Raw genomic sequence first — 144,179 nt, forward strand, 5'->3', positions numbered from 1 at the left:
GATTCGAGTCTGAGGACCCCTGGGCCTGTCATCGCCTGCACTGATTCTCTGGAAAGCAGCAGCTATTCTAGCCCTGCTGTACAACTATGACATCGAACTCTAGTGCTGTCTGCAAACGGACTCAACCAGCGCTGAGAAGCAACTGGAACTCTATTGGTTTAGAAGTGTTGCTTTAATAGATAGAAACAAAAAAAAAAGTGAAACGGCATATCATATTTGGCGTGTATTGTGAAATGTGCGATACGTACAGGCAAATGAGGCTTATTCACAAAACGTACTATTCTATTCATATAATTAGCAGAGGATGACATTGCCAGTGTGAAAGAATTGCCAACCCAGTTGACCAAAGGTTGGTCTTTCATAAAGATTTTTTTTTAATTTATTTTTTATTGCAGAAGCCAATTTTGTATCTCCCAACCCAAAGTCAATCTTGTCTAATTTCATAGTTACTTGACAAACGTGTGTTGCGCTTAAATGGTCCAGATGCCTTTTCCAAAGCATAGCATGTTGCCTTGCCTAATATTGCCTTGCCTAATATACCTGGCAAACTTGGGAATTGCATTACGGCCATTTTATATATTTATTCAAGTAGCAATGCTTGTTTTTTTACTGAGAGTACCCTTCATTTATAACCGTGCCACAATATTAATGAATGATCAGTCTGGTTAAAAACTACATTTTGGACACAGTTTTTAGGTGAATTTTGGTTATTTTTAAACATTGCATTTTGACGGGTACAAATCTGGCTTTATTGTGTTAAAGTGTAAAATCCCGCATCATTATTGGAGTTTGCAATATCCAACAGACTTGCTTTTAAGCCTTAACTTCTTCCCTTGGGAATATAGAATATAGACTATTATAATGTACTGTAAAAACTGACCTAATTTGCAACACATTTACACAAATTTAACCCAATTTGAATGAAATGATATATATAATTTACTGCTAGCAAAAACAAAACACATATTAATCTAGTTGTTAACAGTTACTAAAATATACTAAGACAGCCCCCCCCACCTTGAAATAAAGCATGAGCAAGTATAATACTATTGAAATAGACAATGTGCTGCCGTTGAACGCCTCTAAGATGATATGTGTCTCAATATATATTCTACCACATTCTGTACTATAGAACACAGATTGCATGATTAATAGAACACGTACCGTTTTATTTCTGTTTTTTTATTGGGTTGGGTCCTCTGCTAACTCATATAGATTACTGTTGTAAAGTATCGTTGTTTTTAAAAGACGCCTGAGTTATTCATAACTATACAAGTTACACTATAATGTTTTTTTGGAACACAATTTTTTTTTTTTTATGTCTAAAGTATAATCACTAAACTGTGTTTATATTATCTTCCATAAGATTTATGTTTAATTCTTAAACATTTGGTTTACAGTAAATTATTATTATTATTATTATTATATTATTATTATTATTATTATTATTAATAATTATATATATTATTATATTATAGCCTGCAGTTCAGTCAAAACAATCAGTTACTAGGTTTACAAATCTGCACTTTTAGATTTGTAAACAGCTGAACTTCTTCAAATGCACGTTCATTACTGAGTTTAATTCTATAGACCTGGTTACTTGCTTTCACACATTGTTTTTTGTTTCTAAGGAACAAAACAAAACAAACAATATATATATATATATATATATATATATATATATATATATATATATATATATATATATATATATATATATATATGAAGGGACTCCTTTTTACCCTCTTGGTACGCTCTGTGAAAAGTTTAAAATAAACGGGTCTGATTTGTGAAAACCATACCCCCAGGCCCTCCCAAATATTCAAAACATCCTCTTGTTAGATCTTGTCTGCCGTTTTTGCTGTGTTCTAATTTTCAACAATTTTTGGGTGTATTGCTGTGTAAGAGGAACTGCAAACTGGAAAGCCGTGTGATTCATATAGCTGCTGCTGCTGCTGATGCAGGTAGCAGGGTTAGGTGATATATAAAATAATAAGGCTTCAAGATTAAAGCCTGTGCGTGCACAGCTAAGAGTGCCTTGACAGGGAGCTTGAACAAAGCAGCACGCTTCCTGCTGAACACAGAGCTAGCAAAACACCTCCTGTGAACACCACCTAATACTAATGTCATTCCACAGGTCTGTAAAAAAGATGGTAACATAATGTGTCCTTGTAGTCTTCAAGAAACGTTCAAAATACACCTTTACCATAATGCATGCCTCTTGAAAACGCATGATTTCTGAAGCAATGGCAAATCATGCTTTAATGGTTGCATATTGCTTCTCATAAACAATCCAGGAACTTAAATAAATACTTCCTGCCAACATCTCGGCTGTAGGGAAACTAAAATAATATGTTTGGGTTTGAAATATGCATTCTGGGATAACATTCAAATATAACAGGTCATTTGCAAATAAACAATCTGTGCCTTCCAAAGCCATCGAAAATATTACACTGTACAGAAGGAAATCCAGAAATTTTAAATTGAAATTTGTGTTTTGTGTCCCTGCATAATCTTTTCATAGCAGAATTACTGTACAACACCCCCCCCAAAAAAAAAATATATATATATATATATATATATATATATATATATATATATATATATATATATATATATATATATATATATATATGAGGTATTGAAACGTATGAAATAAAACATTATTTCCAGCATCTGGTCTTATATACCACATCGTAAACAAACACAAGACCAACTTGTGTTAATATTCAATAAGGTTCCATTTAAAAACTCATATATGTGTGCTCTTAAAGGTTTGATATTTCTTGTAGAAGAAAATTATTTTTGAGCAAACAAAACTGAAATGTATTTGAGGAAACACTTTTCAGAGTTCAGTCTCCATGCCTCAAGCCTCCCCTGGACTGCTGGGAGCACCCTTTTCTCTTAGGGGGGTGAGGGAGGGAGGGAGCAGTTCAGTCTCCATGCCTCAAGCCTGCCCTGGACTGGAGGGAGCACTCTTTCTCATAGGGGGTAAGGAAGCAGTTCAATCTCAATTATATAACTAAAAGGATGCAGTCGCAGCTCCTAGATGCTTGCCGCAGCAGTGCAGTTCAGTGCAGTATTGTAAAGAGTTAAGGCAGATTTATTGAAGTAGAACTCACTCAAGTTTATTTGAAATGGCAGAAAATCTCTAAATAACCTGGACTTTATCGCTGACAAGGCTGACAGCTTTACGGATTGTATTACAGTATTTAGAGATGCAGTCCCAGTACTGTTTCTTAAAGGGAACAGGCAAAAAATAAAAGTCAGATCTTGTGACAGCATGTCAACATGTAGCTTTAAAATACAAGCAAAGCTGTTGTCATCCATTCATGACATCAGTGCACGCATCTGACAGTGAACTTTTTCAGATCCTTAACAAGCTAAAATTGCACAAATAGATAATCTACCTTGTACTTCTGTACCTTTTTTTTAATGAAACATAATAGACATAGGTCTATACTAAATGACAATGTAAAGTTAAGCAAAATTTCACGTAGGAAACTCCAGCACAGATGGTCGTTTGATTAAGGATGTAACTCGTGAATTGTAACCCACCTCTATTTGAGGTTTGTTGATTTCACCTCCTTCTCCTCAACCTCATTTTTGGCAGTCAGACTGCATCCCTCACAGCGACGGGCCCCAGTGCCCCGAAGCGCCAAACCAAGCAAGTCATAAATGGGTAATACATACTAATGTCAACTGTTTCTAATTATTGAATGCAAAATGGTTTTTAAAATGCCGGCTGCAAAGAAAAAAAAAAGACTGTGGTATTTGAGAGTTCGGAAACCATTCAAACATTTCATAAAAATGGCTTGAGGATCATACAAAAATTTGAAGGCCCTTATTAACACAATAATCTTCATGTAAACTGAAACAGCCATGCTTTTCATATTAAATTATCAGGTTGCCAAATTCAAGTTAACAAAGATTTTGAGCCTATACGCACACCAGAGATAGTACTTCTCAAATATCCAGTGTTCAATATTCATAAATTTTTTTTAAAAACACACAGCGTTTAATCTCGCCAATTGGCTGCAACGAATCAATGAGATCCAGCTCACTGAGCCAATGAAACAGGATGGAGGTGGGATATAAATCGGCGACACCACTAGTAAGCGGCTAAACCGCTGTGCAAAAGAGACAGACTTGTCTACATTCGTGGCTATAGAACTTTTAATCTCATCTCACCAACAGGGGTCAGAATCCGCTATGTCACTGACCGTTACACTTCAAATCTAAATATGTATATACTGTATCTATAAAAGGTCATTCTATTCAAAAGGGTCCGTTCCACTAGCTCACAATGCCATCACCCAGCGACATTTTGTTTAAATTATTGACACTGGACTTTATATCTCAACCTTTTATAAAAAACAATTCCGTGCAAGCATTGAGTGGCACAAGAAAAGCACCTAACTGAACGGTCAAGCACCTAACTGAATTTTTTTTTTTTTGATTGCAGCTTACACACTCACAAGGGCATTGCATTTCACTTCTTCACATTTTTTTCCCCAGCCTTCCTTTTGCAAGTTCCTCTTGTGTGCTTCCAAATCTCCAGTCCAGGTTTTTTTTTTTTTTTTCCCTAATCTTTATCAGGCTGGATTTGTGCTCTAAAGATCACTATCAATAAAGGACATCTTGTTTCAACTCCACTCCACTTTAAGAGAAAAAAAACTCTCTCTCTCTCTCTCTCTCTCTCTCTCTCTCTCTCTCTCTCTCTCTCTCTCTCTCTCTCTCTCTCTCTCTCTCTCTCTCTCTCACACACACACACACACACACACACACACACACACACACACGCTCTGTAATTGATGTGTCTGAGTCTCGCCTGTACGAGGTTGACCCAAACTGCCAATTACGTTATTCATTTCAGTGAGCTTCAGGGAAACCTGTCCTTGCCATGGAAGCAAGAAAAAAAAAAGATAGAGAAAGAAATTCCTTAACATCTTCTCCAGCTCCGAAACACAGCCTTATGAGGAGAGTGCAGCCAGGTTTGATCACAGCAATCTAAAGAGAAGGCATATTGTTTCTTCATTCTGTGTGCCGTTTCCCACCTTTCCAAGCACACTGGGTTAATCACATTTTGTTCTAAGTTTATAACAAAATGAAAAGAAAAGCGTGCCTTGCTGGCTGTATGGCAAGCATGCATTTTTATTGTGTTGCTCTCAGTAAAGCCGGCAACTAAAGATTGCACAAAAGGCAGGCATTCAAAAGCCCTTGTAATCTATCTTCCACGGTGCTTGTAATTCTTCAAAGACAACAGCAGTGCTTGTTAATGTTTTGTCTTTTTTTTATTCATCGTATCATTTTTGCAAAGATGCAGAACCAGTAAAATATGTTATATAAATCTGTTATTTAAGATGATTGTTATATTATAAGCCTGCACTGAAGATATCTTTTTTTTTTTTTGGATGTTTTGAGTAAATCAAAATCAATGTAAAACCACTTCAGTACCGAGAGAGCCTGAAAATGTAATTAAGCCATTATTTTATTTACTTCTCTGATATTCTCCTGTTGCCGTCAATGTAAAGTCACCTTGAGTATTTAGACTACCACTACCTCAAACGTACCAAACCTCTGCTAAAGTACCCCTCTTATAAGCTTGCTTCTTTTTTGGATGGTAACCTTTTATTTATATTCATAAAAGAATAGATTAGAAAGTATAGCATACAACGTGTTTGGAAAAAAATAAAATAAAGAGCATCTGGAGTGGTTTCAATATTGTTAACCAGTTAAACTTTTCAAGTAATCTAAACTAGAGAAGAGGGCAACCCCCCTGATTCGATTGGAAACGTCCTTTACAGACTGCTTCCTTGGAGCTAAACTTAAACAAAGTGGACAGATAACAAGGTCTGCTTTTCCATCCAATATGATTTGGAAGGACGCAGTAATCAGACGCAAAGGCCCTGTCCACACTACAGAACCGATCTCAAAAATGTTTTCCTGAACCCAGCTCAAAGCGTCCACACTGAAGTACCATTTCATGTTTAGTTGGGTTTAATGCATCCACACTCTATTAGAATGGTTTACTGGCAGAGCAATGCCCACTGGAAATCAATAGGATCCCACCATGCACTGTATTTTATTTTATGCCCCATATTAACAGAGGTCCATATTGCTAAAAAATAAATAAAACAAGCATTTTGGAAAAAGTAAATGGGGTTTTATTTTTAAGACAGTGACGTCTCTTTAAACAAACTGAGCTGATTCTGTTTCATAAATTAAACTCAGAAAACGCTGTTAATTACAAAACAATCGTTGCTTTTACTGTCATGTCTTGCCTGTGCCTAACTGTGGACCCCTTCGTTTTATTTGAAACAGAGCTGATAAATGACATGAATTGTTCCTCTCCGATCTTACTTTTAACTTGCATTTCATTTTTACAGTCGCCTAATTTAACGTTGTGCTTTTTGTTATTCTCCCCACTAGTTTGACAGAGATGTCCTGACAATTTTTTTTTTTTAAGTAAAAAGGAATACCTACTGCTAAGCAGGACAGCAAGTCCTTCAGACGCCTGTTCTACTGGCAAACATATCACAATGCCACATGTAGTTTGGTATTACAGCGTCCACACTTCTGATAAACAGCACTGCCTGATGCAATCTAATTTAGAACCACACTCGAGACGACCCCCTGAGCTGGTCTCCAGTCCGGTTCTCGAGGACAGTATTAAAAGCTGTGTAGGGGGGAAGCTAACCGCATTTAGCACTTTTAAGCCAGTTTAAAAACAACTAATACAGTTTAAAGGCATAGTGTGGACAGGGCCTAAGACATTTTATTGGTGTAATTCTGTGGAGATTTAATGTTTTAGTTTATACCTAAGCCAGGGGGCCTACATTAAAGCTAGTGTAGATGAGTCCGTTGTCAACACACAAAATAATTAACCAACTAAAAAAAGAGAAGGATTTCACTAAAGAGCCTTTCGGCTACATGTTAATAACCAGCCCGTAGACAGTTACTGTGTAGTAACAAGGAACAGAACTCACGAAACTGGAAACTAAATACTGATTTATGACATGCAAAATCAAGTGTTTCATCTTTGCCAAAATTTCTAAGCTCGCGATCGACAAAACTGCTTCCCAACAAACACCAGCAGCTCACCAGTAACAACGGCTGTGCTCAGGACGGAAGCCAGGCTCAGCTTTTAACAGGAATTGAGACTGAATTGGATAACAAGGCTCAAGAGCATGTTAGGGTTTTTAGGAATAATGAACGCAGCTTAGTGACTGATCTAATGCAATATGAACGGAAACACAGAATATGCTTAACTGTTCCGGTAGTAATAATAATTAGAATTATTACTATTCTCATTATGCAAGCGTTTATTTTCCGGAAATCCTTAAAACGTCTTGTAATGTTTATTACTGACGACAAGTGATACAAAGACTTGATATCAATCAAGTGAAGCAGGCTGTAGGTATTAACACAATAAATATAGAACAACAATATTAAACTGACCATGTGATTAATAAAACACATACATTTTGGAGGTCAGCATTATCTTTTTTAATATATTAGATTCAGTATTAAATATTTCATTTGAGTCGTGAGATCGAAGAAAATGCTACAGCAATGTCAAACCTGGAGCGCTGTGCGAATCTGAGACACACGCGAGAAACCGGAGACATTCATTTACAGCTAATTCTAACAAATCAGGTTCTGAGCAGAGCGATCATTAACCCAGGCTAGATGACCACACAATCCTAGGATTGTGGAACTGTCCTTTTACATTTTAAAAGCCATCCGCTCTGTACTGTAGTGACCGGCATCGCTCAGCATTAAAAACGCTGAACAAACGCAAAAACGGTTAATTCAACATACCTTACACTTTAATTAATAATAATAATAATAATAATAACAATAATAATAATTATTATTATTATTATTATTATTATTATTATTATTATTATTATTATTATTATTATTATTATTATTGTTGTTGTTGTTGTTATTCTTGCATTGAATTGTATCAAATTTATATTTGGTACCATTCTAAAATATGCTCAGAATTATTCTCCTAAACTGTTTGCCTTCTAGAAAAGGGTTCATTCCTTCTAGAAAAGGGTTCATTTAATTTCAATTGCATTTGTGTTCTTTGAGACGTCGTCACTTGTCTGTTAAGGTGAACTCTGATTTATTTTCCCCAAGTTGTTCCTAGTTTATAAATGAGTTTGTGTCAGCTCTCGATGTTGCAATTCAAATGACACACAAACATGGTGCAATATCCCTTAAATAAACACAGCAAATGTTAAAATGCATGACAGTGTTTCTGGGAAACCAAATGGAAATTATTCAGACTCAAGAAGGATAACAAGGAGGACTGTGCAACATAAAACAGTCTGGCACTACAAAACATTGTATCCTGTAATTGAAGCATTTAAAAATCTGAAATGCTTTTAACAAGCCAAGTGGAATTATATGCATCGTACACGTCTGTAGGTGTCGCCGAGACAGATCTCTCCCAGCTGTTGTACAAACATTTCAGCACGATTGCTGCTAAAATTGCACATACATGTTTAAAAAAAAAGAAAGAAATGTATTTCAATATTACATATTTGTATAAGTAATCTTTTGAAAAGGGTTATTTTGGAATCAATGCTACATGCCAACAACTTTGGAATCTATTTTACAGAGAGCTAAACTCTTCCAACTAGCACTTCGTTTCTCTGAATTCACCATTTTAACAAAGTCAACTAGTAACATTTTACCAACATCAACTTGTAACATTTTACCAACGTCAACTAGTAACATTTTACCAATGTCAGCTAGTAACATTTTACCAAGGTCAGCTAGTAACATTTTACCAACATCAACTAGTAACATTTTACCAACGTCAACTAGTAACATTTTAAGTTGAAACCCACAAACTTTAGCAATCTAAGTCATTTTGTGATGTAATCTACTACTTGTATGTTTTTTTTAATTGTTTGAATAATACAATATTGTTCTATTTTTATAACTATACTGTAAATATACTCATTTAGGAATATACAGCAGTACAGAAATATACAATGCCACACAATTTCAGTGATTAAATAAACCTTGCATTACTGGTTATTCAATTCTATCTTTTTTAAGCTTATATTTGACAACATAGACGTTAAATATTTATTTGACTTTTAAAAGGCAACTTTACTGTATTATTAAATAAATGAAATATTAAGTGATGTTTTAGGCATTATTATTATAACAGTATTTAACAAAATCTGGCATGTCTCAAACCTGTCTCATTCAGACTAGTCAGAGTTCACATTTCCTTCTGGTCTCCAACACATTTTACAAATATATGCTGCATTTGTTTAACACAGATCTGCCACCTTTGTAATCTCAGTTACCATTAAGCTTGCTAAGGTATGCGGTCCACTTGCACCATCACACACACTCGCCTTCTAAATCTACAAGTTTACAAGGTGCTTTTTTTCATTGTCAGTGGAAGCAAAAGACTACAGAAGAATGCACTTGAAATAAAGACTTCAACAAGGTCCGTACCAATAACATAGGAATTCAAGGAAACATGCATGTCTATTTTAAGAAACATTTCTTAAATATCTTGCATCAACAATAACCATCGCACTAAAATATAAGTCTCTCCTTGGTTTCGGACTGGTACCTAACTCAAGACAAATATTAATGTGTGCTGTTATATTCTCACCTGTATATTATTCCATCTGTAATAATTTCATAAACAGCCAGAGATGCATTGAAGCTACAGCTCTTTGATGAGCATCCAGGTGGCCGAGTAGTGCACCACACAACGCCCTCGAACTTAGGCAAGGTCATTCTCTCTTATCAGCATTGATGCCTATTGCCAGGGCTTCAAATGAGCACCAGTCATCTGCTTTTCACTCCGACAGACACCAGATGTCTGTTTTGACAGCATTCAGGCATCAAATTAAACTGATAAAAAAAAGAATCAGTCGACTAACACACCGAGAGGAGAGAATGAGTACAAACAATTACAGAACTGCATTGCCAATTATCTGTATGAAAATGTTTCATCACGCAACTGGAAAAAAATTAAACCACAAATCACTCTACCAGCTTTGTTCATAAAATAGGTCAATTTAGTCTTTCTAAAAGCTTGTCTTTTTATGTGTGTGTGTATATATATATATATATATACTGTATATATAGATGCATGAACACATGTGTACATAGGAATACTAAAAGAAACTTAATAGATCAATGGACAAATGTTTTGATTAGAATCAAAGAAACGTTTGTCATTGAATTTAGTTTTTTCTTATCTCTTGATATATTAAACAGAGTATAATAAACAATGCATTTCAGTAAAAGAATTTTGCTGGCATGTTGTTTGATGTAATGGATCTATCACAGGGATATATTTTTCAACACTTCTGTTAATGCAGACACAGCTGTAAAATGGCCGTGATTTCTGTGTTCTTCCCAAACTGATTTATGGCCCGGGATGCGTGGACAAAAATATCAGAATCAAGTTGAAAAATACATGCGTGCTTAATGCTTAAAATGGGAAATGACATCAAAACCAGACTCCTCTGGCTTTTACTACAGTGCTTATGGGTCCAGACAGTGTGTAAGCTGAGCCTGGCAAGCAATGACACTTCACAACTATTATAGACACTGCTGGCCCATGCATTACGCTAATACAAGTCAAGTAGATGCAGATAATAAGACACCGTGCTTTTAATTTGAATTTAATTTTAAGCTGAAGCTAAACAACCTTCAATACATTACTGATGGTATGTTAGCATTTTTTGTCTGTCCATTTGTTTTCTGTTTAAAACTAAGAATAAATACTTTGAGAATTTGAAGTTTTTCATTAAGCCTTATCTGGTTGATGCTAGAAAATATTAAATTATGTTATTTTAGAATGCGTATCAATTATGAAGTAACTAGACGGGCCTGAGAACGAATCACAAAACGGTTCCAAATTGTGTCAGTTCCGGGTTGGCACAGCTGTGTTCCACGATGACAGGACTAGAAAGCTGTAAGCACCATTTTACTGAAAATAAATAAATTCATTTAAAAAAAAAATAAACAGCCATTATAGTTACAAAGGTATCAAATAAACAACCAACGTGTTTAACCCACAAGCTCTGGGGTATTTGTAAATATTTTTTTTTTTTTTTTTTTTTTTAATTTCTAGTTTTATTCCTTTTGATAAAAAAAAAAAAAAAATGTTGTTAATGACAATTTGGGTACAATTTTCAAAACTCTCTATTTCAAAATGTCATTAGCTCAGTTTTTATCCGAAAGTAAAAAAAATAAAAAATAAAAAAATAAAAACAATAATAATAATACAATTCTAAAACAAATATAAAACACAATTAAGGATATTTCCAAGTTTGTAAGTTATTCTTCCAAGTTATTTATTTCTGGTTTGGTAATTGCATTTCTCCTTTCTGAAAAAAAAGAAAAATGTGTTGTTAATGACGACTTGGAGTAAATAGCTTTGAGAATTTAGCCTGAGATGATTCTCTTGTTCCTAAAAGTATATACAGTTTGAGCAGTCAAAGAAGTTTCTTCGTTCCTGGGTATCTGTGTTACTTTTGTTATCCCATAAAGTTGACTCGTTATACGTTCACAGAAAGTGGAAGTAATTTGATGCAAAATAAATACAGAAATTCAGCAGCCGTTACTGTAAGTTTTTCACTGGGATTAAGAACATTGAAATGGCAATTATTTTAATGACCAGAGCTTGCACAGTCAAGGGCAGTTTCCTCATCCTCCAAATAACAAGCAATTTTAAAGGCATTTCATTCAATTAACTTAAAGGAACACCGTAGGTTGAGCTACATTGATTTTCTGCTGTATTTTGTGTTTCCGGATATTGTACTTTATTTATTAGTCCCGCAAAAAAATAAAAGAAACTAACAAAAAAACCAAAAAACCCCACAGGAATATATTTACAGCATGTATAATTTACTGCAGAAAACTGGAGTTAGTTGAGAATTTGTACTCACAAACAGCAGATAAGGCTGCAAGGGTGTGCGTATGACAGATTTTTTAAGCCATGCCCTATATAACTACTGAAAATAATAATTGTATTTCAGAAATCATTTACAGCAGAACTGTGCAAGGGTTCTTCAGTCTTGGCATTCTCCAGACAAGCTCAAGCCAGGTAAATGGCCACACTTTCTTTTAAGAGGAATGCCATATGAATAACAGGAATTTCTATGAGTTTGCAGTGCTAATAATGTTGGCTGTCAAAAACATTATAGCATCAATTACAACAAAATGTCAATATAATTGTATTTAGTAATGTTAATAAGTGGGTCTATACATGTGTATTCAGGGAACAGCAGCTGGATTGATTGTAAAGGGAGCAACATTTAGATTTGCCACTGTTTAGCTTGTTCAAACTGACCAGCCTTCAATATCTTTCGTGATGTCTTACACTCGTGTTAATAATACTGAGTGAAAACCGCACTAACGTTTTTAAAGCTGTGAATTATAAATATTGCTCTGTGTTCGTTCCATTGGTTTTCTTCCACTCAATTATTTTTCCCCCCAGCTAAAAATATAATTTAATTACTTTTCAAATGGGAATTACTAAATAAAAAACAGCGCAATACATCGTGCCAGAATGAAATATGGTTTTTGTTTGTTTGTTTTCTGCTGTTGTTATAATTCGTGGTTGCATGTCTTTATAGAACTTGGCCTGCAGATATGTATTATCTTGATTGAGGAACTTTTTGCAGATCAGCCCACTGAAAGGAACATTGCTATGGAGTTACTATGGAATAACTGGAACGGATTACTGTTTTAAAAAGTTACTTCCCCATCACTGATAATAGCTACAACTAGAGGATACATTCTGAGAGTCAACCTGTCCCAGCACTAGTGGTAAAAACCATCTTGATATAGAAATGAATGTCCTGCAAGGAACATATCTATAACTATAAAAAAAAAACCCAAAAAACACTCACAATAATATTGGCTGGACTAGAAGTCTTTGTGAACGTCTTCAACAGCGAAATGAGTTTTGGGTCATATTTCTATATCACACGATCAGATGGTAGAGAATCTATTGATGATCCATTTCAGAACGTGCTGGGTTTTCCTATGCTCAGCCTCTCCACTAGGGGTGAGCCGTCTGCTTTGTCCACACTGCGTGAGAGTGACGCGTGGAAGCGCGGAGAGTAAGGGAGATGCACTGACTCTGTAATGGTCACACCAATCAGCTAAGCATTATCTGTCTTGTATCAGTCCTCAGTCCTGTACATTGCATGCTGTGTGTGCTCTCAATAAACGCTCTGAGCAGTGAGGAAAATAAAAGTGTTCATTTCTCCTTATTTTAGTAGGGTTACATGTGGCCCTCTTCAATACAAAGGGCTAGGGTCTGTACTGTAGCAATGTTACCTACACCCTTTATACAAGTTCTCTGTGGTCACTGTTCAGTTTTCCCATGGTTATACTACACCTTTACCATACAGTAGGTTACAATAGCTTGTCGTGATTTTAAATTTGATTTACCATACCTCTCTGTGCTTTACAATGCTTCCCTATGCTTTACAATACCTCTCTGTGCTTTACAATGTTTCCCTATGCTTTACCAGACCTCTCTGTGCTTTACAATGCTTGCCTATGCTTTACCAGACCTCCCTGTGCTTTACAATGTTTCCCTATGCTTTACCAGACCTCTCTGTGCATTACAATGCTTGCCTATGCTTTACCAGACCTCTCTGTGCTTTACAATGCTTCCCTATGCTTTACCACACCTCTCTGTGCTTTACAATGCTTCCCTATGCTTTACCAGACCTCTCTGTGCTTTACAATGCTTCCCTATGCTCCAGACCTCTCTGTGCTTTACAATGCTTCCCTATGCTTTACCATACCTCTCTGTGCTTTACAATGCTTCCCTATGCTTTACCATACCTCTCTGTGCTTTACAATGCTTCCCTATGCTTTACCAGACCTCTCTGTGCTTTACAATGCTTCCCTATGCTTTACCAGACCTCTCTGTGCTTTACAATGCTTCCCTATGCTTTACCACACCTCTCTGTGCTTTACAATGCTTCCCTATGCTTTACCACACCTCTCTGTGCTTTACAATGCTTGCCATGCTTTCACTTTGAAATTGTGCTTTTTTTTATCTGAGTGTCATCTTTCAACACCTTCAGTCTGCAGCATGCTGTTTAGTATTACAAGATGTGAATAATATTAAATGATGGTTTTGTTGAAAGACGGCACTCACATTAAAAACGATATAAGAAAAAATACCTTGAAATGAACAAACAAGAGTGGCTACACAGGATCTGATACACTTTGAACAAAATACAAATGTGACAAATAAGCAAGCTCTTTTCTGCAAATATCCCCAATGCTATTTCCACTGAAGGTGAAACAGTGACTGCAGTACATAAATAATCCATTTTTGGGCTTCTCGTGCAGGCAGAATCCCCGTCTTACAAAAAAGGACAACACACAATTCAAATAAGAAGTGTTTTATTTCCAGGAGAAACAGGAAAAAACATGTTATTAAGTAATGTTTCTTATTTCAAGAATAAGAAGGAAAAAAAATGAAGAATACCTTTCTCAAATAATCTTAAAACAAGTAAACTGCCCAAGCAAAGATCTTTATTAATTAAGACAGTTTTACTCTAATTAATATTACTTGAGAATTATGTTTTTTTTCTATAAAAAGAACCAAACATTTTACTAATTAAAAAAAAAAATAGCATGTTTGTTATTTTAATTTAAAAAGCATGTTTGTTATTTTATTTTAAAAAGCATGTTTGTTAAATGAATGCTTATAATCTATACTGAGTCTGAATCTTACTAAAATAAAAGTGAATCATTAAAGATGAGTTGTGTTGTAACAAAATGCTACACAGCGATGAAAATCAAATGCATTTTTTCCCCTTGAATTTTGATTGCGTTTATTCTGTGCCAAAGCAGAGCTTAATCGTTTTCTGTCTCTAAATTTGTCTGGAAGCAGGTCTGATTAACAATACTTTCAAAGATGCAAACACAATAATATTGATTCTTATACTAATCCCAGTTCAAACTAATGATATGTTCAGTTACTATGGGCTATATTCATATAGCAGTTACAACTGTGTTAAGCTTGCACCTATATTTGGCAAGCCCTAGAACTAGCAAGAAACAAATCATTTAGCAGCGCTTACATGAGCACCCTGAGTTATTTATTTGAATTAACAAGGTGCTAAATGCTTTTTTTGAATATGTCCCAATATGTTATTCCCGAGAAGTTTCCACGTGTTATAACACTTGTTTCTGTATTATTTTGTTTATTGTATTATTTGTAAAAGGATTCACAGTAGATATCAATTCACTGTGAACATGTGGAGAGGACAGAATCAGTATGCATGTTCTGTTCTGTGTGACGAAGCAATTTTGTTGTTGTTGTTGTTGTTGTTGTTGTTGTTGTTGTACTGCCCATCCTGCATACGTTAATGAAAATGACTCACATGGGTCAAGACCGTAAAGCAGGACCATTACCTGAGCATTTCACAAGTGGGTCTATATAGGATACCCTATAGTATACCTATAGTCGTTCCATTATTGGTAACTTCCATGGTAAACATTTCCGTCACTTTCTGGCAAAACGACCACTTTAAAGACACTCATCCTAACATTATGATTGTGAGCGTTTTATTCATACTAGTTTTAGTTGCTATTTGTTTTATCCACTTCGAATCAGGCCTTGTTTTCTTTACATTGATTTTATCAGGCTGCTTACTGTGTATAACATAACCAGTTCTATTGCTGTGCCTGAAATGTGTGTGCAGGCTTACAGTGCTGGTGTGGAAATAACTTGAGTAGAAAGGGTTCAATTCCAGGTTAACTCAAATGTATATTTTTCTTTCAGGAGATGAAATATCTGAAAATGAGGCGTATGCCTCGGGAGCGAGGGCTGTCTGAAGAAATTGATCATGTCTGTTGCTAAGCCGCTCCTTTCTTGGTGCGTTGCCTAAGAAACAGATTATTGCTGCAGTAGATCTTAGGGATGGGCTAGCCTGATAGCAGCGTGGGGCTGCTTTACTCTTCTGCCCAACCTAACAAAGAAACGAAAGCCTCTTCAGCGGGTAGAAACGCTGACGTGCCAACACGACTGACCTAAAATATTCAGTCACGTCCCTTTCAGAAGCTGTTCACTGTCTAATTCATGTACTATTGAAAAATACATACCAAAAATAACTTTAATTGGAAATAATTGCCAGGGTTTACATATGATTATTTTTTAATTTTCTGGAATTATTTTTATTAAAGTTTTTTTTTTTTACAATCATGATTTTGCCAAAAGCATTAGAGACTGGAGTATGATTGTTTCATAGAAAATATTTCTTCTTGTTACTAATATTAACTAATTGCTTAGATCTCTTGAATTACATTGTAATTTAACTCAACACCTCAACTTCACTCACATATTGCTTGCAGGTATATTATGTTGCTTGTTATGATTTTACTTAACATAGCCAATTTAGTGATTGAGCAATCTTTTATAATATATTTTGTATGTTTTATTTATTTTAATTATTTTTTCTATTTTCACTTTTGTTAAGCGCTTTGCGATATTTATTCATGAAAGGCGCTTTATAAAATAAAGATAAATGCATTGTATAACCATGGAAACACTGCAAAATGACGATGCAGAATTACCCTCGCAAACTTTTATAATGGGTTTACCATCTATTAATTCTATGAAGTTTTTTGTGTGTGTGTGTGTGTGTGTGTGTGTGTGTGTGTGTGTGTGTGTGTGTGTGTGTGTGTGTGTGTGTGTGTGTGTGTGTGTGTGTGTGTGTGTGTGTGTGTGTGTGTGTGTGTGTGTGTGTGTGTGTGTGTGTGTGTGTGTGTGTGTGTGTGTGTGTGTGTGTGTGTGTGTGTGTGTGTGTGTGTGTGTGTGTGTGTGTGTGTGTGTGTGTGTGTGTGTGTGTGTGTGTGTGTGTGTGTGTGTGTGTGTGTGTGTGTGTGTGCAGGCTGCAAAGCACTTAATGGTGCCTAATTATGCTCAGTGTAGAGGCTTCCATTTTGTCCACTAAGGTCTTCCTCATTTCAGTCTCCAGCGACAGGCAGCCTGAGTGAGAAGCTCATTAAGAGCCGAGACCCCCATGCCTCTCAGGCTCCTCTCTGATGGCATTCTGAGGAGAGCAGACAGCTGGACACTGTTGAGAAGTTTTGAAAGCGCACTCAAGCCCCCTCTCAGCAGCCCTGCGGGCTCTTACTTGCGCCCTACCAGTGCAGAATGAACCGCGCCCCGGTTGCTGCTGTTGCCTGAAGTGCTCCTGTATGACGGGTGAACTGTTCTCTTCTATGTTAACTGCTTACTACATAAGCCTTTACAGCACATAAAGCTAACAAAAGAATCCCACACAATTGTGTCTAATACGTCCAAACATCATTTCCTGGAGCTCATGGTTTCCTCTATGAAACATTATATTAAAGGTGTGTTTGATTTTGAATGGTGTTTTGTTTATTCTATGTAATTCATCAACTCTGAAACTGCAGTCTTATTTACGCTGTAGGAACGAATCTGGCACAAAGGAGTTGCTTCTGGGACCTTGCGTTGTATAGTGAGGCATAACGCAATGGTTCTTTTTAAAGACGAATACTCTCCTTGAGTATGTTTATTTTTTATAATCTTACCTTGAGTCTAGATGTCATCCTATCCACAAAACATTATGACATAATTCTAAAAAAAAAAAAAATCAAGAGTACTCAATGCAACCTTTGCTTTCGTGGTTTGTTTAATAGCTTAATCGTTTTGTGTAGGAGGTCTCTTATTACAACAGAAATCATTTAGCACAGTCTGAGCGACCAGAACCTAAACTGCATGTTAAAACATCTCTTACAACAACAGAAGACACCTTACACAGACTATCAACTTCTTCGAGAAAGACTTTAGTCGAAATGTTTGTCTTTGCATTTACAAAGGTTCTTGTAATATGTCTAAATTTACCTTTATTCAGTGTTTTACAGTTAGGCACGGTCGTCCTAATCTTGCAATAACTGTGTGTGAGTAAATCTCTCTGAATAGGTCTGCACTGTAAAAAGAGTGAAAAAGCACAATCTGCCTATTTTAAATCCTTCATCTCCCCTAAACGAGGACACAAGATCCCTGGAAATTACATTAGAGAATCTTCTAAAGATATCCTTGCTTGAATAAAACCCGAATATTGAGTTCACGTTTAAAACACTATACAACCATACCAGACAGCAGCAAACTGAATACTATGTGCAGGAACTGCCATCGACGCAAATGACTGTTTTTAAATAGAATGAAATCTGATAAATAAGTCCTCTGGAGAATATATAACTGCTGTTATGACACAAGCTGTTAAAAAAACCATAGTAACACCAAATGCCACAGTGTTTTCTTGCTTGATAATTGAGTGGGCAACAGCTAAGCATCCCAAAGGCAAGGAAATCAAGGTCAATAATGCTGAGGTTGATGTATCGCTAGTCTACTAATGTTTTGTGTGTGTGTCACTTATTAACTTGTTTTCAAGATCCTAATGCCATTTTAGCTTCACCTACCATAGGATATAATAGACTAACAAGAAATCTGATCAGTTGAGACAACACCCACGCTTATATTTCAGCATAATTATAGACTGCTGAAAATTTCTCCACAGTGAAACCCCATTTAGGACATCACACTGTTCCGTATTTTCATACTGTGCTTCATTCTCCGTATTTGTACAGCTGACGTCAACAAAATCCTACCTGAGGCACCTCGCGGAATTTCCATTCAACTGCAAGGCCAATTCAAAATGGCGACATCACAATGGGCTGCGCGCCTCAGTCAAGACACGATAGTCTCTTCATCAACCTTCGCCCTCTTCCAGGGGAATTGACAACGGACTACATAAAGGTTATTTGTGAATACAAAACGAATCTAGAAAATATAACTCGTGTATTAACAACAAAACAGTATGAAACTGTATCAGCCTTGGCCCGTGCACTGATACCCCCCTACCGAAATGCGTGCCACCCTATTACCTTATACATTGGCCTCTACCTGCTTGAGTAATGGCATGGCGTGAGGTGCAGTAACCCTCTTGAGCTGAAGGCAAGTCCAGCTTTCCAGCATGTAATGCCTGCTTCGCACGCTATTACCAACAATTGGGCTTGCATTATATTTTTTATGTATTTGTTTTTTGCTGCATCCCACTGGCCGCTTGATACTAAGGCAGCATTACTGTGATTCGAAGATTCTGCAGCCACTTTATCTCTGGAGGTCACCTGGACAGCTGAACTCAGAACCACACTGGTTGATAGAATACGAGACGCAGGGTTTCTAATTGCTGGTGTTCGCCCCTGCTGTGATATATGATTCTAGGACGGTGGCTGTCTGTGAAAATGGAATCATTTCTGTTTTATTTGGTTGCAATAAGGACGTTGAGAATAGCACGTTTGATAGGTGGCCTGTTGAAGTGATTTTTTTCAGTTGAAGGGAGGGGCCTCAGGTATGATTTAACCTATCAGTATATTGAGAATACATTGCAGTTTGTCCAATAGAAACTGCCTGTGGTATGGGGTGATGTCATGAATGGGGTTTGCTTGTCATGTGTTGTGGACAGCAGGAGTAAAGAGAGCTCTGATTGGCTGAAAGATCTTCAGTCGTATATAATATATATATTTTTTTGCAATGCTTAAAAAATCGGAAATGTTAGTTTTGTTATACTTTCACAGCAACGAGGAACGCTTTAGGTAATTATTCTAATCATACGCTAGTCTAAAATGTTTTCGGTGAAAGCTGTGATTGTAAAAATAATAATAATAATAAAATAACGATATTAATATTATTTTAATATTATTTTGTGTGTTTTTTTCTAACAGAATTTGTATGAAATACATACACTATATATTCTTCAAGACACACATTCTGCTACTAAAATAATAATAATAATAATAATAATAATAATAATAATAATAATAATAATAATAATAATAATAATAATAATAATAATAGGCTATATACATTTTAAATTTGGTGCCAGCCATAGCAAAAACACAGTTTCAAGCAAACCAGTTAGAAAAAACAATAACACCAAGGAATTGCTATAAGATTAGCTTACTAAATACTTTATCAAACACACAACAAGCATCAATGGAGCAGTCACTGTCTCTCTGGAGAACAACTGCCCTGATCTTCCTCCGTCCACCTTTCTCCTGATAATAGCAGACAAAGCACTGGATCAAGGAGTCGTAATGCAGGCTAAACGGGGTCAGAAAAAAGCAAAGTTCCTAATTATCACTTTAACAGAGCTGACACTAGGGTAGCGAAGGTGACAGCCAGAATCCTAGAGAGCACGTGTCTGCTTTACTATGGGTAGCATTGCAGGTGGGGGAACAAGAAGGAAAAATAATCCTCTTTACTGGCAAGCATGCTAATAATAACAATAGTGTGATACCAGAAGAGAAAGTTTCCGATATTATTATTATTATTATTATTATTATTATTATTATTATGGTAACTATTTGTTTTACTGGTCACTTATTTTGTTTATTAAATTTATTTTATTAAAATAAAACTTTATTATTATTATTATTATTATTATTATTATTATTATTATTATTATTATTATTATTATTATTATTGATACTTATCGGTTGGTTAATATCTGTTATCATTTTCTGTCTAGACGCAGGGGGATCTTCGCTTCATGATTCTGTGGAGTCGATCAGAGCGAGTTTCAATTTTTTAAGGCACTAAAAGTTTATAAATATATTAATTAACCACTAAACAATCAAGCACATTTGTTTTCATGCGGTTGTTAATTGTTAATAAACAAAAAAATGCGTCCTGTAAAAAGAAAGCGACTTTATAATTATTGTTATGATTAACATCATTCTGAGTATTATAATTTGGTGCCATTACATGATAACGGATCGTGAAACAGTGTGTGCATAATGTAATCCTTTCTCCGTTATACAACATACTGAGGATTATACAACAAACTCTGCGCTCGTATGAAAAGCCTGGCTTCACTCCTGCAAAGGGGGTCAGATGATTGGTACTGATCCAAGAGGGTGGGGGGGGTTCCTGTACAAAACCAATGTGCCTCTTCCCATGCAAACAGGGGGAACGACTGCAAAAGCACTGCCTTCGCAATAAATCAAGGGGTTCACACATTTGAGATTTCATTGGTAATCCCCCCCCCCCTTTTTTTACATTTAAATCTTTTAATCTCAAAAGCCTTTGCTGTTAATATGTTTTTTTCCATTCAGCGTTAAACTGCAAAAGAAGGATTAAAATAACGTGGCTGCATGTTGATCAATACGCGGTGTGTGCGCACATGCGTGCCTGTACAGCGCTCTGCACACAAACAGCATATTCCAAGAAGTATATTACTCATTGCTGGGTGCTACCAAACTTGCACTGTGAGAACGCAACCAATAAATAGATCATGCTCTTTTATGTCCAGTCACCTGTACTGTTATTTAAAACCATCTCTCTCTTGAAAAAAGTCATAAAAAGAGATGGTGTCTTTGTGTCTCTTTTTGCACAGTGAATTAAATACCTTTGCCCTTTGAGTTAATCCACATCAGTTTCATTTTCATAGCAGGTGATGACTTTCTCTTCAACAAAATCCAAAAATGCTGTTTTGCCCTATTATAGGTTAAAGCTTGGTTAGCTCAGGTACATCTCTGGTATTTGGAACAAAAAAAAAAACATTCTGTGTAGCATTAATTAACTGAGCAAAATAGAAACAACAACAACAACACAACAACAGCGGAGTAATGTGACTCAAAATCTTGCCATGTTGAAAATAGCACTCTCACAATGAAAAGCCACAGTTTGTCAAAATGGGTACTGCAATTTACAGTGTTAAAAGCTGTCTTGGCACGCTCCAACTTCTAAACCCGAAGGCGCTGTGTAAACACAGCAGTTTAAAAACTCTTTTGGAAGCAGTATCCCCCTTATTCTTTGTCCTTGTTTGTTCTTTTCAAAAGTATTTCTGGAAGGTGTGTGTGTGTGTGTGTGTGTGTGTGTGTGTGTGTGTGTGTGTGTGTGTGTGTGTGTGTGTGTGTGTGTGTGTGTTACTGATCTGACGCTATCGATTCATTCGTTAAGGAATTGATTTTATACGTTCCCCAGATGAAACTATCAATTTTTATGAGAAACTGAGAACATTTAATCCGTGGATGTATCATCTCATGGATATTACATGTTCTTGGTAGCTACCTACAAATATCTCAGCTGAAACCTTATTTTCAATACATATGCGTCAGCAATTCAGTGAGAGTGTCTGAGTGCCCCTGCACTCGGCTTGTTAACACCAGCGCTTTGCTACGGGGTTAAATCCGGTTGGCAAACCTGATATTTAAAAATGCAAAGCTAATCAACCGTCAACCAGAACCGCAAGAGTTTTTTCCCTTCGTCCAATCGGCATGAACCTTTAAAGAATAACAGAAATGTAGATGTTTACGAGTGTGGTAGATCTGTTATGTGCATAGAAAAGTGTATGCATGGGTTATATGTTTGGATGCATACATTTGTGTTCTTCCTGCATGTTCTCTAGTGAAAGCACTACACATGCAGGCTTATCACATTCCCTTATAGAGTTAAAAATACTCCAATACGCATTACGGAGATTAGGGAGTAAATAGAAAATATGAAACGGTGAAATTAGTGATCAGAACTTAAATGTATATATATATATATATATATATATATATATATATATATATATATATATATATATATATATATATATATATATATATATAGTAGCTGGATATTTAATTGTAGCAAATGCATTGCAACACATTGTAAATAATTAATTTTAACCCACATGCACAGCGACAAGCTTACCTCACCCAACCACAAACACAAAAAGCTGTGAGCCCATTGTAACCCGCAATCACTCAGTTACGGTTCTTTAACATTGAGCTGGGCTTCTAAGACTCCTGTTGAAGAAAGTACTGTGAACCAGACACTATTGAAGCCTTTTAAGGCGGTCTCTTGCAGTGTGCTACACCTGCACAGTCTGCTGCACCCTTTGTTCTGCTGACTGAATTCACATCTCCACTGGTCTACCTTAACAGTGGTAAACAGCAATCACAAGCTTTTCTTTCTTTCGGAACAATCTCCATTCAGGGGTTTCAGGATGAAATACGATGAAAAAGCAAGACAACCAGCAGATTAAGCAGTGCAATATCTCACACTGGGACACTTATTATTTTTACTTTGTGGGCATTAAAAAAAAAGCAAGAGATGAAATCTCACCTAGCCCAGTCCTCCACAGACGCAGCTGTGAAACAGCAAGCATTATTAACACAGTATTTTACACAGTTATCCGCTTGGATTAACAACTCAGCCATTTCCACAGCAATGACACAACCTGCAATTGAATTACATGTGTTGGAAAGCTCTATAGCCGTATGATGCTTTAAAACAAAGCCATCTGCTTCTTTAAATTCACAGTTTATATATCGATCTGACTTTTCTACTTCAAAATATGAAAGAAGTCAAGATGGAAAAAAAGCTGGAAAAAAAAAAAAGCCTAAAATATAATACCCTGGGTGATTTATTTTTTTAAATGGTTATTTTTTTTATTCTTTCGTTGAAAGTGAAGTCAGTTTAGCAGCCTTGATATTCAGCCAGACAGACGTTATAAAAGTAAACGGACATCTTTTCAATAAAGGCTTGTTCAAGTCCTCTTAGTTTACCATTTGGACAGACGTATCGCTCGTCCTTTACACACAGTGATAGTTCTTCTACTGTGCAAGGCTAAAATCAGGAATAAAACCATTCAAAGTACTGAGATCAAATCAGATAATAATAATAATAATAATAATAATAATAATAATAATAATAATAATAATAATAATAATAATAATAATAATGCTTGATTTATTAATATTATTTTTGGTAGTTGGTCGCATTAGTGGTCACAGTATTAATAATAATAATAATAATAATACATAATAATAATAATAATAATAATATAATAATAATAATAATATAAAAACCTAGAATGATTACAACTGTTGATTAAATATACTGGGCAACCACAGTGTATATATATATTTTTTGCTTCAAAACTTTTGGATTACAACCTGCAAACCACAAAAAATAAAATTGTATAGCTGACAAATAACACACAGCAAACTAATGCACAAAATAATGTAGCTGTGCATCCAAATCCTCCACTCCCACCCCACCTCAAAAAGAGTGTTTCTCTGCACATGCTGGATAAGGGTTGTTGAGGTCAAGCACAAGTGTACCGAGCTGTTCCGGTCACGCTCCAAAAGTACTTTGTGCTGCTCTCTGGATCGAGAAACACAGAAACACCCCCTCTCTCTCCCCTTTCCCTCTCTCCAGATTTATAACAAGCTTCGTTTGTTTTCATTTCACAAAATGCCTGCAGAAATATTTCTCAGCTGATGCTACCCACTGAACAGTCACATGACTGTGCTTTTGATTTCGCCGGCATTCCTCCATCCTCCCACCTCCCCTGCCTTCTCTCCCGGCTAAAGGCTCTCTCCGGTTCTTCTTCCGTTATTAAAATGATAGCAATAAAAAAAGAAAAGACGTCTGAGCACCGCTCGCAGCTCCCGAGAGCCTAACCCGTGGACATGAATGCGAAACGTCACAAGTTAGGGTCTCAGGGACTAAGAGGGGTGCATGGAGTTCCAGTAAGAAAATAACAAAATCAAATAAACTGACAAGAAGTGCAAGAAAAAACCCAGACACAACACTGCCCCCCCCCCTCCCCACCACCACCCAGACTAAACAATGCAGCATTTACTACGAGCATGGTCATTACACTGTAGGGTTTGGATTCAGAAGCTCAGGTGCGCCACTGCTAAGCATTCTCTATTCAAACATTCTCCCTTGCTTGTCGGCTGCAGCTCAACATTGCAGTGTTTCTGTCAAGCTGAGATAGATAAAAAATAAATAATAATAATAATAAAAAGGATCGGGACATTGTAACAACAGTGGAGGCAGAACCCTTAAAAAGGCTGCGCCACAAATCATGCAAAACCAAACATTTCAGGTTTAAACAGCTAAATGACAAGCACCGGCAACACATGTTGGAGGGTAGAAAAATGGAAGAACAAGTCAGTCAGGAACTCACCCTTTTTGGAAGTGAAGAGAGGCTGCTTTCTGGAGCAGTCGGCAGGCAGCTAGCAGCAGTGTCGACTGAGGAGGGAAGGGAAAAAAAAAAATCTCAGATTTCAACTTGAACCGACACACTGAAGGCAGGGGGTTCGCATGCAACTGCAACCAAAGAGGCTTTAAAGAAAAAAACGTTTTTTCAAATAGAAAAGGCGACGAAAAAGATCTCCACGTGCAGTAAAAAAGAAAACTGGAAAAGGGCGATCGGAAATAAGAGGATGAAGAAACATCGACGACAGACACTCCTGAATTTAAGAAAAAAAAAACTACTTTCACAAATAGCAATAATGATAAGAATAGATTTAAAAAAATCCTTTCTCCAGTATCCTCGTCAGGGCCTCAGTGCATCAGCTGCTAGTCTGAAGCCAAGGCCAAATTAACGAGATCAAGCTTCAGACTGTCATTCAGTATTCACAGGGGGCCGTGACAGACATGCGCCCCCTCCCCTCTCTTCCTTCTCTACTTTTAATACATATTCTGCTTTATCCTCATTTTCCTCTTGTAGGAAACATAAAGAGCTGGCAAATGCAACCACACAACTGCACAGAGATCTGCGGCTCTCCAAAGGTGCAAGCTTTTTGCCCCCCCTGCCCCCTCCCAAAAAAAGAATGCGCCAACGCCTGTTGCAGCAGACTTTGTAATGGATTTTTTCCTCCCCTCTCTTCTTCTCCTCTCTGAATTCTAGCTCAATGCTTTCTTTACCTCTCTGTCTAGCTTTCTAGATAAAGACCTGAGCGCGGAAGAAACAGCACAGCCCAAAACACCTACTCCCAACTGACACAGCCGGATTGTCACTAAAGCTCCAGACCTCGCTACTCCCCCTCCCTCCAACTGAAAAAAAGAAAGAACTATCCATTCATTTCCCTACACAGCTGAAAACATTTAGACCCTGAGGCCCTGATTTTTGCAGGAACAGTCAGACTATCAAACCGCGCTTTTTCATTCCCCTGCACTCGTTCACCGCTTCATTCCGAACCCCCCTTTGCCTGTTTACACAGATCATTTTCACCTTTTTTTTTTTTTTTACAGTCCACCTCAAGCCAACAAGTCTCCCTCGTTTCTGTGTTCTGCCTGCCTGTGCTCCTCTCCCTCTCTCTCTTGCACGCGCTCTGTCTCCCTCTGTCTCCCTCTCTCACACTCCCTCTCTCTTTCTTGCTCCTCAAAGCTGCATGACCCTGGCATCATTAAGACAATCTTATACAAAATCCTCAGGCTCCACAGACATAGCGGCACGATGTGCCAGGCTTATAGAAGCAAAATTTAATCTTTTACTGGCTCCCCTAGGCGTGGGGAAGAAAAAAAGTAGGGAGGATACTGACGGACAACACACATCAGGCACAAATCAACGACAGGATACAATTCTCTAGACCACACTGCCCCCTTTCTTCCTCTCTCTCTCTCTCTCTCTCTCTCTCTCTCTCTCTCTCTCTCTCTCTCTCTCTCTCTCTCTCTCTCTCCTTCTCTCTCTCTCTCTCTCTCTCTCTCTCTCTCTCTCTCTCTCTCTCTCTCTCTCTCTCTCTCTCTCTCTCTCTCTCTCTCTCTCCCCCTCTCTCTCTCCTCCCCCCTCTCTCTCTCTCATTCTCTCTCTCTCTCTCTCTCTCTCTCTCTCTCTCTCTCTCTCTCTCTCTCGTCTCAGAGAGAGAGAGAGTCTCCCCCAGTCCTCTCTCTCTCGAGTCGGGAAGAGAGCTCTTCCTCTCTCTCCCCCCCTTCTCTCCTAGAGAAGCGCTCTCTCTCCTCTTCCTCCTTTTTTTGGTTGGTGATTCTCGGGTCTCCACTCCCCTGACGTAAATAGCCTAAGTCCTACCACCTCTATCTTCGTTCCCCCCCTCTCCCTTCTCAGGGGTGCCTGAGAATTATCTCTCCCCTCTCTCCCTCCCTCCCCTCCCTCTCTCTCCCCCCCCCCCCCACCTCTCTTGTCCCCTCTCTCTCTCTCTCTCTCTCTCTCTCTCTCTCTCTCTCTCTCTCTCTCTCTCTCTCTCCAGTGTCTGGTTTCAGCATCCTCCAATCCTCTTTGTTGACCGTTGATCAGATTTTCTCCCATGTCTGCTTCAGCCCCAGTACACTCGAGAATCAATACTGCTGTAATCACCTTTAGCCTTTTGCTGAGAATCCCCCCCACCACCACTAAGAGCACACGGTGGCAACCTCATTTATCATTCATTCCTTCCAGACAGATACTGCAACGGCATTGCTAATATTAGACTCATTCTGTTGTTACCTTCATCCACAGCAGCCAGCATCCCCCATGTGCATACATTTAAAAGCAGGCATAGATTACATTTTGAGCAAAAGCAAACATACATATATATATATATATATATATATATATATATATATATATATATATATATATATATATATATATATATATATATATATCTCATGCACACACAACTAGAGTCTCTATATGCATATACTGGCTCAACAATAATGCCAGACAATATTAGAAAAAGAACATCCTCCCAGCCGGTTTACTTAACCATTATCTAGCAGGTGACCGACGACTTCAAATAAAAAGCCTTCCTGCACTAAAAATAAAATAAATACAACAAAGCACGTTCGCTCTCCATTCGGTGCGCCCCACGGACGAGCGCGATAACATAAAATAAAAAAAAGATCCGCTATCTATAGAGAAACCAAACTGCAATACCCTCTTCTTTCTTTCTAGACTGCCTGCAATCTCATCTTGTTCCACCGATCCTTTGCCGCTTCACACTATATTTATAACGTGCGCTAATTTTCCTGTGTTAAAAATGAACTCATTGTCAGTCTGCTGTCTGCTCCCTGACTAAACCCCCTCTCCCTCCCTTCACTCCCCTCCTCCACAAAACACATACACTCTAACCACCAAACAGGCCAGAGATGCTTTCCACATTCCTGAAGCCTTCCCTCTTTCCAATCCCTGTCAGCTATATATGCTGCTACCATCAGCAGAGAGCTGCAATATTAGGCTGCCACAGTCCAACAGTCACAGGCAAGACAAATAAAGCTGATTTCAGAGAGGCAGAGGAAGCACAGAGCCACTGAGATTTAACCAGTTGCTGACTGGCTTAAAACACCCGCACACTGACCACGCCACCAATTCAAATAATACGGCAGGAACGCCTCAGGGTGGAATACCTCAACAAAAGAAAGCATGTTCTGCTGTTGTCAAGAGCGGCCCGGCACACAGCAGCTTCTGAACCACTTTGCTGCAAAGCTGCTGTTCTGGAAATCAAATCCCAAGTACTTTTGTTATGTGATACATTTAACAACTGACAATGACATGCAAAATTCAATCCTCTTTTTTTAAAAAAACAACGGCGGTATTCACTGAGCCAGGGGTGCCCAATCCCAAACTCTCCTGGTCTTTGTTTCGACTGTACCCTAAATTACTCAACTGAACCAATTTTAACCTCCACCCAGACCTTAATCGGTTAATTATGTAAGGATCTCTCCAGGACTTTTTGTGCACTTCCACTCTAAGCGATATCCTGCTGTCGACAGGAGACTCGGTTGAAGAAATTATTAAAGCAGAAAAGGTGAGGTTAATTGCTGCTGGATCCGCTTTTCATTTAAACAGTTTCTTAACGTGACAACAAATTAGCAGACTGACCACGCCACCACTAAACCCGGCTAAAACAGAAGGCGCAAAGGTCTCTCGTCTGTTGGTGTCTGCATGTTTCACGAGCTGACAAGCGTCTCACAGGTGTGACTGTTCTGGCTTCATACCGTCCCAGAGATATCTCCCCTTCACTGATGAAAAACCCCCCCCCCCCCCCCCCCCCATCCCATCCACACCCAACGCCAGTGCGACTGAGGTCCAGACACTTTCCGCATTGTGATCACGAGCCTCGCTACATCTCCTCCTGAGATCTCGCTCTGCTGTGTATGATGGGAGTGGGGGGGGGGGAGCAGGGGGTGAGCAGCACAGAATTCCACTGCACTGTAAAGAAAAAAAAAGACCTGCATTTCTTAACCTAGTCTCTCGCCACAATGGCTCCACATAGTGTGCTAGTATGTGTAAAAAGCAGCTTGGCATCAGAAGACTGGTTAACTCTGCATGATGCCAGCTCAGGTATTCAGCAGGAGGATGATGAACGTTTCTTCTGTGCCTGAATCATGCACTGCAGCGAGCTTAAACAATACAGCAGAAGACACACCCCAAGCTCCACCCCCCCTTCTCTCCTCTACCCTGCTGCAAACAAAGGAAGAAAAAGGAAATCGTCGCTCTTTTTTTTTTTTCCAGCTGAGGCAGTTGCAGAGGCAGGACTGCAGACAGCTGCACGTTCAGTCTGTCTAGTAATTTCCCGGACGTGCCAAGAGGGGGCAGTGTTTTATTCATCTGGGGTCTCCTGATAAGGCTGCAGGTGGAGGGGGTTAACAAATTGAGGTAGAAACACAGACAGGCTGTCGGTCTGCTTTGCAGGATGAAGTATTTTTATGGTCAGGCAGCATGCTGATTTTAAGGTGCATTGCAGTTGAATTGGGTTCGACACGTCTTACAGTCGCAGAAATGTTTACCACAGTAAAAACCCATTGTGTAATAAAGCCTTGTGAAAGCATGGCAAGGATGGTAACAACAGTCATACTGAGACAGACATTGCCATTTCCAGTCCACAGATCCACTTGTATTTTTCCTAAGGAAGAACAGACTCCCTATGCATCCGAATATCTATGGAATGCCACCTGCACGGAGTGGTTGGGTTACCTTGGCTTGAATCCAGCACGAGCCTTCGCTGTGCCAGGTTTCAGAGCCCCATCAATGAAGTATACTATTGAACTGATCAGGAGCCAGGACTCTGATGTTAAATAGCGTTCCTCCCTTATAGCTGCACGAACAACTCCTGTTAGTAAGCCTACAGTGTGACTCATTTGTGATTAGTGCAATGGGTTCAGAACATATATATCACGGGCCTGATTGCTCAAACTGGCAGCTGGTCAATTCAGTGACAGACCAACACAAGGGAAGTTCTGAAACTAGGACTGGCTGTAGGGATTGTGCGAGCCAAGCCCGAGGCAATGTGTCTTTTCATTGAAGCCTCGCAATCCTCTGCAACCGCTGTCTTCCCTATCAGTCACTCATCACTTTTAGTAGCACAGACCAATCAGCATTTTGCCAGTCTAAGCTGCAGTCTGGGATAGTCAGGCTACAACAATAACCCCCCCTGTGACTAATCCTGGCTTCTACCGTACCCATTTTACAACAAATGAGCAGCTAACGGCTCTAGTCTTTATGTACCTTATACTGTAGACTTCAATAAAGCTCTCAATATCATGTATAACCTTCAAGTACATTGGGCACACCAGGGTGTAATCATTAACCTGTCCCCCTGCAACACTGTCCCTAGCAGATGTAAGGAATACCACATTTATCGTTTACTGCTGTGTTCCAAGTGGCTCAGTGCTGGAGGACATGTTCATCAGGTGCAACAAATCAAAACAGACTGCTGAAAGCTAACTGCTCCATCCCGTGCTTCGACACTGCCATGGCGTAAAGCAGAGTACAGCAATCTCTGTATTCCAGATCCCTATGCTCAGTGCTAGCGCTGTGCTCTCTAACATATGAGTCTGTGGGTCTTGGCCTGTGGAGAACGCTCATTTAGCTCCATGACTCTGTCTCTTTGGAACTCTCTCCCAGCTTTGGTGCACAACGCTCCAGTCGCTCCCTTCAAATCAACTCTCAAGCCCCACCTGTTCTCTCTTGCTCTCCATGCTCTTTAAGCCTGATATCTGCTATTAGCTGCTCTGGTGTTGAACTATTTCGTGTTCTATGCATTTTTCACTGTATTGGGTTAGGCATTGTTTTTTATTGTATATCATGTATTATGCATTTCTCTGTATTTAAAGTATTATGGATTTTCTTGTTGTTACTGCATCTTGTAAAGTGCTTTGTGATGGTGGTCCACTATGAAAGGCGCTATATAAAATAAAGATTGATTGATTGATCTCAAATCCACAATCAACCGCCTGCACCGTCAGACAGCGCTGGCAGCCAGTGGACTGGGAATTGAGTAGAGAGACAGCATTGCTTTCGCACCAGAACTTTTGGGGAGGGGACACAGTGTGAGGAAACGTATGCTAAGTTGGTGGTACCTGGTTACGTGGAAAGCCGAAGTGTCAAAGGTGAAGATGGCCTGGGAGGTTATGAAACTGTGTTGGTGGCAAAACAGCATGCTTCATAGAAGAAAAAAAAAAAAACAGGAATTATCAATGCTTGCCAGGTTTTTCTTTGTTTGATGTTGAAATCTATAAATTGGACCTTGTCTGCAACACACAAAGCCCTCTGCATCTTCAAAAGGCAACTGTAACGATTGCCTCTTACTTATTTAAACAATCAATCATAAATCTGGAGAAGAGCGTTTTCCCAACATTTTATCATTTGGGTGACTCAAGAATTTAGTAACCACATGTATTTGTTGACAAGTTGCTTAATCCTAAAGAGGGCTTGGCGTTTAAAAATGAATTCTAACCTCAGGAATTTCTACAAAACACCCCTCAACTGAATCATCAAACACTTGAGGTAAGACTAGAGGAAACCAAGACACAGAGTTTATCAGACAGCAGTAGCAGTCTCCAAAATGAAGTGTTAGTTACGTCAATAGACGCTAATATAACATCTATGAAGTGTGCTGAAGTTGTTTCTTTCTAGTTATGGAATATCATAAGCATACTCAATATTAAACGACCTGTACACACAGTGAACTGTTCAAATGTCTTGGACTGATTTACTGTTAAAAACTAACTGGACCTTGGAGCGATGGCCTGGAATGAGTTTTGTCTATTTTTGGGTTCAGTTTTCTCATACGCTGGTGTGTTTTGATACATAGCAACCATCGTACTTCTTTATGTATCCTGCATGTGTTCTAGCAGTGAGGCAAGGAGAGGAGCCGTCGACAGCAGCGTGCACACAGCAGTTTCAACAGAACGCTCTATTTGTTCCTCTTATCTAACAGCAATTCACTTGATAATAGTTGGAGGGATCTCTGAAAAAAAAAGCAGACTTAACTGAAAAGTCACAGGCTACACTTTATATCAGTTTTGACTCCCACATAAGAGATCTTGCACACTAAATTAGTAACATGCAGTAGTCCCATTTATTCATTATAGTTCAACGTGAAACAATGCTTTACAGTGCTTCTCTGTGCTTTACTGTACTTCCCTGTGCTTTACAGTGCTTCTCTGTGCTTTACCATGCTTCTCTGTTTTACCATGCTTCTGTGCTTTACCATGCTTCTCTGTGCTTTATTGTGCTTCTGTGCTTTACTGTGCTTCTCTGTGCTTTACTGTGCTTCCCTGTGCTTTATCGTGCTTCTCTGTGCTTTACCGTGCTTCTCTGTGCTTTACCATGCTTCTCTGTGCTTTATCGTGCTTCCTCTGTTTTATTTTATTTATTTATTTATTTATTTATTTTTACCAAGGTGCACCACATCAAAGGGCTTAACTAGCTTGTACAAGTGGTTTCTATTAGGAATCTTTGGAGGCAAGAGCCAGAATAACAAATGCCTGGAATTATCCAAACCCAGAAATCAGGAAGAGCCAAAGGCAAGCGAAGTAAGCCAATAAAGCCATGCCATGAATCTGATGCACGTTTCCTACCTTCAGCCCTCCTGGGCTGGCTAACCAGGTCAGCGTTTTACCAGGTGGCAGTCTACCACTCTGGAGGTATCTCAGACAAAATAACATTCTGCTAACCAGTGTTTCAAAATCTGACTTCTCATTATAGACGCTCTAACAATCACCCACAGCACCTAGGGTTTAATAAAAATGGACAGTCCTAGTCACGCTGCGTATAATAAGGGCACGATCACACAATTACATTGAAATGCAGATAATGATGTTTTTCACACAAGCAAAACGGCTGTCTTCTATTTTTTTTTTTTTTTGCAAACTGGACACCTTTGCAGATAATAGCCTGCAATGAAGACAGAGGAGACTGCACTTCATCTTATATTAAACAGATCAGATGTCGGATCATGCTTTTTTAATTGTTCAGTGATATTACACAGTGGGTAAGAAAGGCTCAATCAAATCTCACCATAGCATTTACTTCAGTCTTTAAATCCTGTTATTTTACACAAATATATCTAGTCAAGGTCTTACAGATAAAGCAGTTTCTTATAATATTATCAACAAAAAAAAAAAAAAACTGGAAGGAGCGCTTTGGAAATTGAACCAACAGTGGCAAACTATTCCTTGTTAAAGTATATGGGTCTAGGAGGGCAGGTAAGTTCTCAAATATATATATGAAATATGAGACCCTATACAGGGATGTATTAATACACTTTGAATCAGAAATCTAAAAAGGGACTGTTGCTATGTTAACTCCTGAGCAGTGCCGGGGTAGATCTGACCCACAATCTTCAGCCTCTACATTGCGTGCCAGATTTAAAACGAGAAGCTGAGTATTCATACGCTGGGCGCATACTGGGCTGAAGAAACGAGATGCATTCTTTCGGACTAATTCTGCTCGTCTGCAAGCTCTTAGCCTCACTGTAATAATCCATCGTTGCTCATGTTTTTAGTCTTTTATCTCATATTACTCCTCCCATTTGCAGTCAAACACCTATGGTCTGGAACCTGTCGAAAACTGGTCTTCATGTGTAGTACATGTGATTAACTTAGAAAGACTTCCAAAGGGTGGACGTGTGGAGACTGAAATATAATTAGGGGTTGTTTTATTTAATTCCCTTCTTCTGTGTTTATTATAAGAAATGCACAGGCTTTTGTAGATCCGTGGTTATCCGAGTTTCTGTAATCATATTGAAGGTTCTTTCTGGTATTGCCCCAAAGTTCTATTCTGGAGTTCCGATGTTTTAATGCTTCTTGAGTCCTGCACAATAATAAAAAAATAAACCCCAGCACAGATGGGAATCACAGTGCCCGGCTCTACACCCTTCATTGCAACAAAATACAGCGAACCTGCAGCACAAACTGGCGAACACAAAATAGAGAGCGGTCTGGAATGCTTTCTCAGGGCTGGTTATCAATAAACAATATAATCAAACAGTCTGTGTGCCCACAGTTGGATCTCCTGCTCAGGCTTTTCTGATATAGCCAGTGCTGGGTTCAGAAGCATAACATCAAATTATTCCAACAATTCGACTCTCAGAAATGTTACCAGAGCTGAAGCTTTCCCCCCTTACTCTGTGCCTCAACTACCTTGGACTTGAGGGCTCACAGTTTCTCTAGGGGATGGTTTAGTTTATTGGGAAGAGTCTTTTCAGACTACAGACTTAAGTCTTGAACCACTTTTTCTGTTTTATTTAAACTTTGTATCATTTTGTTTTTCAGTCATCTTTTGGCTTCAATAGAATCTAACCGACTAGTTCAGCTGAGATACCTGAGTGTGACTAGAGTAAGACTAGTCTTCAGTACTCTCAATCCAACACCTGTCACAAGCACACATAAGAGGACAAATAAAAGCCACTGATCTTGAGAGTTAATCATCATCATTTCCTCTTCCATTCATTGTTAGTTATAAGACGTAGTATACCTTTACTCAGGTGTGTGTTTTGGACGCGTTCCCTAACATTTCTTATCATGTGTTGCAGTCTGTGGCTGCAGCTGACAGTGACTGTGAGGCACATGGTGAGTTACAGAACAGTCTTTCTGAATCTTGGATTGAAGACGAACAGCTCTGGAAAATCACAGCGACGTCTAGACAACCCGAGAAGCACTGATGCAGCGCAATGCATTATTCATGCCGCACAGTTTCTTGTTTTATTTGTCAATTTGCTGTTGAAATACATCCTGCCGGGTGACATCATGTCTGCACAGGACGTGCAAACTGACAAAACAAACACTTCACAAAAAACGCACAAGACACTCTACTAGGGCTGCGTGGGGGCAACTGGGGCAAAAAGACGTTCCACAGTGAACTCGAGATCTGGAGTTACAATGCACCGTTCCTTGAACGAGAATCAAAAGTGTATTTTTTAATTTATTTCTTTTCATATCAGGTTTTAATCGGATTACTGTCAGCATTACAGAAATTCCAATTGGAAAATGTTGTTCTTGTTTTAAAGAGCAGTTAGCTGAGAATTATTTTACCCCCCCCCCCCCCCCCCTTACGTTTTTATGATACCTGCAGTCGTTCTGTAGCTCTGTTGCTCCGGTTTGGAGTTTTTTTTTGTTTTTTTTCTCACAACCCAGAACTTAGTCCTTAACAACATCACCAGAGCATCTCATTTCTCTTGTGCTCTTGCACTGAGGTCTAACAGGAGAGCCTCTTGCAGTCCCCTCTGTGTACCTCCTTTTGAAAGGGATGCAGTTTAGACTGCTTATCAGATTTACAGGTCAATGTAATGATAGCGTTAGCATAACGTTTTCTTCATACAGTCTAATTAACTGTCCAGTCCGCACTGTTTGAGCCGATACAGGAATAACTGACCCAACATGATTGTTCCAGGTTTTTAGAGCAACAGAGGGTTGAGGCAACTTCAGTAAGTCGTCTGGCTTTTTCAACTTCAGCAGCGGCACCTGTAGCTACTCGGAACAATTGCAAACATCATAAATAAAGGAATGGGAACTGTTGCTGTTTGTAGCAACTTGCTTTTTAATATGTTCATAACCTCCTAGTGCTGTAAGCAGCAAGTGTGTTAGGACTGAAGAGTGACGCACGGGGTGTCTGGGAACCACACTTCTCAACAAGGTGGAGTGCAGTGCTGTGGAAGTCTCCTGCACACTGTCACCAGGGATTATATTCTCTGTTTAAAAGTCAACGCGCCTGTGGGACGCTGCAGCTTTAAGTACTTTATACACTGCTGGCTCGTTTACTGCTCTTTTTCTGTGGCTGAAAATAACCGTTCATGTCATCACTGGTAAGTTTGGCAAATAATGACTGTTTCTTGTCCAGAAATGTGCAAACAAAACACATGATGAAATTAGACCGCATTTTGCTTTATTTCAAAAGACCGACCTTTATATAAAGCCTGCACGCAGGGCTCCTGTGTTATTAAAGTTTGCATGGTAATTTACCCTTTCCCCATGTTTATATTATACACTCACCATAGTTTATCATGGTTTGATATGCTTGTTTTTTTAACCTGCTTTACGATGCTTTGCTATGTTTTACCATGCTTTCACAATGCTTTATTACGCTTCGCAATTTTTCACTGTTATACGCCTATATAAGGGTTAACACTTAAAGCTGTTGCTTGGTATTTATTGAGGCCACAGCAGATAATTGAAATACTTACTAATCGCGTTGTTTCAGCTTCAGTGTACATTTGCAGAAATTGACTCACAGACACTTTTAAATGTTTTCCATGAGTACTTAACCCTATGTAGGTCCTCTCATAAAATATTACCACCTTAATGTGCATGCCATCCCTGCAACGTAACCAGTGTACCCCTATACAAGTTAGTAAAAGCATAGCAAAGTGTAATAAAACATAAAGAAAGCATGGTGAAACATTGTAAAGAACAGCAAAGTATGGCAAAGCATATTAGTAAAGATGGCAAACCAGGGTAACTGCTAAATGCAGAGTAGAACCACAGGAGAAGCGTAGTAAAACTGCGCATTCAGTGGTAGACTTTTATAAGGGTACACACATAATTGCACATTAGAAATATTTTTAAATGTGTATCAAATCCACTGTTTACTGGCTTATACCCAAACTCAAATGATCACTAGGAGGCTAGCAGGACTATGATCAAAGTGTGGAGAATATAGGGTTTTATATAACTGCTGTTAAAAAGTTTGTTTAGATAGTTTTTAGAACTTTGCCGTCACATCAATTTTCACCAAAAAACAAGTATAAATTACTCCCTGGAGAAAACAGCTCTGACAAATCATTCCTGGGGCGTATCTCACTGAAATACACAACGTTTACTGCACCCAGCCAGAAAGACTGAGGCAAAACTCAGAATACTGATGAAGGAAAGCGACGATCCCTCAATCTCACCTTGCAATTCATGTGTCTGAAGTTACTGATGAAAAAAAAAAAGTGCAGCAAAACGTTTTGGCAAATACCCTCGTTAGTGTGAAGACACTGTCAACTTGACTTTCCTCTGCCTCGTTTCACAGAGCCTGGTTAGCACACATCTTGGACTACATTACCAAGGACAGCTATGGATATCTAACACACATATTTCAGACAGTGCCTTCGTCAGGATACAAGGTAATCTGGGTCTGTGAAACCAGCCGGAATAGTTTTAGAATGTGAAAACCAATGGGTTTAGTTTCAGAGACCTGCTGGGGTCTCTGAAACACAGAACAGTACTTTATGAATTCTCGCTCCCAGTTAGAAAATGTTTGAGAACTGCTGCTATAACAAACCCCTTTGAGAAATTTTAATTTGGTTAATCTGAGTCGAATAGTTGATGTACAAAAAGTTGAAAAAAAAAGAGCTTGTGTATTTGATAAAGTGTAGCTGCTCCAGCTGTGAGCACAGTGTTTCATAACTCTTTGCTTTTTGGGAAACTACACTTTAAGCTCAGACTTTGTATTAATTTTCTGAAGCGTCACTTATATTGCAATGGTTTGCAGCCTCATCTGAAACCTTCACAATGACTTCACCGTCACATAACCTGCGATGGGCCGGCGTACTGTTTCTGAAGGTCGGCCGTCACTTTTCTATTTGACAAGTCGACTGTTTGGTGTCACCCCTAGCTGATGGTAAACTGAACATGCAACACACTGTGTAAAGCTCCTTGTTGCAGGAATATTCACCCGGACCAGAGTTTCATTAACTAGCCTGGAACACAAGGTTCATCCTACCCAGCGCCATTTCCGGGAGTCGAAAGGACATCAGGATTGATTGATTTACACATTCCACAAATACACTCCACGGTTGCTTTCAATGTAAATCAAGGATTTAAGGTGGTAGTGTGGGATTGTGGTTAAACGCAATGCTTCTACCTTAGTGAACTGACATGTGCTACTTTTATTGAAACAAGGAAACGCTATTACTGTATTAAATGAGTGAAGCTGCTGCTGTATTTTTTTAGGTGTTTCAGTTTTCAATGTTTGAGAGAGGTGCACATGTAAAATGTAATTTATTGAATGGCCGCGGTAATTGTGAGGCAGGCAGTGGAGACTTTGTTATCTAATGCTACTAAACAGTTTTACTGTAAATCGTAAACGGGTTAATGTTTATGTACTGTTTTAGGAGCACTGAGGATCTTTCCCAGCTCAGTATTCGATGTCATCAAAAATTATGGGGGAAAAAAAAATACTGTTAAAATATCATTTGAAGCTATTTAAAAGTGCGTTTTATTACAGTGCGTTGCACAATCCTTTAAATATAAACACTGAAAACTGGGAACGGGATTTATATAACAAAACACTGAAGCTAAATGTGAACACAGCAGCAACTGGGGGTCCCATTCTTTCTGATAACCCAGCACATTCTTCATTTCTGTCTTCAATTACTCCCTGGTGGAGTGGAATTCTCCACACCCTGCAAGTAAGCTACACAGCGCTCATGAACAAGACTCTGTTAGTTACACCAGACTGCAGCACTACAAATAAAATCACCAATTAACATGAGTTTTAACGGTAGTGCCTGATATAGACAAACTGCTACCTTATACTTCTAGATGTTTATTTTTCAGGGGCTACCTAAATACCCTAATAAATCACTCACCTTTCAGAGCACCTATGTGACAGGGGTTCTTCACAGGAGCCTGCTAACTATAGTGCATTGTGCACAGCCATCACGGGCATGGTTCAGCTTTTACTGTGGCTGAAAAATGAGTTAGCAACTCTGATTAAAAAAAACAAAACAAAACAAAAAAAAAAGGTCACTAAAGTCTGGAAACCACCTCCTTCCAAACCCTGAAAGGTCAATGTAACATTACTAATGAAGTCCATGGTCCCTCCTGACCTCTGCCTGTGGGAAGACTTGCTACAGCAACTCTGACCTCCAGTTAACAATGACAAACTAGCGGCCCGTCTCTTATCTCTCGTTAACTTTCACGCAGCCAAGGAGACCCGCACACTCTCAGTTGCTTCTCGTTTGTGGCAAGAAGGGCCTGCACTAATATATAAGATTTCCTCTGGAGATGTCAATATTGTGTCTGAAGCTGACACTACAGCAGAAACACTTGCTTTAATGCTACTGGAAGCGCAGTGATTTGACGTGAGTTTTTTTTTTAAATTCAAAGTTTCGATACAGAATGTTTCGTGGCTATTTCTCGATAACTCCCTATTCAAGCTGCCAACCCACAATAGTCACGTGTTGATGACGTGATCGTGTATATAGATTTCTGCAGTGCATAAAGCAGTATACATCTCAGCAGTGCTGGTTTCCAAACAGATTAATCAGACCAGTTAAACAAAAATGTGTGCTACGTATCACAGCCTTTTCTATTACTTTTTTGCCTTGTATAACCACGTGTAATATTCAAGCTGTATTAGATAGTAATGCCCTCTTCCTTTCCATGGCTTTGAACTCCCTTTGAGCTTGACTGGGGCTTATCAAGCTTCCTCAGTCCATTTAAAGCATAGCTTTTCAGTTATGACACGCGCTGCAAGGTTACATCGTCACATGACTTGAAAGAAACGAGGAAGGCTGTCTCCAGACAAGCTGAAAGCCAGGTAGATTTGGAGAAGAACATGAATAGCTCAATACTGGAGGAACACAACCCAACACCACAGAGAACAGCGCTAGTGAAATCCTTCTTGCACGTAACATTTGTTCATTCTGTTACAGAACGTGATTCCAGTCACATGGCGTGCCCAGTTCATTCTCCTCCTGTAACAATCTGAGTAAAATAAATGGCGCTTTGAGGGAACAGAAACCGTTGGCAGCGACCCTACAGGAGGAGGCGTGATCCGGATACACATTGATGCTTGTAAGAGAAATGATCTCCTGGGGAATGAGAAATGTATTCCTCATGCGGTCTGTGACCTTGTGTGTGAACACAAATATGAAAACAAGCAGGATTATGTTTAAAAACACTGACAGGGACAGCCCAGAACCCAGCTAAAGTAACGTGCGTCTTGTAAACGCTGCAGGGTGTTCTGTAACGCTTTCAAGACTGTAAGATTATGTGACTGAATTAACCTCATTTGTACTTCCTGCCATTTTGTGTATAGTTAGAGCTAACTGCATAATTGAGCTTGTCATGTACTTTTCCTGTGCAGTATTGAAAGAAACACACATCATTATCTACTTTCATTTTAGTTACTTTATCTCGTTTGGACCCACGTTTCCAGTTAAATTCAGTGGTGGCTACCAGAACTTGGTAACAGAATTAGAGTAAGGGTATGCAGTATTTTGCTGAAAACCCGAACGATTTGCTTTGTGGTTTCAGCATGATAATTAAGTTGTACATCCGTCTTAAGTTTGAGGTTAACATCTTCTATAATTACAAGCAGATGGCAGGGCTGCTGTTAAACGATCATTTTGTTAACCATACCATAGCCTACAAAGAGAGAAGCTGCTGTCATTCATCCTCTCCACTAATTAAAGGCAAAGGCATTTGTGGTGTCTGTTTGATAAAACACCCTCGAACATTTAAAATGTCACACGGTAACACTGAAGTTGCTTAATGGAATGCTTTATATCGTCTACATTTTCGTATTAAGTAATTTCTTATTATGTCTGTATGATTTGACAAAAAATGCTTTTTCTGAGGTAGGGGAAGCATATTGAGGTTGCACATGCTCTATTACTTCAACTGTGGGCGCTTCATGGAGCGATGCTAATATGATTCCCCACTGTGCATCCCTGCAACCAGCCCAGTCTTTTCAGAAACGTTTCTTTGTTGGAATAGTTAAGCAAACAATGATCTAAGCATAAATAACTATACAGAATCATACAGACTCTAATAAGACATTAAATAAGCAAATAAATACAAAAGACACACGCATGTTGTTTCAATCCCAACACAGACAGCATGTTCATTCACCCCAGTGTAAAGACAGTCAAGGAATATCAGTGTGACAATCCATACGAATCTGATCCAACGTGCCTGTTACATGGATGACAACCTTTGGGAACCCCGAAGTGTTCCTGCCTTGAAAACCACCCTCTTTGAATGTCGGTACACCCCAGGACAAGACTGGCACTCTCACTCACACCTGGCTGGCATTGCAGATCATTAACGCATCACTGAAACCGTTGCAAAGCGGGTCTTACCCATTCCGTGTTCCGGGCAACGCAGCGCTCCTTGGTGCGGGACGGTCAGTCGGGACGGGAGGTACTCTGCGTGTCACAAGGAAAGCTAGGAGGTTGTACAGTTATCTCCCGTGGTGTAATTCTAAACTATACAACCTACTACCTCAGCCTGGATACACGCAACCCGACACCTTGGGAAAGAGAAAGCCGCTTTCTTATGCACATGCAAGCAACCTGCCGCAGGTGTCAAAAACAGACTAGGTACATAACAGCAGCAACATTGCAACTGAGTGATCCTGTAAGAAGAAGGAAAGTAGAGAAGTCACATTGTTTTAATATGTAATCAGCGACCAGAATACAGGTGCATTAACAACGCCAAGCTGCAGCGCACTCCCACTGCTAGTTACTGCAGCCACATGCCTATGGTAATTAGTAGCAACTGCAGTGTAACTGCACACAGTTAATATCCTGTACTGGAAATGTATCAACGTAATCTTATAAGTTTTTATTACAAAATGAATGAGCAAAAATGTTTGTGAATATAAATCTTTTGACACAATAATCACGGCATTACTGCGCAGATGCAGTAGACCGTGGACTGCTGTTATAACCTGTTTATAAGAGGTCATCAGAAAAGGACATATATAATGTACCCCATAGATCAGGGTTTCCCAATCCTGGTCCTGGGGACCCTCTGTATCTTCTGATTTTCACTCCAACTGAGTTATCAATGATTTCATTTAACCCTTGATTGAACGATTAGCTTAACTAGAACGTTTTAATTGTGTTCAGCTTTTAAACAGCTGGAGATTTCAAGTAAACAATTGAATTTTAAGAATGAAATCAGCAACTTCAATTAAGGGTTTAATTAAGTAATTGAGAACTCAGCTGGAATGAAAACCAGAAGACACGGTCCCCAGGACCAGGATTAGGAAATCCTGTCACAGATACCCCTTTAATACATGACAGAGCTCACCCCCACTCCCCAGGACAGAAAACAAAACACACAATAACAATTCACAAACATTTAGGGAATAAATGCAAGAGGAACCAGTGGAATTACCAACAGTGTGTCTATTACATGTAATAAACACTGTTATAAACACCAATAGACAGTTAATAACAGACTGTAGCAACAATGTGTTATAAAACATGTAACAGGCTTTATTATTACTTTATAACACAAGCTTTCCAAGATTAACACAATTATTTCAGAAAGGAAAACACTCCCAATAAAGAAACAGAAAAAAAAAAAATCAGGAAACTCGGACATTAAGCAGTTCTTTTAAACAATATTTTTAGAAGGGTGTTTATACTAATAAAGAGATTCTAGCCCTATATGTTATCAATCAATATAGTTCTTAAGAAGCTTTGTGAATGTGCCTCTCTCTATAATCCAGAGGTACTCAAAATAACAGCAGAGAACAAGGTAAAGTAAATACCAAGAGGTTCATCCTTTAGTTGAGCTGTTTATTATTTCCAGCAGTTCTATCATTGAGTATCTCTCACAATAGCTTTGTACATGTTTGGAAGAACTCGATGAGATAACCTGCCAGCTTAACTTTTGAAAAAACAGAGCTGATATAAGCAGCTCTGTGTAAACAGAAGCAGAGATACCACAAGGACAGAGCTTTTAGTTTGAGTGGCTTTGAACAAGACGAGAGAGAGAGAGAGAGAGAGAGAGAGAGAGAGAGAGAGAGAGAGAGAGAGAGAGAGAGAGAGAGAGAGAGAGAGAGAGGGGGAGAGGGGGAGAGAAAGAGAGAGAGAGGGGGGGGACTGCAGCCCTGCTCTCCATCTCTCCATCTCTCCTTCCCCGCGGATTCCCACTGTAGCGTCTGGCCATGTCTTAACCCATGGCTGTGTGATTCACCACCATTTGGAGAAACTGTTATTTCAAAGTAAGACGCAAATGGACAACGCAATACACTGTATGACTGCTATATACTGTATATATATATATATAATTGTACATGGTTATTTTCTAAAAAAGATTTTATGAAATTAGCCAAACCGTTTTACCTATAAACATTTTGTTTGTTTTCAGAACAATATTATTTGTATTTATTGTTTTGTTACATCAGGAACACATCTTAGAAATGGCCATACTCAACTCGGCAATCTTATTTTAATTTAACAACTTCAACTGCTACAAAGATTTAGATTTAAAAAAAATAATACTAAAAAAAAAAAAAAGTAATATCTAAGTTTGAGAATTAAGGCTTGAATTCAGGGAAAGTGCAGAGAAGAATATACTGCAGACACAGCTGTTTAAACAGGAACAGGATATTTGATGTCTGTTTTATGAGATTTTTGTAAAGCATTAGATACTAGATATACAATTTCTCTAATGCAGAATGTTTGAATATACAGAAAGCTTATATCTTGAAATAAAGCTCAAGCTATGAAAGAAAACTTCTGCGTTTAAATTTATTTGTCTTTGAAAAGCAAGCAGGGGACGTTTCTTTGTACTAAAAGTCTGTTTATCGCTTTCTTGGCAAAGCTAAATTAAAAAAAAAAAAAAAAAAAAAGCAGTTTAAAGTGAAAACGTTGTCGTTAGAAAAATCACAAACCTTTTTTTAAACTGCCTGTTTAAAAAACATATGAACAAGTAAGCCATTTTAGGAGAAAGACACACACATATATATATATATATATATATATATATATATATATATATATATATATATATATATATATATATATATATATAATTAAATAGTACATACCACACAGTTAAGAACCATATCGAGAATGGAATTTTATTGGCTGTATATTTCAGCTGCATTTTTGGTATCTTGACAACTTTCTCTGCCCAATTTTTAAGGTCTCCTTGTACCACGATCGTAAGCAGAGAGCATAATAAATCCACAATGGTTGAGAATAACATACATGTCCTAAGCAGTATTAATATCAAAGATACTATACTGTATACTGTATATTAAAAAGATAGGAGACTGTATATTAAAAATATATTTACCCCACTCTATAGTTGCACGATGTCTGTGTCTCATTTGGCATTTAAGCTTTTTTACTGTAGTTCCTGGATGGTTTTAATTAGCTTCAATGTAACGTGTCCTAAAATGACCCCCTTTAAATGTGATATACTGCCGGTCTGCTTAACATTAGCAGCAGTTCATTACTTGAGGAGATTTACATTCTCCGAAACAGAGACGGGACACACGGCTCACAGGAAAGCAATGTTCAGCTCACTGTTAAAACAGACAAACTACCAAACAAGAGCTGTGGACACGACAGCCGGATACTGTTTCAACCGGCAAGGAAAATCTGCAAGCCCTGCAGAAATCAGATGCAGGTTTTGTTGTTGATTACTCCTCGCGTGTGTGTTTAATAAGTACAAATAAGTGCAATTATCTTTGAAAGAACAAAGCCAAAGAAACATTATGCAATATCTTCAAATCTGACTAGTTATACATACATATATATATATATATATATATATATATATATATATATATATATATATATATATATATATATATATATATATATATATATATATATATATATATATATATATATATATATATATATATATATATATATATATATATATATATATATATATATATATATACACACACACACACACACACTGTATGTATATTCATCTATAATATTTTGCAAATTTAATTTATGATTTCAGTAGTGGGCTCCAGTGCCTTCGGCATTTGTGGATAAAACTGGTCCTCCATACAGTGAATACAGTATCCCTTTTTCCTTTAACCAGAGACAGTGATATGTACTTTAACAAGTTAACAATGGTGTTTATAGCCTCCATGTGTTGCTGCTTGGCAGAGTGTTACTTATTTCACCTTTCACAAAACAAAGCTTGTAAATTATTATTGACCACAGATCAATATTCAGATATTAGCAAGGTTTCTGTCCAGTCCAGTCTTTAGCTCCGCACACGTGTGAAAGGCTCCGAGAACGTCCTTGTGGTTGATGGGCAGGGAAGATGTCCTATTGTCACGGAGACACATACCTATAGACACGAGCTTGTGTGGCATTTCAGCACAAGTTCGGATCTACGGGTTTGTGGCAAAGGACAGACATTTTCTTCTTTCGTTTTTTTTTTTCTTTTCTCTCGCAAGGGAGCCAGTCTGTAAACTGCATCCATTTAATCCCATCCAGAAATTCACTTCCAATTAACACTTGCAGGAATACATAACTAGATAGAACTGTGGCCAGGAATTGTGAAAATGTTATTGTGCAGCTAGCCGGGAGACAGATGGAGCGGCTACCCAAACTTTCCTGTTCTATTTTAACATGCTCAGCCTTGCAGAACGTGTTTGGTTCCCAGTTTACCTGCTTCACAAAATGTCTCCTGATGAGTAATTATAAGACCCTAATGTAAAAACCAACTGCTTTCATTAATGTCCAGATGCATTTCATCCAACAGACAACAACACAGCTATTACTGAATAAACCAGGGCTGGCCGTGTTAAACAACCTATAAAAAGACTAAAAGGCAAAACATGAACAGCACACCTTCAAAGCCTGAACAACAGACTAAATCCGATTTTTAAAATATATTCCTGTACCCATTGTCTACTTGGTCTGATTCAGATTAAAATGCTACAATACAAATAATCAGCATCCCAAAAACCTTTCTTCAAATCTCTGTTTATTATCACAGGATACAAGACTTTGAATTTCTTATTTAGAAGTGCCGTAGCACGCTAAATTACTTGGAAAACAACCACAACAGTATGGTGCACAGTCACCGGCAAGAGGAAAATGCTGGAACCTTAAGAAAAGCACAGAACAATAATGAAAAATAATTTTATCTAAATCTAGGTTTGTTCGCTTGAACTAGCTCTTGATAGAAAGACACACCCAAAGATGTTACAGGGGGGAAAAAATAAAATATTCAGAAAAGCTTTGCTGTACTTTCGCGTCACTTTTTTTTTTTTAAATGGTTTAAAATCATACCTCCAGCTAGCTTTATTAACATTATTACTTGTCCCTAATTGTATTGTGTTGTGGATGTTTTTTTTTATATTAATTTAGGATATGACAGTATTTCAAGAACTGTGAATACTGATCTGCATCCTGTTACCTGTGCTGCAGCTGGCCAGACTTCATCTAGAAGCAACGTTTCAAGTATTGTGTTCTCTGTGAAATATCAGCATATTCTGAATTACAAAATACAAGCAAGATATTTATTAAGTCAAGGAGAAAAGCATTTCAGCTAGTGCCTTCGTCAGAGTATAATAGACAAGCAATTCACTTCAAGAGAAAAGGGAGTCCAGTGATAATAGTGTGCTAATAATAGAAATGGAAATGAAGTACAAACCCTTGATAAGCATTGAAACCATGAAAATGCCCATTTGAACCAAAGTCCAATTATGTACTGTGCCTCACACAGAACAGCACCCTGTTCTATCACATGCTTTAGGAGTCGTTGCTGAAAATCATCAAGTTTAAATATTGAGATTGAACCTACTCACCGCATTTATAAACTGAACAATAAAGTGTACAGGCCATTTCTCCAGCTGCCATCTATCTAATCCCAGTCCAGTATGATTAAATCACAACCCTATTCTCTAGCATATTAACAATCTTATTTCCCAAGAAATAGTGCATTACATCCTTAATCAGAGGCACATAACCAGGTAACAGTGTGAGCTCTTTAGAATAGAAACTAGCAAAGGAACCCAATGCAGAGAGGTCCGTGCTGCAGTCGGGCTGAGAACACGTGTTTAACAGAGCATGAGAAAACAAAGATACAAAGTACTACACTGCCTGCTTACGAGCACGGGAGATAGAAGAGATCGAAGGACCAAAAAGAAAAGCAGACAAACAAAAAAGCATTTACCAAAGACATTTCTTATATAATATACTATATTTGTGTACTATAAAGTAAACTAGCCAAGAAGTGGCCTGTCAGACTTATGTATATATATATATATATATATATATATATATATATATATATATATATATATATATATATATATATATATATATATATATATTCTCTTCTTGTCTAGGTTTAAAAGCAAATGTGACCCAGCACAGAATTGCTAGAACACTCCAAACATAAGAGTTTAATATTTGGTGATTACGTGTCCCAATTAAACTATATTAGGCTTATAGTAAACTCAAAACTAAAAAAATGGAGGACTTTTACAAAGTGCCAAAGACCAAGCTATAATAACTATGAATACCTGCGTAAACTCCCAAATGAACATCAGTTATCTCTGTCACAGTTGTTTGTTTTTGCGATTTGGTATTTTTTTTAAAAAGACGCTATAAGGACAGCGGAGCCAAACTGAATATTTAATGTCCTACCAGCAACATATTCTCTTAAGCCGAGTAAGAGAGATCAGTTATGAACCTCAACCCAAAGCTTCAGTTCTGACAGCTCTGCTAAGTGGTGCTGTTCTTAACTCTTAAAAGAGACCCTTTACCACCAGGGTCAAGTGTTCTACTGCTCAAGCAAGGATGTCTAAATCCTCTCCAGTCACTGCGTGGAGAATTGGACCATGTTACTTTTCCTATCTCTGCATCCTTTCTATAATGCATCGTGCTTTTTATTTATTTTTTGGCTGGGCGGCTTCTCGAACTCCACAGAGCTTACGCAAACTGTTTTCAAATATCAAAAAATGTAATAATAAAAAAATAATACAAATCATGACCAAAGGGGATACTTTAGTTTTCACAGAGGAAAGCATGCAGTTGAAAGACCAGCTGTCTGAAGCCAGCATTTGCTGTAGGCCAGTTTAATCATCAATGGATAATTGGAAAACTGAAAACTGGTCCAGGTATTGCTTAAATTGTTATTGTTTTTGAAAGAAAAGTGGTGGCGACTATAATGGAACCACTAATAATTTACAAGTTTACATATAATTATACGTTGCTTAGTCATTCAGGAATAATTTGCACTGATGACTAATTCACCATGCACTTTTACCCATAAAAAATCATCTTTAAACCCTTCTAAGCCCTTCTATACTCCCAGCCTCTGTCCTGCAAGACACTACAAGCCCAGCCTGTGCCAATCCACTCATTTAATCATGACTGTAAGCTTTTAATATCGCTTGTTGTTTTATAAAGCAAACCATTTTCAGGCTTAGTTTAATCTAATTGTTTTTAAGTAGCTTTACTACATAGATATGTGCACCAAAAAATGACCGGGAGTCTTTTCATCCATGCAGAAAAAAAAAGGAAGATCTCTTTTGGAAGAAAACAAAAGTGAAAAGTCTATTTAAAAAAGAGCTTTTAGGAGCAAGAGAAAGTAACTGAATAAAAAAAGCAAAATTATATATATATATATATATATATATATATATATATATATATATATATATATATATATAATTATATATATATATATATTAGGGCTACAACGAGGGGCACATTTTGACCTTCGAAGGTTCGGAACACATTACAGAAGGAAGGTTTGAACCTACAATGGTACTAATTTGCATAATTCACTGGTGACGTCATCATTGCTACTTGTTTATGTTTGATTGAAAATCCTATTATTTTACAGGTAATCTATAGAAATGGAATAAAACAATCCTATGTAGTTTAAATACATGTTGTTTATTTACACGTAATCGCATTGCAGCAACATTAACTGCAGCAGACTCAGGCAAAACAAACTTAATTTAACAGCAGGTTATCAGTCACAGTCACATTATTACTACTAAATTAATAATAATAATAATAATAATAATAATAATAATAATAATAATTTACGCTTGTAAAGTGACCCCAGAGATTGGATGTGCTTTCATAATACATCAACAAACTCTCGCACAGTTTGCATTCAACTTTTTATTTTTTATTTTTTTTGGATTGTCTGGGCATTTGACAAAAAAAAAAAAAAAAAAAAAAAAATTCAAACAGCAGAAGGGTTTTCGAGACATTTCTTTGCTTTCTCACTTTGCTGTCGAGACGGCGAATGAAAAAATTTGCCTCTGGTTAACACGAGCTGGAGGGGGGGAGGGACGGACGGTGCTCAGTTTTTTCGAAATTAATATGATTAGTGTTCGCGTATAATATTTTGTATGTTTCAAACATATTCTACCATCGCACTTCTCTTACACTGTCTTGTACACCAGGTATTCAGTACATATTTTACTGAAGCACTACAACTGCTACAGGTACCCCCACACTGCAATGGCATAATAATACACCCTGCTTCGTACATGACAGCAGCGCCACAGAGTTGCCACATGTAATGATTTGGTAGTGTATTTTAAAACAGCAACTTTTGTTTAAGTAATATGCACTCTACAAATGAAAAGACTGAATTGTGCATGTGAGTGACATTTAATGTGTGATTTATATATTCACACACTGTCAAACAGGCACGAACCCGTCTGACGAACCTTCGAAGGTTTAAAACAATCTTCGAATTCCTGTCAAAAACGCGTTGTGCCGCTTTAGAGCGAATGAGAATCTCACGGGACAGAAGACAGGCAAGCACGGCATTCTGAAATGCCTCGCTTAAACATTGCCCAACTTGCTGGAAATGTTGGGTAGTGATTTTTATATAGATTTTATATATTACTTTTTTTTTTGTGACTTTCAGTTATGTGGAATGTAATAAAAAAGAACCAAAATGGTTATTTTTTTCCCCTTCACTTTACAATGCCATTTCCATGTTTGTTTTATCTGAAGTGCTAAAAGTTCAATTTCAGTTTTCATTTGCTTGTTCAGCTACACTAAAGGCTCAAGTAAACCTTGTGTTATTACTTTATGAAAACGTGTCGATGGCCGCTGTTCACTGTGAAGAAACGGCAATGGCAAGGCATGAAACAAAAGTTCAGAATAAATAAAATGCAGTATCAAGTTTATGGACTGTTTATTTCTGTGACAAACAAAATAACGTTTAACTTGAGCTGCTATTTGGCATCCTTTGTTTTGTAGTCAATGCACTGGGGTAAAGTAAGGCCTACCCAGCGTATTCTTTACTCCTGGGATATTTTTCTATTTTAATGTGTTACATATTGTAACGTCTTGCTGTAAAACAAAGGCACACACACAGGGGCCACGTCCTGCTGCCCCTGCTGCTCTGCTGTCTCTGCCTGCGTTCTGAGCCATAAAATAGCTTTTATGACTTTTTGGAAACACAAACAAACATCCAAAGGAATATTTAAATTATGAAGGAATATCCAAACATGAAAATACTGTGTTTGTCCCGTCGCTAACATATATACACGCACACATATGCTTTTTAACAGAATTCCATAAAAAGCAGATATAGAAAAAAAAAGACTGTCTTTGATAAGACATGCAAGTTAAAAAATCGAGTCTCTAAACTGGCATACTACTACCCGCCTGTAGCCTTTTTCAAAATGACGTACCCCAAATTGAAACCATTTTGAAGTTAATGAATGATGTGCAGTGCCCAGAAGATGACAAGGCAGAACGGTACGTCAAATCCTCTACCCCCCCAAATGCCAAAACCACTATTACCAGAAACATACAGAAATTGATGGTATTCTCTCACTGGCAAAAAAAATAAATAAAAAAGACTTAAAAAGTTGAGGCTTCCATAGCCATTGTTTCCTGTTTTAGACATTACTTTATCGTATTTACGGCAGGTGACCGAACTGATTTGAATTTCTTATTCTAACACAGTTCAGAGTAAAACGAAGCAAGAAGCACTTTGCTTTTTTTTTTTTTTTTAGCAACGCTAACTCTAAAAGGAAACAAAAAAAGACCTACTCGTGATGTCAGGCCAAATCAGGCGTGCGAACCCAGTCGAGAGGTGCCGTGGCTCACTGCAGCAAAATGGAGTCCGGACGGCGTGAAGAACTAGGCCGAGCCTGTAGTGAACAGGTTCTGAAACAAGAAACACAAAACAAGCACAATTACTTTACAGTCACTATCTTCGCCTTCTTTTCTTTTTTTTTTTTTTACATTTTTGCTCCACTCCCTAACATGAACAAACAATTGTAGCAGAGGTTGCTGATGCTGGAGTCTAAAATACAAAGAGGCTAGGCACAGCAGAAAACAAACAAACAAAGGTCCACCGCTTCATTCCATACGTGTTGATATATTTACCCTGTCACCCGGAAAGGAGCCAGGATTTCTGTTTAATAAAAAGCGAACCCGAAGATTTGCTCAAGTTGCAGTCACTGTTGCTAGAGTTCTATTTGAACTGGGCTATAGGACGTGTTTTTTTTTTTTTTTCCCCTCTCCTTGTACCACAGCAGGATTCTTGGCTGTCACTCGACTTCCATCGGCTGCCAAGTTCGGACAGCGTCTTTGTCTCCTCTTTTTCCCTTCCTCGAATAACAGCCTATGATTCATATTAACAGCACGGCCGCCATAAAAAACACTCCTCCTTTCTAAAACGAGAAAGAACTAAGCTACGGCTGAAAACAAAAGCTAGATAGTTAAACGGTTAATAATAATAATAATAATAATAATAATAATAATAATAATAATAATAATAATAATAATAATATTTAAAAAAGAACTGGAGTGCTCTGCGTTTCAGTCTAGCTTTTACTAACATGCCAGCACTACCCTTTTGCCCTTGTGCATCACAGAGGTATTTCTGCAGCAGCTGGTACACAATGACAGATTACCATTTCTCTGCTTGCGATCCGCCCTGTGCCACGTATAAAAGGGAACTATTACTTTTTCTTTCCCAAAATGGTTCTCGGCTGAAACCCTCGCTATCTCAAAAATGTCCATCGCCCGTTTTAGAGAGAGACGACGTCTCATGCAGAAATGTGATGTACTTATTTTTTTTTTTTGGTGGTGATGGTGGGGAGGGGTGGGGTTGGATTAAAATGATCATCTTTGCAGCTGTGTCTCAAGTTCTGATTGACAGCTCCTCTGACAGCAAATGCAACAGTCAGGCCTGTGGTTAGCCTTTATACACATTTCTAATAAAAAAACAAAACATAAAAATAATGTTAACTTTTCACCATGCCCCCCCCCACCACACTCCACCCCCAGGGACCTTAAAATCTTGAAGATTTAAAAGGAGGCTGTAACTATACAGTGCCATTTATTTTAAATAAAATTAGACATAATAATAATAATAATAATAATAATAATAATAATAATAATAATAATAATAATAATAATAATAATAAAGTATGATCATCTTATGCTTAGTTGAAAACCACATAAACTTTTAATTATGTTTTTTTAATATATATATTTTTCTTTCTTTTAAAGAGCAATGTGTAAAAAAAAAAATTGTTCTATATGAATATCCGAATCTGAAATATGCTGCAAGTAAAACAAATTTCATTAAGAAAAATGAGCAAAAAGAACTTTAAACAAAACCTACCCGTCCTCTTACAGCATCGGCCCCCAGTTGTTAAAACTACAAACTCAACTATTGGCGTCTTTTTTTAGCAGAAAAAAAAATAACTCCAAGATTATAACCCGACGATTGTGACCACGTGAAAATATTTTTAAGATTGCTAAATTAATACTTAAAGGGTGAGCAACTTTTAAAGGGCGCAAGAATGTAAATTTATAAAGCCATGAGGCCATCTGCAACTTTTTTTTTTCTTCCTGCATTTAAATGAACAGATTTGCTTTCAAACCACAGTCTAGGCTGCCAAGTTCCTTTAACTCTTTCATTAGATGGCATGCCAAGTGCCAAGAAACACCTAACAGCGTCGAACAAAGGCGAGACAAACTAAACAGGATATTGCAGGCACACAGAAAACACAGCCAACTAAAGACATGGAGAAATATTAGATGCTGCCACATCAACGACAACAAAATCATTTACATTTTCTTTTTTAAATAACTCACAGGTTAAAAACTTTGACAGCAGAAATTGGACAACTGCCTCTAGGCCTCGCGAAAATAAAGTCTAAATTCTTAACCCAAACCTAGAAAAAAACAAACAGGGAAAATGTTTATACCAAAAATACTAGACAAAATAAACTCCACACGCTTAAAGCATGTTTCTACTCACTTACCAAGCAGCTCTTATTTTATCCAAAAGCATTCTTTAACACACTGCACTCAGAGTAGCCTAATACTGTATGAAGAATCTCCGATGTGGGCCGTAAAAAAACTAACAGATAAACCAAAGCGGATGACAGAACTCAAAACAGGCTGAACAAAACAGAACGGATTGAAGATTTTTTTTTTTGCTTCACTAGAAACTCATCCACAGTCCCCCTGAACTGCTAGACTCCCCGAATTGGGTGTCTACTTAACAACAAAATGACAGGCAACATCTGTTTGTAAAGGAGCCAAGATCGAGTCTTTAAAAATGTTTTGGCTTGATTTTGTCTCTCTCTCTCTCTCTCTCTCTCTCTCTCTCTCTCTCTCTCTCTCTCTCTCTCTCTCTCTCTCTCACACACTTGCTCTCCACAGAAAGCTTAAAAAAGCAGCTAGGTTCCTAAAGTGCTTCGGGAGAAGAGACGCTGTCCGCCCCCCTCCTAGCCCCTCTACCACTCCCACCACCCCAGCACAAACAACCTCAAGGTGTATTATTTCTAGGGCAAAGCCGTCACAGCCTTTTCCCTTTTCCTTCCTCATAAGAGTTCCCTGCACAAAAGGAAAAAATAAATAAATGACCATATTGCAGTCGCTAAAAGGCAATTGCAAAGAAAGCCAGTTTGAGATACCTCTGGACCCTTGCCACCGTTTCACATGAAAAAAAAAGCGACAGACTTTTCTTCCTCATCGCACAACGATAATCAGCCCCTACGAATCAAGCAGGAATTCTGATGTACTCAAATCGCTGAGAGCTACTCCTAAGGCCCTCTTTTTAGGGTATAAGTGTGTGTGTGGGTGGGTGTAGGGCAGCTGTGCGTCTAATAAATTGCTGTTTAGCATGATAAACTATACAAAAAAAAAACACAACGCGAGCGACAGTACCACGGCTGAGTGCCAAGCCTGTAGCTGCAACAGAAAAAGAAAAATATAAGAATAAAATGCATGCTGAGATGCTAACAACTGGACCAACTGCAGTTGTGACAATTGAAAAAAAAAGAAAGAAAAGGAAAATGAGTGTGCGACTAGAGCACACTGATCAAGACAACTGAAACGGGCTGGTTTGAAAATAATTCACGAGCGGGTTCATTATGAAAGAGACTGGCAAGTTGCTAGGGTAACTTGAGTAAAAGTCGAAGCAGAGGCATGCTTCTGTTGCTTTTAGCCTCCCCCCCCCGTGTATTCCATCTTGTACTCTGCTCACGCTCCACTGCGGCACCACTGCACCAGTGCAGTACATTCATCTTATCCTTAAACATGCTGACTTAGAAAGAAATCCTCTGTGTAACATAGATCAGCTTCCAAACTTCAAAAAGAAGCAAATCACAATGAAATTACAACAGAGCTGCATGCAAGTGGATTGCAAACTGGTCTGTTTCATGCATTGTGAAAATGTCTTTCTTGCACACGTGTGTATATATATATATATATATATATATATATATATGCTTGTTGTATGTATGTATTTATAGTGTGTGTGTATATGCTGCGTTTAAGCAGCGGTTTTATAGCCACCTCAGTTATGAAAAATCAAGATTCATTTTTAATTATTCCAAAACAAAAGAGCTTTCAATGCCCACCTCCCCTCCATCTCCCCCCTTTCAAAGCAAGTGACTTTAGACTTCATTTATTTTGCTCTAATTGTTATATCTCCCCCCTCTCGCTCTCTCTCTCCCTCTCTGCCTCCTGTCATTAGCAGAGGCAAACGTCGCTGCCAGACAAGCGAGGTGTCTGAAATGGTGCCAACTTCAATGATTCAGGAGCCAGTCGTGCCACCAGACATTTCATACAAATAAAGAAGACTCAGATGTACACTTTGTCAGCAGCGGGGACCGGCACAAACAGATACTCTGCCATAGCCATTGTTGCTAAGGGAGAATGCAGTAATGAACACGCCTTTCAGACCTGGGCTTGATTGGGTATGCGTTGAATCCCTGACACAGTGAAGAGCCCGGAGCTACAGAGTAAAGACCCCTCCCTGTGGGCTGGTAACCGGTATGTAGCCATTGCTTTTCACAGTAATAAAGCCTGGGATATGGCTTGCAATGATGTGCTTCCACTGTCTGGAACACTGAAATTACCATGCCCAGTTCATCTCATCTTTACTGTACCAATTTCAATACATTTTACAATAGCATGTTCATTTATAGGCCCTTTGCCTTATACTGGCATCCCAGGGCTTCTCCAACTTTAAAACCGCCTGGTTAGTGGTTTGCACCCAGTACTTCCCTCTCCACTCAATTCAGTGGGCTGAGATGCCAGTTCACCACAGCAGTCAAACCTCAGCAATAAGACCATGTCTTAAGTTATTTCTTGTTTGCTTTAGAGTGAGTGAAAAGCTGAGAATCTGTCCCCAGGTGTACTGACCAAAGCCCTGGGGAGACGGGTAGATTCATTGTGTGGAAGAGCCCTGGTTGCAGCAGATTGCTGGCTATTAAACCATCTTTATGTCTATATCTGTTTAAAGGGAGCTTTTGGTTCTAGAGGATGAATTGCTGTAGTAATGTCTTCAGGGTTAGCAGAAGGGAGCCTCGCTCGTTTCCATGGATCTCCATCACTAGCGAAGGGTTAAGAATGGAGGTGAAATGTCTTGCAAATGACTTCCTCGCCAGCGTGGGCAGACAGTAGAAAAGAAGAACACGAGAAACAGGTCCAGGCTTTTTAATTGCAAAGCCTGCTTTGCCAGTATGAGTGGTGGCGAGAGAATGGAGGTACCAGCAAACACTGTCTTCACTGGAGATAGGCAGGCTTATCAAGCCCCACACTTCAGAAGAAGAAAGTCTATCCTCCTCCCTGATACCATGTCACACCCTGTAGACATTGTGAATAAAACCGTTTGTCATGGTAACAGATATTATCAATAGCATTTTTTATGTATGCAAACTTTGCTTCGACGTTTCAGACCTGCTAAGGTAAACTGAATGGTTTCATTAGCTTTATGTCCTTCAAGTGTACACAGTATTACCTCGCTGATAAATATTCAGTCAATACACGGGACAGGGCGCTGATTCTGATACAGTGCTTTCACAGTGCCCTTCTGCTTCCTTGCATTCCATCCTGTTGGTGTCACAATGATTCAGTTACATAGCGAGCATTGTTACGAGATGAACAAGGAGGCGGTGGAATGATCTGACACAGCAGTATCCACTGCAGGGGCTTGGTGACAGAAACCAGCGTCACCCCAGCAACAAATGCTGAGGGGGCATCAGAGAATGTGCGGCTCGATTGCCACTGGTTTCAATGGGACTCTATGGGCTTCGTAGTCTCACATGTCGGTAGATTGAGTGAAGTTCACATGGCAGAGGTGCAGGCAGGTGTTCTGTGTTCACAAACTGTATTCTCTCTACATGTGAACACCTTCCCATGTCACCAGAAAGACCAGCCCGCCTCTTTACGTAAGGAGGCTGTGTGGTCAGATGGTTAAAGAAAAGGGTTTGTAACCAAGAGGTCCTGGGTTCAAATCCTGGCTCAGCCACTGACTCACTGTGGGACCCTGAGCAAGTCACTGAACCTCCCTGTGCTCTGTCTTTCAGGTGAGATGTTGTTGTAAGTGACGCTGATGCATAGCTCACACACCCTAGTCTCTGTAAGTTGCCTTGTATAAAGGCATCTGCTAAATAAACAAATAACAGTGGCTTGCCATTCTGTATGGGTTTTTTTTGCAACTGGGTGTGAGATCAGACTGTGAAGCTCCAGAGATCAGTGATGGGGATTTGTTGAAGGTTTTCTGTATTTAAAAGTGGTTAAAACCACTGAATGGTTAAGCTTTTTAAACCAAGGATACCGAATGATGAACAACAACATTCGTCACGGTTCAAGAATACGTCTTAGTCAGGCTTTGGCTTTCCTGTTGATGAAGAATGTTTCAAGAGACACTGGGATAGGCTTCTGTCAGCTTTCTTTCATACGCACCACGTGACAGCTGTCTGATTCATACTGCAATAGGAAGCCGTTTCTACACTGACCGTCTCTCATGGTTAATTACTCAGATATGATAATTTCCTGCAGTAGAAATACTCAAAAACAACTGTTTCCACATTTGTATATAAACCACCCAGGTCGTGGGGGACAGAAGAACCAGTTTGCATACCACTTCACAACACTGTCTGAGCTCACATCTTCAGTCATACCTTTGAACTAAATCTTCTTTGGTCTTTTAGTGGCCCTTAGTCTTCAGTACAACAACACTTTTGCGATGTCTGCGCTGTGATCAAAACATCGGCACTTTACTGTAGCCACCACAGGAAAAAATGATCGAAACAGCCTTAATACCAAGCTCTGCTCGGCAGGAATAGCAATGATGAAATCAGGAAACTCCTACTAAACGAAGGCTTTTAACATCAATGGTATTTGTGTATGTTGCCTCGCATGTAAATATGTTTTGCTGCGGTTTACTCTTGTGATTTTAACATAAATAAATGCAGAAATAAATGCCCGCTTCACAGAGTTCACACTCCACAGGTTCCACGAGATGCAACCTGGAAGAGGGTAAGGTCAAAAGGGTTAACGAGGTTCATTAAAATAGCCTGAGGACACTAAAAGGATTACCGCTATAGCATTATCCAGAGCTCATCTCATTAGAGCTCATTCCAGTAAAACTGCACTGTGCTTGATTAAACCAGGATCCCTGTTATCCGCTAGCAGCCTGTGGATTGCATCTGAGAAATACACAGATCTTTTAAAGAATATTTAGATTTGGAGTCATCAATTTTCATGTATTAAAAACTATGTAATGTTTGTTCACTCAACCATTGCTTAGTAAATGTAAAGCTGAGGGAACATGAAGCCACATTGTGGCTTGGAACTTGGTTTCAGGAGACGAGGTTCCAGGCCGCTGCACGGCACACCAGGGGAGACTTAGGGTTTAATGCAATAAAGTTGCCACAAACTAGGTCTTCCAGGAACCAGGTTTCAAGCAACTGTTCCTGGAAAATGTTTTGTTATAATTTCTTATCAAAAAGAAATAGTAAAACGTTACCCTGGTATATGTTAAATTACATAAAAGCAGCTTGACATTATTTGACAGACTTTTGTTATAATGCCATCCCTGTAACTCTCAGCCAGAAAAAAAAGCCAAGTTATAATAAGCTACGCTTAGTATTAGAACACTGTTAATAGGTTTTAGAGTAATTAAGAGTGAGAGCCGCGAGCCAGATGCTATTACGTACAGCTTTTACTGAGGGTGATGTGGAAATTAACACAAAGTGGATAAACTGTTCAACGAGAGTCACTCTCTCTAGCAGCTTTCCCAGGATCAGTGAGAGAAAGCTGTCACCAGCCTCCTAGACTAAAGCCTTCTACTTCCATATCTGACCCACAGCTGAATGCTTTACAGCAGCGCTGAGAAATAATCTGACGCTGTGCTCCCGTCTGTCACTGGGACTGAGCTGAAGCAGTTTAAAACTGGTCCTGTTCGTTTCCATCGGCAGCAAAGAGGCATCACGCGATTTCAACTGAGCTAGTTACCCATCGAGCGCCCAATGACAGAGGCGGGTTTGGAACATGCCTAGGACTGTTTATAAACGTCAATTATACTAACTATGATTCGTACAGCCCGTGGAGCTTTGAGGAATGTTGGGTTGCAGATTGGAATGTAGGCTGTTGATGGGAACCACAGTTTGAACAAGATTTACAGACTGGTGTCGTGGTACAGGTGGCCCCATGACCTGATTATCCTATGACCTACACAGGAAGTTAACCTTCTAAAGATGAGCATGCTATGTTGTTTGTTTTATTTTTCAAACGTTAATCACGGACGACTGTAATGAAGATTTATTTTTTTCATGTTACGTAATTAAATCTTTGGTCCCCCAGAAACGATGCAGAATTGCAACAGGAGTAAAAAACGCAAAGGTGTTTTCAGTTGATATGAAATCATCTCTAAAGCAACTTTCAAGTTAGTTGCTCCCCTACAAAGCCCACACTGAAACATCAGCTAAACAACCGTCTGCATTTTATTTTCAGTTCGTAGCTCAACAGAGGCAACAGTCGATTAGGATCGGTGCGTCTGTGCAACCGGCATTTAACAGTTTTAGGAGAAATTCAACTTCTTTGCCTAAATAAATGGCCATTGTGCGTGAAGTCATGCATTTTTTTAAAAACAGATTTAAATTTCTATGAAGCAATCACAATTTGACAGTCTGCACACATCTAAATTAAACCTAAGGGGACGACAACAGCCTTAAACCCTGAAGCGACCCACCTCATTGAGAGTAATGGCGCCTGCCAATCCCTGAGTTAAAACTGTACAACACTGGAATAGCAAAGAACAAGGGCAGCAAGGAATTCCTGTGATTTACTGCGCCTGTGAAATGCTTTCCAATAAACCCCTCGGTTCAGACAGCGGGCTCGTTTGAGAGAACCAGACATGTGCACGTGCTGCTCTTCACATGTCTGGTACCTGAACTGCAGTGTTGCTGGTATCACGTTTTCCAGCATGTCAGAATGGTCACTTAGGAATCTGATTCGTAACAGTTTCCTTTCACGGTGCATGTTGGCTGCAGCTCTTCCTAGATGCTTTAATTGGCCTGCTGGATAAACACTCCTGCATTCAGAGCCTCCTAGCCATAGGGTACAGAGACGTGCTATCTCCTTGCACAGCAGCCAGCACCGGGCTCTCAAAACAAGGCTAAAGGAATGGATATATTAACGGTAAAATTAAAGTGGCGCTTGCCAAGGAAACAGCTTCTCTTTCTGAGAACAGTAACAATGACAGGCAAGGCCAGGGGGCAAGTAACCACATCCAGGTCACTTTCCCTGTTGATGGTTTTATTCAATATATTTTGATTTACAGCCAAACAAAGATGTCAGGTCTTTCCATGTCACCTCAACATCCAGACTCCCCCCCCCCCCAACACACACTGTTAATTTAAATCCACTTGTTTAAATGTGAGGTGAACATTATTTAGGGGCCTGACAGAAGAAAAGGCTGGAAGTTGTGATGGAAGGGGGCCCGAGAATGAAGGTCAAAGGGTGCAATTAAGTAAACAAGCCTTACTGTTAGTTTGTATAAACGTCAATTGAGAAAATGTTCAATAAATAATGGAGAAAGTTAAAGGATGGCTGGGCTGGAAATGTATTAATACTGACAGATTTGACACGTTTCCTCTCTCTTTTCCTCCTCATTCTATTTGTCTCTCTCGCCCTCATTCTTGATCTCTCTCCCTTTCTCCTTCTCCATCACAATAACCCTTCTCTGTATTCCTCTCCTCTCACGTCTTCTGCAATGTGATTATATATTGTTAATTGGTTGTTTTGAATTAATAAAGCCATTTCCTCCCCCTACTCTCCCTTTGTCTCCACAACTTTCAATTTCTCTTTGTCTTATCTATCTACCCCTTATTTGCTCTCTCTCTCTCTCCGCTCTCAATTTCTTTCTCTAGCCTTCTAGCTCTCATTTCCTTCCCCTCCCTCAGTCCTTCCCTCTGCATTTGTCTCCCTCACTCCGCCCCCCCCCCCCCCCCCCCCCCCCTCTCTCTCTCTCTCTCTCTCTCTCTCTCTCTCTCTCTCTCTCTCTCTCTCTCTCTCTAACACTCTAATTTACAAATTTGCCAGCGAAGGACAGCAAGAGTCAGCTCCATGGCAACCTGGCTCCGTGCCATCTCATTTCACTCGCGATTGATTCTGGCGCGTCGCCATTCTCGTCTGGCCCCCAAAGGCAAGCTACCCATCATGCACCTGACACTCACAGTCTGCCTCTCTGTTGGAGATCAATCCCAGCACAGGCGCTGAATGCTGATTTCTAACTGAGACACAGAGAGAGAGAGAGAGAGTACCTGAAGGATGAATATTCATTTTCTTAAAGAAACCCTGGCCTTTTTTAAAATTCTCTTCCCACCTATTGTTTTCATTTGAATCTGCAGCTGATTTTTGGTTATGATCTGACTGAAGTGGTAAAATAACTGCTTTGGAAATAATATATATTCAGAATATATTATCCCACAACCAACTAGAGACCTATATTATTGTGATGATAATATGTTTGACCCACATGTTATTTTATATAATTTGCAAAAGAGCCGGGCGCGTCTGCATTCGTGGTTTATAGAGCTTTTAACCTCCTCTCATCTCACGACAGGGGACTGGACAGAACCCTTAGTGGCAGTCTATCACACAACACTGCTCATAATTGCTGGATTCCTTTTTAGTTTTAGGATTTAGTTCTTACAGTAAAGCATACTATTACCACGGTAACAGAATAAAATACCAAGATTTTAATTTGTATACAATCGTCTACTCCAATCAGACCACCTGACCAGCAGTTACTAGGAAGCAACTACATATCCAACATTACAATACAAGGGGGCCAGTGATAAAGTTGCTATCTATTAAACCTGGCGTCAAAACGGGAAGAGCTTTAAAAATAACACCTGTATTATTATTATTATTATTATTATTATTATTATTATTATTATTATTATTATTATTATTACACAGTTAGGGAGCTAGACCGTCTATCAAGGGATCACGCTCTGCTCTGTCACAACTGACTTCCCTTAGGACTATTGATCTGGCTCCAGTGGATAATGTTATAATTTAGAAGCCTGATCTAGTTCACGCCCCAGACTGAAATGAAACGTATATTTGAAGAAAAAACCTGCTTTAACAGATGCCAAGGTCGACATACAAGTCGCAGTGAGATTTCCAAGGATCAGTCGGCTATATTTGTCCAGATAAATACGCTGAAAGCCTGGCACTGAAACACAGATATCTTTATATCTTTAATAATGCCTAAATAATCCATAGATTTCTATACGCTTGTTCTTGTATATATATATATATATATATATATATATATATATATATATATATATATATATATATATATATATATATATATATATTATTTAGAGCAAGTCAAAATATGACACTGATTGCTTGGTTTAGCGGTTTTATGGTATGCGTAAATGTATTATGTTTATTTATCTGTAGCTATTTATTTAACTGGGTTTTAACTGAGAATAGGGTGCGTTTGATTTCAGCTCACTGGGTGCCAGTAGGGCCCGCAGTCGCTGTGAATGTGCCTCTCTAACCCCACCCCCCAACCAAAACCTGCACTCTCCCGACTGTATGACGCCCTGCTCACCACACGGTCGCGCTCTTTCCAGGTGAGACCCCCGGGGGTGCGCAGCACAGTACAGCGAGTTCGTGATTACACTGTGACTTGCGTAAATTGAGTAAACCACACTGAACTCAGGCTGCTCTTGCAAAGAGAGTTGTTGTGTCACCGTCGCAGGTGCAATTCATTTTGTTTAGGAATAAAAAATAACAATTAAAAAACATTTCAATGATGTGCTTAACATTTAATCATAATGTGATTTGACTTCATTCTTTTTTTCATTAAGAATCAAAAAAGCGCGACTAAGCTCGTCACAACCGCCTATCGTTTAATTGGGATGATGACACAAGCCTGCTTTATCTGTGCTGTTTCTTCTGAAGCACAGCGAGGCTGACCACTACTCCTGTTAAATGTTCCCCACAATAGTAGGTTCAAAGTTACTGTTTTAATATGCAGCCTGCACCTCAGATGGCATCTGTGTAGGAACAAAATAAACAGACTTTACAAAATAGGGGGCTGCTTAAAACAGGGCACTGTATCTTTAAATTGCTTTGACAGATGAGCATGTGTAAATCTCGCGCAGCTATTCTTGACAATAGCTGCAGAAGTAAAAATAATCGCATACTGAGTCTCTCAGTCCAGACTGTCTGCAGAGTGCAGATACCCGCACACTGATTCATGGCCACTAAATAGACGCTTAAACTAGTTTACTTTACTTACGTCTTGAATGGAATTGAGCCAGAGGTTAGCTCAGGATACTTGACATGCCTTTGGGACCCTCACTGCTGCCTCTGTCCAGAAAAAAAAAGACGACTCTCTTCTAAATAATGAATCATTTATTCCTGATTGGGGCTTCTTGCATTCATCTGAGCTGATGTGAAGTTCCAGATTCCAGTTTCAGGGCTGCTGGCTGATTCGTGTTCCCGGAGGGTGCCTCTGGGAGTGTGGCTTGCTCAGAATCACTCACACCAGCTTGTGCGCCTGTGTGAGTGTGAGCGAGAGTGAGCTCACACACGTGAAAGCAGCAGGGAAGCACAAAGAAAGTGAGCTTCTGAGCTTGCCAAAGATAGTAAACGGGTACATACGCATTGGCCTTCTAAGAAATGCGAGGCCAACCTGTTATGAATACTGTTCTTTAATCATTAAGAATAGCAGGAGCTACCCAATGTACAAAGGTACCACCACAAGTTGCAACACTGATGGAGGCATCTGGCAACTGACTGCTTAGCTTCCTTACAGTTTTACCTCAGAATCTGCAATTGAATGGTGGTCACTGGCTTATCCACTGCGGTATGAAAAAAAGGTCATCTCAGAAATTAGTTTTGGAAACCGATTTCTCTCTGAGGTTTACTGAGGTAATACAAAACGTGTGTGAATACAGCCCAGTTTGATTACATGAATTAAAGAAAAGTGACAACTGTTTTCCTCTGATCACTCTACACACTGCTTCTCGACCACAAAGAGGCAGCTGCTAAGCAGTGGAGTCAAATTAGAGTAAAATTAGTGACAGATTAGTCAGCATTCATGAGTTCTAGAACAAAGGAATATTCCGCTGTCTATTCTGTAAGTTTGCCAGTACATTAATTCTTCTAACAAAATAAAAATTAACCAACAAAAACGACTACTATTTGGAAAGGCAAACCCCCAATTATAATTCTAATAAGAAACCAGACTTCTTCCAATCCCCTGCATTAAACATCTCTCAGTTGTATCTGGTTTGTTTTCTTTTGAGTCAATTAACCAGCTGTAAAGCCATTCTAGTTTGGGGGCAGAACCTTGGAACAGTTCTCTTGCTTATTGGCTGTCAGTTTTAGGCCCACATGCTGATTGGTTGCTTCATTACAGAGTTCTCTTCCTGGAAAACATTCTGTTCGGTTTTCCAGGCTTCCTAAAATAACGTCTGGTTCTCCCTTGACTGTACGACTCACCCTACACACCATGCAGTGCCTTTACCTGGTGAGCCCCTCGGGTAATACAAGCTTAACAAACAGGCATTAACTAGGAATCACGGTTTGAAATACAACTAGGTAGTATAGTGACGAGGTGCTGCACAACCTCTCTGTGTGGGGAAAAAAAGACATGGATGATCTACCCTGGGTATCTGGTCTTTATAGCAGTGCACACTTGGTGGTATGAGCAAAGAGCAGAGAGAGAGAGAGAGAGAGAGAGAGAGAGAGAGAGAGAGAGAGAGAGAGAGAGAGAGAGAGAGAATGTTGATGCTCCTTTCCAGCAGTGTCTTTAGGAAAAAAGTTTGAGAAAGACCAGAGTTAGTGGAAATGTCACCGCATGGGCTAGGCAGTAAAAGCTTGTTTCTTTTATTAAAAGCACAATCAAAGTCAAGTTCTGTATTCGTAAGCAAATATCCGTTTCTTTCCTAAACAAGCTGACGACAGGATAAGCTCGCCTCTGCTCATACTGTGAACCGGTTTTCAGGTCACTCAGCAGGATTGGTCGATGAGAATTCAACCCATCTGCTTTCTATATTGACAGGCACGCTTTCAGCCAGGCATGCTTTGACCTGGAAGACTCTGATGACATGACATGACCTGGGCAGTGCAAGGTTTCCTTTGCAAACTCAGAACTTTCTTTAATATAGTTTCAGGTTTTAAAATAAAGAGATGTCCTCCACAACCAATAAACACTCTGGTGCTAAATGTAGCCATACTAAGTGAAAAGTAACATTTACAACAGCAAACTTTTCGAATGGAAGTCTTTCTCAATGTCTTAATGACGCATGAAAGAAGTTAAAAAGTCACTGAATTTATTAGGTTTCTTTTCGTATTTCTAATATCAAAACGCATTTGCTGTACTGAGTTCTTTCAAAACGGAATTATAAGAGCTATGCGGCTGTTGAAATGGTAAGTTAAGTTTAGTTAGCTGCAGTTACTTTTAGATAACCGAGAGAGCAGATTTATCCTGCTTACGTGTGTGAACTTCACCATGTCAATTAAGGTGAACCCAGCAGAAACGCTACTGTAACGCCTTCACCACACTTTACCACCGCAGTTTTGCCTTGCTTTCCCATGATTATACACTTACCAGTTTACTCTGATTTGTCATGTTTATTCATAGGTTTTACAGTGCTTACCTATGTTTTACCATACTATGCTTTATTATATTTTGCTATGCTTTTTTTATTATGGGAAATATAATAAGGGTGAATATAAGTCGCAAATAAACGCAGCCCAGAAGTCAGTTTGGCACAAGTTAATTACAGCATTCTAGTACAAAAGCAAGTCGCCCCGCTGCGAGGAAGCCTGGCTGTATTCAGAATGACAGGAAGAGGAAACACGCTGTAAAATGCGCTGGAAACCAGCATGAGCTTTCCTGCATTCTCCACAGTACCCTCTCTCTCTCTCTCTCTCTCTCTCTCTCTCACTGAGGTGAACCCGGCCCAGCCACGCTGCTGTGGAAAATCATCAGAGCAGGCCTAGACAGTGACTGGACGGCCCTCTCAGAACAAATGGGAATTACTCATTTGAAAATGACTGTTTTAAATGGGAATGACTCATTTGAAAATGACTGTATTAAATGGGAATGATTAATTTGATAATGGATGTATTAACTGTTTGAAAGTTGCCACCCAGCGGTGACATCCTTTTCCTCTCGACGGAAGGGGAAGAAGCCAATCGCTTCTATCGAATGAATCATTTCCTGATGAAACGCTATTTTGTGGCTGAGCAGTTGAATGGGTTGAATGGTTCATTAAAATGTTTTCAATATAATACTGCCGGATTGTTTGGTATCCTCACTCCTTACTTGCCAGGGTATGTGTGACGGGGAAAATGTACTTCTCTGTGCTGGTAGTTAAATATGGTGCTGCAAATGACATTTTAATTTCTTATATTTCTGTTTTTTGTTTTTTTCAAACATTCCAAGTGGAGTCAATACCATTTTCGCTCTATACTGAACTTGCCTTGAGCTAGACTAGACAACTGCTTAGGTCTAGACATCCTAAGTCTGCTTATAAATAAGGAGGCAGGTTTAAGGTTAGTACAGTATATGCAGTTTAACTCGCACACATACACACAGACACATATAAAATGCATAAACTATTACGTTGTTTCACTGCTGGCCAAACTGTTCCAACCAACAATCATTTTTTCAACTATTCTTCCCTGATGTGGAGTTTTTTGTCCAAACCACAGCAAAGACTGAAGAAAGGCAGAGTGTCCAAATTAAATCTGGATGCTCCATTGCAGCTCAGAGTGGGCCAGGAAATCTGAGGACCAGAGATTTTAAGAATTAAGAATCTTATTAGAAAGGAGAAAAATGAAACTTGTACCATTTGGTCTGTTGCTGTTCAGAAGCAAAGACTCCACTGAAAATGAATGCATTGAAAATGAATGCACTGAAAATGAATGCACTGAAAATGAATGCACTGAAAATGAATGCACTGAAAATGAATGCATTGAAAATGAATGCACTGAAAATGAATGCATTGAAAATGAATGCACTGAAAATGAATGCACTGAAAATGAATGCACTGAAAATGAATGCATTGAAAATGAATGCACTGAAAATGAATGCATTGAGTAGCAAAGCCCCTGCAACTCGCTGCACACATAACTGATTTCACGATATTTCAGTAAAGAACTCACATCAGCTCTAAATTATAAAATGCTCAAAAGTGATTTATTGGGGTTTTTTGTGAACCCCTGAAAAACAAAACAAATTATATAAAATAGGTTTGTACTGCTCATATCAGCATGCATTTCATTCAAACGATAGATCAGTTTGGACTATACATGCACGGGCGGACGGGCGGGCGGACACACAATCTCCCCAGTGCAAAAAATATTTCCTGACAATGAGCTACATTGGCTACAGACAATAAATAAACCACGCCTATATAAATAATCAGACAGAGGAGACACCTATTTTCATAATCTATTATGTGGGGCATACCCTCATTTTTCTAAATATTAATTTAAAAACAAACCTGTTACCCATAATATTAATTGGCCTTTGGCTTTTTCCCCTACTATTTCAAAAAAAATAAATAAATAAATACATATTTGGGATCTTCATTGATGCCTCTGTGGTCTGCGCAAGAATTAGTTTATTTTTGTGACTCGATTGTCTCTCTACTCTGGATCAGAACATTAGACTGACAGGTCTTTCAAATATTTGAACACTGTAATCTGCACTCTATTTCTACACACGCATGTCCAATTTTTATATCCCCAGTAGAAAGACCTTATGAAGGAGAATCCCTTCTAAAGCACAATATGACAAAATCAGAAATGCAGTCAAGTAAACTAACATTTCAACCTTCTGTTTACTGTTTTGTATTGGTTTGAAAAATGAGGGGGGGGGGGACCCAATAAACTCTCTGAAAAATTATGGTTTCATGAACCTGATTTCATTACAAAAAAAGTGGCTTTTCTTCAGTTAGACCTTAAAGAGTATTGAACTGGGCCCTCTATTAGCATGTATTAATGACCTGTGCTTTCCAGAGCAGACTCTCGTCCAATCGTCTGGAAAATGCACATTTAAAAAAACAACACAATAATTAAAAAAAAAACCTTGGAAAGGATTCTCTGAACTTTTTTTTTTTTTAAATAGATTTCTTTATGTGTTTTTTTTTTTTCAGTTCTTCTAAATCAAAGCTAACACTAGACTCTGCAGTTCTCATCCCTAGAGGCCAGGCCAATGAATAAACCCACTATGCAATCTGCCCTTTATGTTGTGAATGCTTTGTATGTGATGTAAGGGCAGCCTGATTGGGCTCGCTAGCCCAGGAGAACAAACACGTCTGTTCTCTTAATTGTGACCTGTAGATGAGCCTTCCCTATTACTCAGGGTCTTCAAGTTTTAATCGAAGCGCGCTTTCAAAAACATCTCCTGCTTTCATCACCTGACCCTGCGCTGCACGGAGCTATCAGAAGAGAGAGCATCCAATCGCAGCATATCAGTGCTCCATTTTCGTTGGCTCAGGTACAGCGTTAGAGGAATCTTTAAGACCCGGCCAATTTAAACAAGCTGGAAAAGTGCTGAGCCAAGCAGCTCTTTGTGCGATCCGCTTTCAGCTCTCAGGAGCAAGCAGGGGGCCCAGTTCTATGATAACTAGCTGCTCTGTGTTTTTTAAGGTGGACTCTTTTCCAAGGTTAGCGCCAACGCTTCAAACAATAAAAAAAAAAAAAAAAGGGGATACCTTTCATTAAGACAATAAAAAGGACAAACATCTAAAAGAGTCTGATGACATATTTAATACTGAACTTTTATTGAAACGTCCAAAGGGTTTGGCATGTGTATGAGAACCTATTTAGACCCGCTGTGCCTCTGTGATTTTTCATGGCTGGCTACGGCCCTGCTAGCAATGTTTAAAAAAATGAATCCAAGCTAAACACTGATAACTATGCTCATGTTACCATTACACTGTAGAAAGCATATCCTCTTCTGAACGTCTTAATGATTATAAAAGACCATACGTGCCAAGCTGGTGTTATATTTCCAATTTCAACTGTGATTACTCGTTGATTCTACTCAATTACACAGTAATACACAGTTCTATTTTTACAAAAACTGTTTAAAGAACATTCAGGCTGCTGTTTAGAACTTCATAGAGTCGGTGTAATAAAAGCTTCTTCATGTACAAATTAAAGCTATGTTTTTTTTTTTTTTCCCAAAGCCCAGATAAAACAAACCACAACCCTGGACTGGTTAGCGGCCTTTGTCCAGAGATCATTTTCGTGTCAAAGACTGCTGAGGTGCTTTCAGCCAATCAGAGTTTTCGTGGGCTACATGCCAACCCCATTCCGCATTGACTTTCTACCATGCTTTATTCTTAATATTGGCACAGCTGACATCGCTTGTTTTAAAAAATCGCATCTGAGTCATTTCCCAGAATTCACTTCAAATGCAAAGTCAATTGAAAACAGTGGCATGACAACTGGCCACCTATCTCAGCCAGTCAACACTGGGCTCTTCAATAACCCCTGCAGAACCAAAGCTACATATCTCTTGTGGACAAAAGGGTGAGCTCCATCACTCCCCTCCGGGCTGAATCATTTTGTGAATTTTGTTTGTGACACAACGTTTCACCGAGTAGCATAGCAAGACTGTAACCTTGCAATGTAAATGCTGCTTCTGTGGAGCTCCTGGCGGACGGAAACATTTCCAATTCAAACCCTGCCTAGTGAATGCACTCTCCCCCCACGGAACCACGGCATTCATCAGCCTGAAGAAAACAGATCTGTCACAGCGGAGACACTGGCTGGCCGCTTTATCCCGTTTGCCCAGATCACACACAGAGTGGCATCGACTCTACAAGGTGCAGGCAGGTGTTTAGCGGGATGCAAATCCCTTCAGTCATTAATATTTCGCACAATCGGTACAAAAAGGTAGACAGAGGACGGTGATGACAAATGGTTCATCCCAAGCATGCTTAATTGCATTGAGATCCGGGGAGTGTGCTGGCCTCAAACCCTTTATGCACAATTCTGGAACACAGCCTTATCGTCTTAGAAGCTATCACCATCAGGGTCCCAACACAGCATTGACGGGTGAACTTGGTCCACGACGGCAGTAAACTGTGGCAGCTGCACAGCGCTGAGATTGGAAGAGCCAGCAGTACAGTGTTAGCTTACAGCATGCACAAGCATGGCAAAGGGAAAGAGCCGTCTCATAGCAAGGCCACCTCAGATTCTTTCTATAATTAAAGGAAGTAATTAAGTAACTGATCCGTGGTTTGACTGTTTCGATTTAAGGACCCAGCTGGAAGAATCCAGCTGAGTTCCTTCGGTTCCGATTCATTCCAGACTTGCTCCCCAGCACGCCTCGTCGGAGTGTGTGTTAAGCTAAGCAGCCTGTGATTTCTGTTTCAACTGCGGCTGTTTTAGGTTTCTGCATCTATGGCTTTTCCTGTGCGTTCACACACTTTGCCAAATGCATTCCGTACACAGATACACTCGTCAGGTTTAGTGAACGTTACGTGGCTGCTATACAGGGTGGGGACAGTTTATTACTGGGACAAATATTTTAATATTTGAACAAACTGGTTGAAATGTATTGGCAAACGTGACAGAAAACCCATTGTTAATATAGCATGATTTATACATTTTATATATTTTCTGTTGTATTTAATAGTAGGACATGACAGAATTTGAAGTGACATTTAAAGAACTGTGTGTAGGGTGTAGCCAGCTATCAATGTGTTATCTAAAATATGCAAAACACATCTTCCGGCATCTCCCTTTTACGCATTTTATTTCTCAATTAACAATATGTTTGTTTCAACGTGGGTTGCAGAATTTATGACAGGCACGAGGTCTAGGGGAACACATCGAGGGAGAAGAGCGTTTCTGGGGTTGATTAGCAACACTAATTGTACAGTCAAAATGAAATGGCTAGTCAGTTAGCCGATTCGTGCTGCTCTCTGCTTGACGAGACGAGATTCAGATTAGGTTAACAAACAATAATAACCGATGCATGGGAAACGTGTAATGCTGTGAGATGCAATTAAGGCAGCTACATTTCATAGCAGCTCAGCGTGTAATAAAGATATACTTTATCCCATCCTCATGTCCAGTTTGCTTAAAGACCCTTGTATTTGTTTTCTTTCAATTCCCCTGTGGCAGACTGGTGAGTGGATAGAGGCCCAGAGACAGTCTGCAGTTCAAAAAAATACTAATTTTATTATAAATAACACAAAATAAAAGTGCACAAGGGCAAAATAAAGGGATTTAAACACAAAAAGAAAGACACAAAGCAAAATGTACAAAATAAAGGTTTCCAGGCTGGGCAATGCCTTCACTGGATTCACAAATCTCAAAAATACACACAAACCAAAAACTACCAACCTGCTTCCCCAACTCCCTCCTCCCAAATGAGAAGCAGAGGCCTCCTTTTATGTCAGGTGGCTGGGCGCTGATTGATCGTTAATTAACCTAATCAACTAATCAACCCCAGCCACCTGACCATAATAAACCCAGGCAGGTAGAGGAAATTAACCCCATCCCTGCCAATTTAAAAAGGGCAGAGCTTTGCTCTGCCACATCCCCTTACCTTTGTATGGTGTTTGAAATCACTCGGAGCGGCGCTGGGTTCTGTACCTCCAATACTGCATCATCACATTTCTCTAAACCTGCCTTTACCTGGTGTGGAAAGAAACCTATGTTATAGCAAGCCTGTATTTTCATTTGAAACCATGATATACGGTGAGTTAGGAGATCAGGCTTTCACGTGTACTAGATGCATTGAGCACGATTAACAGCACGCTGCCTGCTTTTAAACGAATATGTGATTTTTCAACTCAAACGACCCGGATGCATTTTCAGGACATGCCCATAATCCACTAACCTTGTCTTAACGCTGTCCCCAGAGTTTCATACAGATGTCTGTGTTATCCCTGGGTTTTAGAAGCTGCAGAAATACCGACCTATATTCCTCTGCTTCCCCTAGGAACCCCTCTTACCTCATTAAATACAGAAGACAGCATTTTTCCAATATGCTGTTACACTTACATCAGCTTAACTCTGGGTTGCAATAGGCAGGCAGACAGGGATGAACAGCAATTGATTTTATGCCTGGGGGTGACAAGGCAGCTTGTGTCAGAAGTGACACTGAAGTTACTGTACCTCACTTTCCTGTACATGTGTCACTCGTCGTTATTTACGTAAGGGACATCAAAAAGACAGATTCATAACGCCATTGCTGAACACCACTGAGAATATAAAAAATAAAGTACCTCACAGGTTTTAACAATTTAGATGAAGAGTGTTGACGACTACAAGCCACCCAGCTGTACTCGAAATGTTCAACGTTTCAGTTGCAGTAATGTTTAGTTTGTAAGAAGTGTTATTAAAACATGCTATGAATACTAAGTCAGTTTCAAACCGATTTGACTTTCAGGGAAGAAAAGAAAGAAAGAAAGAAAGAAAGAAAGAAAGAAAGAAAGAAAGAAAGAAAGAAAGAAAGAAAGAAAGAAAGAAAGAAAGAAAGAAAGAAAGACTTTAATTAGCTATCTCTTCATTCATCCGGTAAACTTTGTGGCAGCTGGGTATGGGAGAGAAGAAGGGGGGGTTTGTTGACCAATGTTTTCTGCCATTGTGTGACGCCATTTGAATCAGACCCATTGAGGTGCAGTGGGCTGTTTGGTTATGACTCTGGGTTTTTTTTTGTTTGTTTTGAAAGCACATCAGCCTGTGGGATAGCCGGCTGTCTCCCGGTCTCTTTGTGAGTTGAAGTCGAGGTCATAACAGTCAGGGTATGCCATTGAATTTGCTGAAATAAGTGACCCTGCATTTGTTTCTAAAAGTTACTCTGGTTACAGGCATCTTCTCAAATCCCCTTTCTCTGTGGAAACCGTGGCAACAAGGGGGTGCGAGGCTTGGGGTCCTGTGGGACTGGCATCGACAGCACAGCCCTCACCCAGAGCTTGCCTGGATAGAGCTGCCATTTTAGAAACAGCTCTCTATGAAATGTCGCTGCTGGGAATGCTTCCTAGCCTGTCTGACTGGCTGGCTGCTTGGCTTGACCTGCCAAGCGCAGGGAGCTGCTTAGGACACGCTATAACAGACAGCGCGTTCATCTGGCTTCAAACTGAACCAACACTTACTGAAAAAAAGATATAAAGGGATTTTGGCCAGGCAAATAATCTCAGGATCGAGAGCACACAGGATAGGATATTAGACAGGTGAAAATGGAAATTATATAACGAACCGGTCTTTTTATTATCATATTATACTAAAAGAAAGAAAGAAAGAAAGAAAGAAAGAAAGAAAGAAAGAAAGAAAGAAAGAAAGAAAGAAAGAAAGATATATTACAGAGTCTGCCACTAACATGGCAAACCAAGGTAAACTATGGTAAATGCATAGTATAACCATACAAACAGAATTACAGAAACTGCACTATCACTGTTAATTGTGATAGCCTGACTCGGATTATATACAGAAGTCATTTACTGTACATTTTCTGTGTTTGCAGTCACCGCTTGCTCCTTTCTCACTGTAAACTGAAAGAGACAAAAGAACAGGTGGCAACATGTTTAAAAATCATGAAACGCTAAGAGAACTGAGAAAAATGTAAATGGAATTTGAAGATCCCTAAACCAGACAGCCGAGTCAAAGAAGGACGGAAAGAGACAGTGTTTTTGGAAAAGAAAATATAAATGTTAAATATGTTGCAGCCCACCTGAGAGGCTAAATTGAGCCGTGTTTAAAATATAATAAAGCATATTCCAATTCCTTCCAGATGGGTTTTTAGTATTTGCAGTTTTGTCCAAGAGTTTATAAAAAAATACTCCACGGAAAGTGAAAAAAAAAATAAATTAAGAAAATATATGTGTGGAAACATAACAATAACATAAAAAATCATACCATGATACATACCATCATTATTATATTTATTTAAATACCATTTCCAGGCAAGGGTCTAATGTTACTGGCCCTCTCAGCCAATCAGATTCAAAGCAGAGGCAATTACCCTATGATGGATCTAACTAAAATCTTAAAGCTCTCTCAAATTCCTGTTTCAGTCTGCCTGACATGATCTTGCATACAAAGAAGATATAAACACTGGTTAAAACATGTATTTGCATTTGGTTTGATTCTTACACGTTTACTTGATAAATTGCAATTATTTGACCAAAACCGCACTCTCCCTTTGACAGCAAAATCAGTCAAAGCAAAAAAATCTCAGCTTTCAAAATGCAGACCCCTTCTCGCACCCCACGAGTTTAAACAAGGATTACACAGAGAGAGCTCCAGCCAAAAAGGGTTATCCAAGTTACAGTGCAGAGAAAGCATCTCAGATTGCTAAAGGGCTCATACATACAGGAGCAAGTAACTTCGGCTTCGCGGCTCTTATTTCAATTACACAGATACTGTTTATTTTTTTTTTTAATTTTATTTCTGTTAAGATGCTTTCCCTGAGGAGCTGCTCTCCAAGTCTAACTGTCTGCCACAGATGTACGTAACCTAGGCTAGATCAACCAAAATATCATTATAGAAGTACGATCCAGCGCCATCTAGTGATCTGCCACTGGAAAAAGCACTTTGAACTGCGACAGAACCCACCTGCAGTGTTTACAAGAAACATGTTACGTTCTTTTTAGCTTTTACTCGGGAGCATTGGTCAGGTTTCGGTGTATCCAGTTCATGCTCCCTCCTGCAACAATGCTGACGCGGTGACTGAAATGAGTGAGGTACTGCGGGATCAGAAAGCCGGCATTGTTCCAGGTGGGAGCGTGATCTGGAAACACTGCAGTCTTTAGAAGTCGTTTATTTTTCTCCTGCTGAGAAATGCATCGCCCAGTTGATCCAAGCTGTGTGAGTCAAAATTTCAAAAGAGTCGGCAATAGGTTTAAAAATATAAGCTGAGTTTCTTGTAAACCTTTCTGGGTGTTCTGTAACAGAGATACATTAATTACAACCATAACCATTGGGAATCATAGCAAATATTATAAACGGAACAGTGAAAAAAATAGACAATGTAACCAAAAGCTGCTTTCATTGTAAGGTGATAAAACAGAAGCTTCCAAGACCCCACCAGTCACTTTAAATGTGTCGGAGAAGAAAGAGCAAAGTGTTAATCCTGCATTTCACAGAAACGTAGAATTCGTCACTGAGGCTGCAAGGGGTCTGACTGAGTTTGTCATTTTGAAAGCTAACTTTGTGATGCTGAGGGAAAGAAAAAAACAAGCCTCTGCTTACCTTCATTAAACTCTGGCCAGTGTGACGTCTTCCCAAGCCTTTCTCAATGTGTGGGCCGTGAAGGTCACACCTGAGGAGGTAAACAAGGCAGACATTTTTAATTTACACTTCTTATAAAAACAACACTGACAAGCCTAACCACTGTGCTCAGTTCAGTGTGACGCAGACAACAGCGAGCGTCCCCTTCAGGAGTGCTTCAGCCCATCTCTCATACTCCAATGACCTTGACACATCGCCTCGTCATACCGGTTTGACGGAAACCCACGGAAGCTTTTGAAGAGTTTGCTTCAAGAGCAGGCAGCTTTACAAATACTTTTTTTCAAATTATTATTACGATGTTTTCCCTCCCCTTTTCATAATGTTTTCAGTCATTAGTATTTTTTCATTATGACTGAGTTCAGCCGCTCTTCTTCTCCAGTTGCCTGCCATAGACACATGTTATGTAGACTAGATCTGCCAAACTGTCTTTAGATTAGTTCCAGCACTCTCTTGTGTGTAGAGCAGTGCATTGCCAGCAAAACTAAAGGAAACAATATCTGTACCTGATAGGTTTGTTGTTTGTGAGGCTATTAAAGGGAATTAAAGAGTGTCTGTTACCTGACTGAGGCCCAAAGAGGAACTACATGTGTGTGCAACATCACAGTTAACTGATACCACCTTTCTTAACTCCATTTATTATGGGTGTTGCAGGGGGACAGGTTAACGGTTACACACTGGTGTACCAGCTGAACTAGGAGATTAGACATTATTCTTGCAGGACTCGCTACACCCATTTAAAGAAACCGATCAGCTGAGCCTTTAGTTGTGGGCATTAACAGCAGAAGACTGTCATGTAACTGGTGTCTGAGTGAGTACATAGGCAGACAGCTGTGCTTGCCTAGGCATTTTTAAATCAAACACAGCAAAAATAATTTTGCAAAGAATTTGTACGACTTAAAAAAAGTGTGGAAGAATGAGGTCAATGAAGTACCCAACTGCAACTGGGTATTCTGTGTGACAGAATATGAACACCAACATGTGACAACGCTGTTCTATTTGAAATCACCCATTCTCTACTCATTACCCTGTAATATGTTCAGTACAATGTATCTCGTGACGTCTCGTCTTTGTATTCTATACAGACAGCAGCAGCACCTCTTCAGTCTGTGGTTAGTTACCAGCCTAGTCGTGGTGGCCTGACGATAGCTGGGAGTCTGGTTTTGCACATTTTTGCACCTGGGCCTTTCAGAAGTGTGGCTTTGGGGCCGGGTAACAGATGGGGTGGGCCATGTGTCCTTGTGGTAAACCTCCCAGCCAGAAAGTGCACACAACTGTGGTGAACTTGAAGAAGGAGGGTCATTCTCTTCCTAGCCCAGCCAAGACACTCACGTTTGCCAATATCTCAAGTGCAATGTGTGGTCTGTGCATGGAGCGCTGGGACTGGGACGGATCGGCCAGGATCTGAGAGGTCTTGAAGGTCACCAAGAGCAAGCAGCAACTAATTCAAAGTGAACATCAACACCACGGCAACTTTGAGGGAGCTGAAATACCGGGCTGATCTGTTACCATCCGCTGACAGCCATACCTCGTGATCCACCGGTTTCAGCTGCCATATGGCACATACAAAAAGGCTTTTGATAAAATCTACAACAAAGAAAGTCTGTCATTACAGTGCCAAAGCTTGTGTGGACAAGACCGTCTCTTCCTGTGATTAAGATCCATGGATTGACGACACTGCCGACTGTGTAAGAGTTCAGAAGTGGTGAGAAAGAAACCAGGGGTGGTCTGACTGTTCTCCTATGGGAGGAATGAGTTCCAAAGACACCCTGAGAACTGTGTGTTTTGGAGAAACAATGAATGGTTTCATGAAGAAGAAGAAGAAGAAGAAGAAGAAGAAGAAGAAGAAGAAGAAGAAGAAGAAGAAGAAGAAGAAGAAGAAGAACGATGCCTTGGAGTTCATGAAGCTGCACAGTGCCAGGAAACTAGAAGACAAGAGTCTCCTGTTCCAGCATGACTTCGATTCACACATTCGCACTACCCAGTCTCAGCATCAAGGTCAAGGTGATAGATCAGCTTAGAAGACAAGACAAGCTGGGCAGCCAGGAGTATGAGAAACGCAGGGTGCTGATAGACGTGGCAGACGTGGACAGACGTCAGGATAGACGTGGCAGTATTTCCTTAGCAGAGGTAAACTTGGCCTCTATTATTGTAAAACTACCAGCATCACTTTCCCCACTTGGTTAATAATTACTAAGGGCTTGAGAGATTCTTTCAGCATTGCGGCTCGGCAGTGTCTCTTAAATGTAAGCAGGTAGAAGTCAGATTGAGATGGAGAAAAACACAGTTTTGTTCCTCTGTCAGGAAGGAAGGTTACATCACAGGGATGAGTACAGTTTGTAAGCTTGAATCCCAAAGTGCTCATGTCGTGAGACTCCAGGTTTGAGCGCTCCCCTCGAGAAGGAATGCCTTACTCTAGGTGTTCTATAACCTGTGCTAAACTCCAACGCTGTGCAACCATTATTGTTACTAGTGTTTTTTTTTTTTTGTTGAAGCCATGACTGCGCACACCAGCATTCGCTTTTCTGAAGACATGCCTTGTTCAAGTGAAAGAGAGAAAGTACACGGGAAGATGGGAGTCTGAGCTACGAGGTGTTGACACACAACTGCATGCATTCACTGAGCTGCTGCCGCCTGTTATTTCAATGGGATATGGGGGTGTGCTGAGAAAAGACACAAGAGTGAGGGGCGTGTGCTGTTGTTTTGTGAAGGTGAGAAAGCGGCACGCTCGCTGTCTGTATTGTTTTTCATTCAGCCATGAATTTAGCTTTCACAGCTACCAAGTGGAACAAAACCGCAGAGTAAAAAAAAAAAAAAAAAAAAAAACCTCACCAAATGTCTGCTCCCTCCGTTTAGTGATGCAAAAAAATGACAGACTCGTGATCGATAAAATATTGCTTCAAAACACATGTGCTTCTTTCAAAACTGCATGTCTGGGCCTATGTAGCGAATGGAAGAGCACGAGATTTAGAGAATTGTTGGGATACCTGCAATCTCTTTGAGAGCCCTACTATGTATAAAGTACAGTTAAAACAGAAAGCCTGTAGGATGCAAATGGGATGTTAGTTCAACCTTATCTTACTCTGCGGGTGACAAATCTGCTCGAGCACACACAAAGGAATTCCAATGATTCTCGACTATATTTAAACCTGCAAGCGATGACAGCTGAACAGTCCTTGACTCCACAGCTACCCCCCCCCCCCCCCCCACTCCCATTGCAATGCTTTTAAGACCAATGCTAACCCCCTCTGCCGTTTCTATTACCGTCCCAACGTCTAGCCACACACACAAGGCAGCGAATCTGTGTCTGTTATCATCACCCCAATGACCAGATAAAAGAGGGAGTGTCTAGTGTGGTCTGGGCAGCGAGCATGCATTGTTTTTGAAACAAAGGACGCTGAAGGTCGATGAAAAACAAGCCTTTTAGTTGCTGCTCTTGTGTTCTTCCACAGCGGTGGTTACCAAATCGATGGAACCAGGTTCGCTGGGAGTTAAAGGCAGTTTTATTGTCTTTAAAACTCATCAAACAATGCTTATTGAGAACCATCTGAGAACTTAAACAGTCCCTGAAATTCGATGCTGTGTTTTAACAAGCAGTCAGTGCCAATATGATGTGTGGAAACAGTAATTAATCACGTTCGTTAGCTGGCTCTCTTATGTGTGGATACAGAAGTCAGTTACCAATTGCTGAGCCTATAATGCATTTATTTGTGCTCAATTTTCATACAAATATAAATATTATTTTGCTCTACACCCAAACCTATATAAAATTGTATCTCTATTAGAATCAGTGCATGAAAACAAGCTTTGCCTCTCTTTGCCTTGTGCATTCCCTATTGTTCTATTGTTGAAAGGATTTATTACTCTTCCCCCCACCCCAGTTGAAATAAATGAAGGTAACTGCAGTTTAGGGAATGAGTACGGTTAGAGTATCACAAAGATCTGGTACCTGCCTGCAGAAACACTGTCCCGTTTCTCTCTGCTCAACTCCACCCTTCATTACAATGCTGTCTGCTCATTGGCTAGGGGCCTGCATCGAACGGTCTGTACACTTCTCAACCTCTGCATTTCTATTGGCTGTTTCCCCATCAGCTAATGACAGGTGAGACGGTCTGTGCCACTTAATCAATAGCTTTTGAAAAAGTGCCAGGCAGCAAATTCTTCACCAGGGCTTTCAGGACTAAAGGATTTCCAAGATTAAGCGTGTCTGCTTCCTACGGGCAGACCAACAACAAAAAAAAGCTTCTGTTCTCTGTAGTTAATTACCAGCAAACTCCAACGTTAACAACCTCAGCCCAACTGAAGCATGTCTGTAAATTACTGCACCCTGAAGTGTCACAAAACAAAACACATCACTCCAGAAATCAGTCTCAGAATTACACGCCTTACATTAGCTCATAGTGTGAACGCATGGCTTGCAAACAGAGATTTCTTTAACCAAGTGTAGCACCCTATATAAAGTTTACATATAAAAATACGTGTTTACTATGTGTTTCTTCCAAAGCGGCAAAACTGTTTTTTTTAGCAGTATTCTCTTCCAGATGCTATCAATCTTATAATGCTACCTGGCTGTAAAAAATGATGCAAAAAAATAAATAAAATAAAAAACGTCCAGCGGACGATTTGTACTAACACAGAGGATGAATTCACATTTTATTCAACTCCTACGAAAACAGTTAAGCTACACTGGGGACGCAAGCCGGTCCATTAAAAGAATCTCCTTGTCTAGACAGATTTACCTTTCTGTCAGTCAAACTCACAGAGGGTCCGGGAAGATGAGAAACGGCTCCCATCTTCCCCATATCACTTGCTAGACTGACAGAAAGGCATCACATGACAATCCAGCACAAAAGCTTTTTATAACACAGAACTTAAAAATAACCCCCAAACCAGTAGTGATGCCCATGTTAAACAATAATACGTTTATTTAAGGCTTACCATATGGGAATATTTGTGGAGCGACAGGCTGAGAACACTCAGAGTCCCATCATGAGCTTTCTCTTTGAGTGGTAGAGTTGCTGTGGGCGCTGTGGTGTGCCAGTGTGGCAACTAGTTATAGTCTGGCCTGGAATTCAGCAGGAAACATCAAATTACCGTCCCGGTTTTAAGCTTGGAAATTGCTGGTTGATCATCCGTTATTCCGCTGAGTGTTGATGCATGGAATTGAGGGTTACTTGGGGCCAGCCTTCCCGCAACGCTAACTGCGCCACACCCTGGAGATATGGAAAGTAGGCCTTGCAGCTATCATAAAGGGCCTCTCACATGATAACCCAAAATACAATTTTACCGTGATAGACGTGCACTGTAATCTCACGGTCTACTACGCCCTTCCCATGTTTATAATATGTGTTTATCGTGCTCTTTCTGTGGTTAACAAGACCCGTGCTTTACCATGCTTTCATGATGCACTGGCAATACCTTATTTGCGTCTATTGTGGTATGAATGTCATTTACATATTAACAGAGCTTTAGGCAAGTAAACAAAAGAAATGCCTTAGCACTGAATGTGCGCACAGGGAAAAGAGCTTCAGACTATATGCTAAAACATTGTGCAACATGATTCTTTCAACGCCTAATTTGCTATAGTATTTACATGCCCTAAACCCTGCAAGCTTGCATTTCTAAAGATACAGCACGATGAAGTGCCTCCTAATGACTGTAAACCATTTAAAAGCTTTCAAAGCTTTTTGCTTACAGTTAGGACTTGAACTATCCACTGTTTATTTTTGAAAGTGCTCAAAATACGGCAATAAATCACTCTTCGTTAGAGGAAGCTCTTTGCTTTGAGTTGAATAGGGTGTAAGTGGCAAAGCCTCTGAAACCTGCTCAATTTGTTGCACAATCCTCTTAAAGGTAAGTGGTTCATTACGGTATTTTGGGTAAAACTTTTGAATATCCATAAGGTTATTAACGGTGTGAATACTGAATATCACAGAGAGAAGTGGCCCAGGCTTCATCGTTCGAGCCACCTGCACACCCAGCAACACAATGGAACATGAAAAGAATAAAGACCTACCACGTGTGCAGTACATGAACAGGGGGAACGTTGCTTCACTCGCAGCTTCTGAAAGACAGACGAATATAAACCTGTTATTAACCAGAGGAAGTGATTAATGAGCTCAACGCTTGTGCTGTGGCATTGAGGAAGGTGTAAGATAAAACGTTTGTCCGACTGCCTGAAGGGTTTACTCGGGTATCCTCGGATAAGCCCCAGCTGGATTTTCTGAGCAGTATTGTGAACAGTGCTTTTAAAGAGTACTCCCAGAAGAGCCAATAATAGGTGGTTGAACCAATCCAAACGGACCCTTCCAGTGCCTTCTTAATATCACCAGACCCTATTACACACTCCACAGTAGGACACATAGCTGTCGTAAAAGAAGCATTAAATAAAGATGTTCATTTTTTCCCATGCCTTACATGCATTTATATATAACTACTGCAAGCGTGTGTCCTGTCAGCCAACTGGAAATCGCCTGCCAATGCAGGCCCTGACAAAATGCAATTCAAATCTTGATTACAGAGGAAACGCAGGGCTGCCTCTTTTCAGAGCTTTAAAGGTACCGCAGCATCCCTGGCTAATCCCTGCTTCAGCTGGTGACACGACTATATTGCAGGGCGACATGCAAGCAAGCTTTCAGCGGCTGCAGCTCGCTGAGGTGTGCTAGGGGAAAGTGCAATCCGTTCCTTCTGCTGAGTATGCCAGACTGGGGGGGGGGGGGCAGAAATGCCACATTCTGAAGGGGTAAGTGGACTGGAGGCTGGAGACTCATTCACCAGCCATGCCTGGGTTTGAATCCTGCTTTACAAATTCCTAGAATTCTCCCTTCCGAAAACAGTGCCAAACTTCAAATAATAATAACCCAAATAAAAAAAAATTAAAAAAATTTAAAAAGCCGCTTGCTCCTTCAAAGCAGAATTCTGACTTGTGCTTGAATTATTTTCCTATTGTTTTAATGAAAAAATGCCTTCTGCTCAGCTTTTGGGTGCGTTTTCAAACTGCCGCACACATAAGCTAGCAGTTACTCTTATTAAACTGGATTGCGTTGGTATTTTAAAGGGTTTTCAATAAATAACCGTAATTAGGCCCTGGCATTCAAACAGATAGCTGAACCACCAGCAGCCACTTCCAGCCTGGCTCCTGGGGTGCCTGCTGAACATTGTGTGGTGGACTTGCCCTTGTTTTAGTTCATTGTTCTCGCTACACATACCTGGCATTAGTGACAATGAAATGCCTTGTGGTAAGAACAGGCGCCTGTGGGTTTAGGTTGATCTGAGCCATAGGCTTTTAGAGCACCAGTCGCCCCCTATGGGACAAGCAGGGTGATGCTTGTTAGAAAATGTTTCACAGGAGGGCTCCCCCTGGTGGCTCACCTAGTAAAAGCAGTGCCACGTAGGGCGCAGGGTCAGTCATGAGAGAACCCTTTTCACAGAGTTACCCACCTCGTGCAGCACTGACCTTAAAATAGGCTGAAGACAGTTCTAATGCATCAGGCGTCGAACCCTAACAGAACGAGGGCAGGCTTTGTCTCCAGGGTTCAGTAGCTTGGTAACACCCGTTGTTAAGGTTTGGCGGGTGAAAAGATGATTAGCTTTACATTAGAATTATTGTTAATTAGGTGAGATACTCTCAATTGTGGCTGGAACTGAGTTACCCCTCCAGTAAAAAAAATAAATACAAAAAATACAAAAAATAGCTTCCTAGAGACAGAGAGAGAGAGAGAAAGAGAGAGCAAGAGAGAGAGAGAGAGAGAGAGAGAGAGAGAGAGAGAGAGAGAGAGAGAGAGAGAGAGAGAGAGAGAGAGAGAGAGAGAGAGAGAGAGAGAGAGAGAGAGAGAGAGAGAGAGAGAGAGAGAGAGAGAGAGAGAGAGAGAGAGAGAGAGAGAGTATAATGCTGTACAATTCCATCAAGGGGATCTGATGGAGATGTAGATCCCTGAAGTAGGATTAAAGAGTCAAACACTGGCTTTCACTTGTAATGTATAGAATATATACTGTTTACCTTTCAAAACTCACACAGTAGATTGAGCAACATTAGTTCCATCTATGCAAATTATGTAGTAGAGGGAATACTATACTATTATTATTAGTATTGTTATTATTGCTGTTGTTGTAGGTGAATGTGTTAAAGAGGTTTGGCTCACCTTGGATGCAGGTATTTACAGTTATTACAGTCGCATTATGATTGTTATCATTATGATTATTAATTCTCAGCTCCTCATGCTTCTATACAAGCTGCAAGGTCTTGGTTTACTCTCATTGCTCGCTCAGACTCCAGGTACAGCAATCTGCAGCCACTTCAAGGAAAATCAAGTGGCTCTTAACAAAAACGCAAAGAAAGAAAATCAAGGGGACCTCGCAATGTTAAATGATTAATAAGCTCTAATTATATCTTTACAAAATCACACCACAACTGCAAAGCCTTTGAATACAAAACCATGTAAAGAGGCCACTTCACTTGCAAATTACTGGTTCTGCAAAAGCTTAAAGACAATTACCGATATACTACAGGTAGCACCATTAAAATACTATGTCTGCCTGTAATTGACACAGCAGCAAAAAAAAAAAACAATCCTGTCTTGACGTTTAATTGAGGCAGTAAAGTACAGCCACTTGACAACTCTTAAGAGTCCCCCAGAGCCTCTATTGTAGTCAGGTGAGTACGTTCTGAAGGAGCTTGGAAGCTGAAAAGTCACACTGTGCTGTAGTGCAGAACACCTTCCTCACCCACTATACATAGCTGTGAAAACCATGTGCTGCATTAAAAGCTATACAGGATACAGCATGGCCATCCATACTGTACTGTAACTGTCCCACGAATGAGGATAGCAGAATAACCCGGCTGAGCCCCCGAAAGGGCAAGAGGGCTGTTTACAGCTCTTCTTGTGGGTGAAATAACCGAGGGACTTCATGAACATGCATGGACTATTCTGTGTATATGTAAGTAAAGTGTTTGGAAAGACAGGGTGTTATTTAATAGCTGACAGCTCTGTATCAGCTTAGGAACGCATTGCAGTTTGGCACGGTTCGATTCACTCACTCTCTCACTGAATCTGAAAAAAAATTCTGAAATGAGAGCCGGCAATAAAGAACTATTACTCAGCGGCATTGAATATGAAAAAGTGACTCACACCAGACCTCTCAGCGCTTGCTGTGTAACACGTTCTGTCTACAGTTCTCCATGGAAGAAGCACACTACTTGACTGATCTCACATCACATCCACTCTGTCACTTTACAAACCATCATGTTGGACTAATAAGCTGCACTGTTCTTACATCGCTATCAAAATAACTGTGTGATTCTCCCCGATCACTCTGTCATTGGATTTGAATGAATGTACGATCCCAATATGAAAAATATTCACTCAGGACCCCTGAATATGACAACGGTCCTATAATGGCCAATAACAATGAGAGAAAAGAGGGTTATTGACCCTGAAGAAGATAACGGTAGCGCAGCGCACCAAACCTTTCCATCATAGTCAACCCTACGCTGTCAGGGGCTCTGAAAACAGAAGACAGCTTGGCAAAGGAAGAGAAGAACATTTTAGAAGAACATCTGGGAAAGATAATGCTGTTCCCAAGATAAAAATGAGATCGCACTGCTGAATTAAAGAAAATGCTTTACAAAGCGAATCCCTCCAGGTTGCCTTTCCTCCAGAACACGATCAATCTCAAGTAGATCTATATCTAACACTGTATCATTCTCTGATTTTTTAGTTTTTCGTTTTCGTTTTTTAGATTGCAGTTATTCGGGGAGTTTCTGAACAAGGGATCTTGCAGGATCTCAGCCCCTCCAGGCATCATGGTGAAGATGTGGTGATAGCAGCAGTACAACAGTCTTCATTGTCATGATCAGGATTCAAACACACAAGCCTTGCATTCAGACACAGCCCAGAGACATCTGTGACCACTAGACAAACCAAGCTGATTTGGTCCTCTTCCCACCCGCTCCAAAAAGTTCCCCTTACACAGACAAAAGTGCATGTGTGTCCTTTCTCAGTTTGAAACTTCTCTGGCCCCAGAATTTTTTTATTTTTTTTTATTTGATTTAATTGATTTTTTTTTTTTTTTTTAATGACTCAGCATTTCCACGGAAGTGCCTGCAGTCGCATCATCAGTAAAACTGCCTTTTTTGCCGAAGCACAGAAGAATTCATGAACCAACCATAAAACAACATATAGATTTAATGTACAGAAAAACCAATCACTGCTGAGGTGAGAAGACGGGTGATACAGACAAACATTACATATCTACCTTCACTGCAACACAACTTCTTGTTTGTGATTTATCCCCAGTTGTCAACTAGAGTCCTCCAAAAAAACCGCTTAAAAGCGGTCCTCCAAATCAAACAGCCTGAGAACAGGACAGTCTGTCCATGGTGAACCATTCAACACATTGGCATTTCTCCCATATAACTAATATTAAAGCAGGGTCACCTCAAGCACAGGGCTACAGAAAAATAGCTGCAAACAAAGAACACACGAGTAGAAACAGGCTTTACCGACCATACCATCCATAACTGTCACCCATGGGCTTACTACACTTGAAAATGGAAATGGCTAAATGCATCTTCTTACTGTTTCAGTATAGCCACTATCAAAACACAAAACAGCTGCCTGGTCTAGTGCAAGGACGTCTTTACTTGAGCTTTCTGAGTTTCTAAAACAGCTGGTTGACTGGTGTCAGGCAGCACCTGTATACTGACTAAGCATGAAAGAGGCAGCTTATCTGACAGCAAAAGCACAGGCATCCCAGGCTAGTTCAGAAGAGAGGGGGCGCTCACGAGAGGACAGCTCGTGTCTGCTCCCTTTCCATTAACCCTTCGAATGCTGCCCCTGCTGCGGCTGTGCTGGCAATCTGCCCGCACACTGAGCAGGCGTGTCCTGGAGGAACTTTCTTCATCGTTACTTTCGCTCCACGGGGGAAAGCACAGGAAAAGAGATGCTGAAGGACTGGGAGCTGCAGATAAGCTGGGAAAAAAAGAGTCATTTATAAAATGTATAGATAAAGCTTGCCAGGATTTTCTCTGTGTCTAAAACATATATAAAAATACGGGAACACCTGTATGCATAATGAATCGATTCCCAATGTTAAAAACATCTGTGGCTGCTTCCTAGTATCTATAGCCATCGTGTTTTGTAACCCAAACTCACGCCAATGGTCAAGCTGTAATCAGAGAGACCTACAGCACAGGTGTCAGCAGGCATCAGTTCACATTTGTGTTTGAATTAGTTGCACATCCTGAATTAACGGTCAGGAAGAATCACAAGTTCTGAACACAATAAAATATGTTAACAAACGAAGCAAAGGAGATTATCGTCATCGGCTATCATTCCTTTCAGTCAGTTGAGACTAGCGTCACCTGCTCTATACAGTGTAAGTGTATATAACAGGTATACTGTGCCTTCCAGCTTCTCAACAACATGTCCGATCCGCACTGAATATCACTGTGTAATATTTAGAGAATGCTATCAGACGCTTTTCCAGCCTCTTGCTGTTCTGATGTGCCCCCCCCCCATTCCCCCCCACACACCTAGCCTGGTCTTTAAAAGGCTCTCTGATCTGGTTCTATAGCAGCTTTAATCAAGCTGATAAAAGCGACTGGAAGGAATGAAGTCAGGGTGGAGTAATCCCTGCTGGTTGCCATGACACCAGACATCCTCTGCTCCTGCTCATCAAGTGAACGAGGTCCCTTTCTGCTTCCCTGCACTGTGTTTCTATATAGTATGCTGTGCCTGCACTGCAATATATTTCAACATCTCTCTCTCTCCTCTGTGTCTGTCTCTCACACACACACATACAGACAAGTAAACAGACCAGTACAGATATTGATATAGATATGTAGTGTCGTGAGCCCTTTGTGTTAGAGGCTACCACGCTCTCATACAAATACACTTCAGGTGGATGGATCACGTATCAGGGTCTACTATTGCTTCCAAGGCATGTATTTGTTTGTATTAGTTTATTTATTTTAACAGGAATTAGACCAGTGCTTTTCAACCCTGGACCGCCAATATTAAGGTTTCTGTTTCAAGCAGGGATTAAATATTTGTTTTAAAAGTGCACTGTTTTCCCGTGCACATAAGACATTACACTGAGGCAAGGAAGCCTATTTAACATTAAACACTGTGCCCAGCGCGGGCTCTATATCTCCCAGAGCCAGCCTGCCAGTCTGCACTTAGAAATATGTCTATGACAGTCTGCCTCTATGTTTGTGTGGCTCTCGCATGCCCATGCTTTGTAAGAACAGTATGTGTGGTAGATACCTAGCAGGCTTGTGCAGGCCGGTCTCATAATATAGAACACAAAAGACCCCAATCAAAGGTATTAGATTGCATTGACTGGGATCAGCTTCTTCCATCTCGCAACATAATCACACAGTTAATTACTTTTCCAACACTAATTCCATGCAGGAATATATATATATCGATCATGGACAGAATACTTTTATAAATGAAACTGACTAGCCTTAATAATCCTAATAATAATAACAACAGGTAAGAGACTGGTAAAACCATAGTGTGCAATGTGCTGAAATTCCCAGCAGAGGGCAGCGCAGGCCCCTGTCTGCCTGAGCCTTTCTAATACAGCAGGAACAGAATCGTCAGACACGGGTCGCACACACTCGCATGTTCATGGCAAAATAATATTCTTTCCCTGCCTTACAGAGTGGTTACCATGTGCTTCTTAAAGGGATTTAAAGGGACTTTCTGTAATGCACGTTTGCATAATGTTTAGTTTCACACCTCTTTAATATCGCGTTCATTCCTTATGACTATTCACTGCTTTCCAATATTCCAGTATATATGTTTGTAAAGGACCACTGGGAGTGCTGGTTACACACAGTGCTTGTGTCCTACAGTACTGGGTTTCACTGGACGATAATATGTCTTTGCTTGCTAAATGAATTAAGAGACGTTTCAGTTCTGAATTCTCTACCCTCTACTCCTGGTAGCCCATTTGCCACCCCGGTTTGTTTACATTCCTCTAAGGCAGTTTTCGCAGGTCTTGCACCATTGTTCTATCTCTATTTTATTTTGGATGCATTGTGTCACTGTTGGCTGTATCACATGAATCCCTTTTTTTCCCTGAGAGTGAAAGAGCTGCAAGATAAGGAGGTTATCCCCAGCGGGAGAAACAGCTGTTTAAAGATGCAGAGCAGCACAGAGCTGCCTCAAGAGCCCTTTATGGGAAGAGCACAATACGAGTAATCACTACCCATGAATATTCACTCGAGCCTTTGAATATAGTGAAATGGATGCTGGGGTTTCCATTATAAATCAACCACACAAGCGTGCATTTAATCACACGTTCCTAGCACCGCTGTGAACTGCCTTGACGTATAACAGATCTATTTTAGATTACAGGGACTGAGGAGGTCTGTGTTCGGATTTCTATGTTTGTATCGCAGGACCCGTCTAAAAGTTTTCCGTTCATTTTTACTGCGACTGACAGCTGCTGTCCACTCTGATCAAACCTGAACCCTACGTGAGTTTTGATACACCTTGGACCTCTCGTATCCCAACTTATTATCATCAGATCAGACAAAAGGGTTTATTTTCTTTATTTACACACAAGGGCTGCCTGCAGTTCTATTTTCTTTCCAGATAGTACAGGTATATCGATGTGTGCAGGTCTCTGTTAAGGAACTACAGCCAGAACTCCCTGCTAAATAAATCACACGTGGAATGTCAACATGCGGATTTCCTTGCTTTTTTTCCCAATGCACTTGAAAGGGATGATCTGATTTTCCTCCCTATATGTAAATGCAAAGCTTAAAGTTTAGAGCCTGTAAATGTCATTCGTTCTTAATTTCTTACCTGTTCAGTATCATTGCTTACACGTCCCATCTGCAATCAGTAGATCATGTAGGATAAGTCAATCCTCTATACACAGAGCTATCTGCAGGATGGTTTTCCAACAGCATTCCGCCAACCACATTTTCATTCACAAGCTCCTGGGAGGGGGAAATCTCCAGGAACATCAGCCAATCAGCAAGCTCTATTGTGCAGAACCTCTGCTTGGTCACGCCCACTCCTTCTAGAAAGGAAAATAATGAATATATAAAACAGGTGGGCTTTCAAAACTCTAGAATAGAATACCTTCATATTACATGACTATACGCTAAAAGTAAAGTAAATGATACAGCTCTATACCAAACCCATAGCAGAAAAAACAGCTGCGCACCCCCAAGTGGTCAAACTACAGAAATTCTGCTTTTCAATAGCAGAAGTGTAAAACATACGTTTTTGCTGAAGTACACAAAACAGGATATGGGTACGAGGCATAAAGAATCATGCAATACCATGGTAATAACTGTGTAACTACTCAAACTGCATGCACTTACTTCCTGGTAATGTACTGGTGGAAACAGTGTGAAACACACATGAATGGACTGTCCCCATGTTCCCATGCAACACTGTCAGGCAACAACATGATGTTAAAAAGGCAATTACAATGGAATAACATGTAGTAACAGTGTCAAGACAGGAACCCTGTGTTGTTACATCGTTATTACAACGTAATTACATGGCTGTTCCTTCCCCTGTAATCTAATGTGTTACATATAAAGGAAACGCTAATGATATAAATCCCTAACTGCATTCTCTTTTAGTATGCCATTGTAATTGCTATTATTTTTGTGTTACAAGACAAAAGGAATCTTGGTCCAAAGCAGCAGATATAGTGATCTGGTCTCTGTTAAATGTATCTAGGGCAGGACATGAGAAGTGAAGAGCAGCCCCTGCTTCTGGGAATCACACTGTGCATGTATTCCAGAATTCTGTTCCAGGATACGGTTAACAAGTTCAGCAATGCTTCAGTCTTAATTATGAGCTTAACCAACAGCGCTCGCCAACCGTTCAGGATGAACACATCCAGCCTTGACTTGAAACAGCGCCTCCAAATAACCGTGGGCTGCTTCATATTACCTGTGTACCTCAGTTCAAACAAGAATTATAAAGCCATCATTTAGGAAGAATTTACTGGGACTGAAGTTGCAAAAGATTTATGACTGAGAAACTGTCCGCGTTTTTCAAAAGTAATTTGTGAGGACCCTGTGTTTAACTTTCTCTTCAGGGCCCACCCTGAACGGCAGCTTTTTCAAACACGCAGGAACCAGATGTCTCAAAAGATCATTTAAAGTGTTTATATTTTAAAGCCTGTGTCTGGCATTGTTACAGAAGTAAACCACGCTGCTCCTCACTGTGTGCGCTGAACGGTACACACGACACCGGATGGGTTCAAAGAGCGTCTCTCGGTACCTCTCGGCTTCCTAATACCGCTGCATATTTTTACAATACCGTCTAACCACTGTAACAGCACTTCAAAGGGGCAGACAGAACGACAGCAAGCTGGCTTAATATAAATACAAACTGCCACGTAGGGGTGTTCTGTTTAATTTCCTAAATAATGAAACACATTTTGACATTGAAACTTTACCGTATTTGGAACGCTGGTACCACGCAGAGAACTAATAACAAGAATCACTGCAAAAGAGTTTCAAATAAATGAAAACAATATGAACGTCCACACAGTAAGACCTGCCTACTAACGTGTCTATGGAATAGACAGTGAATAAATGCTGCATATTAAATGAATAACATTACGCTGTATAGTTATTACTGCAAAAACACATCAGCACTTCACAGGCATATTTCTAGCAAGTATTTTGTGTTATTAAAACTTCTTACAATACTGTACATGTACACAGCATTGTATTATTATTTTTTTAACTGTAAGCATACACACTGGAGTGCATGCTTTATTATGCTACTTATGCATCCGAGTGTTTCATTACTGCAGGTAAACTTTCTATCTGGAACAGACAATGCAAACAAACTGGTAAGCTAACAAGGCCTGATTTCTGATGCGCTCACACAAGGCTAAACTATTGAAGAATGTAATAAACGTTCACCCAGGAATTATGCGGTTGAGTAAAATTTAACGTGATTGTACTGTATCTTTAAACTGCTTTTCTACTTCCAATTATCACACCTGCCTCATTCACTTTTAAATTAAACTAGCCCTGGTTGTCCTCACCTACCCTTGCTAACCGTTAATGACTAAACTGAGATTAAATATGTACCTGAAGTCATAACAGAGTCTACTTTATGACTGTGTGTAACAGAGGCTTTACATTTGGGTGTGTTTATAAATTCATCAAAACCTTTCTCTGAGACAACAGCACACAACACAGCCTTTGAACTGAGAGCAGTGGCTGAGAAGGATATAAATGAGCATGCCCTATACAGGGGGGCATGCTGGGTAATGTAGTTTAAAATGCTACCCCTTTAATTCGGGATAATACACCTTTATGATTAAACCTACACACAATGTGAAATAACACACACTCACAAATCCATCTTATGATTAAATGAGATGTAAAATAACACACACAAATCCATCTTATGATTAAATGAGATGTAAAATAACACACACAAATCCATCTTGTGATTAAATCAGAGGGTCAGCTTTGGTGCATTTAAAGAGTATAACGTTTCTAACAATATTACCAAAATTAAAGCCGGTATTAAAAAAATAATAGTTAGTTTTAACATTTTTAAATTCACCTTTCCACCTCCAGTATGCAAAATAAAATACAAGCAACTTGGTAAATACTTATTTATTAAGCACATATAAAATAAAACACTGCCAAACTTTTCTTTCTCATCCACCCAACTTTAGCAAACGAAGTTGTATTATTCTTTGATGTTTTATTTGGTGTTGTGTAAGGTCTTTGATTAGTAGTTCAGAAGCTGCGCTTCAGTTCAAGCAGCCTAACACAGACCACAGGCTAGACCAGCCATATCTTTAAACTACAAAGCGCCATCTAGAGCACAGCAGGGTATTGCCAGCAAGACAGACAAGCACTTAATCCACAGCAGCTGTTCGCTATATGGAGCTGACACTTAATTCGAGGAAGGTGCTCTGGCTGATCTAGCCTGCGTTACATATGGCAGGAAACTAAACCTGAAAAGCAGCTCCTGAACTCACAGTCAGAGCATCACAGACTTATTACAAAAAAAAATTAATAAAAAGAAACTCCTTCAGTAACTGTAATAAGAATGATTGCAAACATGATTAAAAAAAAAGATAATGGAATGGTAAACAAAAGCCATCTGAAGCCACAAACTGTACTTTTTGCACATCCCATACAAAGCTGACGGCTGTGTGCCAGATTAAAAACATTGCCGTATGTAGTAAAAACAGGGATGGAGAGGACAGGAATGAAGGTTAATCTCCAAGATGTACGGTATAGTACCTAAAGCATGGTGAACCGTGACAAGAGGACAGACTACAGCAAAATGACCATGCGATAGAGACATCCCGTTGCCGTTCTATTACACGTTTTATTGGCAAAACTTCACAGTTTGCAGCCATCTTAAACCGAACATCTCAAAACATTTCAAATATCTTTCAGATCAAGGGCAGCAGTGTGCCGTTGTAGAATCTGTCCTACAAAAGACAGAAGCAAAATGATACCAGAGTAGCAAAACTTTGAAGGAAAAGTGTTTTTAAACAGCACTGCCGGTTATGAGATCACACACACATGCATTTCTAGACAGAATTAGGCCTCAGACTATTGCTAGAAAATCATTCCTGTAATAAAAAGGCTCCCGCACAGATCTTGCCATTTTTTTCAAGGGTTTATATCGTCAATAAACAGCAACATCTAGAGCTAAAATGAACCAGGATTCAAAATAAAAAACGACAGCCCTAAACTTGACAAAAACATCCAGGATCCAAAGAAGCAACCTTTAACCTCACAAAACCAAAATACCTCTCCTTCTCACTGACACTGACACATGACATGGAACAACTTTCTCATTATTAAGAAAGCAACTCGACAGCAGCGAGCCCCTTAAAGAAAGCAGATATTAACAGCACAGTGCAACTGACCTAAAAAAGAGAAAAGCTTTTTAGCCGGACGGGAAAGGAATAGAAGGGGGTGTTCTTTGGAATTCCAAAACGCGATGCAGAGGTATTCATCCTAACAAGGCGGGATAAAGAGATTACAAAATTCCGCTGCCCCCCCCCCCCCCCCCCCCCCGATTGCTCCCTTCTCCAGTTTGGACGCCCCCTGACTGGGGTTAAAAAATAAATAAATTTAAAAAAAAGTCGTTCGGAGGAAGGCTAGCGAGAGGACTGGGAGACAAAAGGCAGCCGTGGCTTTGACAATGCAGTCCTGAACCCTGAGCTCCCCTCTCTGACACTTTCATTCAAAAGCTGAAGGGGCTGCCATCGCGAACACAAAGGCAGGCGTGATAGAAACAGCCCCAGAAGAAGAAGAAGATGAAGACGAAGAAGCAGGAGAGGAATCCGCACATGAACACAGTGGTAAGATTGCCGGGCTCTCACCTTTTGTCGTTTTTTAATTTATTTTTTTTCCCGCAGGACTGAAGACGCCCCGCAGAGCAGAAATCACAAAAAGAAAAGGTGGAAGAATACGCTGGTCAGGTCTTCGGATTTTTTTTTTTAATCTTTCAGAAACGAATGCAGCATTCTTTTCCCTCTCTTCTTCCTCCTGGTCTTTCTATTAGGATCCCCCCCCATCTGAGCAAGTAAGTAAGAGAGTTCAGTGTGTGTCCCTAAATGTTTGAACCAAGCCTCCTGTCTGCATGCATTACTAATCTTCTGAGCCTACAGCAGTTACCACAACTAGCAATCAGACCCCCATGCATCTGAGGAACAAAGGTGGGGGGCCCGTCCAAATAATAATAGCAATACAGCACATGGGTCACGTAACCGAGCTGCGACCAATTACTGCCTCACTTCAGCCGAGTGGACTTGGGTTAATTCTAACTTCTCGTCATTAACCTGATTACAGCAGCAGAAAGGGGCTGGTCCTGCTGGAACACACACACACACACTGACACACACACACACACACACACACACACACACACACACACACACACACACACACACACACACACACACACACACACACACACACACACACACACACACACACACACACACACACACACACACACACACACACACACACACACACACACACACACACACACACACACACACACACACACACACACACACACACACACACACACACACACACACACACACACACACACTGACACACACACACACACACGCACACACACACACACACACTGACACACACACACACACACACACACACACACACACACACACACACACACACACACACACACACACACACACACACACACACACACACACACACACACACACACACACACACACACACACACACACACACACACACACACACACACACACACACACACACACTGACACACACACACACACACACACACACACACACACACACACACACACACACACACACACACACACACACACACACACACACACACACACACACACACACACGCAAAATCAGGGATTTTGATGCAAAAGTTATCCGAAAGGAGGAGTTTTCAAAGCTTTTAAAAGCACACCTTTCTTTTAGTGTCAGTCCTGCCGCATGTAAACGCAGAGTCTTTATTCGGATCCTCTTTTCTGTCTGTTAGCTTCAGTGGCCTGTTGGAATTTTACTTTCAGACATGTGCGTCCTCTCTTAGTATTAAACTTTGAGTTCTGCAGCTATGGGAGACACGGAACTTTGAATGCAAAGAACAGAATAAAAGAAACTTGTAACAAAAATCACTGCAGATTCTGGAAGAATTTTAGGGTCAAGTTCAAATGCCTCCACACAAAAATGCTTTTACTTAAATGCTATCCAAATGAATTATTACACAACTATGTTAAAGATGATATTATTCCACACAGGAATGGACATCTTAGGTTCAAGTTCTTTGTCATTTTAAACCATTAAATATGTATGTTTTTAAACGATCCATTGATTTAACTATAAGTGAATGTTTTTCTTTAATACTCTATCAATACATTTTCATTTTATTGCACTGTATGTGAGGACTTTATTATTATTATTATTATTATTATTATTATTATTATTATTATTATTATTATTAATAATATAATAATAATAATAATAATAATAATAATAATAATAATAATAATAATACAAATCTGTGTAAAACAACTGACAAAAACATCTATAAAAAAAAACACACACACAGTTTTGGTCACAGTTTTACACAAATAAAAACATATTTTTGAGAACCTTAAAATCCACCAGTTTTGACTAAATGAATGATGCTTTTAAAAGGCTATAAACTGGATTTCTGTTCTAAAATATTGCATCATTTAAAGAACATCTGCATTGACAGACCTAATGGAATGATTGCATATAAAAACCCAGAAGATCTATATGCGACACAGCGTGGTTAATACAATATGTCAAATATCCTTTAGATCATAATGGTAACCCAAATTAAAGCAATACAATAAGTGCTTCTCATACTCTGCACAGCCCCCACATTTAGATGGGAGCTTCATTTGTGAGCGCCGCATTGAGCGTGACACAGCCCTGTAGATTTACACATTAAACCCGCTCTCTATTTCCAAAGATCTCAGCAAAGTATAGATACAACTAAACTAAAGTATAGATACAAAGAAACAGGTCAAGCCAAAGCAATTGTGCATTTCTGGAGATGAATCTGTGCTGTATCCCCTACCACATGTATTTATCTATGTATTGTAATGACAAGGCTTGTTAAGTCAATTCTCTAAAAATCTGTGCTGCATGGACAAAAGTTACAAAATGCCACCACTGTCTGGCTCCTGTGTGATTTAAAAAAAAAATATATAAGATGTAGTATAATGTATGTATGAAAAATCTGAAATGCATTCAAAATTAGTTTGTGTTCAGTTCGATGTGTATAAGGAATAAATATAGTTATGCATAGACTGTGCCACATGTAAAAATGACTTTGATGAATGCATTCCAGAATGGAATTCATATGTTTTTTCAGACAGGAGAAGAAAAAAATAATATATTCTAACTATCATAAATTCTACCACACGCACTTTCTGATTTATTTATTTTTCATGTGCGTGTTATTCTGTAAAATGCAATAAACCACCCAGTGTGTTTCCCGATATTAAAACGACAGCATTTCAAATCTGATGTCTTGAAGAAGATACTGCATTGTGTAGAGTTCTATTTTCAATCCATGTGTTTTCCAGCACAAAGCACTGCATGTGAATATGCATTTCTATGCCGTATGGTACTTGATAGACCAGACAGTGCTCTAAAGCAGTCAGCGGGTTTCTGACTGTTTGAGGATTAAACTAAGACTAACATCATGATTCAAGAATAATAATACTCATTATGATAGGACAGTGCTGGAGCTTGCCTGGGCTTTGCAAGATCAAACATTCGTTCCAGATTGAAAGGAATATTCTTTCAATTTGAATTAGTATACTTTCTACCATATGACACTAAAATATGATGCCCCATCAAATGAGCTATTAATGAAAGGCCAGTGACGCTCTTCTGTACAATGGCATGTGTGTGATTTAATTCAGATGTCATTGTGTTGCACGCAATGCAGACACTTCAAATTCTGTCATGTCCTAGTATTAATACAACAGAAAATATTATATAAAAAGTATAAATCAAGTTATATTAACAAATGGGTTTCCTGTCACGTTTGCCAATACATTTCAACCAGTTTGTTCAAATATTAAAATATTTGTCCCAGTATTACAGGAGAGAATTCTTAATTTTTTTTTAAAAAGCTTCAGAATGAGAGAATGAAAAGTCAAACTTACAGAGATATATAAACGTTGTATTTAATTGAATGTGTTTACCATTAAAATGTAGTTTTTATATATAAGTTTACGCAGATGGATTTCGCGTTTCATTACTATTTTTTAGTTGAATTTTCAGTTTGAAAGGTGGATAGTTATCCTGTTTCTCTCAATGCAGACCATAACCAAAAGCCTTAGGTAGGGTTAGGAGAACTAGCCATTACAGAATGCAGAATCTTCTACTCTGTTTTCAAGCAGCAAACATGTACAAGCCCTTATTGTTCCTGAAAGCATTTCAGGCAGGATCACGGAATAGCAGCTAAAGACATCACTCTCTCTACTTACTGTTAATGCTGAGCCTGGCCTCACAAAGATTACACTGCAGACAGATGTTTGAACGTGTCCTTTTCTGAATCAAACTGACAGCAAGCTGGGGTTCAGGGCTCCGCTGCTCTATCTTTCTGTAGGAGATTCAAAGTAAAGATTTAATTTTGAACTCATTTGAAAGTGAGAAGCCACGACTGCAGAGATGTGATTTGATTGAAACGTATACTGCATTTGAGGGCTACATTTAATATTTATTTTATAAAGCTGCAAATAATATATATATTTTAATCATGAGAACCAACTTCCCCTAATATCATTACAGAATAAATCTGCCATTATTGCCTGTTATATTTCAAAATCTCATGCTTTTGTATGAAGGAAGGGACAATATCTCACAAGATAAATAAATGTATCTATTTTCTCCGCCACATTCTAGCAGTTCCTGGTTACCTGGTTACATGACAGCACTGAATAGTCATGACAAGGGCAAAAAGATGCATTCCTGGACTGTGAAATCAAACATTCCTGGTAGAATGGGAAAATTCACCTGCTGATGTGCCCCAAAAAACATTCGGCCAAGTCACAAGTCATATTACTAGCTGTACACAGGCTGAACAATGGAGATGATGTAACAAAGGGAAGAATGAAAGGGAGATTCTAAAACTAGGGACATTCTCAATACACGTTAAACAAACTGCTTCTGGAAGATACTATTCATTGATAAGACATGAAGAAAAGGGTCAAACGTTTAAGAGGAAAAGAAGAACTGAAAAAAAATGTTGCAGGATGAAGCAACTGCAGTGTTTATAATTGTAACTTTGGGCTCAAAATGTGCCTTTCAAAACAGGGTCACAAGACTCTAAAACTAGAATAAACACAAATATCATAGCAGTACAATATTATATATATATATATATATATATATATATATATATATATATATATATATATATATATTCGTGCACATCAAAGCTTTCTATAAAAAAGGTGCTGACCATTCTTTATATATTAAAGAATGGCTCTTCAAAGTCATAACATATTTCTTAGCAATGGTAAAGCAACCATGCATGTCCGTTAACCCTCTCGTCCCTGTCTGTGTGGAGTTGAAACCCTGTTTAATTCACCCAGAGAAGTAGCCTGTGAAAGATTATGAGGTTTGACAAAAAAAAGAATAATTCATGTCACCGTTGAAAAAGGGCTGCAAAACAGGTCGAAGCAGTGTCCTCCTGCTGTCTGTGCCACGCAGATCTGAAGTCCTGTGCGGAGCCATCCCCCCCCCCCCCCCCCCCCCCCCCCCCCCCCCCCCCCCCCCCCCAACCCTATCGAACCAAACCACCCCAGCCCTTCAATTAATGACACTGCAATCAGATCGATGAAAAGTAATAAGAAAAAAAGGTTTGCATTTCTGTACTTATTAATTCGCTGACTAACACCGGAGGCGAACGTGGCTGGAAAGAGAATGGAGGAGCACATGTCTGGCAGAGAGCGCGGCTGTTGATTTCTCGAGCGCAATATAAGAGAAAGGATCTGATCGAGGCACCAGAACGTGTGAACGCCCCCCCCCCCCAACACAGAGATACAAACTCTGATCACTTCTTTTTTTGTTTGACAGCTTAGTGACTTTAAAAGAGGCCATCTGGAAGATTTCTGTAGAGACATTCTGTAATCATGCTCTGTGCCAGTGTTACAGGATTAACGGGTCTGTCTAGAATTTGGATTTTCAAAGCTCAGAAGCTTGTGTTGAGTAACGTGGCAAAATTTTTTTTTTAAAAAAGTCTCCTTAGTTTTCCACCATAAGTGATTATTGAGTTCTGAGGGTGTTTCAAGCAACTTACTGCACTGAAGTCAATACCTTAGATAAAGAAAGAACACATTTTTCTTTAAAAAAAAAAAAGCTCTCTAATGGCGTGTTAGTCTCCAACATGTCTGTTTCGTTTTCTGCCTTGTTTTATTAAACTGTGTCTTCATACCTCTTGACTCGCACTGTATTCCGGCCGGAGTGACATTAACAGGAGTGATACTAAGAGGGTTAGTTCTGTATTGTCAACGTCTGTGAGCAGGTTACTAAGAAAATCACCTGGAAGGCTTGCAAATAATCTGACCAGCAGAGGCCATCAATGACCAGAACTTTATACACTTCAACCAAGAGTGGTTACATTCATTTCCTCAACCTGTATGCAGCTCAGCAGTGTTGAAAGAGTTAAAATCCCTCTGGTCATAACAGTATCTCTTTACAAATCTTCATCATAACATAATACCTGCAAGGGACTGCGTACAAAGAATCCATTCCACTAAAGAGCGTAAATGACATGGGAGACTCAAAATAGTGAGCACTTCCCATATCTAGGTCATCCGAGCTGAAGTTAATTTCCCCCCGAGCCCTTGGGAGGGCCACTCTGAAATGTTTTTTTGGGGGGCTGAAATAATTACCTGCCACACAGACAGCAGTATATTTAGACCTGTGAAAGGGGTATGGAAAGATTAATGACACTGAGGGGACCCTCCACTGCTGTAGCCATCGCAAAAGCCCCTGGACACAGACAGATGAATATATATTGCAGCCATCTCCCAGCTCAACTGTCACACTCTCACACGCTCAGCACAATGACATTTGCATGAAGCTCAATAATGTCAGTCTGGGTCGATCTGGTTTTCTGTGCGATGCGTGCTGTGTCAGGACACCCAATAATATTACCAATTACCGAGGTCTGGAGGGAGGCAGCTCAGAGGAACAGTGTCTAGGTCTTGCAGATGGGAGTTACGAGGTCAAATCCACATCCACACACAATCATGTGTGCGCACTTCTACACCTGTGTCTGCTTCGATCCATTGATCAGCGGTTTTTCTATCAAAGCGGTCTAAATGACTTTATTTGAATTTTATATAACATGTATACAATGCATCAGTGTTTATAAAAAAAAAAAACTATGAAAACAAGTTAAATAAATTGGTACAATGTATAATTTCTGCATTTCCAGGTAAATATCAGAGTTAATATGGGGGATGGTTAGCAAACTAGCTTCCCTCCTTCTATTCTTTGTGAATGCAAACCACGCGACGCTGGTAAAGTTTGGCTGCATCAGCACTTATGCCCAGCATGTTCAGACATGTGACACTAAAACTATCTATTGAATATAAAGCCATGGTTTATATTCGATAGGTTTTCATAGTGTAAATCAGTATTCTCACATGCTTGAGTGCTTCAGTGAAAACTGGCAAATACCAGCCTATAGCTTTGTGCAACCCCTCGTAGATTAAAACTACTTCGGGAAGTGATTAAGTAACATGAAGATGTTGGGTTTTAATGAGCGTGGTATTAAAACCAAAACATCTCCCTACATTACAAAACAAGCAGTTCATGCAACTATCTTCCAACACAAGAAAAGTGATAAATTCGCTCTTAACAAGTACAAAATTCATTTTAAAGTCTTTTAAACTTCCCACGGGAGATTATTATGTTGTTACTTGCTGAACGATTCCTTTTTAACCCAATTACTATGCTGTTGTAAATCTGATATATGATATTTATAACACAGGCTTATAAAATAGCAACTCTTCTAATGTAAGTCTAGTCTTTGTTTAAGCAAGGAGGGATACTGCACCTTTAAAAACCGTTACAACTAAGCACCCATTCATATTTCAGAGCTGATAACATACTAGAAATAAGAACCTCACAGCTAAAATTAACGTCTCATATAAAGTGGTTATTTATCAACAGAAACGGCCGCAGATGACATAAAGGAGCAACTGGGGGGGGGGGGGGGGGGGGGGGGGGGGGGGGGGGGGGGGGGGGTGAAGCTGCTGCAAAAGCAGGGGTTGGCTGATTCCATCGAGGGCTCTAGCCCTCCCAAAGAAGAGCGATGTCTCCTTCATGAGCCGTCAGTCTATGAAATTCCTCAGATTGGTAAATCTCAGCCACCAGACAGTCATTTAGTGTTTCATCCTCAGCTGTAAAACACTCTGAGCACTTCACTCTAAAATGCCATTAGCAGCCCATAAAGTAACTAAACTAGAAACAAACAACCCAGGCTTTGAAGTTAGAGGCTTGTGAGTTGTCTAAAGTATTTTCTTATTCTTTTCAGAATTTTATAAATGGTGTTTTATTTCCCCCTTTCAGACAGAAAGAACGATAATGACAGTTTGTAGTACTGCTGTAGCTTGAGAATCGAGTCCCTCAGTGGTGGTATATGTAATAACACCAGAAGAAAGTTTCAGACTCAGTGACAAGCATTTCAACTGTCTTTCTCAATGTCGTCAATGTCATTTAGCGAAAGAAAGTACAAACTAGCAAGGAGAAAGTGAGCAGCACAAAGGCACAGTTTTACATTGTTCTGAGTAGTTTCTTGCTAGTTGTTTACTTTTAAAATACTTGTATTCTAATTGAACCCTTGGACTTGCTTCAAACCAAGGCCCTACATTCTGCAGTTGAGCTCTTCATGGTAGAATGAAACTTTTCTTTGTTTTGCCGGTGGCTGATTCCCTCGGTCATTCTTTCATTTTGAAAGTAAATTCCCTCAGCAGTGTATGTCCCATTGTTCACGAGAAGCGGGGCTCTGATAGGCTGGTGGTGACGACATGCTTTGCAATAGTCTTCCAGCTCCTTATTGACAAACCTGCTTTGTCAGGCTACAAATGATACAGCAGAACCACCTGGCAAGCTTACAGCAAGAAAATGAGGATCCCTTATCAAAACCGAGCTGCACTAAAACAACAGTAAATGCCAATAAAGGTAGGGAGGTGGCCCCAAAATAAAGCACTTCATTATACTGCAATAGTTTGGTGCGTATTTTATCAGTAGGGGATCAACATGATTTGTCTGCCAGGAGAGGTAAACTGAAAGATGTTTGGCACAAAAAAAAAGGGATTTGGAATGAGATGACACAGATGTGTTCCTCTTGGAAGAGAACAGAGACGTCCTTGAAAAAGTCACAGATGCCAAGAAGACAGATAATCTTCCTTAGGAACTGAAGAGGTTCTGTATTCTGCACTGGCCTCTAAAGCTCTACTTGGTTTCAGTGAATCATAGTGACCAGCTTGGGCAAACAAACCCCTCTCACCTTAGACGCAAACCTAGCCTGAACCCAGAGACAGAAGAACATATCCAACAGAAGACAGTGCAAGTACAACATGGCTGTGTCTTTATAGTCTTGGTGCTCTGATTCTTGGTAAGAGCATTGAGATGAGTTAGCGACTTCATATGTGCAAGACGTGGCAGTTGCTGCTCTTCAGTTCTAGTTGCAAGACACATACATCAGATTTTAGATCAGCCTAAATGTCGTTATATTAGTAAGCACTGAGTAAGCACTGGTGTGCATCACCAGCAATACAACGAGCAACTCGATCCACGGGAAGATCACTAGATGCTCTTGCTCCTATAAAGACAATCTGGCTGGCAATGTTACTGAGGCAGGCGACTAGAATCGAAGAGAAAAATTTAAATAAAGCATTATTTGCAGCAAGAACCGTCCAATATGACTGCAGACACCATGAAAGGGAAAGATGAGGGCAAAGTAAACACAAATAATACCTAGGAAACTGCATTTCAAGCTACATTTGAAAGATACCGAGTAAAGGTTTGTCGAGTTTGTCTTTTTGCGTGTTATTATACTGAGTAATAATCACTGTTCAGCGTGTTACAGTATGACTCAGGCTGTTCTAACAATACTCTGCACCCCCTTTTCTGCAGCACATTCTCTTAACACGGCTGGATAGCTGATCAGTTACGGCCCCCTGATTAGTGCACTGTCAGCATTCAGTTTATCCCCTGTAGGTGCGGGAGGCATGCATGTCGTCGTTTTCCGGAAACCGCAATGCCCCTTTTGTTTCCACTGTGCTAATTGGTTCCATGTTTTCTGTTGTGATACAATCTAAACATTCCTACAGTAAATGGCAGCCTGCGACATCTCATCACAAAACACTTTAGTTTTTGTTCTTTTTTCCGTTTTTCCCCCACGGCGCTCACTACTTTCAGCCAGAGATTAAACCCGAGTGCCTCTAGCGTTACCAGTGCTACTTGATCCTGACGCAGAACCTTTTCAATCTTCAATATGTTAAGAAAAAAAAAGAAAGAAAAAGCACAGTTGATGTGCACTTGAAATGAGCACTTGTTTAAAATGAAGCTACAGAAAATACTAATAAATCTTTTTTTTGTCAACATCTGAAGAAAAAAGAATAAAAAGAGTTGAGTTAGTTCCATTCCATCTACCATTTGTAGTTATGGAAAGACTAAGATTACAACAATGTTTTCAGTGTTGCATTGTCTTATACATGAGTCATAAATTAATGAATTGCACACATGCACCAAAACTGCTTGTTTTTTGTGGAAGGGGGAAGGGGAGTGCATAGCTGCAAACAGACTGTAACACAGCATCATGTAACCTATGCAGGAAATATATCTTTGAAATATTTGAAAATGATCTCCCTGAGCTAGTAAAGATATCATTCACAGAGCTCTGGGTTCAGCAGGGGGGCCTAAAATACCCTCTGGCCCATATGAAACACAGAAACATACATTCTCCCACGTGTTGATCCCATTGCCAAAGTAAACACTGTGAACAGAACGCTCCCTAACCCTTGCAGAGATCACACAACAACACTTGGATCCAAAACTTTCTATTAAAACGGCACTGTTTAAAATCTGACTCCACTACATTTATTAAGCAGTTCTTAAATCAATCTATTATTTCTTTGCTTGCATTTTAAATTTCAATTTGGAACACTCAGAACGTCTCCACACTTTGGGATCTTTGGATTGTGATTGGCTGCCACTCATGAGTGGCAGCCAATCAGAAGACTGAGCTCTTAAATGCCCATGTGGATGGTGCCGGTAGAGTTCAATGCTGAACTTTGGGCTCTTGGATAACTTTGATAAAACAGTTTGCTGAACTGCCCAGACGCACAGAGCCTCCCCTAAGCTCTCAAACCATGGCAATACGCCATCAAATCCATCTGCCTCAACAGTGAGACACTGCTTTTTATTACATTATTTAGTGGGATGTCATATTTAACTTTACGATATCTGGGTAAAAGCACCCGTCATTTATACAGAAACTGTGTACAAGGCCAAAAAGGGCTGGGTACACATTGATTCTCCTTCAGGGACTAAGGTAGAAACCTCTAACAGCAAACCTTGGACATGCAGTCTATGACGCTTTTGTAATTTTGAGTTGTGGAGTGGGGATAAAAGTAAATAACCTAATGTACTTTTGAAATGACACGTTAAATGAAGGCATACATACTCCTGTATAAACACACACACTCAATTTACACATCTCTCATTATCTCATTAACGCTTGATCGATCGGTATCAAGAGTCCGTTCCACCATGCTGTACAAAACCTGAACTTAAACTGAACTAAACATGCTTAAATGTAACGCTTACAGTGTTTTATACATAGAGCAAGGTAGCGGAGGGATGGGTTGATATGTATTCTCCCCACCTTCTCCTCGTAAGAGTGCTGTGTCATCAACTCATGTTTCACTCCTTTGTCTCAATAATGATCAGAGTGCAGCTCTTCCCACATGGAATTCCACATGACTTGCAGTCACCACTGCAGCAATCAAGAATGCTAGCCAAGCCTTTTAAATGTGAGTAAAGCATTACAAGAAAACTATATACATCTACAGACTCAACATCATCTCTTTGAAAGTGCATATAAAAACCTCTCAGCATGGCATTCAAACGGCTGACTGCAAACCCATGCAAACATATAGGGTTCCATTTGTACAGAAAACAACCACAGCTTTCCATTTTACATGTTTCTAGCTGGGGCGATGCCTGTGGTACGAAGCAGCTGTTTGCTTTGCTTTTTCAAGTAGTGAAACTACTGAAAGTGTGCAGTTGCTGTTTTGTTAAAGTCTGTCTCAAGCCGCTTTCACATGAGTTCAAGAGCTGCTCTTTTAGTTGCCTGGCGTCTATATATGCAGCACAGGCTCGATAAGCGGCTGCATCATCTGGCAATACTCTGCACTATATGCAAGGTGCTTGTGCCTTTACATGTACAGCTGGCAACTGAAACGGAAAAGCAGAGCCTGGACTCACAGTCAAAGCATCTTAACACAAAACTGCATTAAGAACCATTTATTGCAAAGAACACGTATGGCTACAGCAGGACACTGGAATGGGAAGAGCCTCTCTTGAACTCAGTGAAAGCTGCTTAACACAACATTTCAAAATAAAGAAATCAAGGAATCAAAACGAGCGACTGCAGAAAGAACCACTCCTGCAAACATCATGAAACATGCAAGGTATGACAATGGAGTTCTGAAGCTACTTCACCAAATAAAACCCAAAACGATATACACTGGGGGGACAAATCCAAACGACTCCTTGTGTGCTGGAACTGTCCTAACCGTTTGCCCCTCGAGGGTTGTGAAATGCAAAGCCCTTAATAAGTTCAGTGAACAGGGGACACTGCAGCTGTATAATCCAGCTCGAGCAGCTGTACCAGCATGCCATGTGTGTCTCTCTCTCTCTCTCTCTCTCTCTCTCTCTCTCTCTCTCTCTCTCTCTCTCTCTCTCTCTCCCCCCCCCCTCTCTCTCTCTCTCCTCTCCCTCCCCTCCCTCCCTGCTGGGTCATTCAGCAGCTTTTAATTTCACTTCTGGCTTATGTCTCACAGCTTATGCATTGGTCAGACAAAGGGCTGACACAGGCTGGTATTCATGAGAAGTTTCAAGTTTAACGTGAGAACCGTCTCATCTCCTGACCTCTATTAGCATATGAATCGCACAGAAACTTGGAAGCAGAGAGCGAGAGAGAGAAAGCGAGGGAGAGGTGATCAGGAACTGGCAGCAAAAGTCATAAAGCAAGCATGAAATATTGTATATGGCTAAGGGAGACATAAGCCCATCTCTCTGGTTATAGCTATCATAAAGGATAATGGAGTAGTATGGTACTGTGCTATAATCACATTAGTATTTGATGATGCATACTGGTAGTCCAATGCAGTAACATCTCAGTGACAGTATGCTTTGGGATCACGCATGCATTTATGTATATAAGCTCAATACTGGGATTGAGGTTTTATTGCCCATTTTTCCCTAACTCAACCCCCTACATACCAAATATCTTGGAATACTTGAAATGCATGCATGCATACTCTACATACATGCATGCATACTCTACATACATGCATGGATTCCCCAGGGGCATAATGTAACAGCACTTGCAGCTCTGATATTTTCTATTTAAATGGCTACATGAAAAGGTTTGGCTTGTAAGAGAATCATTAAATGGGCTGTGCCACTGACACAATCAGCAGTTAAACAACGCACCTTGTATTCAGACAATGTGAGACTACTAAAGCCGGTAATAAATATTAGGTAAGAGTTTCTGGAATTATTTTGCCTAGGTATTTCAACATGCAGTAAATTCCAAGCCCCTCTCTCACTCCCCAGCCAAAACGAAAGCCCCCGAAACCAAATTATTTATCGCAGACGCTTCACTAAATCTACCAGCCCCAGCGAGATTGACCCTCTTCATCACATGTTATCAAACATGCCTGTCTGACTGAGATATGAAAAAGGAAACAGAAAGAGTTACGCCACTGACCTGTGTTCAATGGAGATTAACAATGGCTTCACATGATCTAAGACCAGAGTATTTCTATTAAAAAAAGCAATTAAGTTTAAAGAGTGTTTAATGAAAAGAGCGGCATTCCACCAAACAGGAGATGTCGCATTTATCGTTCATCCTGGATATCACTGCTGTTGTAGCTGGCTTTATAAACTGCCTGTCTTACTCTTTGTGAAGCACTTTGTACAGAACAAAGTCTGCAATTCAGAGTCGCAGGGCTCAGCTCTATGAAAGAACACATTGGTTCTCTTGAATATTTATCTGCTTGATCGCCACACATGTCCATCTGGTAGAAAAAAACCACAGCAGGACACATGGTAGGTGTGCAGATGAAAGTCCAGAGGAGACAATCTTGTTATGGTCCCCCAACTGAAAGGGCTGCTTTGATCGGAGTGCAGCCCCCTGGGTTGTGTGTTGTTTCCTCGCAGGTGTGCCGGTGTCAGGGCTCTCTGACACTGGCCTGGGGACAGCTGGCACTGGGTGGCGCGCGAGGTCCTGTCGTGTTTCATTTGCGGTTGGGCTTCCTACAACAGTAGAAATCTGGACAGAACTGAATCTACGTAGATGAACAAAAGAGTTATGGGAGACAGCTGAAACTTTTAAAAACCTTAAAAGGAGTTGATAAAGTTTGATCACTATTTCAACCACAGCCCTCAGACCGGCCTAGAAGATGAACTTCGACAGCAGAGACACTTGCTCAGAGAGCGGCGAGTGTGTAGAACGGGTTACCTATCGTTGGGATCCTTCGAGACAAAGTAGTGGACGGAGGTTCTGGGATCAGCTACGAGGAAGCGGACGAGCTGTGCCTGACTCAACGGCCTCCCCTTCAGAACGCAGGTCCATATGATCCTGTGAGCTTCACTTACATCTGTCGTTCTACACTTGTAAACAGGATGCTGGATCTCAACGTAATTATTCAGCAGGAATATCTTCATAATAGCCATGTGCAGGGAAGCTGTCTGTCAATGGTCTTTTGACTTTATTGCAGGCCATTTCACATCCACGAAACACAAAACAATATGAATGCATTGTGTGTAGGGTGTCTCCTATTATTATAAGAGATCCTGCGTAGTTTCTGGCTGCTCACAACTCTGCAAAATGATTTATTTTATAAGAAGAGACATCCAACATAAAATATATATTACAAATCAAAGAAACTAAATTATTAGGTAATGATTTATACACATGATGACATCAATAGATAAGATGTATTGGAACAGTGACTCATTTCTCGGCCATGTTTTATCACACAGAAATAAAATTCTCCCAAAATAAAATTCCTTGAAACAACGGAACCGTGTTTGTAGCCTGGTAGCACAGAATCTGAACACACACATGTAGTGTCCAGAATTGATGGGCTTACCAGCTGTGAATCCTATAGTCTGATTACTGGGCTGCTGAGATGCAACTGTGAATCCTATAGTCTGATTACCGGGCATCGCTGAGATGCAGCTGTGAATCCTATAGTCTGACTACCAGGCATTGCTGAGATGCAGCTGTGAATCCTATAGTCTGATTATCGGGCATTGCTGAGATGCAGCTGTGAATCCTATAGTCTGATTATCAGGCATTGTTGAGATGCAGCTGTGAATCCTATAGTCTGATTATTGGGCATCGCTGAGATGCAGCTGTGAATCCTATAGTCTGATTATTGGGCATCGCTGAGATGCAGCTGTGAATCATACAGTCTGATTATCGGGCATTGCTGAGATGCAGCTGTGAATCCTATAGTCTGATTATTGGGCATCGCTGAGATGCAGCTGTGAATCCTATAGTCTGATTATTGGGCATCGCTGAGATGCAGTTGTGTTTTTTTCTTATCTTTATTATAAAGTTTATCAGGGATGACTGACACAAGGCCAAACAGAAACAGCTTCTACTTGCATGTGGTTTTGTTCCTCTATATAATTCAGTGAGACTGCCTGGATTTACTGCCTGCCTAACCACCATGCCTGAAGTCTTTACACACTGGAAATGAGAGCACTGTTCTAATGGTGCAGAGCAGCATCACTCTTTCACGAGATGCCCCAGGGACTGGCTATACTTTTATAACTGCTGTGAAGCAGACAAACAGCCAGTGCATCAGAACACGAGTCATTAAGATTAATTAACCCTCTTTTAAATCCAGATCTGAGAAATCCTTGTGCCGATGTTCTGCAATCTCTATTGCAATGTTAAACCCTTTTCCCCAAAACATCTGGCATTGAATTTACTGAGTGTCTTTTGTAAGTGTTTCTAAATTCAGCGCTTTTAAGTGTTTCACAGCTACGGACAGCACTGAGAAAGACTCGATGCGTTCCTCAAAGAATTTTCTAACTCATTGTGCATTCTACCATTGGGTGTGTTGATAGCTGGGTTATGAAACACAGGATTATAAAAGAACAACGCTGTATCGGTGTGTAAAATATACATGCTGGAATCGGGCATCAGTACTGAAGCTTTAAACAAATAATGAACAGGCAAACAAACTTTTTAAATACATTAGAGGCGCTGTCCTCAAGGCACAAAGAACTGCCTTTGTCACAGCAGAGAGAAAGGTGCATTTATTCCCCTAAGGAGGTCATAAATTCAATTCAGAACGCAAGGGCACTGTAGCCATTTTTCTTTCAGGACAGTCTTAACCCCCCTCTAATCCCTCCTACTACAAAAGGCTTATTCTCAGCAGGGTGGCTAGAGGGCGGGGGGCTTATCTGGATACTTGGATTGTCTATGAAATGATATAGATGTCACACTTAGCCCAAACAGTACATACTGGGATAGGCCTGCATGAGTGTGTATCGAAATCACTGAACAGACTGAATTATTGATAGAAAAAGACAACAAGAGTTCAGAATTATGCAGTATACGTATTTAATAGAAGCGACTACTGCACTGTAGAGCTTTTTTATTTCGTTATCTGGCCGTGTTAAATATATGCGTGATGTGTACAGCAACCCAAACATGCATTTAAACAGCTGTACTGCCAGTGACATTGGAAAGGAGCTGGGAAAGTCACAGTCGTCTCATGTCACGTCAGAGGGACTGAGAACAATTACTGGAGCTGACTTTAGCAGCAGTTCACCAGTACCCTGGCAAAAAGGCACTAAAACACACAGGAAGGGTTCACTTTATCAGAAGCATGAATGTCCTTCACCTCAACACAAGGTACCAGGATAACACTGCCTATAATAGTGCTGAGTACAAAAACAAAACAACACACTTTCCAGTCGCTCCAGTTTACTATAAATGTTTATCACAGTACATTTCAGTGCACTTTGCTTTTCCCTGGCTATACCATGCTTTACTATGCTTTACTGCACTTTGCTATGCATTACTATGGGAAACTTGTATGAGGAACACTATATGGACACACTGTTCTAATTGAAAAGTGGACTACACTGTGTTCATTACGCTTCATTGCGCTCCTTACTCAGTCAATGCTGTACAGTCAACATGCTAAAGTACAGGTTAGACTGCATTTTTTTCTTCCTCCTCTGAACTGAAAACAGCACTGTGGTCCCTGCAGCCCACAATGCAGGTCAAGGAGTTCTGTTCTGTGTTTAAAGAAAGAACCGCTCCCAGGACAAATACGTCTGACTGAGACAATGTGGTTTAATGCATTCTTTTACAGGAAGCAGAGGAGGAAGGAACATTAAAGTGAGCAAACAGGACACATCAGTTACATGAAAGAGTTACCAGCGTGCAGGACCAGTCGTCATTCGTATACCATTCCTCACCCCCCCCCCCCCCCCCCCCCCCCCCCCCCCCCCCTTCTCTCTTTAAAAACTGCACTAGAGAACCAGGCAGGACACTGCTGCAGAAAACTGTAAGCACACCATTATCAGTTCCCAATGTGGGGTACCCTTCTATCGATGGCAGCCTCATCCCACTAATGGGGGGTCTTGATTGAAGGCTTTCCAATCTTAAAGGGAGTAGATAAAGTTAACCCTAGCCAAAACCTTAAGCACAGCATCAGGAACCAGGACCACAGGGCACAAATAGAAATGAAACGCATTCAGAACAGAGAGTAAGAGATGCTTCTTTCCACAGAGAGTGAAGGATGACCAGAATTGTGAAAGTTGGAACTAAACTACATATTTCTGCATTACCACTTTCTCTATAGCTCATGTTTTCATCTTTGTGCAAACCTCTTGGTCCATAAAAAAAAAGACAGTAACTACTGCAAAAGCACAGCTCTGGCTACAGAAATGAACATTTTTTTTTTTTTTTACGAAATCAACCGAGACCTGTGCACACAAACAGTAAGAGAGTGGATATAGAAAGTCTCACCTTTACCGAACAATTTAGTCTCCTGCTTGCGGTTCCCATGGCAACTAAGCACAATGCAAGGGGGGCTGAGCTGTCTTTCCTGGGGCGTAATTAAATTACACTGAGCAGAAAGAGTGATACAGCGCCTCAGTATGGGGTCCAGGCTCCCTCTCCACCTGGTTGTCTGCCCAGGGCCTGACACCAGCTAAAATAAAAGGAGACAGAAAGAACGAGGTGAGCACAACAAATATGCAGAGCACTGCTGACTGTGTGACAAGGGGACTGAAGCCACTTTAACGGTAGCTGTCAAAACACACCACATCAATAAGCATTAGGGTTTACACTTTCACAGCCGGTATCTTTACTCTGCTTGCAATTCAAACACAAACAGGTTTAGCAAAATGAAGAGCTTACCATTTACATTGGGCTGCCAACGATAGACATGGAAAAAAAAAAAAAACTTGATAGAAACTGAGCAGCAGTTGGACTGAAGTTGTTATACAGGTAATTTGTGGTTAATTTATTTGCTGTTCAGGTTCTTCACCCAGACTTCAACGGTGCATTTGGCAGCAAAATTACGACAGAAAAACGTCTAACAACCCAGGAGTATGTTCATATCCACTGCCTTTTCAAAAATTAGAATCAGCCGCCATACATTTCGTATAGCAAATAAATGCTTCAAAAGCTATTGCAAGTGACTCTGCAGCAGCAGTTGTTGGTGCATAGTTCACCCCCTGGTCTCTGTAAGTCGCTTTGGATAAAGGAGTCAGATAAATGATTCCCGAACAGCACTAATCTTCCAGTCGAAATGTCTGTCAAATAATGTTTGATTTTTCTTTCAGTACTAATATTCATCTCAGACTCCCTAATGGTATCTTAAGTAGGGTAGTGTAAGAATAGTGTTTATCAGGGTCTGGCAAACCAGACCAATGGTACAAAATCAGTTTCAAATGACACTTACAAGACCTTTAAACTTCTGGGTTGCTTATTGCAAATGTTTCTTTATTACATCATACTTTTGAACCTTGTGCATTTCATCATTATCTAAATATTTTTTATGGGAGATTTTGGCCAAAAAATGCTTGAAAAACAGATGAGCAATATGAACAAATTCAAAAGGAGATTTGAAACATGACCATCTCCACATTGCAAATGTCTGGACTGGAAGCACACATACATAAAAAGAATGACAAAAATCACCATTAAAGCAACTCAGTAGTTTTCATTATAAATAGATTATCATGTACATTCAGTTAATCTGCTTTTAAAACCTTCGAACCACAACATCCACGGCACACTTGAAAAATATTTTGTAACTGCTTTAAAAAAAAAAAAAAAAAAAGGTTGACAGACTTCATGTTCACCTGCCAAAACTCTCTCTCTTGCTCTCTGTCTCTCTCTCTTTCTCTGTCTCTCTTGCTCTGTCTCTCTCCCTCTCCCTCCCCCCTCTCTCTCTCCCTCTCTCTCTCTCTCTCTCTCTCTCTCTCTCTCTCTCTCTCTCTCTCTCTCTCTCTCTCTCTCTCTCTTCCTGGCAGCCGCCATTTCAGCACTTCAGAGTGTTCCAATCTGTGCAGAAAATGTCTGACGCCGCTCCCTGCTCCCTGCGTCTCTCAGAGTCTCATCGCACTTTACAAGCTGGCACGTTTTCTTCTTCTGCTAATCGATATTCTCTTACTTTTACACAGCGTTACAAAAACAATGTTAAAAGCAAAAGTCTTTATTGGGGAGTTAGCTTATGTTGCTATGGAACCTAAGAAGTGGATTGGGGGGGGGGGGGGGGGGGGGGGGGGGGGGGGGGGGTTGATGTTACGTTTATCAAACGGTTTCATTGTCATTGTTTCCATCACAGTAAAAACGCATCACATCGCATCCACGGGACGTTTTCTTTGTGTAAGATTGTCATGGATATGGCTGCGTACTGCAAAAAACTTCATGGAAAAAAAGGGGATTCAACACTGATTTAACCATCAGTCTTCTACATCACATCGCAAGGCCAGCGTTGCATTATTTAACATTTTCCGGTTTTGCTGGTGTTTGTAGCTAACAAGCTTGTTGCCTTTTTCTTGGGTTTGAAGGAGAGCATGTTTGATTTGTACAAAAGCCCCGCTGCTGCAGTGCGCTGTAGCCATTATGTAGAGCAGATCTGCTTGTGATGTGGTCGTCTCGCGACCCCCCCCGAAACCTTGCAGGGAGACCCAGAGGGTCCTGACCCAAGCTTGAGAATCACTGCCCTACAGGGTCCTCTATGACCTGTGGTGGTTCTAGAATTGCGTCAAGTGTCAATATCTCCATTGTGACCTCACTGCTTAATGATTAAGTTTGCACATAACCTGGAGGGGTTGGACAATTATTAACACCTGCAATGTGTTGCCCACACTTTTGCGCAAGCAAGACGTTTCTCATATGACTGAATAATTTGTTGAGAAAACAGAGTCCCGAACATGCATGCCTTAATAAATAAAAATGACCTCAAGCTGGTTTCAATCATGAAGACAGCAAATCGGACAGGCTCTGATGGTTGACGCTTGCTTGGCAGGTGCTTTGGTATCCAAGTGAGCTCAACTCTGATGTTTCCCAAGGAAGTTTATGATTGTCTTGCTTCAGAACACACCTTGGTCTGAATCCCTGAAGCAATCAAAGGTGGTGACCACTGCGGAGCAGCCAATTAAACATCCTCCTGTCAAGTCAAGTGGTTTCATTGGTGCTTCCAGCTCCCACACATTCGACACTGAAAGGGATCTTCTCATATCTGCAGGTTCTACCTATCATTTCTACCGAGCCTGGCTAAATATTTGCTCTCCTGAATGATCTTAACGGACTCTTTGTTCAAAGAGATGCCTTAGGAGCCATTGAGCTAACTAAGTGGGGCAGGGGCAGCCTTGTACAAACACGCTGGCAGGGTTTTTATTGCTGATAAAAGGCTGAGTTTTACGAGGGGCTGCCTCACCTTCTCTTGACAACAAGGTTCAAACCATCTGTTTTGTCATTGTGTTGCCCTGAAGATGTCAGGCTTGTAAACGCTTCATCTGCTCATAAACCCCAAACAAAGGGTCATTATCAGTGATGTAGGGTCTTACCAGCCCGGGTGACAACATGTAACCAAAAGATCGAACCCCCCCCCCCCCAAAATGAAAGCCTTTCAACATGAAACATAATTGAACCAGTCATGAAATAAAGATATTTAGGAGACAGGAGACGCAGTGTACAGCAGCAGCAGCACCACCACAAAGCAGCCTCAGGTTGTGTCTGTGCGGCGGATGCAGAAGATTCCAGTGCACAGCGCGCAGGAGGAGAGGGGTGTTGACCTCGCTGCCCTGCTGAGATTACATCACCACGCTTCAGTATCCCAGCCTGGAAACGCTCCGTCTGGAATCCCTAGCAAAGAACCTGCTCTCCCGAACGTTCGCCTCGCCAGGCTCACCACGCAGCCCTGTTTTACCAGTGCCCACTGGCTTTAGCACAACGCTTACTGTTTGCATTTGGCATCTCTGTTACCATTTCAGTATGGAAGTCTAGAATTTGAACAATGTCTGTGTTCAACGGATTTATAACTGTAGTTGCTATTGATAGATAACTTGCATTGAATAATAACTGCATTGTACAGGAACACGTGGCACTCGTGGGAATAGGCTTGGAGCGTTTTTAAATAGGACGCGATAACATGATTAAAACTCAAATGTTGCACAGGCTTGTTTAGCTTATGCATGCTGGTTGCAATCCAACTGTTTTTAAAATATGGAAATGGGAACACTCAGAGTTCTAATTTGCATCTCTCAGAAGCAGCAGAGCAATTAAAGATTCTGACAGGCTGCTACGAGCTCTTAGCGAAAGCATTCAATTCACACATAATGGGGCATGAGTGGTTTCGTCAAGCTCTGCTATGGTTTATGCAATGTTTTTTTCTTTGACCGAAAGCTATGACCTCAGTGACACATGGAATCAGAAGCAGAATTAGGAAAGCATAAAGACGGAACCCACCCCCTTTTTACCCGCTGCAATTTACTGCAGAACTGAATTTCCTTCCCAGTGGTAATGCCACTGTTTTGGTACCATTTTTTCTACAGTGTTACGACCCATTGGCAGTATGGAACTGTGCTGGTAGCACTTGCAGATTTTCAAATGGCATCAAAATGGAATGAACCATCCCACACTAGGGCTGGATGGCCAGCCAAAAATGATCACAAATCACGTTTTGACTCCTTTTTTCCCCCTAGTCAGAAATGCTGTCCTTATTTCTTAGTGAGATGCATTAAGCCCTTCTCGAAGGTACATTAAAAGGGAATGGATTGTGAACCTTTACTCGACCAGCACAGGAAGGGTTTCTTTTTCCTTTAAAACTACCACATTTTGGATTAAAATATACCACAAGGTCAAATACAAGTTCAGAATTAATTTGATAGTCCTTCCACTTACAGATGCACAGCACAAACTGCATTTGACAAAAGACACAATTCCTTTACAAAGTAAAAGATTCCAGGTCAAACTTTCTAATACGTGATTGCTGGAATCTAGATGCCTGTATGTTCCATCGGACTGTTCTGTTATTAGTACAAAGGAAACTGATGCACAAATGAGATCTGAAAATTTTTCGTGGGTAATGTAATGGGGTAACTAGGTTTATTTTTTTAATGTTAAATATACATTTATTTTCCAGCTAATTAAAAAATAATTATTCTTGTACCCGTATAGCAGGTCAATAACCCATTTCTCATTTCTCATTTCTGAAGACCAATGGGATTCCAAACATCAAAGTGAGTCTTCAAAGGCAGTGAGTTTAGAATCCATAAATATGACAGAAACACACAGAGGATCCAGGACAAACAGCATTCATTATTAAGAGAGGGTATGCCCCTGCTGTTCCCTAATGTGCATGATATAACATTAGACTGCTCTTTGCAAAGAGATTCAATTACAGCAAAGGACTGAGAGACAAGAGATGCTATAGTTTCCAATCCCTGTTCAGCTGCTAATACTATAGAAGCAGTCCATGTGTGTTTTATACATCTCGTTTTGATTATACTGGGTACATTTCACTCTATAGAGAGTTCACTCTCATGCAAAAACAGCTGATTCATGATTGTTAGCACATTCTGCGGAGATAACAGGGGCTGCCGTGAGAAATGTCTTTTAATGAAAGCCTGATTTGTTCAAAAATTATTACTGGTAATCACATATCAGAAATCAACCAACCACAGTGAAGTATACCTTTTGTAAAATGGATCACCCTATTTATTAACTTCACTCTTTAAATTTCCTGCAGAATTTCTGTTTTTAATGAATAGCCTCACCACGACACAGCACCTGTAGGCCTACACCCATTACTCAGGGGCTGTGGCAGTTGATTTCAGACTGAACCATTTCACGACCAGGGGAGGGCAGAATAAAAGTAACATTTTAGCATGAGATGACACCTCATATAGAATAAGAGACACCTCACACATGACATATTAACTTATAATAGGTCTAAACTTGCTACCTAGAACCGACTGTTGAATATCTTCAGCCAGCTGGGTATTACTTGTAATATTCATTATGATCTTTGGAAAGTCCTTGTTGTCAGGTCCCTTCACTGGTTAATTTCACCTGAGCAGTGTCTTTAGGGCCGCCTCATGCTACTGGCTGCAGTGCAGCAGGGGAAGCAGCTGAAGGTACTGAAGGAGTCAGGACAATTGCACTCTACAGGTGAAATGAAGGAAGTGCACCACTACCTGAAAGAAGGACTTGCAAACAGAGATTTCTTTACCCGAGTGCAGTACCAGATCACTTTATAAAAGGAAAAGCCACGTTGGCTACACCATGTGTTTCTTTCAAAATTGATATTTATTTTATTTTATTTTTTTTAACAGTAAAACCTGTGAAAGTGTGTAACAGGTAAGATGACAGGAATTCTTTCGTTAGCTATAACCCGCTTTCACTTGCAGACGGATTGCATCAAACAGCAGGTACAATAAGTCCTAGCTGTGTGACAATACACCACTAAACAAGAGCAGCATCTGAATAAAGAACACAATGCGGCTGGTGGGAAAGAAAGCTGTTTCAACCAAGCAGAAATATGCAGCGCTGGTTATGAAAACATACGCACCCAGGTGCTGCGCGTACCCAGTGCTGACAATGTGCTGGAGGCATTCGCAAGCTTGTCAGCACATTCTTCATTCCCTCCTTACTGTCTTACTGTTTCAAAGTGCAGGCAGAAGCGCTCTGCCCAAACCCCCGCTTCTGTTTTCTTACATAATCTCTGGCATTAACTGAAAGAGCCTAGAGCACCTGGGGCCCTGCCTTCTTCTGGACTGCAAGCACTCCTGCTGCGAGAGGAATGCTGCCCCTGCTAGCCTGTTAATAATCCTGATACGAGAGCCCTTGGGGGTACTGGGAGTCTTCACGACCGTCTCTGTGTGTTCCCGATTATTAAACGATTTAAACTTTACGTTAAAGGGTACATACGGACCTTTTTTATTTTATTGTGCTAGAATGTACCTTTCAGAACTACATTTCCCATCATCCCCCTGCTCACATATGCAACTGAGATGGATTTACCAGTGAGCACGAGGATGATGGGAAATGTAGTTCTGAGCGGTCCATGCGGGTACATGGGAAGCCATCTTGAGGCAGGGAATGCAATTTAAAAGTTTAAAAAAGTGGTCAAAATGTAAAAAAAAAAAATAAATAAATAAATTAAAACAATACAAACACCTTACGTAAACAGTGGTAGCAGCACATGGGAACATAATAAAATAAAAAGGTCCTTATATACCCTTTAAAGGTAGTCATTAGAGGGCACGTTTTCATTTTTTTTTTTTTTTTTTAACTCTGAACAAACAGCTTACCTACATGTTGTAAAACTTTCTTTTAAACTAAAAGGTACACTTATATAAAACCCAATCTTATTTACTTAAATTAACCTCACTGCAATGATATGATCGACTTATCGATCATATCATAATCCTGAAGACGGGATTCGTTATTAGCTGTCCTGTTGTATCAGTTCATAAATAGTGCACTACATATTACTGTGAACAATAACCAAACAACACATGTTAACACGTTAATATCGGGGATAAAGAATAACTTCACTGAGAGGCACGGTCTATTTTTAAATAGAATCACGGAAGTGAAATTAGCATGATACACGCAGCCGAGCAGCCAATGCAACGATCCCTGAGGAATCCTCAGTGAAGACGACTGTGCACAGCCAGGACACAAACCTGCACCGTCCTGACTGTAGGGCCCTTCCTCAGCATCAGGACATGCCTTTACCAGGTGAGCCCGGCTCTATTTCCGATGGCTGTCATGACCCTCACAACAACAGCAGCTAAGTGTCTAACTCTGTAGCTGTACGAATATGTATGTGTATTGGACCACTTGTCCTATATTATAAACAGAGTTGATAACTAAGGTTTGGTCCGGCAATCCCACTCTTTGTTTATCTTCGCACACTGGCCTCCAAGGCTTACTTGGTGAGTGAGATAAGGAGCATAAAGGACGACAGACAATAGCCTTCATTGTAGTGACAGCTGCAGATAATTCATCATACTTTGCATGTCTTCCAGGACCCATGGTTCCATCTTCTTAAATGCATGTTTTTTTTTGTCTTCCATTACATCGGTAAGGAAATACAAACACTGCTAGGAATGAGACCCGTTCCCAGGCAGCTGAAGTAAGAGGTAAAGTGGTATTGTTAGCTTTTCATAATGCAAACAGAGGCATTGGAATGACCCCGGCCTTACTGGCACTCTGTACACAATGCTGGCTATTCAACCTAGATTCACCCAAGAGAGCGGCTCTTAAAGGGACAGCGACCAGCTTTCACAAGAGTCGGACATGCACAGAAGGATCAATGGCAAAAAGGAATGCTCTCATACAGTGTTTTAACTTCTAATATTGATTTAGATTTAGTAGTACAGAGTCTAACAATCCAATCTTTCAATAAAATATAACTCCCCTTATAAAAGTTTCTCATAGTAAAAGCATAAGAACAAAGCATAGTGATGGTACAGCATTGGTAAGCATTATAAAGAATAGCGAGTTAAGGTTAAGCATATTAATAAACATGGCAAACCAGTGTAAACTATGGTAAATGCACAGTACAACCATGGCAAAGGCATGGCAAAACTACAAATTGAACGTGCAACGACACTGTGGTAAACTTTTCTAAGCCGTATTGGTCAGGTTGGGTTTACCGCTTTCTTCTTGAGTTTCTGTGCCTTCATCAGAGCCTTGTTGGCTGTCCATGTTGTTTAAGCTGTCACACCCTTAAGAGTACAAACCCTCCCCCTTTCCACATACCACTTCTCAGTAAATGTATTGGAGGGTTGAGTTTTCAAATAGGGTTTTAATATACTGATAATGATTCGGAACACCTGTTCAGCTGACAACAGCTTTTACGATTTAGAAATGCGTGGGTTTTTATTTTAGCAGTTCTGTTTGCCAATGTTATGTGGCGCTATCTCTGTACTTTAAATCGCGAGACGCAGTTAACACGAGCTGAAAGGTATTTGCGTTTTGCTTTAGCATTTTCAAACTCCTGGAGAATACTGCATGATGAAAGAAGATATTTGGCCCACTGTTGTCTTTTGAACTGACATTGTTCTGAAACATCTTACTGTACACTTGTGCTGTTTATATATTGAGTTCATCCACCCAGAATGCATCACCCCGTTCTGATATGAGCAAAGTTCCACAGCAGACTGAACACAAACACAGCTGTCACCTCTACATGCACTAGATATAAACACTTTTCTGTCTGTCTTCAGGGATATTCAGGGATCTCTCTAGGCGTGAGTGCTGACAAGGCCTGTCCCTAAACTGAACGAGAATCAGGATCATCATGAAACACACACCAAAAAACAAACACCACCTTCTTTGGCGATCGTGCATCTGAAACAATTCAATACGTCATCCAAGAAAACAGCTGCATAACAAGCGTTGTACTTTATCACTCTAATTATATTAAAGTATCCACAGGTTTACACTTCAGAACATTACATTCGTTTTGCTTTTCACACATTCCTATTTCTTTGTAAAGTCTGCACGCGTGTCGTTTCTTGTACAGGGGAGTGCAGCTCAACCTTTACAACGTATTTCAAACTGCATTCAACGTGCTTTTTGCTGCAGAAATATCACCGTGCAAAAGATTCAATTCTCCCAAAAAGAAAAAGAAAAAAAAAAAAAGGAAAAGCTTCTGGATATGTTTTGCCTCGACAAGAGATGCAATGCCTTTAGGCATGTGCTAAATAATAAGTCTGGATCTGAACTGCATGTCGTTAGACTTTTAATAATGACAGAAAAAACAGCTGTTGATTATAGTGGTGTGCGCAGCTATATACTTATTGCATTCAATAAAACTTTTGTTTAAGTTCCACGTGGCATGCAGAAGAATAGGTTACCAAAGTTACATTTATTAAACACAGAGGTTTGTTTTTTTTCTATGCATGTGCTACAACAGTATGGTGGTAGATAAGAAGCACAGAACATATTGAAAACACTAATACAAGTTTTAAAAACACCCATCTCCAGAGCAATACTGACCCATTGAGAAGGCTGTAGTTTTGCCCTCTTCTTTTTTTCAATAAAAGTTCCTTCTTATGTTATCCACACAATCTTCAATGCACAACAAACATCAAACCAGCACGACTCCAGCACTCCCATTTCTCATTCTTTGTATCATTCATAGCTGTTAGTCAGTCCACTTCCCCCGAGCAGCAGCAAAAAAAAAAAAAAAAAAAAAGCACCAAATCTCCCAGCTCTCTCCAGTCTGTGTCACTGAGTTCAAATTTAGAGTCTTGACAGGCATCGCAGGCAAAAACTCCTCACTGAGCATGCTCTAAGCAGCCGGGGGCTGAGAAGAACATCTGAAATGAACATTACTTCCTTCCCACTGGCTGCTCCTTGTGGAAATACACCTCCTCTCCCAGTCCCTTTCAGAACGGCAGAAATGCGCTCTGAACCAAATTCAGACAGCGTGCGTACAGCTAGACAAGACCCCTGCAGATCAATAAACCAGTAACCCTGCCACTTCTGACACAGAGAGAGAGAGAAGAGGAGGGGTCGGGTTACCAACCAACTCAGAGGCAAACTTCTCTCGTCAAGGGGCAGCTCCTGTGGTGGAGCAGATAAGGACCGGAGCATGGTTTTAAAGCCACAAGAAGAGTTTTTAAAATCACCAAGTGTGTATGACTGGAAACTACATGTAGGTTAGTGAAATCAATGGGGACTATATGGATGATCTGAACAGATTAAATATTAAATCAGAACTGACCTGTAAACAGAAGACCCTTGTGATTGCGGTGAGACTGCTGCCTTTCAGCATTTAGGATAGACTGCTTGTCACTGTGCTGCTCCCCCGACTAAAGGGGCAACATAATCAACATCATTTCATAATCTATTGTTCTGTATGATGCCTACAGCTATGGCCAAAGGTTTTGCATCACCCAGCAGAATGAACTCATTTTGCTTCATAAAGTCGAATGAAACCTGCTGGATAAGGTTAGAGTAATGTGTTGAATTACATTCTGCATTATAGTTTTCCATCTACTTAACAAAAAAACTAGCAAAAACTGAAGCATTTGACATTTCAATACATGTACTACTACTGTGGCTTCCGGTAGACTTTTGAGATATCCTTTTCTAGTTTCTTTGATTATGTAACATTGAATAAAAGATCAAAATGATGTTTTCTTTGTCTCAATCTAAAATCAGAGGCAGTATTTCTTTTCAGTTACAGTTTTTATTTAGTTGATTATTATTTTGTTTCGATTTAGTTTTTACTTTAAAATTATTAATTCGTTTTAGTTTTAGCTGCAAGTTAACTAAATTCAGAAAGATGCATTTCGGTTTTTAGAAAAACAAAATCTCTTTCAATATCTTTACATTTTAAGAGGCTTTTTTTTTTGGTTCACGCTGAATTGCTGCATACAAAATAAAAAATAAAAAAAAATTGTACTTATCACTTCAAATTCCAGGTGTGTTTTTTGACAGTGCGAAAACATTCATCCACGTGCTTTGGGCAACATCGCCACAGAGCAGAAAGGCACTGCTTGCCTGTCGTATTTCTATAGCAATTTCCTAATGCAAAGCAGAATATTAGTTTTTCTTGATTAATTTTTATCGTTTCAGTTTCGTTTTAGTTTTTAAACATCTTCCAGTTTCTATTACTATTTTGCTAAGGAAAATGTTTATTTATTTATTAATTATTTATTTTTTTGGCCATTTTCGTTTTTAGTGAAAAAAAAACATGCAATTCTGAGTGACGCAAAGCTTGTGGCCACAGCTGCAAATTGATTGGAAACAGAAACTGTTGCTGCAATCCACAAGAATAGAACGTGCCTCAGATTTATAACCAAAAAAGATCAATCCTTTCCCAGTCCAGATGAGCAGCATGCAGTGTACGCACTGATCCTTTTTAAGGTCCAGTATCACTACAACATCCTGTCATCCCTCAGTAACCAGTTCATGTGTGTGTGTTATAAAACAGCACTGACACGTTTTACAAACTCAGCTCTTTATAAGAGTTTATAAAAGAAAGGGCGGCACAAAAGAGAAATAGGCAAATAAGCTGGTGAAAGAACCTTTTAAGTGTATTTCTTGGTTCGGTTCCTAGCAGACAGAAACATTTGCTTCAGGGTGGAGGAGGAGATAACACGTTTTCAAGCCCCTGCTTGAATTACCTACTGAAAGAAAAGGATCAGTCAATGTTAATCAGGACTGAAATATTCCCTGGAAACAGGCATCCCTCCTAGGACGAGAAACCGGAAACACCCGCCATACTACACTCAGCCAAATGCCACTCACCAGTCATGGACGTCAACAATTAGATATGGAAGAACCTGCCAGCCAATCATTTAGGTCTTGCCTAAAATAGACTTGAAATGGAGAGAGGCAACTTTTACACATCACAGATTACAAATGACAAATGAAACTGTTAAGGGCTTGTCTATGATCCATGACATCTGACCCTATGTTCTGATGCCATGCTCTACCTCGTCTAGATAAACCGCAGCCCAAACCAAGACACTTCAGGCCAGCCTGGAGTAAAGGTTTATTTATTTATTTATTTATTCATAGCGTTTTTGAGTCCACATACTAATCCTCCTTTAAATGTGTAGAAGATATTGAGCTCTTATCATTTATACTTCAATTTGTGGCAATTCTGTTTCTGAAACTGAGACACACAGTCATACAGACTCTTGTTCAGCACTGATTTTTCTTTCATTGTATTAACCATGACAGTTCGTGTTTAAACAGACCTCATCGTGTAAAAGTGACATTTTTATGGTGACTCAGCGGGAACGTTTTATTTGCGTGACGGTCAAAAGGTTTTAAAAAGCATTACGAATATATTTTTTTTTTTTTTTTTTTTTTTGACCATAAAATATTTTTTTCAGTGCTGGAGCAAATTAAAAGCTTTTCTAATCCCAGGACTTGCTTGTTAATTCCCCCCCACCCCAACCCATCGTATTATTTCTATGCAGGTTCCCAGGAGGTAAAGCCAGCCAAGTGTGTAAGTCAGTGTTTTGTGTAAGCAGGTTTGACTTTCCTCTCTTCTCCTCATTTTCTGAGATGTTATCACAACAAGCAGCCAGACAGCAGGGCTCAGCGAAGAGGAACAAAGTTCTTTACTTTTTAACGTTTTCCAATGTTATGACATGTCACGCGACACAAGATTAACGGCAAGATTATTTACAAAATAATATACAGATTCAGTAACTTAGTCAAGTGGGTATACCCATAAAGCAATCAAACTTTGAAATTAAGACGACTGAATCATTAAAGTGGGAAAAATAATTATACTTGAAGAAATTTTTGCACATTAAGAAAACGATTCACGATGGAAACTGCTCTAAAATTTGAATTACAGATTTGTAGGTCAGAGAGGAAGACACCCCCCTCCCTCTCCCCATAGCAAGCAGCTGTCTGAGATTACTGTCATTCAAAACACACAGGTGTTGGGTCAGCAAGTTCATCTTTTGACAGGTCGCAGCACAATTCATCACACTGTACATATCGTGCTTTGACAGGAAAAGAGCTGCCCAGAGCTATGTGTGCAGAAAGACCGAGCGCAGCACCTTACCCATCGTAAGCACATAGTGTAACCTACATGTCTTATTGCAGTCATTCAGACACTGCTGCATCTCTCTCGCTGAACTCAAAGATTGATGTGTTTTGTGTCTGCCAGACCGTGGCGTGAAGAATGAGAAGTAGGGATGTGCTTTAATTAGACATGCCTTCCTGTGTGCAGGAGAGAGAATGAAACAGAAACAGGGCCAGGAAGGGTTACACACAACAGCTGGGGCAGAGCAGGATTATTTTTGCATGACTTGATTATGGTTTGATGCTCTTAATAACTTGCGCTAAAGACTGTATACCAGAATGTACTTTTCAAATGATATATAGTATATATCATTCTATATATATATATATATATATATATATATATATATATATATATATATATATATATATATACACACAGAAACATAACAAGCATGACCTAAAATGTATTGTTTCAGAATACAATCAGATCAAGTGAAATATAGAAGATTAAAGGAAAATAGATGGTTAAACTCAATACCGCGATGCCCTAAGGTTTAAACAGAAAAGAACTGTAGATTGTTACATCATTAACTATGTAGTAAATTACATCATAAACACTAGTAGATTTAAATAGAAATAAATTAGCGTAATTACCATGGCATCCACTGTTTGTTTTCCAACACATTTTCCCCTGACAAGGGTATGTTAAACTTAATGAAATGCTGTGTTATTTTCTGGTTATGATTGTTCTGTTTCAGCCAACGAGATAATTCTGTTCCTTTTCCCGCATGCAGCCTGGGTCTGTCCATAAAGACATTCTGAAGGTTGTTAAATAAGTTTGACACATTTCATTTGGAAAAGGGAAAATAACTCAACTCAGCATCCTCTCTGTTGCTAGATATATAAACTGTACAGCTTGATTTGAAAAAGCCATTGCTGAAAAGCAGACACAAATATGATAGAAGGAACTCCAAACTAACGAAAAGAAAGTGGCTAAAACACAGAATCCAGTAAATAACCAGGATTATCCTCCTTCTAGCTTCATTGCTGTTGCTCCTCAATGTTTAACTAGTGCATACGGAAAGAAAACTTAATCTTGCGTTCATGTTAGGATTGATTTCCAGGTTTGCAAGCACTGTACGTGTCTGGCTCTTTTGTGATAAGACAGCAATCTCTGGCTATTTGCAGCCTCTTTGCTTGGCTGAAGCAGTGAAATGCTAGCTGGATGTCTGAGCCGCTGGGTGCCTTGTGCAGCTCTCCAGTCTTACATGCCACTCAGTGGTGCAAATCGAATGTTTACACATATGACTTATCACAGGACTCACAGAGTGACGGACAGCCAGCTCCAGTGAAAACCACCCACTGGAAAATAAAAGAACCAAGCGCACAACACACAATAAGAAATCCCTCCATTTGACAAGCAGCTCCCCTGATAAGGGGCTGCAGCTGAGGCTCTGTTTTTAAAGAAGCCTCTGCTGAGTCGCGAAGCACAATAATACGTGCAGTCAAACTGTACACAAGCTAAAGAAGAAAGCAATATACAAACACTGCCGATGGGTCTGGGGAGACAGTGGGAAACAGGGACGGCTGGCAGGTGTTTAAAATAGGGTTTAAAATGTCCTGGAGGGATACTCAGCTCTTCCTTGGTGACGGCAGGCTCACATTTCTTCAGGGAAGGTGGAAACCTGAAGCAAAGTTTAAAGTTTGTTGCCAACCTTGTGAAATGTCAGTGTTGATTGCATCCTTTAAGCTCAATATGATAAGGAATTGTAGTTGAATTGTAGTAACAATAACCCTTAAAACATTTAATACAAATAATAATCATAAAAAAAAAAAAATATATATATATATATATATATATATATATATATATATAGAGATATATAGATAGAGAGAGAGAGAGAGAGAGAGAGAGAGAGATAGATAGATAGATAGATATTACAATGCCAGGAGAAAACCAGCAGCTTCAGAAAATGTATTATTGATTTTTAAACTGATTCACTGAATCTGAATGAATGCAGGAGAAACAAGAGCCATATGGCATCAGCGATGACATCACATCCACTCTGTCGCTTTACAAACCATCGTGCTGGACTAATAAGCGCCACTGTTCTTGCATCGCTATCAATGCCTATGAAACGCCAACCAGCCACCCACAGAGACAACACCCGATATCTCTCCCCCAGCTCCTGATAATCTGGCAGACTGGAAATATTTCAGCCAACGCTGGCTTCACAGTTAGGTTACAGCTTCAACGGCTGCCTTTTTACTGGATTCCAGGGGCAGTACTGCAACGTACCTATATTTACAAAGAACGCCAATTTTATCTGCTCCAGCACAGATTCCACAAGCTGTTTCTTGTCCTCCCTTGCCAGTCAGTAAAGTGGTCAGTAATTTGCTGCTGGTTTCAAGATAATATTTAACTGAAATCTCCTGAGACGTGACTGATGGTGGCTTATGGACTGGATAGATTTTTAAGTTTCTCGGTCAAAGTTTGTTGCTTACAATTACCTTGTGAAATTGATGTTAGAGAACCCGAGAAGGGATGTAACAAAGTATCGCTATTAGATACAGAAGTGTAAGTGACTATCAGTTTTCATGACCTGTGTTTGCCACCAGCCCCGCCAACTATACATTAATATAGACAAAGAGTAGGTGGGGCTAGCAGAGTTGAAAGGTCACATTGTCACATGATTTCAATAGAATGAGGAAAGGTGTTCAATCCTGGCATTTAGTCTTCTCCAGACAAGCTCAGAGCCAATTAAAAAAACTACGCTAACTATTTGAGTAACATAACACAGAACCGCCAAGCATGAACGTAAACACCAGGAACTGTAAAATAAATGCTGATATTCACAGCTACTTATGGCTGTGTTTTTAAAGCCTTTACTCTAGCTTGTAATTCAATCCTATTTTGTTTTTTATTTTGTAACATTAACATGATTTTTTTCTCCTTTAAAAAAAATAATAATGAATTAAAGACTGGAGGAAATATGGCCCTTAGGGCTGGTTCTTACTTCTGTCATCGATGAATCCGATATGTCAGACAGCTACAAAAGCTGTGCAGCTTCACTGCGACCATGCAGCTGACATTTTTCAACATTATCCGACCCTGTGCCAGGTCGCAGACGCATGAGAAGAAGCTGTACGGCTTTCCAAAAAAAGACGACGCACGTCGCAAGTGTGGATGACATAATTCCGACCAGAAATGATGTCAGTCTGAAGTATGAACCAACCTTTAGTCTTTTACCAAGCGCAGCTCTCTTCAGAACTTGGGCTTCTCCCAGCAGAATAAGGAAACAAATAATTAAGAAAACGAACCCGTAGTTAAGAGCCTGTCCAATGAGACTGTGCCCTAATGAGAGCCCTGCTGTGCTTTACAGATCTCTTTGTTGGGTTTGAATGCAGGGAGGGAGAAAGCACACACAAGGGGATGGGATGGGCTGTGTCACTATGGTAAAAGAAACAATACGTGTTACCTCACACTGTCCCTTTGAACCCCTGTCCCATGGTCATAGTCAGGATATCAAATCATAAAGCAGCAGGACAACTAATACATCAATGAATGTTTAACAAAATAATCCGCAATTGAAGTTCTGGCCATTCATTGTCACATCTCTAGTGGTTAAACTTAGCACATATTTTACCTGCATAAAACCTACTTAAAATGCTCAATATATCTCCATTAATTCAATTTTTTAAATAGACATTCAAAGTCTGAGTCTTGCTAAGTTAATGCAGAAGGCATCAAATAACCCTTTAATTTAATAAAAATATACAGAACTGATTTTCTGCAGCTACAGTTGCTTGTTACTTTCTGTCATCAGCAGTGTTATTTTCCACTTTAAAGAAGTGGACAGACCTTGCCTCTTCAATCAGGAGTCCCTTCTTCTGAAATAAGCAGCACACATATTCACGTCTGTTTAATGCCATCAGCTGGATCAAAGTTAATAGTGCAGTAAGGTGCAAACTTACCCTGAGAGCAGAGAGCCAGCACTGACACAGAGGCTGCACTGAGGACCAGCTCCTCCTCAAACACTGTGGCACCAGAAAGGATTCAGATACCTTAAAGCACACCTGTTGTCTCAATAGAGCTCTCAAAATCATGTCTCTTCATTTAATCAATTCCCTTAAAGAACGACGGTGTGGGCAGGAAGACTAGAGTTGCCTTTACTTATATCACCTTGCTGTGTCTGTATGGATCTGGGGTGTGCTCTCGGAATCATGTCTAAACGTTTTAAGTCCATCAGGTGCACCAGTGTTCCCATTAACCTGCCCACTGCAACACTGCTCCTAGTGGATATAAGAACTACCACATCATGTATGTATGTATGACTGCTGAAATGTATAAATCGCACATGACTAAAGTTCAGGTGTCCAGCCTGGTCGTTTAGGATGGCCCAGTTCAGTGTGCAGTACAATACAGATGCAGAATTTGAACACTGTTTATATAGACCCTGCGATTAATCCAGCTGTACTGAATTCATCCAAGACTTGGATTGTTGTGTTTTCTGTAACTCACTTGTGATATGCATCCTATTCCATGAATTCCCACTGACTGGCTGATATTAATCCAGGTATTTTAATGAGGATATATGTATGGATTATGTTGGTCCGAGTACAAATAGTTTTCAACACATTGAACACTGACTCTTGTGGTCCTTTTGAGGCAGGTTTTGCATTATCCTAATTAGATGGTTTAAATATATGAGCACTGACACGTTTGCAGTTTTCCACTCCTGTCCTGTTTGTCTAGCACCTTTGGCCCGTACTTTTGTCTAAAATAAATGACTTCTCCCATTTCATATTGTGCAGCGTGCGGATCTAGAGTACGTCTACGATTTACTGCTATAAGAAAACTCATTTACTTCTGCCGTTCACAAGGGCAAGCTAAATGTACCCACGCAGACGCACACACACACACAAGGAGACAGCTGTCACCATGCTGCGCTGTGCGGACAGTCCTCACACAGACACAGCCTCGCTGTTATTTCAGCTGAAACTTGGCAGCTCGGCTCAGAAAAAAAACAAAAAACAAAAAAAAACTGCTAAGCACAAAACGCCTCAGAAACTGCGTATTAATGTATCTGGTGCAAAGTTCACATCAGGACACAGGGTATTGTCCATGTAACTGAGCCCATGCTAGCTGTGAGAATCAGCTTGAGAAAATAAACCAAAATGTACACAGCGGATAGGCGGTGGCTGTCTGGCACCCTAAGAGACGCAGCAGCGTCTGTCACAATGCACCGCATTCTTAATTCTGTCTTCTCTCGCTTTGAGAATATCTAGTAAAGGCTCTTATCAGATTCTAGAAATGAGAGAATTGTGCTCGCTGTTGTGTATTGGTGTGCAGCAGTTTCAGACTCGGGTTATTAGGTGAACTGCTTTCTTTAAAGTAAAAGACTTTTTTTATTTTAGAATTTGAAACTGCAATAATCCTGCTGTTTAGTGCTGGGCTAGCCTCAGGGAACTTGATATCAACTTCATTATTTTGCTGGAGTCTTGCTGTTTAACCAGGAATAAATGGAACTATCTAATGCAGACATTGCTTCTGCAGACTCCAGGTTTCTTACAGTAGAGTAGTAATCAAGAGGGATTTACTTTTTATATAACTGCGAACATAGCATTACAGGGGTTGAAAAAGAAGAATAAATCTGCACGCAGCTTGCCATTTATTATAAAAAACAGTAGCGTCTTTACAAATCTTTACAAATTTAGACCAATGTCGTTTGTGCTGTCATCAGCAAATCCAGCATTGTGATTTTCTGCAGTGAATCCAGCGTTATTATTTTCTGCAGTGAAACCAGCGTTATTATTTTCTGCAGTGAATCCAGCATTGTGATTTTCTGCAGTGAATCCAGCATTGTGATTTTCTGCAGTGAATCCAGCATTATTATTTTCAGCAGTGAATCCAGCGTTATTATTTTCAGCAGTGAATCCAGCATTATTATTTTCTGCAGTGAATCCAGCGTTATTATTTTCTGCAGTGAATCCAGATTATTTTCCAGTGAATCCAGCATTATTATTTTCTGCAGTGAATCCAGCATTATTATTTTCTGCAGTGAATCCAGCGTTATTATTTTCTGCAGTGAATCCAGCATTATTATTTTCTGCAGTGAATCCAGCGTTATTATTTTCTGCAGTGAATCCAGCATTATTATTTTCTGCAGTGAATCCAGCATTGTTATTTTCTGCAGTGAATCCAGCATTATTATTTTCTGCAGTGAATCCAGCGTTATTATTTTCTGCAGTGAATCCAGCATTATTAGCAGTGAATCCAGCGTTATTATTTTCTGCAGTGAATCCAGCATTATTATTTTCTGCAGTGAATCCAGCATTATTATTTTCTGCAGTGAATCCAGCGTTATTATTTTCTGCAGTGAATCCAGCATTATTATTTTCTGCAGTGAATCCAGCATTATTATTTTCTGCAGTGAATCCAGCGTTATTATTTTCAGCAGTGAATCCAGCATTATTATTTTCTGCAGTGAATCCAGCATTATTATTTTCAGCAGTGAATCCAGCATTGTGATTTTCAGCAGTGAATCCAGCGTTATTATTTTCTGCAGTGAATCCAGCATTGTGATTTTCAGCAGTGAATCCAGCACTGTGATTTCCAGCAGTGAATCCAGAGTTATTATTTTCTGCAGTGAATCCAGCATTGTGATTTTCTGCAGTGAATCCAGCATTATTATTTTCTGCAGTGAATCCAGCATTGTGAGTTTTTTGTTTTAAGAGAAAACATTCTATTTTTGATCCAGTAAATATCTTGTAACTAAAATGAAGATATTGTTAGTTCAATATCACAACTGAAAAAAATTGAATTGATTCACAGTCAGGTAGATCTTAAAGCCTCCAATAAATACTAAATATTTTACCACATAATTAACCACCAAACGCACTCAATGCAAGCTCTCTCCTTAAGTGTAAGAATCGTGATTTCCTCATGGAGTGATTATTTTAAAACACAATATTTCAAGAGGTTGCTCCATACCACAATAGCATATTTAAAATAATTCGGAGTCTAAAGCACCGTGAACACACACGTCAATCATTAAAACAAATGAAAACACGACAGTTGATATTTTTACAGAAAAGACGGTGTATCTTTAACGATGAGAGACCCAAATGAGATGAATTATAATGTGCTTTTATTAGAACAAGGTTCCCTTGAGAAAGAGGGGGGAGGGGCTGGCAGACAGCCAAATATGGGGGGACTTAACAAGAGAGACAGAAAGCGGGAGAGGGAGAGCTAGAAAGAGAAAGAGTATCCCCCATCACGTGCATTCTTTTATGAGACGTACATCTTCGTATATCAATTGAGAAAATGAGAACTATTAGCATAGAAAGTAATGGGAAAAGTGCTTTCTGTCATTCGGGATGGGTCTTGCAGACACACAAGACAGACATGCACGTATTCAGTAATGATTCACTCACTCGTTCTTGCTTCTGGCTTCTGCTGTGGCGCTCAAGCTCCCCCTGACAAAGGAAAAAGATTTTTAAAAAACAGTTTGGCACACACACACACACACACACACACACACACACACACACACATCTGTGAATGGGTGAACAATGAAGACGTACAGCTAAGAGTTTACAATGCAGATGATCCCTGGTGTGACTTTATTACAGTACACAATACACCACTTATTAAAGTCATGATTAATACAGCAACAAAAAGCATTACCAACTGAAATCCGTGCCCTTTATTCATTCTTTAATATACCTAGCCCCAAATCAATTGAAATACACTTTCTTAAAACATCTATTTTTAGTCTGCACACAGCCTCTCCTCTGCTGTAGATACATACCCATGGATTAGTATCAGTGAGTCGGTAAGATTGTGCAATGGTTTTTTAGCAGGTCTCTTTTTAAGCACTCATTTCCCAGTGTGAAGGGGACGCTGCGGCTCTTCTAAGAGATTTTCCCAGGCTGTGTGTTGGAGTCTGCATTTCACGTTGGGATTGGCAATGCCGAACGCCTTCGGAAAGCAAAGCCCAGATCAGCTGCTGGGTTTTTTTTTTTTTTTTTTTTTTGTTCGTTTTTTTCAAGTTAAACAGGAGTACAGCCTTGAAAAGAAAAATACCACACACACCAAAAGCACAGGAACAGACCGACTCTATAGTCGTTTCATTACAAAAAACAGACATTTCATGTGCACTGTAACGTCGAACTTCAATGCTCTATTGTATTTCTGTATTGTATTTCATTCATATAAACTATTCGCTTTATTTAGTCAACTCAAAGTATTTCACATGTTAATGTCTCACTCAATTCATACTCTCATCTATTTCTTTAAGTAGTTTAAAAGTATATATTTTTTAAATACTTCCTTTTTTAATAGCTGTATTAATAATATTGCCATGCATACAGCAGTTAAAGAGTTTGCAAACAGATGCCATTAAAATAGTATTTAGTTGTATTCTTAACTGACTACAGCTGCAGACAGTGGTAGTTATAACATAATTGCCCAAATAGTTTAGTTTAATGCAATTCACTGCATGATAAAAACTCCATCTGGAGAGCTGAGTTGCTAGTGTTTTGTAAAAACAAAAGGAAAATCCTCTCAAACATAGTCCAGGCATGAAATTAACAGACAGTGCCACCATTTCTCTCATTAAAAAGGAACTTGTGATAGCTCTGCTCTTACAATAATCTTACATTGTTTCCACTGTATTCGGTCCTAATGGTTTAATCATATCTTATGCGTATTCATCCCCTTTCAGTTTGAGAAACTGCTCAATCAAAAAAAAACAAAGCACAGATTTGAAGTATAACTATTGTGCATTTATTTATAGTGTGAGTTTACTGCAATAAATATTATTTTTATTGCACAACAAATAATAAAGATAACATGAAACCCTTACTATAGTTTTATACAAAGTAGATCTGTATTTCTGTATTATAATTTACATTATTTCGGTGTATAAAATAGAAAATAGCTTGACTAAATATGTTCAATGAAAAGGCACGAGCCATCGGGCTGCAGGAAAAATGCCCCATATCTTACAATCATGGATCTCTTCCATGAACCTGAAAGTCATGTGGATCTAAACTTTTCATTTTATGGACTGGATTATCCGCTCAGGCAGGGCTGTCTTAAAACAGAAATATAATTTTGGCAGATGTGAAGATTATCTCTGAAATACAATCTGAGGTCTTAAAAAAAACACAATCTTTTCATGTAGCTTTTTTTTTTTTTTTTGTGTCCCACACGTTTCATTTCAAAAACCACATTTTTGCTGCAAGCAATTACTATGAATTGACTTGATAAAACAGAACACAGAACAGTAGTCGTTAAAGCAGTATATATGAATTTCCTAATTGCATTTTGAATACATAATTTAAAAAAAAAAAAACATACAGAGGAAAGAATCAGAACAATCCATGTACACAAAAATAAATAAACATTTCTTTCAATCTGAAAATGAGTTTCCATAACGTAAAAGGTCACAGTATTAAAATGACTGGTTTTTGTTTCTCCAAATGGGCCATTACAGGTTTGCGTGCTAATTTATTTTCAAATTCTTTTTAATTCTCCTAGGGGGGGGGATGCTGCTGCTCAGCCCTCACGGTTTATTCAAAGAAAAGGATGAGGCTTGTAAAGAGTCAAGAGAAAATGAAAAATGAACTGCACTCACGATATATACGTGCACAGCACTCAGTGCCACTGTTGTGTCTAGCATCCCTCTCACATCATACTCCCCCATTCTCCTGCCCCCTCCGCCCTCGTCTTTCTCAGCCTAAGGGGATAGAATGAACCGCATATGATTAGTTAAATGGCTAAATCTAATTACATTACCATCTTAATAACACGTTAGTTTTACAATAATGACACCGGCGATTGGGTGAATAAAAAACCGCTCATAATGTGACAGAACTCTGAAAAGCAAACCAATTTTGATTGGGTACAGATATTCCTCTCCTCTCTCTCTCTCTCTCTCTCTCTCTCTCTCTCCCTTGACTATTCTTTCTTTACAAACAGCCATTTTTTTCAGTAATTCTTTCTCCAACCTTGGAACCAGGCAAATGTACCTTCCTAGCTTCTAAAGATCTTTTTTTTTCTTCTTTAGAGCTCTCGTCGTTTCTTTTTCTATATTTATATTAAACGTGATGGCTCTTGCCTTCATTAGAATTTATTTGCGAAGGATTGTTTGGCACAGTGCCAAATGTAAGTTTTCTGAGTCCTTGACTCCAGGGCAATTCACAGCAAACGCACAAGCTGTGAAAAGGCTTTTGTTTAATACTTTCCATGCAAATTTGTGCTGTACTCTATTCACAGGCGATTGCAAGGGGGGGGGGGGGGGGGGGGGGTGAAGAAAAAAAGACAAAAAGTTACCGCTTTCAAAAATTTGCTGGGTGTTATTATAGATCTTTTTTTGTTCTGGAAAAGAAGATGTCCACTGTGGGAAATATAGTCCTCTGCAAAACCATGGAACCAGGGCTGAAGCTGCATTGCGGTGCCCAGAGAAAAAAAAAAAAAAAAAAAAAAACCCACTGCCTTTGTTTTGTTTTAGTTTTTTTTCATTTGGTTTTGTTTTAATATTTTTTTGTTGGCCTGTTGCCAATATTCGATTTCATGGATTTTGGAATTCGAATAAAGAAGAAGAAAATAAAAAAGGAATACTTACAGCGAGGTCTGTTTTTGTGACAAAATGACATGGCACGACCAGAGTGCAAATTAACAGCGCAAATTAAAAACAGGAGGCCCGTCTGGTCTCCTTCTCTTCTGACTCAGTATACAGTGCTACTCTACCAAGCAACTTAGAAAACTATACAGACCTATTGTCCTGGGCAATACACTCTCGGTTTTTTCACCCCCTGCAAGAATAAATATCTTACTTGTACCTGTGATGCATCAGCTGAACTAGCCAATCGGAATGAGATCTGAGCTCCTGCCTTTCCTCTCACAGACCACTATCTGCTCTCACTTGCTTTTGCCTATATCTGAGAAACACATCTCTGTCCTTGCTTTGACTTGCTAATCTGCATTCTTCTTCTTCTTCTTCTTCTTCTTCTTCTTCTTCTTCTTCTTCTTCTTCTTCTTCTTCTTCTTCTTCTTCAATTAGTTATTTCTCTGCTGGTGACATACTTTCTTTAACATCTAAACATCATCATCAGATAGCACGCTGTTGTAACCCTATCCATAGCGGCCTGATATTGTTTATAACACCATTTATTGCACATTTATAGATCCCTTATTGATTGTTTGTTACTGATCCATAACCTAAAGTGTCATTTTAATGATGGGATTTGGATCCACTATCGTTTAGGTTCATGGCGTTGACCCCAGTAAATTTGATTGCTATTTCTTGTCGTACGCTTGTTACATTTTTATTGTAGACCTTGCAAAGAGTCAGTCATGCAGTCAGACAGGTGTCGAGCCCCTGGATGTAGAGGCACACCGACTCTCCTTCTTCTCTCCTGTGCTGTTGTGGTGGAGGAAACACGATTAACATCCCCTAATACCAGGGGAAAAAAACCTCTGTTAAAAAACCAGGCACTCTAAATGAAAGTACGTCTGTAGCTCTGACCTTGTGGGGTGACAATCTGCTTGCACGTTCTGGCACCCTGAACTGGATTTTAACAGTATATAGTTTTAATAAGAATAACGAAACCGTGCCGCTAATCTGAATGTGGTTTTCATCTGATGCAATGCCATTTCTGAAAGCTGCAGCATATCGACAGCAGGGTCTTCAGTATATTATAATGCATAGATTTTCCAGGACTCCCTTGTAAATTAGGTCTCGGTCTGAACGGGTAAACCGGCTGTTTAAATAAATAAATAAATAAACAATTTCCATATGCGTAAGCAATGCATATTCAATATTAACCCTTCAGCCCCTGTTACAGTTCCTGCAACACTTTCTAAGGGTTTACAAATTTGAGGGCTGGTTGGTTGCTGGTTCGTTGATACAGATTAGAAAACCCACATCGACTGAAGAAAGCAAATAGAACTCTACAAGCTGCCATCGTTTCATGTGCACTTCAATGCAGCCGCTCATCAACAGCATGAATCACTCGATTGGTTAGTTGTTCTGAATGAAGGCTGCACCTGTTCTGCACTCGGCTGTATCAGGGCTACACTCACTCCTATGTACCTATCTGGGAAGAATTTCCATTCCTGTTTTATATTCAATGAAACTTGGTTTTGTTTATTAACTGTTAGCATGCAACAGCTGGGCACTGCTCTCCCGTTGTTTTCTAAAGGAGGTCAGCTGTTATCACCCCATAATGGAACAGTAAATAAAGCACAGCTCAGATGTGACACTAGTTAAGCCTGTTCTAAAACCACAGCTTACTGACGAAACTCTTCACAAGCCCTGCCTTTAAAAAAAAAAGGACTCTTTCAATGAGCTACAGGCAAACAGGGGTATTTCAAACAAAGGTCAATACATTTAAAAAGTTGTACAATAATAGTGATAATGGCATTTCTGTAAACACGTTAACAACTGTGAAATGACACAGGTAGGTACAATTGTGATGGGCTGGTTCTCCTCACACAGGGTTCTGGGTGTGCACAAAGGAAAGTGGCTCGGTTCTGGTATCAGACTGCCTGCTGAACTTCAGTTTAAGAAATTCAGCTACAGCTGTGTAGCACTGACACGAGCCAGTGAGCAGGAAGAAACTCACACGTCCTCATGCATATACAAACTATGGGATGCAACAATCACAGCAAGGGCACAGATGGGTTGCAAGTAATGCAGTCTCCTGCTCAGTGTCAGCTCCCCGTGATTCATTGTCTAAAAGCAAACTTTGTCGTGTTTCTTGTGAAAAGCAGATGCTTAAAGATCGAGATACAGCTATCTGAACTTGCAATTATTCTGAACAAAAAGCACAAGCCCTCGATATGGGCTTTATTTACATTATGACACAAAAACAGTCTATTTATCGATATAAAATGTTGCATGACCCCATTTACGAGCAAGGGAGAAAATAAAAACAATGGGAGACTACATATTCTATCATGTTATTTTTGGTTTCAAATTTCAGTTATTTCTGGCCGATCTGATTTTGCTTCGAGGGAGAACCTGTCATGTGATCTTTTCTGTAAAGTGACTCAAGTGAAAGGCAACAAGTTCACATCCTGTGTTACAAGTAACAGGACCCCACCTACATATTGTACTTGCGTTCCATATTGTGCTTCCCAGTGTTCCACAATGCCTTGGATGAGGCGGGGTTCCACGTCAAAGTATGAAGTAATTACAGGCTTATTTTCTTTATCAGATTTCCAAAGCATCGGTTATCAACGTGACAGTACACTCCCAGGCAGGAAGGTGTATTCCTACACAAACCAAGCCTTGCAACCTAGTCTACTGCCCATACGCATGACTGTAAACACGATTGGCTACATGCAAGTGGTAGCACCAAATACTTGAATATAAAAGTGACAGTCGACCTCAGAATTTGCTAGTCAACTAACCAGATGTCACTTAGTCTTTATTTTGTTTTACCCCAAGCTATCGCAGTATATTCTGTGTGTTTAAAGTTGTCCCTAGTAGGGAACTAGCAGTGTTAGTAATCGCATTCAGCTGTTTGAATAAACGAGTAGCAATTGGGAAGCGTGTGGTTTCAGCTGGAGTGCATTTCTGATCCCATTAACATATAAATGACATTTTAACAGTCGTTCTGCCCTCTTTATACATCGAGCAAGCACAGGCATTGAAAGGGTTAAAAACGAAGCCTGCTCACAGATGGAAGTCTTTCAGTCACGCCAACAAGGCAAGCCTCATCCCTAAATATGAAATAATCTCTGCTCACGCAATTCTTTTTTTTTTTTGGTTTTCAGTAACGTAGACGCCTTGAAAAGACGACCCTACGTGTCAAATTTAATTTGCAAGACATTCTTCATCAGTTGGGTCCTTTCACATGCCATGAAAGGGTGAGTGGCGGGCGTGAGTTTATGCTGTGCTGTACAGCGACGTTTCAAATGAAGGCTGCCTTTCTCTCCGTGCATTCTTCAGCAATCGAAGAGCTGCAGAAATATCTTCATTATTACTTCATGCCTGTTCTGTCCACTTTAATCTCATCTGCAGAGCGTTATTCATCTGCTTCAAAACAAATGTCCTAAGAGAGCCATGCACCCAGCTCCTTTGTACAGCACAGTGATACAGGTTAACCCAATCAATGCCTTTTTTATTTTTCCACTGGTTCAGAGATTTGCAAACGTGGTATAGCGTTTAGACAGATACAAGCAGAAACAGGGGTAAGTATAGTTCACTAGACGACTAGTCGAATAGATCAGTGGTTAACCTCAGAAACTGGTGGTCGTTTCAGTCGCTAGTGCATTTGCAGCTGCAGTCCGTGAACATATGAATGGCATTTAAGAACATCAATACATTGTTTTAAAAGAATTCTAAGCAGTTTTAAAACACAAACTGCCAAGTGATTCAATGCAGTACTTTCACAAATCGTGTAACAGATATTATCAAGTGCTTTATTTTTATTTTATTTTTTAAAATACCTCAACTATTCGACTGTCAAAACAGTCATTCTACCCCTGCTTCCAAAATATAATAGATAGATAATAGTTATTATATCTATTATTAGATAATAATATTTATTTTTAATGGAAAACTGTTTCAGTATATTTATATATAGTGCAAGCTTTGTTCTGTACTGTTGCATATCTTCTCAGATAGACACAAGGTTACCTAAAATGAATCATTTTCAACAGATTGCAAACAGTTATACAAATGAATCGTTTTAAAGCAATTTATCTTCCCTCTGTTCTCCTGTATTAGGCGCTCTGTTCTTTAAATGACAGGACCGTTTGTGTTTCCCACTAGAGAAGCACACAGTAACTGACAACAGTGTTTGCGAATGGAATATCTTTGACGTACAAACCTATATTCCATTTTTATGAATTGCATTTTTACATATTATTTCATATTTGTTTTCTGCTTGTTGGTTTACATCGAACGTGCAATAGTATTTTTAAACCTAGTTTGGGGGTTTTGTATTTTTTAGTTTGTATTATTTAATTTGAACAGATTCTACTGTTATGCTTTCGCAGAGTTTGTAACATTTCCTTCCTGCTTATACAACGTACTTCCTGATTGAAAATAATGAAAAGCAGAAATCAAAGCTACACGTTTGCACCTGAGAGAATGTCCCTGATAGTTCTACTGAACACGTCCTGTGCCTCAGACTCACAGCATCTCAGTAGCCTCCAACCCTCCAGCAGCACAGCGCAGTCCCATGTGCTCGAGCGCCATCTAGCAGCAGAAAGCAGAATCTCAGGGACGCACGGATTGTGAACTCCCTGATCTCCTGTGCAGCAGGTGACAAAGGTCAGAGGAGAAGAGCGACCAGGAGGACTTCCCCACTCCAGCCAGCGACAGGCTTTCCCGCAAGGTTAAGGGTTATGGGAAAACGGACGGACAAAGGAAGAAGTGCTGCACTGAAGGCAGGGCAGCAAGCTAGAGAAGAAAAGCACCCGTCAAGACAGCGAAGGCAAAGGTTAGCTACAGCAAAGGACTACATGAAAAGCAATCAAGAGACTTTAACACAAGTTAGTGATGTCATACCCTCTTAAGAAGTTCTATTAGGACCAAACAAGCATGAAACATACCTTTGAAACGCACTGGATTTAAGGAATATAGACCAGTTCATGAACACTGGATGACTCAAACTGTGGGTATGAAATCTTCAACAGAAGTGATCTTAATTTAATGAAGATTTCTCATTAAAAACCTTGTGTTACTAGATAGCAATGGGCTTGATCTGCCATTTCTGTTATTTACAAATCTAGAAGAAAATATTTTGAAGGTGCGACAAACAAAAGAAAAATCCCAGGGCACTTTCTGTTTTTCTGTAGAGTCATTCTTCCCTTCTAGAGAAGGTCTGGATTGCATTAGGTTAGAATCCGCTAAACCTGACTGTATGCAAATAAACTGAACCTTTCATTACTGTCCTTTGAACTTCCCTATTACAGAACCGTACCCTATCAATCTACACTAAACGCAGATTGATTTTCAAACTTCGCAGTAAACCTCAGCCAGTAAAGGCGATGCTAAAATGAAAGCTGTGATTAAGCAGAACTGCGGGAGATACAAGTCTTTTTTTTATGTATTAAGATATACACAGACCTTAAGTTGACCAGCTTCTCAATGAAGATCAGCGATCCTTTTTTGAGACAAGAAAAATCAGTAGCATTAGAAATGATAGGTGTGATGCCTAACACAGTTTTAAAAATGAATACACTGAAGATTATAACTACAGAAGCCTGTGTTCAAAATATCTCAATAAAGCTGCCCCAACACTGCCTCCTGGGGTACTGTAAAAATCTAAGAATGCACAGACACCGCAGGGGGTGTAGGTGGGTAGGTGGTAAGAGCTAAACGTATCGACTGAAAAATATAAATATTTTAAATCAGGATGTCATTGATTCCTCACAAAAATGAAAGACACAGTGCCTACTCGCTCCCCTGTGCACCTGTATAGCTAGGGAATCAATTCAGTTCTGCAGTCAGCCGCACATAAAGCAACACTAGCCATTGATCTGAGCCAGTGACAGGGGACCCCTGACCCAGACAGCCTGACCTCTGACATCAAGTCTGGCTCTGGCAGCTGTGGTCTGGAATTCATATTAACCAAGGATCCAGACTGAAGCTAAGAGCAATCGCACTGTCCTTAATAGAGGCTGCAACCCTCGGGGAAATGAATGGGGCCATTGTGAAGTCTCCAAGGTTAAAGGTAATTACGATGAAGCCGAGACCCAATACCCAGTCAAGTCTATTACATTATACAATATAAACTCTCTTCAATACCCGAGTAACAAAAAACTAAACATAGAGCATGATTATATTATACTATTGCATATAATATTATATATTGGAAGCACTCATTATAAAGAAATGGATAAGCATGAAAGGCAATGACAGAAGAATTAACAGAAACAGCCGGTTTTAAGAAACATAGAATATATAAAATAAAACTGTTGGTCAAAAATATTATCCTCACAGTACATAGTTTTTGCTATGGAATCCCCTCTTACACAGAGCAAGGGGTACAGAGTTCACATGTGTGCATGCTCCCGTTACACATTTAGGCATTTCACTAAAGGGTTAAACTAAACGCACTGCATTTGTTCGGCAGGTTATTCGTCAGCTTCTTTGTTAATTGACTCCGGTAGGCTCCACTGCTTACTAAAATCGGAGTCCGGTTTAACCACACAATTCCTGAACCTTTTCGCTGTGACAGTCCGTGCTTCTTTGTAAATCTGGCACACTCAGTGAGTGCACAAGTGTAAACGATACAGTCGCGTTCACTGCTGTTCATTTCCATGTTTTACAGCAGAGCTGCTCACAGTGAGTTAACATGCATTTCAACAGAGACAAACAAACCCGGAGCCAGCTGAGGTCGCATTGCATATGTGTACTCTGCACTGTGTAAACCCATGACATTTGCTTGGATAATCTGGTTTTAATGAATATTATCGAGCGGCAGCTGTACTGAGCACAATCACTTGGCAGCAGCTTGCTTTTGAAGGCTAGCATTGTATTTTTGCACCTTGCCGATGTTCTACTCCTTCTAAAAAGGTGTCTTTACTGTCATTTCCATCTGCAATGCAAAAAGCCCCAAGTCATCCTGAACAAGTGGCACAGAAGGCCCTGCATTTATGCTGTCTTTACGGGTGCCTGAACTAAGAGCAAACCTCAGTGCATGACACACCCTGCCCACCACGTGCTCTGGTTGTTCTTGAAAGGCAGCAGCCTTCCGGAGCGTCTTAGCTGTCCAGACAGATAATCAGTCAAATATCCCGCCTGTATCGTTCACTTCAAATCAAACACATTGAAGTGACAGCCTGGGACCCCAGAGCAGTCAATACAAAACTGTCAGATTGCACATGTTTAAAACTAGAAAAACACTGAACTGACTTCAGCAGCTGACTAACAGGCAAATATAAGATGACTGTATCCTGCTTCACACAATAAACAGTAACATCCAACACAGTGGGAATTATCTGCAAGATAACACTTTTAAAAGTGGGCTGAAGGTTACTGTGCATCCTCTTGCTCTACCACCAAACCAATCACCTCCTCACACCACAGAGCTCAACAGCAGGCTGTAAGCAAGCTACCGCCCCCTGGAGGACAGGGCCTGCATGTGTCTGAATGAATGTGATGTTTTAACTAGTTCTTCTACCAGTGGCTGACCTGCTTCCAGCTGTTGAGCCAAGGGGTCGTTTCCAAGCTGCTGAACCCTGAGGATAATCTCCAACCTGACCAGTCGGGGGCACCAAAGCGCAAAGAGGTGAGGGGTGGGGGGATTGATTCAGACTGAAACCAGATTTCTTTTTGCAGCATTGATATGCAATAGTGGAAAAGGGATAATTTCCTATGGGTATTTTTTGAATAATAAAAGTTAAATAATTTGAAACTGATCAAAATACTGTGATTTGCTGTAAAAAAAAAATAAATAAATAAATAAATAAAATAAAATAAATGTGCTTACTTTGGTGACTGCTGGTGTTTGAGAAGAATATATGCATTTAGTAAAACATGAATAGAATAAAAACCTAATAAAATAATAATAAAAGTATAATATATAATAATTAATTAATAATTATAAGAATAATAAAACCTGAAATTATAAATCTGAACTGATTCATTGTTAAGATTATGTTACATGCGGTTACAGCATCAATAAGTGCATTAATATCGCAATAAAACTACCCGTATTGAGATTGTTTTTAAATGAAATAATGATTATTTTGCATTCTTCAGCAAACCACGCAGAAGCTGGACTCGCGGGTCCGGATTTTCAGCACCACGCTTTTGTTTCTGTTGAAATCCAGCAGATTGCTCAGATTTTCATTTTAAATTCAGTAGTTTTAAAAACATTTAGAAAGACTAAGGGGGTCTGCGGCTAGACGTTGTCAATACTTTGAGTTCACCTTTGAAAGGCTCCTCAGTTTCCCGAGCCGGCGAGTGACTGCTTATGCGGGGGAGCCCTTAACTCCTCTTACCTGAGCTTCGGCGCGCTGCAGAGTTTCTGCTGAGGGTTGCGGGTTTATTTTGTGATGTTTCACCTCGCAACCACATCTGCCGTGTTTGCAAAGGGAGGGCTTGGGAAGGGTTGAATTCATTGTGAACTTGAGAGGACTTTACATCATTAAAATAAAATCCATATTTAACTTAAAAAAAAAAAAAAAAAAAAAAAAAAAAAAAACTTACCTCCTCAAATCCCCGCGTAGTGAATAAAAACCTGTGAATCTGCAGGGAAAGCCTCTGATCTGGCGACACTGCCCAAACATGCCCCCCACTGTACTGAATGACACGTAATGAAGAGAAGCCTTCACCAACAACAGCAACGTGTACAAATGCGGTGGAGACGCCTCAAATACATTATGAATAACAAAGTTATTTATTTGTGTGTGTGTGCGTGTGTGCGTGTGTGTGTGTGTGTGTGTGTGTGTGTGTGTGTGTGTGTGTGTGTGTGTGTGTGTGTGTGTGTGTGTGTGTGTGTGTGTGTGTGTGTGTGTGTGTGTGTGTGTGTGTGTGTGTGTGTGTGTGTGTGTGTGTGTGTGTGTGTGTGTGTGTGTGTGTGTGTGTGTGTGTGTGTGTGTGTGTGTGTGTGTGTGTGTGTGTGTGTGTGTGTGTGTGTGTGTGTGTGTGTGTGTGTGTGTGTGTGTGTGTGTGTGTGTGTGTGTGTGTGTGTGTGTGTGTGTGTGTGTGTGTGTGTGTGTGTGTGTGTGTGTGTGTGTGTGTGTGTGTGTGTGTGTGTGTGTGTGTGTGTGTGTGTGTGTGTGTGTGTGTGTGTGTGTGTGTGTGTGTGTGTGTGTGTGTGTGTGTGTGTGTGTGTGTGTGTGTGTGTGTGTGTGTGTGTGTGTGTGTGTGTGTGTGTGTGTGTGTGTGTGTGTGTGTGTGTGTGTGTGTGTGTGTGTGTGTGTGTGTGTGTGTGTGTGTGTGTGTGTGTGTGTGTGTGTGTGTGTGTGTGTGTGTGTGTGTGTGTGTGTGTGTGTGTGTGCGAGCGTGTGTGTGTGCGTGCGTGCGTGTTGTGGTAGCATGAGACTAAGGACACAGCGCTATATGTCAACTTTGCATCCATTGTAATGTGTGTGCGTGCCCCCGGGCCCCCTTATAAACATTTACCATCAAGACCCAGCAAGATGTGGTAAAGCATGGGTGAGCACTGTAAAGCCCAGGGAGGGGAAAGCATATTAACAACACATGGCAAACAATGGTAAAATAAGGGAGATGCACACTATAGCCAGGGGAAATCATTGGGGAATTAACCATGTGCTGAAGTGTAGTTGCATGTTAACAAGCAGTCAATAGCTGTGCCATGCTGTGTGTGTGTCTATCGTTACCACTGGAGCTCATATTTTCTATGTATGTTGAGGATGTTTTTTGAGGTCATTTTCTGCTCCAGTAAAAGAAAGACATCCAAAGACTGGGCTGTAAAGCTATTAATACCCTATTGACGTGATCATAGCAGTCTGGAAACATGCTGCTGAAC

At 39.9% G+C, this 144,179-nt stretch overlaps 2 long non-coding RNA genes across 5 annotated transcripts; both read right to left on the reverse strand.

The window, feature by feature from the left end:
• Positions 1 to 24,669: 24,669 nt before the first annotated feature.
• Positions 24,670 to 88,899, reverse strand: LOC121304027. 4 transcript variants are annotated; one of them, XR_005947903.1, is made up of 6 exons: positions 88,662 to 88,899; positions 80,858 to 80,905; positions 74,806 to 74,875; positions 71,159 to 71,247; positions 50,836 to 52,007; positions 24,670 to 25,105 (listed from the first exon to the last, which is right to left on the reverse strand). It is a non-coding gene; the product is annotated as an uncharacterized LOC121304027 (long non-coding RNA). The 4 variants fall into 4 exon arrangements; XR_005947902.1 differs by lacking the exon at positions 88,662 to 88,899 and having other exon boundaries at positions 80,858 to 81,172; XR_005947904.1 differs by lacking the exons at positions 74,806 to 74,875; positions 80,858 to 80,905; positions 88,662 to 88,899 and adding an exon at positions 71,617 to 71,938.
• Positions 88,900 to 96,886: 7,987 nt separating this feature from the next.
• Positions 96,887 to 121,383, reverse strand: LOC121303973. The gene is made up of 3 exons (XR_005947893.1): positions 120,207 to 121,383; positions 110,703 to 110,886; positions 96,887 to 96,992 (listed from the first exon to the last, which is right to left on the reverse strand). It is a non-coding gene; the product is annotated as an uncharacterized LOC121303973 (long non-coding RNA).
• Positions 121,384 to 144,179: the final 22,796 nt, after the last annotated feature.

The sequence above is a fragment of the Polyodon spathula genome, chromosome 36 (genome assembly GCF_017654505.1).
Source record: "Polyodon spathula isolate WHYD16114869_AA chromosome 36, ASM1765450v1, whole genome shotgun sequence".
Lineage (NCBI taxonomy): Eukaryota > Metazoa > Chordata > Actinopteri > Acipenseriformes > Polyodontidae > Polyodon > Polyodon spathula.